The sequence below is a fragment of the Eupeodes corollae genome, chromosome 2 (genome assembly GCF_945859685.1).
Source record: "Eupeodes corollae chromosome 2, idEupCoro1.1, whole genome shotgun sequence".
NCBI lineage: Eukaryota > Metazoa > Arthropoda > Insecta > Diptera > Syrphidae > Eupeodes > Eupeodes corollae.
The window spans coordinates 117,967,478-118,106,004 of record NC_079148.1 but is presented as its reverse complement, the minus strand read 5'-3'; the positions used below and the strand labels follow the sequence as shown (position 1 = coordinate 118,106,004).

General features: G+C 32.5%; 4 protein-coding genes across 7 annotated transcripts in view; 1 reads left to right on the top strand and 3 right to left on the bottom strand.

Moving 5' to 3' along the window:
• Positions 1-12,210: 12,210 nt before the first annotated feature.
• On the bottom strand, positions 12,211-17,804 carry LOC129947995 (uncharacterized). The gene is made up of 2 exons (XM_056058793.1): positions 17,406-17,804; positions 12,211-12,576 (listed from the first exon to the last, which is right to left on the bottom strand). The coding sequence occupies exons 1-2, from the start codon at positions 17,583-17,585 to the stop codon at positions 12,316-12,318; spliced, it is 441 nt and encodes a 146-aa protein (XP_055914768.1). The 5' UTR covers positions 17,586-17,804; the 3' UTR covers positions 12,211-12,315.
• Positions 17,805-25,681: 7,877 nt separating this feature from the next.
• LOC129945744 (ammonium transporter Rh type B) lies at positions 25,682-100,177 on the bottom strand. 4 transcript variants are annotated; one of them, XM_056055636.1, is made up of 9 exons: positions 99,948-100,177; positions 48,104-48,272; positions 47,619-47,784; positions 46,906-47,170; positions 38,081-38,271; positions 26,365-26,568; positions 26,194-26,287; positions 26,036-26,135; positions 25,682-25,892 (listed from the first exon to the last, which is right to left on the bottom strand). In XM_056055636.1, exons 2-9 carry the CDS (start codon positions 48,250-48,252, stop codon positions 25,766-25,768), a joined length of 1,296 nt encoding a protein of 431 aa, XP_055911611.1. In that variant the 5' UTR covers positions 48,253-48,272; positions 99,948-100,177; the 3' UTR covers positions 25,682-25,765. The 4 variants fall into 4 exon arrangements, with proteins under 4 accessions (XP_055911611.1, XP_055911607.1, XP_055911609.1 ...); XM_056055632.1 differs by lacking the exon at positions 99,948-100,177 and adding an exon at positions 69,637-70,171; XM_056055634.1 differs by lacking the exons at positions 25,682-25,892; positions 99,948-100,177 and adding exons at positions 25,913-25,965; positions 69,637-70,171.
• A 7,106-nt stretch (positions 100,178-107,283) lies between these two features.
• LOC129946297 (uncharacterized) lies at positions 107,284-114,151 on the top strand. Its single transcript, XM_056056429.1, has 3 exons — positions 107,284-107,458; positions 113,482-113,565; positions 113,783-114,151. The coding sequence occupies exons 1-3, from the start codon at positions 107,413-107,415 to the stop codon at positions 113,938-113,940; spliced, it is 288 nt and encodes a 95-aa protein (XP_055912404.1). The 5' UTR covers positions 107,284-107,412; the 3' UTR covers positions 113,941-114,151.
• A 4,973-nt stretch (positions 114,152-119,124) lies between these two features.
• Positions 119,125-138,527, bottom strand: part of LOC129948577 (dynein axonemal heavy chain 3) — a 131,165-nt gene continuing 111,762 nt past the window's right edge. The window contains exons 54-67 of the mRNA XM_056059683.1: positions 134,031-134,203; positions 133,671-133,838; positions 133,093-133,515; positions 131,204-131,340; positions 129,005-129,179; positions 128,686-128,858; positions 127,955-128,437; positions 126,978-127,157; positions 126,652-126,811; positions 123,814-124,025; positions 123,101-123,298; positions 120,274-120,484; positions 119,997-120,035; positions 119,125-119,687 (exon numbers count right to left, since the gene is read on the bottom strand). Of these exons, the coding sequence (XP_055915658.1) occupies positions 119,319-119,687; positions 119,997-120,035; positions 120,274-120,484; positions 123,101-123,298; positions 123,814-124,025; positions 126,652-126,811; positions 126,978-127,157; positions 127,955-128,437; positions 128,686-128,858; positions 129,005-129,179; positions 131,204-131,340; positions 133,093-133,515; positions 133,671-133,838; positions 134,031-134,203 (3,101 nt within the window). The 3' untranslated portion in view covers positions 119,125-119,318. The remainder of the gene's footprint in view (positions 119,688-119,996; positions 120,036-120,273; positions 120,485-123,100; positions 123,299-123,813; positions 124,026-126,651; positions 126,812-126,977; positions 127,158-127,954; positions 128,438-128,685; positions 128,859-129,004; positions 129,180-131,203; positions 131,341-133,092; positions 133,516-133,670; positions 133,839-134,030; positions 134,204-138,527) is intronic.

Here is a 138,527-nt window from a genome sequence, read left to right as displayed (position 1 = left end):
ACCAGTTTTCGTACACAAAGTTTCCTTCAATTCACGCTCAAATCGCAGGAATCATTTAGTTGGCCAGCCGTTGGGAAGTGGAAATATAATTGTCGATGAGAAATCTCCACGGACATAATGTAAAGTGTCAATTTCTGATATAACTCTTATAAATAAGTAGGTTTTTGATTGCTGAACACTTAATGTTAGTTTGAAAACATAATCTGCTTTCAGTTGTTGGAAAGAAAATCATATTTCTTTTTTTCGGCACCATATCTCTTTAAATTTTTCAACATACGACTCCTATTTGAAACAATCATTTATGGAACTTCATAGTTTTCGCGCTTAACTGTTTAAGGGAAACATGTAGCTGATGTTTATAATCCAACAAATTGTTTCTAAATATGATGACCACACTTTTCCCAATAGGTTCAGTTTTTCCACCTCCAGCCTCACACGTATTCTCAATTATCGAAGTAAAATACATACGGACGCGGTTTTTGGTGGTGATATTTTCAAAGTTCACATCCACACCCGTGGTTTTCTTTCATTGTAATGTCTCTTTTCCCACGAATACCTTAAAAGCATTGTCGGCTTTTAGTGACCATTCTTTAGGCGTCAATTCGCTCCACGAGCAATTCTCGTCTGAAACGTTCTAGGAAAAGCTGCAACATCCCATCTGATGGCATAGACCACAGCATCAAATCCTTTGGCCCAACGTATATTCGATGGGCCAGCGCAGCGCTCACCTCACTTCCCTTTCTTTCTATCCTTTTGTTAGTCTTTGATTCCAGTGCTATAGATGGCAGAGGGCCGCTAGTTGCTTGTCTGTGTTGCAAATAGGATTTCCTTACGAACAAATGGTATGAGACGTGATGCCTTGCTTTTTCTGTTCGGCCATTCCATTCAATTGGCCCTGGCACGGGATATGCGTATCGCGGAAAACAAAGTGCTCCGCGTGCGGAAACCGAGCTTTGACCCTTGCGAGCACCACACCGTTTCTATGATACTATTGAAGTTGATGTACATAGGTAAAATTAAGTGTATGCCTATCGTAGCACCGCGCAGCGTCGACCTTCTGGGCGCTTCGTCGTATCTGCTTGTCAATAGAACGTAACACTCACGTACCGTATACGTATTTAGATGACGGCCGCAAATCTCTATCAAGTAATCTCCACCCTGTTCGCGTTCCCGCTTCACTGCCTGTTTAGTATCGGTGGTCCCTATATTGTGGTGAATGAGGCAGCTGTACTGGAGGCAGAAATAGTCGTCGATGTTTTATTTGCGGCGGTGGCATTGGAGGCTCCATTGTTGCAGGACGAAGTCACGCCACCAGCTGTGCCGTTGCTATTCGAAAAGGAACCACCACTGCCGCCGCCGCCGTCAGCCCGCCCCAACGCACTACCGTCCCAGAAGCTATTACCCGACCCGGAGGTTGCAACTCCATTATTTGCGGTCGAATTGTGGTGGTTTAGCTGCGCTGCCTGGTGCTCGGCTGCTGGCAGCAGCGGAGGCGATAGGCTTTGTTGTTTGGGATCTCATTAGGCTGCCATGCATGTAACGTTTTGTTGTGACATTTGGATTCGATGTGATGCGAAGATTATTGTTGCCATTAATCGCTAGGCTCATCGTAGGATTTCTATGTTGTTGTTAATGTTGCGTCTAAGACGGGACTGCAGCTGCTTCTGCCGAATCTGTGTCGTTCTCGTTCGCAAGGACAGGACGACGAAACCGATGATGATTTCTCTGAATCTGGATTCATTGCGCTGCTGCTGTTGTTAATAGTGGTTGCATTCGATTGTAACACAATTGTTACAGAAGAGTTTTGAATGACTGCGGTAATGTTGGTGGGTGAAGAATCTGCTCCAATATCGTCATCGTTGGATCCATTGTTTCCTCAACCATATATTCATGCCTGATGCAGACTTGTTGTCGTTGTCGTCCTCGTTTGTTTCTTTGTTCGCAGTTGGATGAATTTCTTTTGAATCCTCTTGCGAGTTCTCACGGTGCCGGCCGGCAGAATAATCCTTTGGGACGTGTTGACAGATGTCACGAGTCCTTCCATTGTCCGAATCAATTCGTAATAGAGGATGAGTCACAGTTCGACCCTAAACAGGAGGTAGATCCAAAAGGATTTCGATTTTGACCTTGAAAAGGTGGGAGTTTGACAGCTTCCTGTTGAATTTCCGCCACCATCGAAGTTGACATGAAGTTTTGAAATGAATGAAGTAGCATTATCAGCTGTCAGATCCCTATGAATAAAATGCTATTATAAAATCAATTTCAGTTCACCAGGCTTGGTTCTTCTTAATCTCCGAACATCAAAGACGGCCTCATTTCAAGTTTTACGTTCGCGACGTTTTTTTCGTCGTCTATAGCTCAAGAACCAGAATCGATATCGACTTCAAATAAAATTTGTTATACAGATAATAAGGCAGAAAGATGCAGAAAGGGCTCTCAAGAAAATTGCGTAGGTGGTTTTTTTTACCATAGCAGTTTGAAAAAAGGTGAATATTTTGGTTAACCCTAAATATCTTACAAACCAAAAATGCTAGAGACTTGAATTAAATTTTATATAATATATTGTAACGTGATACCAAACAGGTATATTTTTTGAAAAAAATCAATATAACGGTTTTTTTATAAATCAATAAAACTAAAAAAAAAATTGTCACCTCTAAAATTTTACGACTAAAATATGATTTCATCTCTTAAACAATTGTGTGCAACGAAAAATAATGTTTTTGACATCTGATAAAATTTTGAGAAAAATCTAATTGACAGTTTTTTTATAAAAAATAAAAACCTAAAAAAACATTACTTAAAGTTCGTAAAAATTGAATATCGATTCAAATATCTTTTCAAAAACTTGAAATTTGGGCTTCAATCTTATTTTATCTTATAAGAAATATTGTTTTCAACATTTTGAAAAATGTTAAGAAAAATCGAATTGACAGTTTTCTTACAAAAAATAAAAAACCTAAAAAAAATAAAAAATTATAAAAGTTGGTAAAAATTGATTTTCGACTCAAATATCTTTTCAAAACTTTGAGATATTGGCTTTAATTTACTTTTATCTTTCAAAAAATATTGTTGTCAACATTCAGTTCAAGTTTGAAAAAAATCAAACTGACTATTTTTTAAAAAAAATAAAAACCTAAAAAAAATGTATAAAAGTTGGTAAAAATTGATTTTCGACTAAAATATTGTTTTCAACATTTGGTAAAATTTTTAAAAAATTCGAATTGACAGTTTTTTACAAAATATTAAACTCTTAAAAAAACAAACTTGGTAAAAATTTACTTACGACTCAAATAGCTTTTCAAAAATTAAAAATAATGTCTTAAAATTTTTTTAATTTCACAGTAAATATTGTTTCCGATATTCAGTAATTTTTATATAAAAATCCAACAGTCCGTTTTTTCATAAAAAATAAAATCTACAAAAAATATTACGCAAATTTGGTAAAAATTGATACAAGTACATATAGACAAACTTTTAAGCAAGACAAATCGACAGACGGGGTGGGAAGTTAGGCTTTAGCTACATACGTCATTCGATGTACTTGGTCTATTGTTATTTTTTTTTCTGAATCCAAACTGATTTAAAATGTTGCATGATTAGCATAAGCGATATTGGCTTGCTCATTACTTCTCTTCAAAGCTTTCTTTGCTTAGATTTTACAGTGACTTGTGCTATTTTCCAATGATATACAACATATTGTAGTTAAGGATATGAGTTTTTGATATATTAGGCTTTCTAAAGACTATTGAAATCCTTCGCTTGCAAACAGACTTTTGTTAATCTGTAGTTTGTTTAAGGTTTCTGATCAATTTATCATCTTGAGATTTTATTGGTAGATTTGTGTCTGGGTTCTTTTAAGACACTTGTCTGCTTTCCATAAGGGGTATTCTGTCGTAAGACTTTTCATAAACCTACATAGTGATTCATTTTTGAACTCACTAATTAATATTTAATTCTTTGTTAGGATCGTTAAAAATTGTCTTATTTTGAGCTCTTCTTTTTTTTTTTAAACACCTCCTTTATGTCAGTTTTCTTATAACCGCATGAACCTAAATTTAAGAATAGTAAGTTAGCACCGTAAAAACCCAAAAGTAACAACTTGATATTGATCAGCCTGACATACATAGGCTAATAATTGTCTTTGTACGTATTTGGCATAAGAAGCTTCTCAAGATCCCAATACCAAAATAACAGCCCTCGGCTTCAGTTTGATCCCTCTAGATCTGCCCACTTTCTAGACGTGCCAATTCATTGATTCAAAAAAGGCTAAATCTTTTCCTACTCATATTAAAGTTTGAAATTAGGAAGACTTGGGGGGGTACCTCTGAACTGAACGTATCGAATAAAATCCAAAAGTTTTGTCCTATGTTATTGATGATGTGTTGTATTTTCTATGAACTCCTTGATTGGGAATATCCTTTTTGTTCCTTGCAATTAAGTTAAAGGTTGCATCCACCTACCACCTCAATGCATAGGTAGTACCAACGTATTACTTCACATTTATCGAAGGACCATATGTGCTCTTAAAATATAAACTGGGCATTGAGGGTATTCATAATCATAACTATAAATGTAAATGTAAACAAGTTGTCGGATTTCAAGCCTTCGGTATTTTTTTTGTTTTTTGTTCTCTTTTCTTTAGGACATATCCGAGTCATATAGTTTGGTATCCTATAGACTTTGCTTTGTCTGTTTTATGTGTATGGTTGGAAGCCATAGCCAATAAATGTAATAAGAGAACCATGATTCCCAGAACTGGACGGGGCTTCCATAAAGTATATATATGTATATAGATGTAGGTAAGTCGTAAATACCTACGGGTTTAGTAGTTTTGCTGTGTGAAAAGTGTGTATGTTGTGCATTTTCATCCGCATTTCAATGCTGTGGTCAAAGTTAGAAGTTATAGGAGCTAAAGCCTTCCCGCTTTATGGTCTATCACCCGCCCGTATCATACCGCTCTGGCAACAAGTGTCCCAGAGACTCATCGAAAAGGATGCATGCATGTGTAGTGTGTAGTGTACATATATTCCCATATCGTCCATTGTTCCGTATCAGGTGTGCGTTCACATTGCATCTCTCCAGCTTCAGCTGCAGTTCTAGCTCCAACTCTAGCTCCTGCATGCCATGCTCCTACATGCGGTTCGATGAAGGACTATTTCAAAATTTTATCTATTGGGTATTCGTTTTATTGGTGCGGGAGCTGGTGCTGGCGTACAGCACCTCTCTATGTTATGATACTAAGCTTTAGGGTACTAGAAGGATAGAAGGTACAATTGTATAGAAATAGAATACATGTTATACGAAGTGTTGAAATCAACCCCTTTCTTCCTTCCTTCCTTACATTTTGGCATTGCGATTGCCATAGCATTTTTCTATATTTAGCTATGCATGGTTTCTAAACTCTGTGCTCTGGGTGCAGTGTTCAGTGTGCAATGTGCACCCTTCTCTTAGATGTGTCGTGTATATTTCCAATGTTGGTTTTACGTACTTATAATCTGAGAGATTTAATTAAATTCCAGTCGTAGGCTTTTAATTAGGGAATGCATTGTGTATTGTTTTATACAAATAGCCTTGGGTTTGTGTTGGGAACGGGTGATGTTATTATTTTTGTCTACAAGTTGAAATTCTCTCGAATATAAGAGCAAAATACTATGGTTGTTTTCAGACAATGAACAGCATTCCAAAACAAAAGGTATGCAAAGAAAAATGTGTTCCTAACTGAACCTACACTAACAGCGGTTGCCAAAAAAACTATAACAGTCAGTTATATTGAGATTAAGAGTATCTCAAATTGGAATATTTTGTAAAAATAATATACAGCAAGTTGTAATACATTCCGAGAGATTGGCATTTTTGTGATGAGCTTCACTTATAATTTTTTCTAAAACGACGCAAATTTTTACGTGATTATTAGGGTATTGAAAAATTTGTTATTTGTTACTCCAGATATATAATTTTTTGAGCGATTTACAAAAATTATTTACTCTTAAACCCTCCCCCCACACACTTTTCTAACAGTCTTTTTAGGAATTGTAAAAAAAACTTAAAAATGAAGTTCTCTAGATTTGCACGGATTACTAGAAAAGTTTTAAAAGAAATACTTCTTTTTTGGAAAAAAAAAATCATATTTTGCCTAAAATTTTGCTTGAAGATCTGATTATTGAATTGGTGTGTTTGTTTTCTTGGAAGTGAGTGTTTACAAAAGAGCATCAAACTTAAACTAGTATATGAATAGAAAAATTATAAATTTGCAGATATGTACCTACAATAAAACCGAAATGCACACATTTGCTTTCAAATATCATGATAAAGGATTTTGTTCTAATGTTTTTTGAATTGTTCATACATAAACGTACGTACATATATAATATATATTTATATAGCGACATACAAATATATTTTTGTAGGTAAACACACACGCCTGTGTATGTGTCTTTTTAAAATAAAATTGTTTAAGGAATTTTAAATTTACTTGTGTTTAAACAGAACATAGAATGTAAGCAAAGTATGTTTAGTGTATGACTTTTTTCCTTAGAAAAAAATAATGGGTTTTTGACAGTCAAGGAAGGTTTGTATGTCTTAACTATATCAATTTCAAAGTAAATTATTTGTAAAGTAGAATAAAAGATTATAATGAAGAGATTTAAAATACATATTCTTCAAAGGTCACACCTTTTTTTTAACTATAAATTTAGATTTCAAGGATGGAGTTTTTTTCTGCTTTAAAAGGTTGAAGAGAAATTTTGACACATATTGGGCGGTATCTCAGACATATCTTGACGAATATTGTTTTTTTAAGTACTCAAAAGTTAAAGGTTTATCTGCATAAAAACGGTCTTTCTTCCTCACAAAAAAAGTTGGTGGTCAGTTGATATCGCCATGATGAGAAATTACGGGACCAGGAAATGTCTCTTGCAATAAAGTCATAGTCTCTCGAGTTGCGTGGCATGTGGCACTGTCTTGTTGAAACCACATATTCTCCAAATCGTAATATTCAACGCACCGAATCGACGGTGACCGTCGTTCCATCATCATTTTCGAAGAAGTAAGGTCCAATCACACCTTCGGACTAAAGAGAGCATCAAACATTGACTTTTTGTGGATGTAAAGGCTAATCTCCCATTACTTGAGGATTTTTAGAAACCATAATACGACAATTATGTTTATTAATCTTCAATCAAGGGTGAGAAATGTGCGTCATCCATGAAGAATATTTTGTTCGAAAAATCGCCTGTTGTTTAAACACCCATTCGATATATCTACGACTTTGTGAATGGTCAGCTGGCTTCAGTTGTTGTGTGAGCTGGACTTTTTATGAATGTTGGTTGGTTGGTTTCATGGTTGTTGATCCAAATGCAAAAAAATCACAATGCAAAAAGTCACAGGATCTCTTTAAATTGCTTCACAATTTTTACAATCGCTTGCCTAGTTGGACGACTATGTTAACGATAATCTCCTTTTAAAGCACGATACGTGGCTCTGGCAGAATTACCATTTTTGTAGTAGGTTTTAACAATTTGTTAGGATGTGCGATAGTTAAGTGATTTATTTTCGAAAATGTCAGACTTTCAACTGAAAAACAACTTAACGGATGTTGAATTCCAACCCTATACTTTGAAACCGAAAAATTGATAACCCGTTAAAAAAATTAAATTATATATTTTTGAAACCAAAAATTATTACATGGCTTCTTTTCCATCAAAACCGTTTGTTCAATTATTTTCGAAAATCGTTAGATCGATTTTTTTTAATTTTGCATTTATTAAAGTGTTCAGTTTTTTATTTTACTCGTACAATTGATTTTCAGACTAAAATTATGACCCATTATCGATATATCGAATTTAAAAAAAAAAACATTTTTCATCCTTAAATATTATTAAGACGGTATAAGAACATGTGCAGAAAAAAAGTATTGAAATCTGTTGAGAAAATTTAAAAACAAAAAGGGTTTCGATGAGGGTATACCGTTCGGGAGCAATACAAACATTTTTTTGAATTTAAACAAGTCAAGTTAAGAAACAAATAAGGACAAAATTGAACACAATTTCTTTACTAGCTGTTGTTTTTGAAGATGTTTTTGTAAATATATATTTTACTTGTTACGTCACAGGATGGCCACTTTCAACTAAGTTGTTTTTCGAAAAAAACATTATAAAATTAAGTGACAAAATTAAAGTCTTAAAAGAAAGATGTTTTATTTTTGTTTGGTTTAAAACCATTTCTGAACGGTTTGAAATAGGTATGGCTATTGGTATGAACTTTGCGATAAGTAATTTTTTTTGTCAGCGAAGTACTTTAAAGATTGAACTGCAAAAATAAATTTGCTTAGGACTAACAATATTTTAATGAAATGGCAATGCCCATCTTATTTTTTAAAACTCATAAATCAATTCTTTAAACATTTTGATATTTTGAAATGTCAAAACATTAAAAAGGTAAATCATTTATAGACAGGTTCGTGAAAAAAATCAACTACAAGTATGTGTTTTTCAAAATGAAATTAAAACAGCTTATACTCAAAAACCGCAATGAATCAGGATTAACAAGTCAATAAATTCTTCAAAGTCATGATCTAGACAAACACCATATTAAGATGGATAAATACACTTTTGAAGGATATAGAATTTAAGGACACTGTATTGTAAGCAACCATGTTTTGATCATACGACTACGGAATTTTCTTAAATATTATTATAAATGTACAGTATTTTGAAATAAAGAAATTAAAACAAATAGCATTATGAAGAAAAGTATCATACAGAATTTTGATCATTCTTAATCTATATATTATCTAAAAGAGAGTCGTGTTAGTTACACTATTTATGAAAGCGGCTGCACCGATAAGTCTGCAACTTGGTGGATAGGTAGCTTAGAGGCAGGAGACGGACATAGTATACTGTTTATCCCGTTTTCGACAGCGTTCCCGTATGTTTACTTGATTGAGTAAGTATTCAATAGATGGAACTATGTATGTCAAACTTCCAAACTTTTCATCAAAGCTATAATTTAATACCATAACCACCACATGTTGCTGAGGCTAAAGTATAGGTTACAATTATTTTGTAGTAAACGAAATTTAGTGAATTTTATTTTTTCAATTTTTGGTGTTAGCATAGTCAGCCACGTGATACTTTGACTGAAGTTCATTATAGGAAATATATAATACAACAAATAAGCAATGCAATAAACTGCCAGACTATTTTTCCACTGTTCTTTAGGAAAAAAATAAATTAATAGAGAGTATTTTTAAGGATATACAGAGATATTACTTGAATCATAACTGGCTCAGTCATCGGGGTATTAACTTCAAGATACAAAAGTTTGTACCAGACGTGCTGATGTCTGATGATCAATCGATATTGTTGTTAATATAAAAATGAAAGTGTATATTTTCCAATTGAGTTTTTAAATTCACTAGATATACCTGGAATGCCCCCACATAAACTTTGATTAAAGATTGGTTCACCTATTATTCTCCTCCATAATTTGAATCCACCTTAATTATGCAATATGGTTCACGTTTGTCCATCAAAAAGATCACCCGAAATATTCTTAAAGCAACCATTTTAATTGAATAGTTCAAAAGAAAAGTGGTCCTGTAGTCTAATGATACCGTCTACCTTACCTTTCGAAGGTTACAGTTTTTAATTCTTTTAACTTTTGCCTCAAATGTTAACAGAGTCTATTTGTGGTTTAGATTTGGAAAATTCATGTTTTTTTCATGAGGAGCGTTATGTTGCATGTTGACGTGTAGAAAAACCGTCAAAACTATTTGTGTTAGCGAAAGACAGGTTAACCAAAAACATTGTGCACCGATTAATGCACGTTGTCGCATATAAGGCGTGTGCAATGATAAAATGGCAATTAGTGGTTTGTTCCAAAAACTAGTATCGAAGCGTACCCTTATGCTAATTTAGTGACAAATAAAACTTGCTTTTTTAGTTACCTCAGTTTCAACCTAGATCTAGGTCTATAAAGACAATGAACATAGGTTGTAATCATCATACAAATAGACTTAAATGTTCCCTTATCTAATTTAATTTCTTCCTAGAAGGAAACGTATTCGAATATCCTTTTTCCAGTTATATAGAGTCCGCCATATATATATTTTTGTTAAATGCTATAAAAACATCGAGTGTAGCTTCGGTCGTGTGGCACGTAGCACCATGGTCGTGTTAAAACCAAACGTTGCCAATATCCTCCTCTTCAAATTTGTTAACAAAAATTCGTTCAACAGGCCCGATAACGATCGCCAATGACTATAACGGTCTATCAGCTTTTCGTAAGTAGGTACTAGTTGAAAAAAAAACGTTAGGTGGCGGACCCTATTCAATTAATTATAAATAAATGTGTTTTTCTTAGAATGTGCATCTTCTGTTATAAACAAAAATAAAGACGCTGCATTTCAAACTAAACTTAACTTAGTATGCAAATCTTTTAAAAACAATTGACATAAATTATTTAACTAAAATTTAGGACTTTTGGAAATCTGACAATAAATCACTTGACAGCTTACAAAATGGCCTTCAGTTCCATACGGTACAGAAAAGTGAAATTTATTATTTTATGTCGGAAATCAGCCTTTTTAACTTTATGTCATTAAAATGTTAACACTTAAATTTTGACGACATTTGTCAGAAGCTCAAAAATATAAAGTTTATTTAAATTTATTTATAAAAGTATCATTTTTAAATATAATTTATTCCAATTTAATTTATCATCATTAAAATTTCAAGCACAAAAAAAATATGACATGTATTTTCGAAATGTGAGCCGAGAAAAAGCAAATTATATACATGATACAAAAAATCCTACTGTCACTTAGATGAAATACATAATACAAATTGTGAAATGAATAAAAATTGTCAGATTGTGAAATGATCTTGTCAAATGGATAACATTTCAAAAATACAAATAAACACACCCTTATTCTCTATTTTTCGATTCCGTAACATATCAAGATTTCAAAACAAATAAATGATATAATTTAAGCAATTCAGCAACTGATGCTGGATACTGCCTTGATAATTTAAGTCTAGATATTTTTGTTTACTGTTTTAAGATATTTTTTCCGATTCATTGTCATGACAGCTAAACACTTCCAAGTCAGTTCATTCATCTTTAAAAAAAAAAAAAAATAAAATAAATTTCAACAAAACAACAACCAAACAACCACTGTCCCCTACACACAGTATCTACGCATTTATCTTTAATGTGTGTTTCCATATAATGTCGGTTTCAATTATAATTATTATCTTAGCTTAATATCAATGACCGCAATATACATTGAAAGTGATATCGAGATGTCATTTATACATATTCTATACACTCCACATACTCGTACACTGTACATAGAATGCAATAAGCAATTATTGCACATCACAAAACCGCAAAAATAAAAAGAAACAATTCTACACATGACCATGGCTGCAATATAGCATAGCATACCCTATATATCGATAGATACTTGTATGCATATGAAAAAGATACAAATAATAATTAATACAACTTGATGCACCTTACAGATTTGATGCACCTTACAGAAGTTCCTGGGAAATTAGAATAAGTAGCACTTTAAGAATTCTTCAACTTTAAGTCATTTATAGAGCTATAGAGGTTGGTGAGTATATTGGCATAAAAGGCAACAGTTAAGTAATTCAATAGGCCATTAAAATGAACATTTTAATGGAAACCACACAATAATATGAAAGTGAGATATTTTATATAGCTTGATTTATTTTACATATAAAGTCGACTTATTGGGAAATATTGATTTTAGATTAAATTAAAAAAATAAGAACTCATTCAGTAGAATTTAGTACGTATCACTTTTTATATTTTATTCTATTTCTATATAGTTATTAAATTATTGTACAAAATACACTTATGACTATAATAGTATATCCATTGAGTACAATGGCTAGGAATACATTTTATTTAAAATTATTCGTTGATTAGAATATTAATTTAATTGATACCAACAACAAAAGAAAACTAAGTGTTTCTTCCAGGCAAGTTTATAATTTATGTATGAGGTGGAAAAATAAATAAAATAAAAATAATAGTATTTTTTAAAGTTCTTTTTGTTTTCATTCTATAAATAAAATTAAAACTCTAACCATACACAACCATCTCGAAAAAATGTAGTTCCGGTACGAGACCATAATTTAATTCTGACCAATTAAATAAACTTGCCTTGAAGAACAGTTTTGTTTAGTTTATATTTTTATAATTCTACTTTGACAATATTTTTTTTATTAGTTAGGTAGGTAAGGTATATGGGCAAATTAAATTAAATTAAATTAAAATTGATTATGTTTTTAAATCTTCAGTGACTGATGATGGCGATGTTTGAAGAAGACTTAATCTCGATGATGAGAGGGAAGTTTGTGCAATGTCAGCCTCATCAATACTTGCATTCGTTAATAACGGATATGGCCATTCATGACATATTGTCGGTCCATTATAATCTCGTAATGTTGAAATTAATTTATCCAATCTATCGACTTCTAAGAGATCTGCATTAAATTCCTTAACTTCGTCGATTAATTGGTTAACATTTGATTCGAGGACCTGTATGGAAAAAAATATTAGGGATTGTTTTTATTTTTTTTTATTTTGATTCATTAAAATTTCCAAACTTGAATAAAAATTGTGTTAGAATAATTTTAAGAAACATATTTAAGTTATATTTATAATCAATATTTTGCGAATTTCAACTTAAAATTGTATATTGACCGCGATAAAATTATGAAAAATACCAACTTTGGTAGAGAGCTTCATTTATACGTCCTTAACAGGCCTAAAAAAGTAATCTTTTTTTTATTATTGTGGGGTTTGCAATTTTATGCAGAAAAAAATGTGAAGGCCAACGAAATAAATCTCAAGATACAACATTTGTGACTTATTGTCATACAAATCTATTGATACAGTTTGTGATGCTACCGAAGCTGTAAATTATAAAACTGAGTTTTTGAATTCATTGGATATATAAGGCATGCCACCGCAAAATTTACAATTGAAGGTTGGATCTCCGGTAATTTTGCTTCGTAATTTGAACCAACCACGGTTGTGTAACAGCGCAAAGGATTTGATTAAAAAATTGATAAAAAATGTTATCGTAGCCATAATTCTAATTGCTAATTCTGAGGTGAAAATATATTGTTACCGCGAATTTCTATTATACCCATAGATGTGCCAATTTAATTCAAACGCCTTTAATTTCCAATTAGATTGGCATATGCAATTTAATAAAATAAAAAAATTGTTTGTTGATTTTTATTTTCATTTTTTTCACCGTCTATACTCCCACTTATATACCACATCCTTACACACTTACAATAAGTAATTTATATCTAGCAAAATAATCTATAGATATTATTTATATGACAAACAACGTTTGTCGGGTCAGATAGTGTTGTTATATGTTTTTGTTGGGAAAACAAATGCATATACATATAAGCCACACATTTCGTTTTTCAGTGTTAAAAAATATAGGTAAATGCACAGAATTAAGACTTTTTATTGAAAATCTTGAAGAAAGATATAGGTTTTCAGCCAAAAATGTATTTATAAAATTTTGAAATTAAGTACAAAATTATATGAATTATAAACCGAAACAATTTATGTAAATATTTGTATAAAGCGATTATTTTATTAGTTGAATTTTTTTGACTGTAAAATGGAAACGCGAATTTAAAAAAAAATATTTGCTCAGGTACAAATTTTTTTAAGATACTCATTTGATTATTAAAAAGACAATCAAAAAAATTAAATTAGAACTTGTTACAAATGGTAAAAAAAATATTTGCTATATTATGTTCAATTCGTACTAAACGACTAATGGAAAATTTAATGATCATCTTTGAATCTTATCAAATCCCGAGTACAGTTAAAAAAAGAGGCTGGGATGCGAACCACACTGATAACTTCCCATCCCGTCTGTCGATTTGTCTTGCTTTTTACTTACTTTTTATGAAAAAACGGACTGTTGGATTTTTATATAAAAATTACTGAATATCGAAAACAATATTTTCTGTGAAATAAAATAAGTTTCAAGCCAATATTTTTAAGTTTTGAAAAGCTATTTGAGTCGAAAGTAAATTTTTAAGAAGTTTTAGTATTGTTTTTTTTTAGAGTTTTCTTTTTTTTTTTAAAACTGTCAATTCGATTTTTTAAAAATTTTACCAAATGTTGAAAACAATATTTCTTATGAGATAAAATTACTTTGAAGCCAATATTTAAAATTTTTGAAAAGATATTTGAGTCGAAAATCAATTTTTACCAACTTTTATAATTTTTTTTTGGTTTTTATTTTTTGTAAGAAAACTGTCAATTCGATTTTTTTCAAACTTTAACTGAATGTTGACAACAAGATTTTTTGAAAGATAAAAGTAAATTAAAGCCAATATCTCAAAGTTTTGAAAAGATATTTGAGTCGAAAATCAATTTTTACCAACTTTTATAAATTTTTTTGTAGGTTTTTATTTTTTGTAAAAAAACTATCAATTCGATTTTTTTCAACCTTTAATTGTATGTTGACAACAAAATTTTTTGAAAGATAAAAGTAAATTAAAGCCAATATCTCAAAATTTTGAAAAGACATTCGAGTCCAAAATCAATTTTTACCAACTTTTATACATTTTTTTTTAGGTTTTTATTTTTTGTAAAAAAACTGTCAATTCGATTTTTCTCAACATTTTTCAAAATGTTGAAAACAATATTTCTTACAAGATAAAATAAGCTTGAAGTCTAAATTTCAAGTTTTTGAAAAGATATTTGAATCGATATTCAATTTTTACGAACTCAAAGTTTTGAAAAGATATTTGAGTCGAAAATCAATTTTTACAAACTTTTATACATTTTTTTTAGGTTTTTATTTTTTGTAAAAAAACTGTCAATTAGATTTTTCGCAAAATTTTATCAGATGTCAAAAACATTATTCTTCGTTGCCCAAAATTGTTTTAGAGATGAAATCATATTTCAGTCGTAAAATTTTGGAGGTGACAAATTTTTTTTCAGTTTTATTGATTTTTTTCCAAAAATATACCTGTTTGGTATCATGTTACAATATATTATATAAAATTTAATTCAAGTCTCTAGTGTTTTTGGTTCGTAAGATATTTAGGGTTAACTAAAATTTTCACCTTTTTTTCAAACTGCTATGGTAAAAAAACCACCCACGCAATTTTCTTGAGAGCCCTTTCTGCATCTTTCTGTCTTATTATCTGTATAACAAAATTTATTTGAAGTTGATATCTCTTCTGGTTCTTGAGCTATGGACGACGAAAAAAACTTCGCGAACGTACGGACGCACAAACGTACGTACACACGCACGCACAGACATTTTTCTAAAAATCTTTTATTTCGACTCTAGGGACCTTAAAACGTCGAGAAATGTCAAAATTTTCAATTTGACAAATCGGACCCATTACAATAGCTTCCTATGGGAAGTTAAAAACAATCAAACAACTTAATAACAGTGTCGTTGTGATGGATTTGGAAAAACTTTGTAAAAGCTACAGTTAAATATAGTTCTTTCATTTTTTATACTTTTGGATAAAATCTTTCAAAAAAAGTAGAATTTTGAGTTGTTATTGCTCACTATTCTTAAAATTGTATTTTAAAATTTGGAAGAATGTTTCTGCTTCCAATGAAAAAAAAGATCCCTTTAACTCTTGCATCACATTTTATGATTAAAGTTATAGTTATATTCCCAAACTTTGCGTTAAGGACTATTGCAACTTTATGCAGTTTCTTTAATGCGTTTATGAATATGGTTGAAGGCAAAAGACTTATTTTTTTTTATTTAAATCTAATGTTCGTAAGCAATTATAAGACCATTTTCAAAAAAGTCGGCTAATTTTAATGTATTTTAAAAATTGCAAAATTACTGCTTTTTTTTTTTGATTTTTGGAGCAAATAAACGAAAAACATCAATAAAATATTACATTTTTTTACATTTAAATTCTCAATACCATATTTCCATTTAAATTTGAAAATTTTAACAAAAACTTAAGACTTATGTAGTTTCGATGAAAACATCATTATTTCTATATTGCCGGGACTATAAAAATATTTAAAACAATTACTTCTATAAGTTCTTTTTGAGTCTGGATTGCAGTTTTCCATTGTTGTACTTTTTATGACTTTTGATCCAAGACGTATCGCAGCATTTTACTCAGATCTCAACTATCATACCCGATACACTATGTATTCTAAAAGTCAAAAAATACAATAAATTATGTATTTAATACAAAAAGTCAACAAAAAACGATAAAAGAATAATTTTATTTTATTTTCCTTCACAAATTCCAAGAAAAACCGTTGACATATTTAAGCGGCTTATTCATGAATAAAAGCGTGGATTAAAGATGCACAAGAACTTCTTAAGACTTGCCTATATTATTATCATTTTCAATTCAATTAAAAATTCAAAGTTTTGTTTTCACACGAAACTAGATTCAAGTATATGTAAAACTACTATACAAACATCTTCTATATGCTACGTTAGATTTCAATCTGAAAGCCGGGCTATAAAAATCTATCCACTATCTATCGCATTCAACTTCACTTCCAAAGGTAATTTACATGTTATTCGTATTAAAATTAACCTTTTTTCCAAATTATTCAAATGAAGTAAATCCATTAGAACTTGGTATTTCTGTATAATAAGGTACCTAAATTTGACCCAGCAGGTTGTTTAGATTTAGATTAATAATTTTTTTTAAATTGAATTCCTCTATTTTAGTTCAACAATTCCAAAAGAATAACAGAATAGAAATGATGTCATATTTCTAATGTATCTACGAATAAATGAAGCTATTTTCGAACTTCATTACACTTAATACAAAAAAAAAAAACCAAACATACGCAGTGGAATTATAATATTTTGGAATCGATGTCTAAACAACCAAAATCATCCATTTCTACAATTTACACGTTTCGGCTTCACTAAATAATATACTTTCACTTCACAAGTTCTAAAATAACAATATTTCTGTTCTGAATATTTCTTGTTCGCATTTCGCTGCTTATCAATTACTAACAAATGTTCACTCTCTTTGAATAAAAACAATAACAAAGCGGAATACACAATAAAAAAAATCGCATTTATCAAAACATAAACAACTAACTACGGGGTAGGAGGTTGGTGTACGATTTCCACAATTTTATAGCAATAAAACAGTTCGTAGCAGAAGCTTTAAGTTCCAATTCCAATTTCATATGAAAAAAAAAATACAATCACAGTCACAATCACATCGAATTCATTGCTGACAATAACAAAAAGAAGCTTCACTGCATAATTTATTGGATTAGATAATAAATTTCCGAAAATTATGCTAACGAGATTAATTTGTATTTGGAAACAGAAAAAAAAGTAAAAAAAATACGTTATTTACCAAAATATCTATGTGCAAATTTATAACACATTTCAACACTTGACGTACGCGTTCGCGTAACTTCTCAACTGTCATTATATTCTGTCTAACGAGACTAATTGACATTATTTGTGGTGACGAATTTTTCACACTAGTAGGCGCGTCAGAACCAGCTGAGGGCAAACCACCGGAGAGACTCATTAAGTTTGAGATCTAGAGCTGCGATGGCGATGGTTTTCGAAAATACACGCTATGCCGCCGAAACCTACAGCTTACTGATGAACTGCACGACGACGAACGCTGGGGTATGGGATAGGAGCTCGCTAGCTCTGGCTTTCCAATGAACCAACGGAGCGGCACTAAATTAAGTTCAGATTAACATGCCCCAGCGTTTATTTAGTCAATGCAGCAGTCGTATATGTCAGTATAGGTTGTAGGTACGAGCACTCGTATATGGATATGCGTGGAAGGGCGGGCCGGGCCGGGCCGGGCTAGGCGTAGAGTAGATAGCAGCAGACTATCAGAATATATAGTGCTTTTAGGTTTGTTTACCGTTTTCTACACAAAATTCAAGGAGTGGGGGAGTGCAGTATATTGGAACTTGTATTGGAAGTTGTATGAATTAACGATGAGACAAGACTTTATATGCAAATATCTTCTAATAGAATGGGCTTTGGGGCAGTGTACCGCTGCACTACCTACATATACCTTAAGTATGCACAAATACTTGAACAATGCAAGAAACGGTACCCTGGAACGCCTCAACAGTTGGACAATCAATTAGAATGTGCGAGCTTTGGGAATATGCATGAAATCATTTTCGATTCGATTCGTTTCGATCCGGATACTTAAAGTACACAAAAGAACGAAACTGTGATTTAAATTTATACACACCGACCGCCCGACCCACTGTTCGGCGATGGACAACGACGACGTCATGTTGATGAGCTTCAAATGAAACAAGAAAATAAACAAAGAAAATAAAAAAAAGAGAAAAAGAACAGAAATATTTTAATGAACGATTTAATTACGTATACAACACAGTGAACCAAAGTTGAAAATAATATATAATAAAAGGGTGATTCTGAGTTTTTGAAATATTTTCAAAAAGAATTTCTTAATTTCACCATCAATAATATAATGTACATATGAACGGGTATTTGGGGAATGCAGCTTTAATGATACATATTTTATTGGTTAATGTATAAATACTATATATGTACCTATTTTATTTTCCAACTTATTATTGAAACCTTTTTTAATATGATGCTTATTGAAATTTTCGAAATGAACTGCAGTTGTACATTTTACAAAGAGAGTATGTAATTTAATGAAATTTTATAATTAATTAATTGTAAAATAGTAGAATATAGAAAAACTGAACAAGTAAAAAACAGGCCTGTTTTTCCCTCTGGACATCGAATATTTTTCTTTAATAAAAGAAAACAACTATAAATTTAAAAATTGCATTTCCTTTAAGAAAAAAATAATTTAATCTTCGAAAAACGGAAACAAAGCAAAAATAAAATTTTATAAGTGGTAAATAATCCTTTATTTTGAGCCCTGTATACCATTTCGTTAAACAAGAAGAAACCTTCATCTTTCTTGACTGTTCAAATTTTTGGGATTCTACTGTATTTTAAAGTAATAGGATGCATTTCTTCTTTAAATTTGCTTTAATTTTTGGTTCTTTTTGTTTGGGGAATGTTTATGTAAAATACAATTTTCTACGAGATAATTAGGAATTTGTGTTAACACTTAAAGAATCCATTGTAATAACATAAATATTTAATTTCTTAATTTCGGTTTAAAGTTTATTTTCTTAAGAAAGCCGCTTTCAAAATGTAAATAAGTAATTAATTTTTTCGAAAAATTATACGATAGCATTAAAGGATTTGTATGCATACTTATTAAGACCTTTTTCTTCATATTTGTTAAAATTTATTTATGAATTAGAATTTCTTATTCGTAGAAATTACATAGTCAACTAATTCTTGTTAAGTGCTAAATTAGGGTTTGTTCGAGAATTCCCTGTTTAATTCTCAAGAATCTGCTTTACTAATTTTGGTTGAAGATTAAATAACAATAATTTATAAATATTTATTTTAACGTAAAAAAGATAAGGTGTTACATTATTACTTGCGTTATATAAGAACTATTTGGCAAGTTTTGCATTCGTAAAAATTCCGAACTCGAAACTTCAATCAAACATGACATAACTATGGTAGAGAAATCGAAAAATGTGGGTACCCGATTCGGTCCGTCTGTTTATCTGTAGTCGCCCCTACAGCCTTAGACATGGGGCTGATTGATTTCAAACTAAGAAATTAAGCTTTTAAACAGATTCGTGTTTTTTTTTTATAAATAACGAACACTATAAAAGGGTTTTGTATACCTTTAATATGCCAAAAACACAGCTTGAGCATTAGGAAAAGAGGTAAGGGTTGGATAGAAGGTGTCGGTGTACACTGATTTTAAATTTCTGAACATTGTAATGCTAGGGAAAGATAGAGCGTGGCAAGGCGTTCCACATTCGCGTAGTACGGCTAAAAAAAGAATCTCTGTACTTCATAGTACTACGATGTTGGGCTCAAGGGTAAACTGATGGGCATTCCTAGAAGTGCGGGTATTGCAGTTAAATTGTTTAAGGGGAGGAATGCAACTGGCTATTTCACTAGAGCATAGTCCGTTAAAATAACAAGTTGACGATGTTAATGTCACCAATCATTTTAAAAGCTCTTCTTTGAATACTGTCCAAGAGGCTTAAATAAGTTACTGGAGCACCAGCCCAGAGATGAGAGTTATATTCAAGTTTCGGACGTATATAGGTTTTGTGGATTGTAGCCAGATCAGACGGAGAGACAAATTTTCTGCAACATCTGGAAAAACTAGACAACATCGCGTATGTGATCGCTCCACAAAAGGTGGACGATGACGAGGATGTCCAATTTTTCGTTTTGCTGATGCATGTGCCACTCATAGATAGTATTAAATTTCACACGATTTTTTATTCCCTATTGTAAAATACAATGCTGTATAGGTTGGAATTTAATGATGCGAAGAGGAAGGTTGTGAGTCTGGAAACGAATATGAAAAGCTAAGAGTGCTATCGTCAGCCAAACAATGTATTGGATTAGAAGTAGCAAACAGGAGATCATTTATAAAAAAAGAGGAACAGGGTCGGAGACAAAACGGAGTTCTGGGGCACACCAGCATTTTTTTTATGAGATTCAGGCTTGAATCCGTCCAAAACAACTTGTATTGAACGGTTCGAAAGAAAAAAAAAGAATCCAACGAACAAAAGATTCATCGATACCGAAAGTACGCATTTTCGATAAGAGAGCAAGGTGCCGGACTTTATCAAACGCCTTTGAAATATTAAGTACAATAATCTTACTTTCTTCAAAACGATGTAAAGATTTGTTACACTGTTCGGTGGGATGAACCATGAGATCACCAGTGGACCTATTGCTACGGAAGCCGTATTGCCGGTCATTAAGAAGCTTCCGTTCCTTAAGATATTTCTCAAGCTGATAATTAATCAGCGTTTCCATGACCTTAGAAAGAAAGGAGGTTAGTGCTATCGGTCGGTAATTTGTGGGAGAAGAAGATTCGCCTTTTTTTGGGATTGGTTGAACAAATGCAGTTTTCCAACTACTCGAAACGAGCCCAGAACAATAGGATAGATGGAAAAGCTTACGCAGTGGTTTCGCTAGTGTGGAAGAAAACCTCTTACGAATAATAGTGGAAATACCACCAGGGCCAGCGGATTTATGAATGTTGAGATCTGTAAGGATTATCTCCACAGTTCGAGTACGAAAAAAGATTGGTCCCATAGAATCATATAGAATTTGTAGGCGAACTGCCTTGCAAATAAGTTGGCCTTATGAACAGAGCTAACTTAAGGAGTGTCATTGACAACAAGCGTAGGCACCGAGGAAGAATTTGTCATGTTTTTCATGAATGACCAAAAATTTTTACTGCCTTTGCATATTTTTCACCATAATTTTTGGTCATATAAAAATCTGGTCCTTTGAATATACATAGGTGTTGCAGGCCTTCCTGGCTTGCTTAAACTTTTTCCGGTTACCCTCAGTTGTGTTGGCTTTCAAACACCGGAATCTATCCTCTTTCTTCTTGATAACCTCTTTGCAGCTCAAATCGAACCATGATTTAACCTTGGGTTTAATACTTTTAACCCTATTCAGGATAAAGGTTTCCATTCCCAAATGATTCATACTAGAAGTCTACGTCGTTACCGAGAAAGTATAGCGACCAGTTAAAGATCCTGAAGAAATTATTAAGACCGTTCCAGTTATCTTCCTCGTATTGCCAAACGGCAACGGCTTTGGAGCTCTTTCTTTAACTGGATTTGTTTGACACGAGAAATTATTAGATATGACACTGTGGTCCGATGTGCCTAGAGGTGTCAAAACACTGATTGTGCATTTATCAGGATCAGTAGACAGAAGTTTAAGGCTAAAAATAACAGTTGTATCAATACAAATTTGTTGGTCAAAACCCAACAATAAAAAAAATATTTTGTATTGCTCCAGAAGGGCACCCCCTATAGAACAGATATTTTGTTTTTATAAGTTTCTACAAGGACTAATAAACCGATTTCAATTATTCTTTTTGTGCACGAACTCTAATATTGTCTAAATAATACTTGGTGACCAAATATTTCGTTGATTTTATTTAAAAGAAAATGATAATTTTTTTCAAAATTCGGTTTCTCGAAAATGGGTTTTTATTTTTTTACGAAATCGAAAGAATATTAACAAGCTCTAAATAACTGCAAACTATACTATATTAAACTAAAACTGAAAAATGTTATATACATATACATAACAATCAATTACAAAAAAAACCGCTTTAACGATTTTCAAATCCAAATTTTGAAAAGATAAGTTTGTTTTTGAGAAATCAAATGGCATTTAAATTTTTGAAAACAAATTGTTTGTGCAGCTATATATTGCAATCTTAAAATACAGCAAATATTTTTTAACACACTCTTTCGATACATGAGCAAGTTCGTGCGACCAAGTCGTGCTTTTTTTTCTAATCCTGTACTAATTCAGTTCAGTTCATAATAATGTAATGTTTAAAATGTTATTGCCGTAGTCAAACAAAGATACACTTATCTTGATGTAATCATCCGTAAAACAAAATTTAAGATAGATTTTAAATTAAAAAAATTCTTCATATAATTTTTACCTCCAATAGAAAGTTAATACATAGATGAACACATTTTCTTCACACCTAAGTAGCAAACCAAAACATTTGCGTACAATTTTCTGGAGTAGGAAGTGAGAGTTTGTATTACCTGCTGTTCCTCTAGCACACCCGTAATCAGAACTAATTCAAATTTTAGGAAAAAAAGTGAGATACTAAAAATTTTAACTCTTTCTAATACAGGGTTTTTAGCCGTGTACAAGAACTCGGCCTTTTTTAGACTTCAACTTGACGAATTTAGCATCTTGAGTCATTTAGAAGAGGACCCCAATTTTGGCCGAAAAATTATCTTTAGTGACGAGGCGCATTTTTGGACGAACAAAATTGTGGTATATGAGAAGGCACCAACCCATGCGAGGTTCACCAGATGATAATGCATCCTCAAAAAGTTAACGTTTGGTGTGGATTTTAATTGGCCGTATTTTTTTGAAAACAACGTTGGTGAGGCGGTCACCATCAACAGCGAGCTCTACATAACGATGATAACTAATTTCTTCTGGCCCAAATTGAACCATATGGATCTACACAACAAGTGGTTTTTAGGAGGACGGCGGCGGAGCTTCGTGTCACACAGCAAACACGCAACGACATCTACACACAACATCTACCCGCCCTTACTGAAAAACCCTATAGATAAAGCTTTGTTCTTTTAAAAATTATAACTCAAATTGAATTTGTTAAGAACTATTAAGTGTATGTTTGAAAAACAACGATTTTGGTAACTTTCTAAAAACTTGTACAATGGAGAAATTCTTTTGTTTTTTTGAAGAATTTGTGTTTGTCCTACAAACAAAAGTCCAGTTTCGAAAAAATGTTCAAAATAGTGTTTTAAAATATTTTGTTTATAACATTTACTTACATTTGGAAAATATTAAATATTTTTTAATATTGGAATTATTGAGGTGAAGCATTTAAATTTATATCATCTCCGGAATTTCGTTTTTAGAAACACACGTGTCTAATTTGATTTCATTACTAAAATTTCTGCAATATTAAAGGTTATTGATAATTTGTACCCTATTTTTCAGTACAAAAGTATAAAAGACAGTTCTTCAAATGTTATACTCTTTATTTCATACACCATTTACTTTTAAAGCTTGATGGGTACTTTACCTTTATAACCTCTATCATGTTTTATTTTTCTTCAAATTCCCGCTTTTATAGTCTATTTTCAAACTTTAATTCCAATTTCCAACTAAACTCCATTGAACTTGCACTTTCCAAGTATTTATGTTAAAAATCATTTCAAAACATCAGAGGAGAAATTTACTCGTAAAATACAAAATTTAATTCGGTCATTGTAAAGAGTATTTATTGTACTGGTACTTATTTTTATTCATGTACATTATATATACAAATGTGTATATATTTATATTTGTATGTTCGTTTGTTCCGTAGTATTAAATATAGAGTGCTTATAAAATTTGAATTTGAGCTTTTTATTTAGAAAGTGTGTTTTCAAAGGAAATTTCAGCAATTTCTATGTTGTTGATGGGTATTTACATTTCATTGGAAAAGGATTGAACGCATACTAAAAATATTGCAACAATAGGTTAGAAATTACAATTTTGTTTTATTTTATTTTTATATTAAGTTAGGAAAATATTTTAGCATACTTTACTGTTTCAATAAAAATATTTGAACATATAAAGCTTAAGATAGTTTTAGCAGAAAATGTTCATTGATTTATATTTAGTATTTTTTATAAGCTGATGGATGGAGTTTTCATTTTTCGTTCATTTCATTTTTATGGGTAATATCCTAGATTTTCCACTCTGAATAAGTAAATCAGCTTTCTTCAAAATAAGACTTGCAATGTTTAGTTTTTAAAAGTATTGCTCAACACATGAAGTGTATATACATACATATGTTTTAAAAAATGTTTTTACTAGAATACCAAGTTTTTAATGCTTACTCACTAACTTAAGGTGGGACTGAAGTCCTGTGTGAACTTGGTCCTCACCCAACAAACGTCTTTATCTAGCTCTGTTCCTAGCTATATGTCTTCCGTTATGCATTCAAAGTTGGGTAAGACCACTTTGTACTTGTGAACTCCATTTGATGCATTGGGTGAATTCAAAGACTTTCTGGATCGGAGAAATGGTTTCCATGGAGTTGGACTTTCATCCTTCGGGTTAAGTCTATGAAGCTTAACATCCTGTACATCACGTTCGTTTCACTCTCGAACATATGGGACCGTATAACACGCGAAGAACTTTTTCTCTCAAAACGAATCAAAGTGTTTTCATCCGCTTTTGTCTTACGATACATCATTCGGTGTTGCAAGCCCTCTCTTGACAACAGAATTGTTGTGCCTCATTAACCGCTGAAACCATTTTTCCGCCTCTGTCTCATACTTTTACAAAAGCCCCATTGATATCACCCCTTGTTCTCCCGATTATGTCAATTTCATCAGCATGTGCGAGATATTGGACAGAATTTTGAAAGAATTTTGGAGCTGGCACTTTTCTTTCAAGCACCATGTTAGAAAAACCACATTACAACACATCGCCTTAATGCTTTTTTGACATCAAAAGGTTCGGTTAAGTTATGTCCAACCTTTATAGAGCAGCGCAAATCCTTCATGAATATCCTGCACAAATAGACGAATTTGATAGGGATATTTCTGTAAAGTTTGTCCCTGTAGATGCTTTAAAATACGGCCTTAAAAGTAATAAAAAGATGGTAGATTTCAATTTGATTTTCTTGAAATGTTTTCAAGTTCATAGCGTAATGTGAATCTTTGACGTTCCTGGTCTAAAGACAAACTGATAAGAACCTATTAGACTTTGCAACTTCCTTATTTTTCTTTCAAATTTTATGAGTTACCTCTTTTTACACAGTTTAAGAAAATTTCCAACAGCAACTTAAAATGTATATATAAATATTTCAGCTATCCCAAAGATAGAATCCCATTAAAATGTTAATATCTATAATAAGATTAATCAAATAAATAAATAAATAAATAATTTTTTAAAAGAATACAAACTTTGAATTCACATACAATCCATTTCTTTTAAATCAAAAGATTTAATAATAAATTCAGACTTTTATTTTTTTTTAAATACGGATTTATTTTAATATAAATTAATTTCAATCATATTAAGAACAACCAATAAATTTAAAATAAATTCTATCAAATTAATTTAAAACCCATTGAAATAGGCACTTTGTGCAACTTTTGACTGCCGCCACAATGTTGCCCTTAGTTTTGTTGAGAGTATTTTTAAGTTGTTTCTTTTTTTCTCCAAACCTTTAATATCCTCAATGATACTTTTTGTATACAGCATTGATGTGTAGCATGCATTAAATAATTTTTATTATTAGTTTGTCTTAATTAAAACATCTTAAGAATTGAAAAAAAAAAATGAAAAATATCTACAAATAATTTAAAAATTTTAATATTTATATTTTACTATTGTTCTTTGACATCTGTTGGTACTTCCCAGAAGACTTCATCAAGATGCTGATGTTCCTTATCGATTTTCTTAAAACTAATTGCCTTCAATAAAACACCTGAGATAAACAAAAAGTTTTATTTAAATCAAGCCAAAACAAAACATTAAACACTTACCTGTTAATAATCCTCCAACAATTGCTATAATTACTGTCACTCCAATACCCAACAACTGATAACCTCCTTGTTGAAGTGCAGTTCTTCCATAACCCTTTTTAAAAAAAGTTAAATCAAATTAAAAATTTTTTGTAAGTGATAAATATTATTTTGAATTATTTCAAAACTTGCCCCTAATGGTTCACTTGAATTTCCATTCATTTTACTTGCATCAGCCATTGCTGGAAATATCTCAGCCATAGAAGTTTTATATGCATCTTGTGTTACCATAGAAGCATAAATAGCTGAAGCTATGGCCGATAAAACCGCTGGCATTCCGTGCAAATTATGAACCCCACAAGTATCGTGTAGACGTAATTTATCTGTGATTGCCGGCTGTGTTAGTAAAAATGGAAGATACAAAAAAAAACGAAATTGAAAAAGAAAGAAATAATTAGAAATATACGGAATAACCCCTTTATTTCGTTGGTAATCTGTGTTTGAAAAAATATAAAGGATTTGTCTGTGTTAATTCTATAGATCATTAGATTTCAATTCAAAAGTCGTAAATGCTTTTTAACAGACAGACGAACAATACATTCAGGAGAAATTTTCAAAGACAAAATAACAGGAGTGAAATATGGTTTTTAAGGTTTATAGGCCCAGCTTGTGATTTTTTCTATATCGGTCTAAATAATATGTTAGAACTGCTAAGTTTCATGATTTTAGAATTAAAAAATGAAGCTTTCGGGATTTATTGCAGATCACATGGGTTAAATAAAGTTTATGTTGCTTAAAGAATAAGCTTAAATAATATTTTTTTTAGATGGCTTTAAGTACATAATTATGATGGTGAAAAAATGATGTTTTTAACATTTATATTAGGACCAAGTTTTAATTTTTAGAACAGCAGCAACATTTCGTAAGAAAATTAGAATCACTTAACAAAAATGAATGGCCTATGATTTTAAACGCTTTCGTAAAATAGTAAAGCTTAATTTAATAAGCTAAAGAGAACCATATTTAATAAAATGGAATTCCAAATAAGGAGCTGCCGGTGGCATTATGGGTAGTGCTTCGGACTGTACCCCGACGATTCAATTGCGCGCAGAACGGTTGAGGTTATTGAATTCTCTTGCAGCGTGATTTCGACAAGATTCAGCAATATTTCGACGACTGAAATCTGATAATAAATGTCCAGAAGTCGGAGACAGAGCCTTCGCTCTGACGAAACGGCTGTTTCGTAGCAGTCGGCTTGACCCCAGAGTGAAGGTAATTTGCTACATGGCCCTCATACGGCCGATGATCGTTTATGGTTGTCCTGTCTGGTTCAACGTTGCCCCTTCGCAGATGGAGAAGTTTGGGTGTTAGAAAGGCAGTGTTTACGACGCTGTACCTACTTATATTGAACAGCCGAATCTTCTTATGTGCATTTCTATTCCAACGAGGTCCTATACAATGGGGCTCGAATCAATAGAATTGAAAATTTGGTGATAAAAATCGTTCGAGCTCACATTGCAAGAGCTATGTCTTCGACCAACAATTTAATTTTTGGGGCGCTCTATCCGAACGACGAGTATTTTGAGATTGAACGTTTGAGCGGATTCATTTCACCAGAAGCATTCCTCTTCTTAGATGCGGTCTGATACAGGATAGATTGGCAGTTCCACTTATCTGAAACGTCAGACGTGGAACCGTGGATAGACGACTCCTGTACAATCAGGACGTCCGAACGGGACCGAACTAATATGGTGAAGCAGGAGAACTAGTTTTTTTGGCTTCAATCGGCACTTGATAGTGGGTAGTCGGGATAGGGTTTTAAGCCTTGACCAGCTTACATACTTGTTTTATAGTTTTAGGGTTTAGTTTACAGTAGAATAGGCACGGTGGCACAAAACAAATTTGATAACAAAAAAAAAAATGGAATAGAGGAAAAAAATAGATAGTTATATTTGCTGCTGCGGTCATTCTATTTCTAAGTAGTTTATAAGTAGAATAGGTATAGTTTAAGTTAGTTTTTAGTTTTATATTAAGGACCTATTTTAACCCTTAAACCCTTAAGACCGTCTACAGACGGTCATCACTAAAATCCAATTAGATTCAAATTTAAAAGTTTTCGCGCCCAATAAGAAAATCCGTCTTTCGTCTTAGAATTAATCTATCTTACTGTGCCGATTTGAATGCATTTAGTTGACAAGACAGGCTAGTACGTCTGTTTTAGAAAAAAAAATCGTGGAATGAGACGTGAAAATTATTTGTGATTCAAGTTCAAATTAAAATTAAAAAAAAACTATACTTACATAAAGCCCAATTGTGTTTGTTGGTAAGTAGTGCGAATATAAATAAATAAATAAATTGGGTGGCGCAACAGTCCGTTGTGAACCAGGGCCTAGTGACTTACAACTCTCAACCATTCCTGTGTGCGAGTACTGTTGTCAGGAATGGAAGGGACCTACAATTTTAGGCCGAATCCAAACGGCTAATTTGAGAAAGCACTTTTTCATGACAAGAATTACTCTTGAAGGATTTGTCAATTCCTCGCAAGATTCAGTACCCGCGCAAATTAATTTTTTTCTAAATTAAGGTGGCATAGGCAGGGATTGAACCCAAGACCCAGTCCAACGCACTAACCATCATGCCACGGGCGGGTGGTTTGATTTGTGGAAAATAAATTGTGTTGTTTTCTGAGTGTTTTATGAAGCCAAAGTTGGTTAGTGGAAAAAAAGTTCGAAGCTAGTTTCACCTCCGAGTTATTTTGTCATTTTCAGAAAAGGGTCTTGGCCTATTTTTTTTGTTCTTTTTTTAGAAAATGTTACGATGAAGCGGACAAAATCAAGACTGCAATAGGCAAAAAAATCAATTTGTCTGCTATCAAAGACGAAGATATTGAAATCTTCTTGGATTCAATTGATTATGATGATGATTTCGAAGATGTTAATGACTCCATTGAGGATCCAGATTATCGTTTTGATACACTGGAACCTGAAGACAATGTAATGATAAGCGGTTGCTAACAACAAATGGACTCATCTGCATTTATAAATGCTATGAATCTAAGCACATTTAGCTTGAACATGATTGATTCATCACAACAAACATCAATCTCACCACAAAATTAGAAACAGAAACTAAGAAGTTAGTAAACTTCTCGTTGACAAAACCCAGACAAAATTGTAACTATTTTGGACCAGAAGTCATTCCATCAGCTGGTGGTAATTTGGTGACTATCTGTAAAGATTCAACTGAATTCAAAAATATAATGAGCATGTAGTTCCATGTAAACGATGTTGCATTCCACCTAAACTAATAAAACTGGAAATACCATTGGAGATTTTCTCTTTTAATTTTTTTAAAGACGACCACGTCGAATTGGTTAGTCTGGAATGGAAACGAACCGAGCTGCAACATTAGAAAATTTGAATACACAATTCAAAGTTGATAAATACGGAATTTCAAGATAAATATGAGTCTTGATATTTATGTCAATTTTTCGGTACCATATTCGGACAAACCACATCCTTAAGTTAAGTTAAGTTATTCTTCGTGTGACAGCAATGGCTACTAGTACTGGTTTGAAATATATACTGGAGCAAAAAACGATGACATAATTTTGACCGATACCCCAAACATTGGAGCAACCGGAAATGTTGTTATAAGGTTGTCGCAAACTGCGCCAGATTTTGTCAACCACATTTTATATTTTGACAATTTTTACACATCCCTAAAACTAATGGTATATTTGAGAGCTCGTGGCATTTTTAGTCTTGGAACTGTTAAGTGAATCGGATTCGTAAATGCAAGCTTCCAACAGACAAAAGCGAGGAACTTAAAAAAGCTTCAAGAGGTTATTCAACAGAATTCGTTGGTGTTGACATCACAAATGTCTTGTGGAAGGACACGAAGAATGTCAGATTTGTTCAACATATGTTGGCATCCAGCCATTTGAGAGGTCTTATTTGGGCGGTAAGCCATCGAAAATTGCCCGATACAATCGAAAACAAAAATCATATGAAGATATTGAGTGCCCACAAATTATCCGTAAGTACAACGCCCATATGGGAGGGGTTGATCTAATGGATATATGGGTCTTATAGGTCGTAGTTTTTAAGTAAAAATGAAAAAAGAGATATTGAAATTAGTTTTTTTTATTTTCTAATATTATACAAAAATAAATAAAATGGATTTTAGGACCGAAAGGCATTACAAATAAGCTTTAATGTTTAACTTAGAGTATAAGTTTGGGACCAGTAAGTTAATTGTAAGTTATGGTTAATTAGGCAAGTTTAATGAATTTTTGTCTAGCTTTAAGATAGTCTTAAGATGGAATTAATACAAATGAAAAAAGTGCGTAGGACTGTCATGCAAGAGTTCTTGGGTCCAATCACTCCCTGCGCCACCTAAAAGTTTTATTTTTAAAGGTTACTGCATCATGGAAGTAACTGACAAATCTTTCAAGAGAAATTCTTGTCATGAAAATTGTGTTCGGATTCGGCATACCAACTGTAGATCTCCTCTACCCTTAACATGATTCGCACACATTAATTTTAGAGAGTTTTAAAGGCCTTGCTTCTCTACGGAATGTTGTGCCAACTTATTTATCAAGAAAATAGTTAACTAGAAAATTAAAAATGTTCGCCAATGTCCTACAAATTTGCAGATTCAGTTTTTGGTACTTAAAACAAAACTCAGGAGTGAAATCAGGTGTAGAAACTTTTTCAGGCGCAACTCGGTTTTGGTGTGGTAGTTTTCAAAATATGTATGTAATAGAGAATATAAACCATTCTAAAATTTTTCAGTCAGCGTGTAAATGAGGAAATTAAACTAAAAGGGTTCTTCTTTCGAAACAAGCTATAGGAAATAACCAAAAGTAGTCCTATCAAAAAGCCAATTTACTGCGAAATAATTTGTATATAGATAAAAACTGGTAAGAAATTTAGGAAACATTTCTAAACAAATGGCGAAAAGCTCCAAAAAATTTAATGTCTTAAACCGGAAATTCCGGATTTCAGTTTCAAGGATCTCTTTTTTATCTACGTTGTATGGGAACTACTTGTCTGCATGAATACATACATATACACATATGGCAAATAATATAAGATATTAATCAAAGATGACATTGCAATGGTAGAGTTGTTTAAACTTCAAAATCTAGGTTTTGAGCATATTCGATTAAGGGATTATTTTAATACAAAAAAACAGTAATCCTCACACATTTCTTTTAATAAATGTAAATTTAAAATTTATTAAAACTGCAAGATAGATTCTAATAAAATGTTCTCTATAAATTTTTGTCTTGTTTTCAATATCCAAAATAATTTGTCTAATTCTTGTTTAATTTTTAAAAAATAAAAAGTTTGCTGTAATTCAAATAATTGGCCCTTTTCGCTTATGTATGTATGTACTTATAATCATTAAGTAACTGATATCCTAAAGTATCTCTAAGAATAAATTGAAAACTTTTATAGAATTATCCTTATTAGTTAAAACGCTCTTATCTTTTTTTAAATAAAATAAAGGGAAAAAGTACGTATCCGCCTGAGTGCATCACTAACGAGCTATTTAAAGAACTAATAAGATTAAGTCACTGATCAAGAGATAAAAATCAAAAACTTTGAAAGCTAACCTTAAATAGCTTCGTATGCTTACTTGAGATTTTTTAGCACTTTTACGTTATTATTTCATAATTTTGTAATAATTTGCATCGATAGGCAAATTATTCCAAAGTCACTTTCAAAATATACAAAATAAAAGACACCAGTAAGCTGAACCTTCAGTATTGTTACTCCTCCTTTCCACTCTCCCCTTAACATCTTTATTCCACAAGCTTCAGTCCTTTGTATTGGGCTTAACCTATGTTTGATACTTGAAAACCCTTTTCAAAACGGTTTTCAGCGAGATGAGTAATTAAGCCTTAAAATAGACATCCATTTGGTAATTGGTCCGTGACTTGTGTGTTTTTGTCTACAAACTCTTCTGAATCAGCCATAGATAATTGAAAGAACATTAAAACAGAGTTTCACCCTCTCTAAGCTTTTTCCACTGCAGAACCATCAACAACCAAGAAAAAAACTACCTATATAGTACGACAGAGAAAAATCTAAAACACCCTCTTGATAGCCCTTAGCTTGGCAGTATTTTTTATTGCATGTCCTTTGAGGCGGTACAGAGAGTATACGTTATACGAGTATAAACTGAGAATACTATGTGTGTGTTCATTTGGGGAGCAATTTAGAATCTCAAATTAAATAAATGTTTCATGTAATTTCTATTCGAATCGGAGCGGGCGCGGCACGACGACGGGCTTGAAGCAGCGCAGCGCGACGCGGCGCTTCTGCTGTAGCTGTTCAGCCTGAGTAACCTGACTCCCTCAGAGTGAATATGTGCATATATATATCTACATACAGTTATGTAGATTGTTGTAGGTATATCCTTGTAGGTGATATCTGGAAGGCACTTTCAAAAACTATACCATCATCATGATGTAGGTATAAAGTAAAGTGTAGTATAGGACTATAGGTAGATATGCCTTGAAGCTCATGTGTAATTCAAAATTTATGACTGATGTAGATGGCAGCAGGGTAATATGGTAAAGTCATCGTATATGTAATGCAAGTATGTATATTCCTCTAAGGATGTTACTACTTCATCCTTATATTATGAACACAAGAACGGGGCGATAATTCTGAATAATATATAAATCTTGATATTTTAAAATGCAAATTTGTCTCACAGGATATGGTATTTGGTACGTTTTGTGTAATATGTATGTATTACGAGTTTATGCTTGAGCCTGCAACTTTGGTATGTGGACTCGACTTTATATACATATGTAGATCCTTTTGTAGTATGTTGTACATATGTACGTTTGTACAGCGACTACGAAACTCGTATACTTCGTACAGCTGCGGGACGTTTCGTCGTTCATCGTTCATCGTTCGTCGACGTCGTCGTCCTTTGCATCATGCTTATGGTGATAGACGACAAATTTGTACAGTGTGCTCCGATTACGAGCACTTTACAAGCTCGTTTCTTTTATGTGGTTGAGTGAATTTTGTGTGTTGAGCAAGAGAAATTAATACCAGATTTGCATATATGTATGTATTTTACATACATACATGCATACAAACTGGGATACTCGTATATTCCAAAGTATAATTTGTCAATATTGAGGCGTTACTGATGTTATGCATACTGATGCTGTAAGGGATTTAATCTGTTTGTGTTGTGAGGATGAGAATGAGGCGAGGGTGAATAAAGGAGAGTGAATCAATTTCAGGTAATTTATTTCAGAAATGGTTATTTTTTTTTTATTATTTTGCTTTTCATCAACTACAAGATGAAGTTGTTATATTTGAATAATAAATTCAAATATAAACTGTGCGAAAATAAAAATATTGCAAAGAATGGTTTTTGTGTGTACATTTTGAACCTTTTTTTTCGTACTCATGTTATGTTTTGTGTTCCTTTTTGAATTGGGAAATTTGATATTGTGTGTGCTGGAGTTTTTGTATTGAACAACAATATTCATTAGATTACATACCATATCAATATAGAAAGTTTGAATTGAAGTTAGAGCATGAAGGGTAAGATGCGGGGTGAGGGATGGTGCACCATTAAAAGCTCGTGATGAATTTTTTATTAGGCTATTGGTATGGTATACAACACTCTTTGGTAGAATTGTTTTTAGCTTTCAAATTAAAATGGTCAGTGTTCTTCAAGCTTGTTTTATAATTAAAAAGATTGGTTTTTAGATTGGAGGCATACAAATTCCCTTGCGTATAGGAGTGTATAGTAGTTAAATTCATTTTGTTTTTAAGATATCAATCTTTAAGCTTCTTATTAAGACTTATGTGAACCAAAAAGGTGACATGATGTTGATGAAAAAATAAGGAAACTTTTCTTCAATATCAAACAATATTGTAAATATTATAAATCTTGTTCATCAATATCAATTTTTTTCATCAGTGAACAGAACTGAAGTCCCCATCATCAATATGATGAATACAGTAGACGCTTAATTAATGTTCTTGATTGATTGATTTCTTTATTTCGTTATAATTTTTTTCAAGGATTGCCACCGCACATTTTACATACAGAGATATGATATATAATATCTTTCTATTGAAACATTATTTTTTTTTACAATATTTATTAATGTTCTTCTTTTGTTAAAACTGATATTTTATTTAAAAAAAGTTTTTCAACAGAAATACTTTTTTGAGTAAAGTAAGCAATCTAGAAATAGTGAAAAGGCTCGTAGTTTTTAGATCACAATGTTTAGTATCTTCTGTATTAAGTTGCATCAAATTCAAATCAAAAAGGATATAAAATATTGACATAAGGTTAAACAAGGTTTATCTGTCATCAATAAGTTTTTATACATTTTGTAATCAGTCAAATAAATAGTCAGTCAGAAAAATATTATCTATAAAATTTCTGTTAATATTTAAGCTGAAGTTGCACTTATACAATTGAGCCGAGTCTAGATTACTTAACTTGAAGTTATTAAGTTTTGGACCGATTTACTATTACGAAAAAATATAGAAAAATTTTATCAAATTAATTATTTGGTCGATCGAAAATTTTGATTTATTGATTTTGTGAAGCCGTATATGGACAGTGGGTCGGACGTTTTAATTTTCTCCAAATTAGTTGTATTAACTGAGACTTCACTACTCTGTCGTAATATGTGAGCGTCTAAAGCCCATCGTCAACAACCTGATAGGTCCCCTTCAGTGTGGTTTTAGACCAGGAAAGTCCACAGTCGATAAAATATTCACATTAGGGCATATCCTGAAAAAACCCAAGAACACCAAATCGACAGCCAACATCTTTTCAGTGACGAGCTGTATAGAGCCATGTTTAGTTTTGGCATCCTGCCAAACTCATTCGTTTGTGCAGGAAGACCATGTAGAATTCACGCTGCTATATAAAGGTTGGAAACAACTTAACAGAACCTTTGGATGTCAAAAAAGGTTTTAGACAAGGTGATGAGCTGTCATGCGATTTTTTTAACATCGTACTTGAAAGAATAGTGCAGAGCTCACACGTCAACACTAGAGGCACTATCTTTCAAAAGTCTGTCCAATTGCTAGCATATGCTGGATGACATTGACATAATCGGAAGAACTCAGCGTGATGTCAATGGGGCTTTTGTGAGTATTTTAATTTTGAGGTAGTCAAGGACTTCGTCTTCCTAGGCTACGCTGTAAACGCAGAAAACAACACCAGCGGTAAGATCAAACGCAGAATAACTCCTGCTAACCGCTGTTTCCTTGGGCTAAGAAAGCAATTGAGTGGTAACTATGCAAGACGGGATCATGATGAAATCTGCATTTGAGAGTTTTTTTTCTAGATTTTGGCATTTCGAGATTTTATTTTCTAGATTTTTGTTTTCGAGATTTTTTCCCTTCTAGATTTTTGTTTTCGAGATTTTCATATTCGAGATTTTTACTTTCTAGATAATTATTTTCTAGATATCGTGGTAGACCCATACAAGACCCTTATCATTCCCGCCCTGATATACGGTACAGAAGCATGGACTTTGCCAAAAGCGGAGAAAACACCTTGGGTCGGTTCGAGAGAAAAGTTCTTCGTGTGATCTACGGTCCCGTATGCATCGAAGGTGAGTTAAGGAGAAGATGGAACGACGAGCTGTACGGGCTGTACAGCGACGTAGATTTAGCAAGAAAGGTAAAAGTCCAACTACTAAGATGGCTGGGTCACGTAGAGCGCATGGAAACCAATGCTCCGGCCCGGAAAGTCTTTGAATCCACACCCACAGGACAGCGCAGTAGAGGAATACCGCGGATCAGGTGGCGTGCACAAGTGAAAAAAAAACTTGGAGCGTGAAACTGGGGACATCTAGCCAGGGGCCGAGCTACATGGAGAAGTTTGTTGGGTAAGGCTCTAGTTCACACAGGACTTTAGTTAGTAAGTAATAGAGGTTTAAGTCGAGGGTTCTCTTTTTGTGTCATGAACTCTTTCCTCCGTTTTTTGACTTCTGTTTCCTATTTTTCTACAATTTTTAACGTCTTAAGATTTCTAGATTTGTGAAATTCTGTTTAACTACAATTTTTAACAGAAACCTTTTTTCGAGGTTCATTCAATTAAAAATTGGTTTCCAAAATATAATAACGGTCAGTTATCCCTACATTTTTAACAAAATAGAGAAAAGAGGGTTTCTAAAATTCCTTGAAAAAGATTGAATATGTATATTGGTAAAGTTTATTTAAATTTTGATTTTATTAAATTGTAAATGCATTTTCCTTTCATATGTACCAATATTTCTATATGATGATAAGTCAAGAACAAAATATTTTTTTTATGGTTGCATATTGTTTTGTTTAAAAATTATTTTCCTGGAATTTCATATTTTACTGAAAACTTAAAACTATTTGAAATTGAAAATTAATTTTAAAAATAATCTTACCAATAGGTAGGTAGGTGTACTGCTTTATAAAAAAAAACATTATTTATCTACCACCTCTGCTTTTGGTCAATGTTCATAAATCAAAAGACCAAAAACATTCTTCAAATTTCATTATCAAAATAATAATAAAGATGCACACATTGGATTAAAACTATTTTGCCAACAAAATAATAATGCAATCTGCAAATGGAACTGTGAAAAGGATTTATGTATGTATGTGTCTGTTATCATACTGTAGTACGAGTTGAATATGAACTTCCGGAGGATATTGTTTGTCCAAAATATATACATATGAAGAGACTTATTTATAAAATGTGTGAGTATTTTATTTTAGACAAATACCTTATATCCTTTTTGAAAATTATATACGAATGATTTATGAAGGTCTATATAAGAGATAGGGTTTCAAAATTATTAATTTCCATTGAATTTATATGATCCTATAAATATGCAAGCATCTCGGGTGAGATATTTTCTACCTAGTTTAATTTCAATTGAAATTCTTTGAAAATAAATACGAACACATTTTGTTGGTCTTTTTTGTTTTGTTCTTATTTTGGTTGAGACAAGAGGAATGAAGAAAAAGGTTTATGAATCAAATAACTGCTTTGATAAACTTGGCTGTATCTTATTCTGTCTACTCAATATTGTAGTAGATATTTGATGACCTGTAAAACAACTTACAAGTTTTTTTTTAATGATTGTTTGTTACCAAAAAATAATAAGAAAGAAAGAAATATGTATTCTTTTATGTCCTTGACGTAATCGTACTGAAAGTCTGTACTGTGAATTCTGAATTAAGTTTTCCATTACATTTATAAAAAAGATTTAAAGTTAATTAATTGCCATTTAAATAAGTTCAAATAAAAATTAAAGACTAAGTTCTTTTCTGTTGAGATATTAGAGACCTTAAAACAATTCACTATTGTATAATTTAGAAAAAACATTTGTTACCAATTCTCAACAACATTTTTTTGCATAACATGAAATTTTAAGTCCTCAAAATATTGTTTTATTTATTCGAAAATGAATTATTCAAAATTGTTAGTAGTATGACCCGTCGGCTTTTTTGTTTTGTAAAACCAAAGGATGTGATATTAAAACTTTGACAATTTTAAATTTGACAAATTGTACCGATTACGATAAGTTGAAAAAATTCTTTTGGCTAGACCGTTACAATACATTTTGTATGCAGTCATAAATTAACAAATTAAAAAAAAATTACCCATACGCCCAAGTGTACCAACAAAATTCCTATTGTTTTGTTGGCGCAAAGTACTTTTCTGATTTCTTTTGTAATGATTCATATCTTTTTAATAAAATATGAAATACATTGTATATTTATGCATCAGATATTTCAGAAATCAAACCAATCAAATATCAAAAGGAAAAACAGCAATCCGAGTTTTATAAAGGTACAAACTGAAACTTATCGCAAATATAAATAAATACGAAAACAAACAATACAAAACTCACCGACAAGTATCGATATCCAAATACTGAAACAACACCAGAAAGAATTCCAATCAATAAAGCACCATGAGGCCCAATTAGTAAATTACAAACAGAACCAACAGCAACACCTCCGGCTAGTGTCGAATTTTGTACGTGCACCATGTCCAATTTGTTTTCATGGCTGACAAGTGCGGATAGGACAAATGTAGTAACTGCAAAAATTGGTATATCTTTATTTATATTTTTATATAAAATAAAAATTCAAGATTTATATAAAAATATTGTGTGGATCACACCCGCCGCCACCATCCTTCGTCATCTCACACGTCGATCCTTATCGTCGTCGTCGTTATATCAATGGCACTAAGGAGGTCGACTGAATATGAAGTGTGTCCTTATTGCGGATGCAAAACAATAATGCATTATTTCCATATGAAAAAGTGGCAAAGATATACTCAGACTCACACATACAAAATATACCTCAACTATACATATAACGGCGCGGAAAATAAACAATTTTCCATTTTACAATGTTTACAACATGGCACCTGAAACTGAAATGCAACAGCGAAGGGGGTGTATTGTGTATAGTGTGGGCGGTTATAGTGGGCCAGAAAGTGGGTGTAGCTAGGCAGAAGCGTATAGGGTCTTTCTACTTTTTGTATATATCTATATGTGCATTTTATTTGTTCTTGTTGATGTTGTTGTCATGTTCAATGGCATTCACAAAGGATAATGAGGTGCTTTAGTGCGACAACCTCATTCTCGTTTTGTGTGTTTGTTTGTGTCATCATGAGTGTGATGCGGTGCTGTGTGGTAAGCGAGTATTGCAGTAGTTGGTGTTGTTGTTGTTGTTATTCTTGTTGTTGTGAAGCATGCATATTATATTATTTTTTTTTGTCAAGCCTTTGGTTCAGATGACTGCATAGAACTGCTCGGTATAGTGTCAACGTTTAACGGTGTAATGCAAGGCAAATAACAAGAGCTAACAAAATGTTTTACAAACAATGTACAATTCTAGAACGTGCGAGAATATAAAAGCAACAAAACAATAATATACACATACATAGAAAACGATAGTACATATACAGTAACAAAAACAACAACGACAACAGCAACAATACTAATTGTTTAGTAATTGCGCCCATAATAAAAAGTGTCATTGCTATTGTTCAAACTTCGAGTTATGGTGCAGTTACAGTTTTTGAATAGAAAAAGTGAGTGAGAAAGAGTAAGTGAGATAAAAAGGATATGTTTTGTTTTTTAGTTTTGCATGAAACTGCGAACAAAATATTAGTTTAGGGAATTAAAATTACAACAGGATGGTTTCTATTTATTTGCATTTTAATAGCTTTTGTTTTAATGGTAAAATATAAACAATTCTATGCCCACACAGAAAAATGTTTGTTTTTGGATTATGCTTTCTATTGTTGACGAAATTAATTTAAAAAGTATCTAATAGGAAAATTATTTTTATAATGTGATGGTGATCACTGTTCAAGTAAATAAATGGACTTCATTTTCATGAATCAAACTAATTTAAAAAAATAATAAGTATACGCCTAAGTGTACCGAAAAAAATAAATGTAGACCATTTAAAGCTTTTGCAATAAGAGTTAATGCTTAAAATTGTTCGCAATGAAGGCAGATGACATCTTTTGACAATTTAAACTAACTATACCTAAACTAACTATACCTTCCTCCTAACAATGGAATGAATTCTTTTTTCAGTATAAAAATTAAATTTTTAATTGGAAAAGCTAAAGGTTTCTTGACTAATAATAATTTGATGGTTATAGCGAGGTATTTAAAAGGAGGAGAGTACACATGAAAATAAAAAAATAAGAATACTTTAGACAAAGTAAGGCATTAAACTTTATGACAATGTTCAATGAATCGAATTATCAAAAGTTTTTAAAGTTTTATTTTAAGCTTAACACTATACTCTTACAGCGAAGCTTCAAAAACTTAACGTAATTGCAGAATACAAACATTTAGAAACGATGAAAAAAAACTTATTGAACTGTCTTCAGAGAAAATAAAATGCACGACTGGGTCGCATGAACTTGCTCCTGTATACAAAGAGTATGTTATTATATAAGATTTAAAAATATACCTGTTTGCCTTCAAAGATATAAATGCCATTTGATTTGTCAAAAAAACCGCGTGATTCATCCCAAGACAAAACTCATCCCACAAATGAAAATACTTGTAAGCTTAGGTACTTAAAGAAAACAATTGTTTGTGTAATCAACTATTTTGTTCAAAGCTTTTTCCCTTGAATAGCTTTATTTTAGTTTAATATTAGAAGAACCAGGATGGAAAGTGAATTATCTGAAGATAAGAAAGGGGAAGAACATGTATGTTTAAATTTAGTTGTGTAGTTAGGCAGGTGTCTAAAACGAATAAAGAATAGTTCATTGGGGTACTCAGCCATGTGTATGATGATAATGAAGGAATGTTATTAGTGGGTAGAACGTACTTACTACAATCCCTCTTTTTTACAAGTTTTCAACAAAAAAGGAGTTATTACGTTCAGTTTATCTTTTTCGTGAAATTTTACAAGAAACAACCAAACGAACAGGTACAAGAAATTGGTATTCATGTGTTGTTTACAGTCAGGTTCTTATGAGTTTTGGATTTTAGTTATGAAGTGACAGTTAAGCAATAGTTGTAGAGGTTGTACGTAACACCTTTACAGGTAGAATGTGATTCTAATAGAAACTACATATACTCTTTCTGGCTTGTTTCTTAAACTTGCACTAAGTATTTATTCTTTTATATTCTTAAGGAATAATATTTTAAACTCATATATACAAAGGTACCAAGATAATACTTCTTGATAGACACTTAAAAATAGATTGTTGATTAAATATATCACATTCGTTAATCCGATGCAGTGGCGCTAGACGGCTTCCGTTGATATTTACAATAGTTATTGTTCAGGAATAGTTATTTTTGTTTTTGAATGAACCAATTGGACACTACCGTTTGCGTACCGTCACTTACGGAACTTCGCCTGCTCCATTCTTGGCAATGCGTGTTTTAAAACAGCTTGCCTTGGACTATAAGGATCAATTTCCAATTGCTTCTCACGCTGTATTGCATGATTTTTATGTGGATGATATTATGACAGGGTCGGGTTCCGTTACTGAAATTTTAGAGCTAAAGGACGAATTAACAAAACTGATGACATGTGGAGGCTTGGAATTAAGCAAATGGAGCTCTAACTGTTGGCCAGTCTTGCAGGGAATAGGTTCTCAATCAACAATCTCGCTTGATTTTGATGCCTCAAATTGGACAAAGGTGCTTGGCCTAATTTGGAATCCGCATCGTGACATTCTCACTTACAAAATCTCTTTAGAGAAAGATTCATCGATGAAGCCCACTAAGAGAATGCTGCTATCAGAGATTTCAAAAATCTTTGATCCTTTGGGTTTTCTGGCTCCTGCCACCATTTTGTTTAAAATGATGTTTCAGGAGTTATGGGCACATCCAACGAAAATCGGATGGGATGATCCGTTGCCTACTAAGCTAGCCAATAAATGGATTTCCTACCGAGAAGAATTATTCTTATTTGAAAAGGTTGAGATTTTGCGAAGGTGTACTTTGGATTCTAAACGTTTTGGGTTGATAGGCTTTTCGGATGCATCTGAGAAGGCATATTCCGCAGTTTTGTACGCTCGAAGTGTTTCTGAAAGCGGGAAAATTGAGGTTCAACTGATTGCTGCAAAAACTCGTGTCGCTCCTATTAAACAACTTACCGTACCCCGTCTTGAACTGTGTGGAGCATTGCTACTGGGTCGTTTGGTTCACCTGGTTCGAAATGCGTTAGATCAAAAGCCTGTTCAAACATTTGCGTTTTGTGACTCTCAAATTGTGTTAGCCTGGTTATCTTCTTCACCCCGTCGGTGGAACACTTTCGTTGCCAATAGAACTTCAGAAATTCTCGATGTTTTACCCCGATCAAATTGGAACTACATTCGCTCTGAAGAGAACCCGGCGGATTGTGCATCACGAGGAGTTGAGCCTAGAAAATTATTGGATTTGAGGATTTGGTGGAAGGGGCCTGAATGGATTTCGAGATGTTCTGAGTCTTGGCCGATCCCTGTAGAGAGCTCTGAACTGAAGGAAGTGCCTGAAGGTAGAGAAAAAACTGTGGTTGCCAATGTATTGTGTACTCAAGAAGACCTTATAGATATACTAGGCAGTCGCGTTTCTTCATGGGATCGTGCGATTCGAATTATCGCGGTTTTTGTCCGCCGTGCAAAAAATGTTAAGCTTCTCGCAGAAGAACGCATCCGTGGATATCTTCGTTCTTCAGAATTGCTTTATGCGAAGGAAAAATGTCTAAAATGGGCTCAGAGAGAATTTGAGGACGACATTAAAGCTTTGAAGTTAGGAAAATGCGTCTCAGATCATTCAAAATTGTCATCTTTAGCTCCTTTTGTGGACGATGTTGGGCTTCTTCGTGTTGGGGGCAGAATCTGGAAGGCTGTCGATGTCACGTTTAACCAAAAACACCCTATTATATTGCCAAAGGGTCACCCAGTTTCTAAACTGATTCTTCATGATGCTTATATAAGATATCTTCATGCGGGTGTATCGGAACTTTTTTCCCTAGTGCGTCAGGAGTTCTGGATTCTAGGAAGCAGAAATCTCATAAGGAAAATCGTTCACGACTGCTTGAATTGTTTTCGTCAACGACAAGCCACATCTCAGCAGCTGATGGGAAATTTACCTTTATCTAGACTTTCCCCATCCTTCGCATTTGATCGCACCGGTTGCGACTATGCGGGGCCAATTACTCTTCGTTTAGCAAAAGGAAGAAATCCTAAATTTGTAAAAGGGTACTTCGCGCTTTTCGTGTGCATGGCGACAAAGGCGCTGCACTTAGAAGTCGTAAGCGATTTGTCTACGGATGCATTTATAGCAGCGTTAAAGAGATTCATTGCTAGAAGGGGAAAGTGCAGTATCATCTACTCCGACAATGGCACTAACTTTCGCGGAGCTGCTAACAATCTATCTGAATGGTACAAGTTAATTCGGTCGGATAGTAATAATGCAAAAATTTCAAAGACATTGGCGGCTGACAGCATCAGATGGGAATTCATTCCACCTCACAGCCCGCACTTTGGTGGGCTTTGGGAAGCGGGGGTAAAGAGCGTAAAACAACATCTTCGTAGAGTTATAGGGAATAATATTTTAACCTTTGAAGAATTGACTACCTTGCTCTCTCAAATTGAAGCCTTATTGAATTCTAGACCACTATGTGCTATATCTGATTCTGACTTAAATCCTCTTACTCCTTCTCATTTCCTTATAGGCAGACCATACACCGCAATTCCGGAACCCAGCTACTTAAATGTCCCAGTGAACCGACTTGGAAGATGGGAACTGGTCCAAAATATGCTTCAAGGTTTTTGGCGGCGCTGGCACTGTGATTACCTTACATCATTACAACAGCGTCCGAAGTGGCAGAAGAAAACTAAAAATTTCGAAGTTGGTGAACCAAATATGCCACCATCCAAATGGGCCCTCGGTCGAATTGAAGTACTTCATCCCGGAGAGGACGACCTAGTTCGAGTTGTGTCGGTTCGAACCAAGAGCGGCGTTTTAAAACGCCCAATAACCAAACTTGCGTGTTTACCATGTTCCTGAAATCCTTCAGGGGTGGCCGGCGTGTTCAGGAATAGTTATTTTTGTTTTTGTTTGATATTATAATGTTATCATATTATTATTTTTCATTTAAAATCTTAATATCATAATTCCATCATTGTTAATTTCTTGTATAATGTTAAGTATTCAACTACCAAACATATCGTACAATACCCTATAGTTTTATGATCTTGTTTTTCCCAAAAGTTAATCCCCTGTACCGGAGCATAATTGTTGTATCTTTTTTTTTATCATGCAATGTACCTTTGTAATATGCAAATTAATATAATATGGTGGAGCATATTGTTAATTGTTAATCGACCACCAAGTTGAACACATCGTCCAGTTACATAATTTGTCTTGATCATTGCAATAGAGAATTAATAGTACTTGTAATAAAATTAATTATTATAACGTGTTGAAAGTACGTTTTTTAATTCATGTTTTCTTTTGCTATTGTTCTTGATCAGTTATAGTTATAAAAATACATTAATATATACCAAATGCATTAATTTGTATAAAAGATAGGAATGTAATTACAATTTTATCAAAATAATCTGCTCTTTCGGGCTCGTGCACAGTTAAAAAAATCATAAAAAAAACTATTTTAAGATTCAAAATTTTACCGAAAAATAAGTTTGCCTTTAAAGCCATTTTATAAATCAAAAAATTCTTGATTTAATTTTTTTTTTGAAAATCGTTAGAGCGGTTTTTTTTTAAATTAATTTTTTATATATAAAATTTTTCATTTTTGTTCTAAGAATATTTTTGGTATGCAGTTTGTTTAATGATTGAAAATATACGCTCAAATTTTGAATTTCGTAAAAAAAATGTTGAACCGTTTTTGAGATAAAGAATTTTGACAAAAAAACTTCAATATTTTTTTTTTTAAATCCAAAAAATAAAAAAATGCACTTTTGATAATCAAATAGTTTTTAAGTCAAAATAAGAGCTTATTCAAAACAAAATTATTGAAATAAGTTAATAAGTTGCTGAGAAAATTAAAAAACAAAATAACGGTTCTATGAGCGGTACCTTTCCTGGGCAATACAAAAATATGTTTTTCTTATTAAAAGAAGCCAAGTTACAAAATAAAATTTAAAAAAAATGTATCGGTTTGTTTTTGAGAAAATTTTAAATATGGTTTTATGACCAACAAAATTGTATGGGACCCACTGTTAGTTTTTATCTTAATAAAATGAAAAAAACACCTAACGCGAATCTGCTTAAAACCTTAACTTCCAAGTTTGAACTCAGTCGACCCAATGGTTTAGGCTGTAGCAGCGTGGACAGAAAGACAAAACCGACCGGACGGAATCGCGGGACCCACTTTTTTCGATTCTCTACCATCATAATATCATGTTTGATTAAAATCTCGATTTCGAAATTTTGCATTAATGCAAAAATTGCCATATATAGTTCCTATATGTCGCAAGTAAAAAAGGTGGACATTTTGGTTAACTCTAAACATCTCACGAACCAATACGCTAGAGACTTGAATTAAATTTTATATTATGTATTGTAACTTGATACCAAAAAAAATAACGGTTTTTTTACAAATCAAAAAAACTGAAACAAAATATTTGTCACCTCGAAAGTTTTACGATTAAAAAATGATACCACCTTATTGTTACCTTTATGCTATCAATCATTATAATTAAACATTATTTTGCTAAGACAATAATTGTAAACATGAAATGGAAATAAATCTTAAATCTTAAATCTTAAATCTTAAATCTTAAAACAATTCTGTGCAATGGAAGTCAAGGTAACAGTTTTTCTTGCAAAAAAATAAAAACTTAAAAAACATTACTAAAAGTTGGTAATGATTGATTTTCGACTTAAATTTCTTTTCAAAAATTAAAAATGTTAGCTTCCAACTAATTTTATCTTATAAGAAATATCAATAATCATTACTAAAAGTTCGTAGAAATAGATTTTCGACTCAATTATCTTTTCCAAAATTTGAAAAAAACTTTCAAGAAATGCTTCTTAAATTGGTAAAAATCGATAAAAGACTTAACTCTCGTTAACAAAAATAGATTTTGAAACGAAATGAAGTTTGGGTGGAAGGTGTATTAACATTTCTTTAACAACAAGTACCAATACTGACCATCAGTGGTTATGTAGTGGTTTAAAAAAAACACCTCTTTGGATCAAAAACAAGGTTACCTTTAAGGTTAACAAAAGTTGTGAATATCAATCTCTTTTAGAACCCAGTGACAAGATTGGCTCTATAGACATCTTACCTTGGTGAATTGAAAGACATACTATAGCTTAATCTTTACACGACCACCGAAGTTCCAAAATAACAACGTGCGAACAAATATTCCTTTAACTTAATTTTGCAATAAAATCTTCCTTGTTGAGATTCAACATAATTTTTCATCCAGTTAATTTTAAAGAAGAACAGACCAACCTTGTGTGAGCTACCGTCGCGTCTCGTTGTGCTATATTAATTCAAAAGACAAAATAGTTGCTATTTCCGCCAATTGAATCTACAGAGATTCTGCCATGATTTTCAAAATAATTTATATTCAAAAAATTGTTGAGAAATAAAAATTTAAAGCAATTAAAAGGTAAACTGATGATGCTATACTCTCTGCCTTACTCCTATCTCTGCCCTTGCCTAAGTTCATGCCCTGCATATATAGTTTACTAGTCCTTAATTATTATTCCCTACACAGCACCTGGGCTATTGCGATTTAATTTGTTACCCATTATTTACATTTACACTTAGAGAACAACAGCTAAACACAAGCATTCGTTTTGAAGAGCTCTAGGGAAAGTACGAGTATAATCAACCGCCACGTCACTACCGCCGCGTCGTTACCTCCGTCTACGCTAAGTTCTATTCTCTACCTCTTTAAATAAACACAGCACGATTAACAAACAAACAAAAGAAAACAAACATTGTATCTACTTACAGCTAGCGTTGAATTCAGGATCATAGCAAAACGCGAACAATATAACGCCAAATGTCAACCCAAAGAACGGACGTGAAAGAGAGAAAGATAGAATGAGAGAATGATAGTGTTTGGTGCTATTCCAAGGAAAAAGTAAAAACTTTTGATACAATGTAAACGGGACAAGTGACGGCCAGGCCGCGCCGGTGGCAGCGTCGTCGATGGCAATGGTGATGGCGATGGAATTGACGTAAAGCGTGAGGCATGTGGCACCTTTCTTACCTGTTGCACCTGCTAATGACAAATACGTGTTTAGAATAGCACGCTCTGGGGCACCAGCACCGACGGCCAGCACCGAATTAAAGCTTGGCCAATACACCCACAGGAAGAGTGTCCCAATCATGGCGAAAATATCCGACGTGTAATTGGCTCCCTCGTTTCGGCCAGCATCATTTTGGTCCCTGCTAGGTCGTAGCATCAGGCTGACGGCAAGCCCAAAGTATGCACCGAAGGCATGAACTGTAATGGATCCTCCGACATCGGCTATCTGTAATCGAGAACAAAATTACAAAATAAACGATTTACAGGGTTGAGGCTGATGCTGAGGCTGATGGCCATAGTCATCGGGGTATATAGAGAAGGGTTGGGACTTGGGAGTTAACATAAAAAACCTCCATCAAGGAGGACAGCTGAAGAAATGAAAACTTCCACTCAAAGGGACTAATTAATTTTATCCTGTTGTGATGTTTTTTTTCCTTTTTTTTTCCTTTTTTTATTTTTCTATCCTCCTCAGCCTTCTTTGTTGTTAAAGTTCTTCTTAGTGTGTTTGTATTTGTATATCCTTTTTTGTTGTTGGGGGTCTCGGGCTAAGAGTTGGATAGGTCTTTTCTAACTTTTAGTCCCAGAGTAAGTGGACCCTTTGCATTGGCTTCTTCTTTCTTCTTTGATCAAAGTCCTTAAATAGAATTACTGTGTATAAAGATAAGCTTCCTTACGCTTAGCATGTCCAACTGGATGAACTCGTTCACGGCAAAGAGTGCAACTTCAAACAGTGCCATAAAGAGCAACTGTATGGGGGTTGTTCGGCCCAAAAGGGCGCCCATACTAATCAACGGTACAGCAGCAGCGATGTCTGCATCAATTATACTCCCCAGGGATAAGCTGTAACAAGGCAAAAGAAGCGCATATACCAGATACTACTAGATACACTCAACTCATTTCAAAGACCAAGCAAACTACGACTAACAGTAGGTATACGTATTTTATAGCAGGATATAGGATATGTAGGATGTGGTGTATTTTAAAGTTTCCTCCTTGCAAAAGGAGGAGATGCACAAGCACAATGGAGGAATTAGTAATTAATTAGCATACCGAATGAAAGCAGTTATATCTTATATGAAAGTACATTCATGCAGGATAAAGGTCCCACATTGGGCGCCATGTTTTCTTTTTTTAGTTTGTTTATTATTTTTCGGTTTACCTTATGTGACCGGACTCCATGCGGAAGAAACCTTTAACCAGAATTGCCCATTGCACAATGAGTGCGGCTAGCAATAGTGTGTAACCAGTTGCGCTATAACCGTACTTCCGAAGGAACGTCATTAGGAAGGCAAATCCGATGAAAATCATCACATGGATATCCTGGAATTCTACAAAAATAGAAAAAAAAGTACAAAACAAAACCCAGATTAAGTGCGGGTGTGGATTAGAGATTGTATATTTAATTGAATGGTTGTTTGGAGATTTTCGTATAGTACTATAAAACTCGAGGGATTTTTAGGGGGTGGGGTTAGGGTTTTATAGACACACATAGAGAACCTCTTTCGAGATAAGCGAGCCAGTCGGTGGTATACGATTATATATGTATTTACGTATTACATGAATTCACACGATTTTAGCGGGGACAAGTTCATTAAATTGGGTTTTATCTCGAAATGTATAGTAGGTATATGTGTGTGGATACTAATTCGGAGTGTTTTTGGATTTATTAATTAATTTGGTTGCTCGTGTTAGGATTTGGGAAGTTCCTAGGAATGGATAAGCTGACAGAATACGGATCGTATAGGGATTACCTATATAATATAACAAAGCGAGAGAGAGATAGAATATCTTTGACAATTGGGGCGTAAAATAACACGAATTATAGCTTGAGGAGTGTTTTTGTTTCTGCGGAGAGAAATTATTCAACTTGGTTGTATTTTTGTTTTATTATTAAGTTAGGGATATATTTTGATGATTGTTTTAAGTAGCTTGTAATTCAGTGAGAGTGATTAATGTTGTATTTAATTATTCATCAAAAGAAAACACTTAAAGGGAAATAATAGCTTCTTATATAACAATCGCTGATGGGCTTCGGCTTCATGGTTAGGATTTAGTGCAGAAATGTTAATGTCAGCTAAGATATTAAGAAATACTTGCCCGAAAACGATGTTTATACCTTGTTCCTTAATTAAAGTTAAGAAACAATATTATTGGAATTTTAAAAAATATAAAGCATTCTATGATGGGTGAAACTTTAGGCGGAATTTTGTGTTTAAAGCTTTAAAACTTTATGATTTGACAAATACTAAAGCGTTGCTGAACTGTTAATTAGGTTTGTTCTTCTCTAAACCTCTAAGTTATATTTTTATTTATCTGATCTATTCTATTAAAGAAAATTCTCAAATTTAAGCAAGTGGTAGAAAAATATGCTATTTCAAAAGTAATTCGTTCATAATGGAAGAGCTTTCGGCATTAAAAAAAAATGTTATCACTGATTTCAAGAAACAAAAATCCATAAAGCTTTGTGTTTTGGTATGGTCTCTTACTTATCAACATCGCTGGTTGACATTTGAAATTATTCTAAAAATATGTATCGTAGAATGTACATGCATAATATAAATAATTTGATTTTAACGCTTAAAAGATGTTAATTTCTTAAGTAAATAGTAATATATCATGAGATTAATAATATATTCTCATATTGACAACTTATAATATTTCCCTCAATGTTAATTGATCTAAATTGCATTTCAATCGACTTACCACCAATTAAAACCACAAGACAATCATATTTTTCTTCAATAAATTCAACAATATTGAAAGACTTCTGCTCTTCTCGGAAATTCAATTTTCAGTGTTGCCACTTTATGAAATTTAAAATATTTTTATATTCTCAATTTATAAATTGGAAACTTTCGATTGTATTTATTTTCTGTTTTTGTACGAAATTGAGGTGCGAAAATGTTCAATTTGCCTCATTTCCTTTTTAAAGATAATAAAAGATTTGCAATGACTGATGAGGCCTGTCTTCATAACATGGTATGTCTTTGGTGCTCAGCAACAAAAAATATAGCTAAAAAGACTGTTGGGAAAAGAGGGACATACAACAGGTGTGTTGCTCCCGGAAATAAGGTAAATTGTGTCTCGACTATTTTACTACTGAATTTCTACTAACATCCTTTTAAGATTGTGTGGCCATACAAATAGAAAAAGGACACTATATAAAATGATAAAGCAAGTGGCAAAATATCTCCGAATCCTGGCAAAAAATAATTTTGCTGTTCCTAGCAAAATATTTGTTGTTGAAAGGAAACCAATTCTCAAATCATTCAACCAATGATAAATCCATCACGGCATTAGTTACTATTGTATTTCAAAATATAATATCTGTACTGTTCAGAATTTACAATTTTTTACAACATCAAATCTCAATTCTATTTTGACTTTAGTAAAACAATAAGATACAAAGTTAAAGCCAATACGGATTTATTCAGTTCAGTTGTGATGAGGATACAAGCCTCAGTCAATATATTCAACAAATAAAAACAAAGTTGTCGACCCCAAATTCTTGACAAGACAACCCACAATTTCCTTAGGTGTCCGAAAAAGAAATCACTTTTTCCAGACTTCCCTTTCAAATGGGTTTTCAGTTATGTTTTTTTTACAACCCGTGGCGTCCATTTTGTTTTGGTGATATCTGTCAAATCATTTTTTATTATTTAATTCTTTATGCTAAATCATAATGGCAAGTTACACGATTGAACAGCACGTTCAAATGATAAAACTTTATTATCAAACGAGTGTGAGTTAACACAAACGTTGCGTGCATTACACCCATTTTACGGTAGACGTGGTGGCCCTTCACAGTCGGCTCTCCAACGTTTGGTGGCCAAATTTGAGACGACCAGTTCAGTAAACAATCAGCCAACACCCATTCGTTCAAGGAAAGCAAGATCGGCCGAGAACATCGTCGCGGTCCGTGAAAGTGTACAGCAGAACTCGAGTCAGTCTAATCCTCCTCTTCTACCTGATCGTCGAACTTTTCGAGTTGTAGAAGCCGAGTAAGGTAAATGATTCTCAGAAATTATTTCTCCAGAAGAGTCCTGAAATCAAAGGTCGCTCGCTTCTCCCCTTCTCAATCCTTACCACCTCCTACGTCGGCTTTTTGCTATTATGCTTGCGAATGGCTCCTTATTCCCTGACTGTATAGTGTAACACTGTCGGTCAATACCTTTTTTCCTTCTGGGACGCTTACGGCTTAATTGCTGTTCATCTCTTCCCAATTGGGCTGGATCTGAGGTGTTATACGACCCGTGCCGATGATCAGCCAGGCTGAGTGCCAAATTTCTAAGAATAGCTCAGTCGTTAACGGAGTATCCGGATACCAGGCGACCTCCGGATTAGCTAGCCTTATCTGTGTAAGCGAATATCTGCAAAGATGGACCCCCTCTTTACTTCCGGTAACGGTACTCCAGCTACACCGGGCGGCAGTTCGGTGGCAACGTCGGCTGTCGTTGCACCTGTGACAAACATCGGAGAAGGGATTGTGCCAAGTCACTGCCCATCTTTTCATTGGCGAAAACGCATCCTCAGGTCGGTAGTGGAAAGTTCGTAAATACTGATCTTTCCACTAACAAAGAGAGGTAAACCTCTCCAAATTGCTCCTAGGAGCTCGTATAAACAACGGCGTTATGCGATTAGGATCCTTAAATCCCCTTGTTCAACATTGGAGGATGGAAGTAATCCCATCCTTATCAAGAGGCAGTAGTGAGCTAAATCCATTCTAGACAAAACTAGTCGCTACGACTTCACGTCAAAGCGACAAAGTTCTTTGGAGGAGTCCACTCCCGTCCCTAAAAAGCCCAAAGTGCAGAACACCAGCACTCCCAACATGGCTGGAGTGCCTCTCACTAAACCTTTGAGTGATGTACTTAAAGAGCCCCAACTCATATTGATGGCACGATTACCTCTGATCGTTGGCAGATGGTGAAACTGGGGCTCTCGGCTGGATCTATGCGGAAGAGTCATTGAAAATTGGACAACTCGGATCCTTGTCACCGTAAGAAGCCGAGGCGGACATTTGAATGATGTCATATTCCACACTTAACGGAATACCTCAAACACAGCTTGTTTTATTCCATTTCAACATTTAACCGCCCTTATTGAAAAGCCTTTTATATGTTCATTTTGATAAAAAACTTGATTATCGTAGAAGATGTTATTTAAAATCATTAAAGGGGCATCACTGTTTTCAATACGTCAAAATAGACACAGAATATTACATTCATTAACACCTCTCTTTACATATATGTTTTATATCAATAATTTATTTAGAAAATATAGATATACATTTATACATACAAAATATATCAACAACAAAAACTCATCTAAACTACAAGACATATCACAATCAAATCGAGTGTAATTAGTGTTAATTTGAATTTATGATGAATGTCCATACAAATTGCAACTGTCAACTATTTGCATCTTGTTAATCCCTGAGCTTATTAAGTGCGGTTGGTTTAACTATACTTCGAACATACGTTCAAGTTGACTGCATGACATTTGTATTTTCAATATTCACTTCACACCATAAACACATTTCTATTTTTTTGCTAATGGTTTGGAAAATTTATTTGAAAATTCTTTGTTCAATCAATGATTGAATTTGATGTTAGAAACATCACTGTTAGATGTTTTTTTTTCTGTTTTGAAATACATATTGCTGATTAAGCAGTGATACATTTCTCTTCGATTAGCTGATGTCTGAGGCTGTGTAAATTAATCTTATTCAAACAGCATTTATTTTAAGTGAATATTTAAGTAAAATGGGGAATATATTGAAGAAAATGGGAAGTTTGGGGTTTGGAAAATTACAAAACTTCACCACACACAAAAATATTCACACACACACACACACACACAAACTCATAGATAGATATACAATTTAATTACATTTGACTTGAAGCAGTTTATCATTCTATTTGAGACACAATAGACAGAGAGACACACTGAGTATGGGTGAGTAGGGTGTATGTATGTATATTTATGGTTTGATGTTAATTGGAACAATTAATTTTACAATTGTTTATCTAACCACGTTTGAAGATTAATTAGCCTAGGATTAAAAAAGTATCTGTGAATGATCTATGATATAAGATATATGTATCTATACGACAGTTTACCTTCTATGTAAGGTGACATAAAGCTAAAAGAAGGAGTCACACATGAGTTTGTGTAGCTTTTAGATACATAATAAGTTAAAAGTAAATTGAGTTAAAATTAGGTACTAAGGTAGGGAAAGGTAGGATGGAAGGTATAATAGATAATATGTTAGGGATTTCTTTTGGTAGGTAGGTATTTTGTCAAGATTATAAACTAAAGCCGGTTTATTATGTATGTATATTCTTTTGGTGTGTAATTAGGCAAATAAATTAGCTTAAATTATTGGAATATTAATTTTAATTTGAAAGATTAAACAACTACTGAGATAAAGAATCTAAAGAGGATACATTGCAAAGCATGTATGGGGTGTTTATTCAAGGAAGCTTAAATTTGTATGACAATGCTTGAGAAAAATTGAACAAAAAGTAACAATCGAAAAGTAGGACCAAAAATACTACTAAATTAATTTAAAGTCTAAATTAATTAGTTTTTGTATCTTTTCTATTGATTTGGAATTATGTGTTCAATTTTAATCCTTTCGGCTAGAGATATACATTTATATTATTTTTCGTCGGAGGTTTGCATGTTTGAATTCAATCTTACAAAAGTTTTAATTTTCGATTTTTAAAGTTCAATTACAAAATATGTTTAGGTTTTTTAGTTTCTGGTGGATGTGCCCTGACGAGAATGAGCTATGGTGATGACGAAGACGATGCAATTTAAACTTAAATATGGTTTTCTGGTTTCTTTTGTTGTTGTAATAAAAAAAATTAGATGACTTAGTAACCAGGGGTGGAATCGGATGAGGTGATTGAGGCTGAGATGCGACCCACACTTAAAAGTAGGTTTTCGTGTTGGATAAAAAAAGTTGTCAGTTGAATTATTCTTAAAAATATTAAAATTACCAACGACATTATTTAGAAAAAGAAAAAGTTTGGTTTAAAAAACTAGTTTTGATAAAAAGATTTTTAGTCGAAAAAAATGATACCAATTTTAGTAGCGTGTATTAATTTTTTGCAAATTGAATGAATAAAATTAATTTGAGAGATATCAAGAACCGAACATCAAATTCTACCAAATTTACGTACTATTTTTTGTAGATTTTATTTTTTTATGAAAAAATAGGCTGTTGGATTTCTATAAAAAAAATACTGAATATCGAAAACAATATTTCCTTTGAAATAAAAAGAATTTGAAGACAATATTTTTAATTTTTAAAAGCTTTTTGAGTCGTAAGTAAATTTTTACAAAGTTTTAGGATTGTTTTTTTTTAGGTGTTTATTTTTTGTAAGAAAAATTGTCTTTTAGATTTTCCTCAAAATTAGACTAAGTGTTGACAACAAAATTTTTTAATAGATAAAAGTAGTTTAAGGCCAATATCTCAAAGTTTGGAAAAGATATTTGTGTCGAAAATCAATTTTTACCAACTTTTTTTTTTGTTTAGGTTTTTATATTTTGTAAAAAAAAAACTGTCAGTTCAATTATTCTCAAATTTTTCCAATGTTGAAAACAATATTTCTTATAAGTTAAAATTAGTTGAAAGCCATAATCTCAAATTTTTGAAAAGATATTTGAGTCGAAATTTAATTTTTAACAACTTTGAGTAATGTTTTTTTTGAGTTGTTATTTTTGATAAAAAAATAATAATTCGATTTTTCACAAAATTTTACCAGATGTTAAAAACGTTGATTTTCGTTACACAAAATTGGAGAAAATCATTTTACATTCGTTCAATTTTCGAGGTGATGAAAAAAACGTCGCGAACGTACGGACGTACGAATGTACGTACAAACGGGCTCCCGGAACTTACGCCAGATTTTTTTTGGAAAAAACGCCAGAAAATGTTTTCTGCTTTAAATTGGAAAAGAAACCCAGAAACATTGGAAATTGTGCCAGACAGAAATGAAAAAAAAAACAGAAACCAAAATGGCAATTAGGCCAGAAAACCAATTGATATATTCTGGCCTAATTTCCTAATATCAGTTTGGAAAAAAAGCCAGAAAATGTTTTGCATTTTAAAAGTCGCTACTTGGTCAATATTGTAGACATTTTATCACAACATAAAAAACAGCCCCAGACATGCACCCGCGAGGGGCGTGTTGGCCATGGCGTTGCAAACGCGGCGCGGGCTGGCGCGGTTACGGCTTGGCTGCCACGCGAAAAATTACTAAAGTTTTCAATAATTATTTTTATTTGTAACAATTTATTTAACAACATAGAAAAGAACAAAATATTTTTACTAAATGTAAACTTGCACAGTGTCTGCTACGATTTCCTGGCAGCATGGACATTTGTAATTTTCATTTGAATCTGCAACTGCTTGAGCTTGCAACTTTAAGTTGCACTCCGAGCATATTTTTATATGTCTGCACGGCAGCAACACTACGTTTGGTGGAAGGGCCTGACATTTAATACATAATATTACATCAGCTTCTTTTACGTCTTCAGGATAGTAATTCTTACAGTAGATGATAAAGACAAAGAATGTGTAGTAAAACTGTTTATTTATTACAACAATTTATACAAAATACAGTTTTCTGGCGTTTTTTCCTAAACATGAAAAGGAAAAAAACCAGAAATTTTATTTCTGGCTTTTTTTCCAAATATTTTTTTCGCCTTTTTTACAGAAATGGAAAAAACGCCAGAAAATTTTTAGGAAAAAATGCCTAAAATTCCGAAATTTTGCCAGAAAAATTTGGTATTTTTTCCAAGGAAAAAAAGCCAGAATTTTGTATGCAGAATTTTCTGGCGTTTTTTCCAAAAAAAAATTCTGGCATAATTTCCGGGAGCCGTACAAACGCACACACAGACATCTTTCTAAAAATCTTTTATTTCGACTCTATTGACCTTGAAACGTCGAGAAATGTCAAATTTTCAATTTGACAAATCGGGCCCATTACAATAACTTCCTATGGGAAGTTAAAAACAAGAAAAGTAAGAACGTTATTTAAGCACAGCCAATTTGATACTTTTATGTAGATATTATAAATATATTCAGCCCTATCATGAATTCCAACATAATCCGAAATTTTTACGAATTCCGAAAAATTGTATTATGAAATCCATACAGTTACAGTTTTTCGGGATTCGTACTAGTTTTAACACACGAAACTTCGGAATTGATAGCGGAATTCATTTGTCACTCATTGCCAAAACTCTTGAAAAGTTGTTGAAATGTAATTTATGTGTGTCTAAAAATAGGGATACTATCCCTATTTCAAGATTTAACGTGGGCGTGTCGTCTTTGGCAACTTGAAAGTACTTTTAATAAAAAAACGGAGGAACTTTTCCACAGCTCCAAACGATCGGTACCCCCATACTTACGCTCCGTAAAACAGTATTGCAATTGCGGTAGCTCGAAATACTTTGTATTTAGGTATGTGCGAAACGCTGTTTCTTAGAATGCAACTTCTCGACACAGAACACATAGCAGGCTTTGCTTCCGATAATTTGGATTGTAAATGCTTTTCTTGATTCAAGTTAGATGCAATCAAAACTCTCAGATACTTGTTTTCCTTTACTATTTATGTTGGTTCTTCGTCAAACGTCCACTACTCCCTCCTGGAATATCTCCCACCACCGTTTCTGAATATCATCATTTTTGATTTAGAAAGATTTACTTCCAGATTCCATGTTTTTCAATAAAGTTGAAGCCTATTTATCATTAGCTGCATCCCGTCTATAGTTTCACCTAAAAAAAACTATATCTTCCGCGAACATCAATCCTGGAATATTCAAGCTTACAAACACCATAGTTTGCAAAATACTGTTGTTAAAATATGGGCGTTTTTTACAAAAAATAAAATAATAATTCCAAAATATTTGGGAAGGAAACTGTTCATTTTTGTGAACAAGATATCTTAAATTTTATTTAAAAATTAGATTTTAAATAAAAGTCGAAAAAAAAAATACTTTGAATTAATCAAATTGAAACGTCATCGTACATTGTAAGGCTTAATTTCTGTATGTAAACGTTTTTTTTTATTATTTAATTTAAATGTTGATAAACAGGATGCTCATTTAATATACTTAACAATTATTTCATTCAATTAACCAAAATAACATGAAATCCAATTAACAGGAGATAATACACCCGAATAGCTATTTAATGTATAACTAGGTATTTATATAGAACCTGAGTGTTTGACAACAGTTGTAGTCACTTTATCATCACCCAGGTAAATAAATTGAAATATAGGTATGTAGGTATGTATGTATTTTCGTAAAGGTAGATAAGGCACTTAATTGAATCCTTGACAACAATTTGTTTATTCATCATTTATTAACGTAAATTACCATTTAGTATGTCCTTAGAAAATAAAAACAATCATTTAAATTGTAATTGATTAAACTAATTACGTTTAATGGAATTTTGTTGAACACTAAAATAATAAAAATAATAACAACACATAGGTAAATTTATCTCAATTAAATTAAAATATTTATTTAACATTTACTTTAATTCATTACATTTGTCTACATTTTATAGTACCTGTGTACATTTATTCAATGTATTTTTAAGTTAAATGCTAATTAAGTTTGAGTTTAAAAATTGTTGTTTTATTGGAAAAATTTTGTACGTCTGTTCTTCTATTTGGTGGAAATTGAATTTTAAAATATGCATGAACTAAGAGTTTTTTGTTTATAATTTGTTTAAAACAAAGAATGCGAAAAAAGAGGCTGAAATGCTAACTTGAATAATATAAGATTGGTGTCCTTTAAAATTAATTTTGTTTGTAATTAAAACTATTATTTAAAGACTGGTGAAAATTATGAAATCAATTATTGAAGTTTAAGGTTATTTCTATGTAAATTTTCGGGATGTTCAAACTAAGTTAGGATGTTATTTTTTTGTAAACAAAAACTTTCTAAGGATGTTACTAGATATAGTAAAAAAAATTTGGGATACTAAAAAAACTTAAAGAAGGAATACTTAACATCACAACAAAAACTGTGATGATGATTGGAATCAAAAAAGAAAATTACATAATTACTTAATTTTTTATTACAATTGTTTTGATTTATTTTACTAATTTTATATTAATAGTTTGTTAATTATGGTTCAATTATTCCAAAAACAATTTCAAATTCGAATGACGGTTTATCGCCTTGCCTAAAACGTTTTTTGAGATCAAAAACACCGTTGAGATCTTCAAAGACAAAAAGTGGATTCTCCAACTTGCATTCTTCAATAGCAGGAAAAAAAGTCGGTTATCATATGACCACAATCCGAATTAACGGTGAAAGTTGTTCCATCGTCGTTTTCGAAGAAGTAAGGTCTAATCACAACTTCGGACTAATGAGCGCACCAAAAAGTGACTTGGAAATATAATGGTCTCCCTCCAATTACTTAAGGATTCTCAGAACCCCGAACATGACAATTTTGTTTATTAATATACCCACCGAGTGAGAGATTTCCTTTGTCGCTGATGAACATTTTGTATGAAAAATTGCTGTCAACCACCTGAGGTTCAAGGACCCATTCGACGTATCTACGACTTTGTAAATGGTTCAGTTGTTATGTGAGCTGGATTTTATATGGATGTAGGTGTAGAGACAAAAGCAAAATTCGCCATATTGTGCCGTAAGACAATCTTACCTAATTCCTTAGAACGACGAGGAATCGACACATTCGGGTCTTCGGCAACACTTTCACTTAGAGCAGCGATATTTTCAGTGGTACGAGAAAAACGATGATGACTAAAAGAGTTTTGTATATCTTTAATATGCCAAAGACACAGTGTGAGCATTAGGAAAAAAGGGAGTTAGATAGGAAGTGTCGGTGTAAATTTATTTTGAATTGAGCGTGGAAAGGCATTCCAAATTCGTGTAGTACGGCTAAAAAATTAATCTCAATCTAAATTTGGGCTCAAGGGTAAACTGATGGGCATTCCTAGAAGCGTGGGTAAAACGGTTAAATTGTTTGATTAGAGGAATGCAACTGGCAATTTCACTAGAGAATAGTCCATTAAAATATTGGTAAAAAAGGGTGAGACAAGAAACTTTTCGTCAATGTTTAAGTGACGTAAGCGAGTTGATGATTTTAATGTCAATAAGTTTAAGAGGCTTAAATAAGTTACTAAAGCACCAACTCAGAGATGAGAACACACGATTTTTTATTCAACATTGTACATTGCTGTGTAGGTCGGAATTTAATGAGAATCATATTTTGCCGTTGCAGTTCCACATCCGAAAAGGAGTGTTGTGAGTCTGGAAACGAATATGAAAAAGCTAAGAGTGGCAGACAGGAGATCATTTATAAAAATGATGAAGAGGGTCGGAGACAAAACGGAGCCCTGGGGCACACCAGCATTTATTTTATGAGTTTCAGACTTGCATCCGTCCAAAACAACTTGTATTGAACGGTTTGAAAGAAAATTTCTAATCCACGAAGAAGAGATTCGTCGATACCGAAAGAACGGATTTTCGATAAGAGATCAACATGTCAGACTTTATCAAATGCCTTTGAAAAATCAAATGCAATAATCCTACTTTCTCCAAAACGATGTAAAGATTTGTTCCACTGTTCGGTGAGATGAACCATGAGCTCACCAGTGGACCTATTACTACGGAAGCCGTATTGCCGGTCATTAAGAAGCTTCCGTTCCTTAAGATATTTCTTAAGCTAATAATTAATCAGCGTTTCCATGACCTTAGAAAGAAGGACGATACAAATTTTCGGGGGAAGAAGATTCACCTTTTTTTTGGGATTGGCTGAACAAATGCAGTTTTCCAACTACTCGAAACGAGCACAGAAGAAAAGGATTGATGGAAAAGCTTACGCAGTGGTTTTTCTAGCGTGGAAGAACACATCTACAGAATAAAAGCAGGAATACCATCTAGGCCAGCGGATTTATGAATGTTGAGATCTTTAAGGATTTTCTCCACAGTTCGAGTACGAAAAAAGATTGTTCCCATAGAATCATTTACACTTCCAAGAACTGGGGGAGCCATGACACTATCTGGTAAGGTGGAATTTTTGACGAACTGCCCTGCAAATAAGTTGGCTTTATCAACAGAGCTAACTAAAGGAGTGCCATTGACAACAAGCGTAGGAACCGAGAAAGAGGAAGAATTCCTCATGTTTTTCATAAATGACAAAAATTCTAAATGCCATTGGGACATAGCCTATTTTTCGTCATAATTTTTGGTCATGTAAAAATTTGATCCTTCGAATATAGGCGTTGCAGGCCTTTCTAGCTTAATTAAACTTTTTCCTAGATAACCTCTTTACAGATCGAATCGAACCATGACTTAACCTTGGGTTAAAAACTTTTTACCCTATTCGGGATAAACGTTTCCATTGCCATATGAATCATACTAGAAATCATATCTACACTAGAGTCTACATCGATACCGAGGAAGCATAGCGACCACTTAAGGATCCTGGAGAATTTATCGAGACCGTCCCAGTTGTTTTTTTTTGTACTTGATTATACGGTCAATTTGTGATAAAGACAAATTTAAGCAAATGCTTTTTATGAACACCTTGTATCCGTACAAAATATTTCATGAATGGATATACACTTAGTCTAAAAAGTCTCCTTACATCTCTGAATCAACAAAAAAGAGCTGTTGTACGGAGACTTTTTGGAATATGTGTACATACAACAAAAATACCGATCACACAATTAATAAAGCTTTTCCACTATTAAATGAAAATCGACAATTTTATTTTGTGATCATTGGTCCTACTTTTGTTCAGTATTTGAAGTACACATTATTTGCGTTTCTTTGATATGACACTCTTTTGCATACATAAAGTATACCTTCTGTTAAATAAATATTTATATTAAAAGTATTTTAAATTAAACTAGGTAATCAAATATTCAAATTAAACAGAACATAAATGTTCAAATATACTAGAGCCATACGAATGAATTTCTAAATTAATTAAGAATAAAAGTGAGAATTGAAATAAACGAACAAGAAGAAAAAAAGTAAATTTAAATTAAATGATATACCTATCTACAAAAATATCTACGAGTATAACATACAACTCAAATAACAAAAAAAATTAAAAAAATATATTCCTACCTTTTATTTGAACACCACATACCTACAGTTGCTTTCGAGCGCAGCGCCACCGTTCGTCGTGTGGATATATCAACGAAAATTTTGTGCAAAACTAATTACAATTTAATTAACAGAAATTATGTTGATTTTCTAATTCATTCAGTGCTCGTCAACTGATTTCATTTTCATGCTTCGCATTATTTTTTTGGAGTTCAACAGAAAAACAACGGAATGTCGTCGTCGATTTCATTCATGAGAACGAGACGAGAGGGAAGCCCATCCAGGCCCAGGGTAAGGATCAAAATAAAAACCCCAAAAACCTCCATGGAAATCACGCACCCGTTTTTCAGAATTCCCATGATATTTTGAATAAAGTACATCTAAATATACACATATGAGAATAATATGATGGGGGAGTATGAGTTTTTGTGTGTCTGTTTTGGAGGAGGGGTGGTTTTGTGTGTGTAGTTGTTTGTAGGAGTTGATTTTATTCTATAAATACTCGTATGTATATCCACTCATAGATACTTTGTTTGCATAAAAAGTTTTTTGTTGTTAAATAGTTCGTTAGCATGCAACAAACGTTGAGCGTGAGCTACTGATGCATCATCATTTCCTAAATATATATGCATACATATGTTTGTGTATATGTATGCATTTTCTATTATCAGGGGTGCATTTGTCGATTGTTGAAATCAAAGAAGATGTCATAATATCAGGTTCTGGGAAATCATATTTCAAAATTCAATGATTTTATTTTTGAATTTTGAGTTATTTGGATCCTTTGAATTCAGCAATTTACAGCCTGAGGGTGGCATGTACCGCAAAATTTCATGGAATATAATCACACTTGAAAATGGAATTTAGAGAACCATTAATCCGACCCTGCCCATGCTAATATTCATCATAGGTTAGGTTAGCTGCAGTTATTTTTTTGCTTTTGTTTTTATGTTTTTTTTTTGTGTGTTATGCTGTTTTTGTTTTATTCGCTTCATTCTAATTCTAATTGAATTCATGAATTCATTACGAATGAATGGGAAATGCGCGTATTTTGGCGAACATAAAACAGTGAAATTCCCATTTGGGAAAATTGTTATATTCATGTTGTTTTGGCAGGGGGAGGGGGGGGGGTATTTGAGAGAGGCTGTTGAAATATTCTCATGTTCGTATCTTAAATGTGTATGTTCATATGTACATAGGTAAGGTATGTACAGTAATGTTCAGGATATGTTTTTGGGAACCATAAAACAGGGTTTTCAATTATACATACAGATATACATATGTATGTATAAAGTAAGGGTATACCTACCCTTCACACAACATATTCATTTATTTTTCGTTTTGCTTTTCGTTACCCCTAAAATTTCAAATAGAATATTCAAGTTTTGCCTGTCGAATAAATGTTCCAAAGTGCAGTGCTTAGCGCGTTATTACAAATTGAAATGCACAACTTTTGATGAAAAAATTCGCGTGTGCGATGTGAAGTGGTGTTGTTTTTTGGGTGAGTTATAAAAAGGCAAGGGTATTTATTTTTTCATACCTACACTTTTTTTAGTAGACTCCTACAAATTTTAGGAGAGCAAAAAATTAGTTTTATGATTAAAATTATCTCATCAATTATGCGTGAGAATAAAAAAAATATATACAAATTGAAGTACTTCGAGTACAATGAAGGATTTTTCGTTTTTGATTGCATACAAAAGTTAAAACATCATAACCAATCATTTGAATTATTTTGAACATATTTTTTTTGTTTATAAAAATAATATTAATACGGAATAATTAATAATTTAGAACCTGTCTAAATATACACAGGAATATTAGTTGTTAAGAATATCTAAATATGTGATCATAAATTAATTAGTCCTTTTTTGTTTTATATCTGTTAACATATCAATTATTAATAAATATTTTTAAATCGATAGACCACAAACATTAAATTTATTAAAGCAAATGGAGCAAAATTTTAAACGAGGTATAAAGATTGTTTGCTTTGCTTTTTTTTTACTGAGGAGATGTGCTGTTTTCAATGAAATGCTATTTAATTTTTTTAACTATTTCGTAAAACGTATCAAATTTTGAAAAAGATAGGAGAACGCTTACGAGAACATTTAAGGTTGTAAAATGTGATGTAGTTAAGTCTTTATTAAACATAAAATGCACGATTGGCTCATACGAACTTGCTCCTGTATTCAAAGAATCTGTTTAAAGTACCTATATAAGATTAAAAGATATACCTGTTAAATAAGTTTGTCTTCAAAGACATAAATGCCATTTGACTTGTCAAAAAAACCGCGCGATTCATCCCAAGACACAACTCATCCTAGTACAATCCATCCCGGAAATGAAAAATACTTGTAAGCAAACTTAACGGAAACAATTGTTTGTGTATTCAACTAGTTCGTTCAAAGCTTTTTAATTTGGATAATTTTACTTAAGTTGAATATTAGAAGAACCAGGATGGAAAGTAAATTATCTGAAGATTAGAAAGAGAAAAAGCATGTATGTTTTAATTGTAAAGCGATCGCATATTGGTTGTGTAGTTAAACAGGTGTCTAAAACTCATCATAAACAAAGCTCAGCCATGTTTATGATGATAATGAGGGAATTTTATTTGTAGGTAGAAGGTACTTAATCCAATCACATTCCCTCTTTTGGGGAGAGAACGATAACTTAGGCGACATAGTTTAATGACGGATTTTTATAGAACAGTTAAAAACAATCATTTTTTTACTATGGGAGGGGGGTATATCTAACCTGTTTAGGCGGTAGGGGCAATTTAAAATAAATATTATTTAAAATGGAAAAAAATAGTTAAAAAATAACGGTAATACTTACTATTAAGTATGATACATTTTTTTAAAGCCAACATTCCGCTCTATTAGCCAGTTTTTAAATCAAATCAAAACTATGTGTAGTTTTTGAAAAAATAATTTTAAACTCAAAATTTGAGTAAAAAAAGTAAAAAAAGGTTTAAAGTGATAGAATGTAATTACAATTTTGTCAAAATAATGCGCTCTTTCTTGCTCATGCACAGTTAAAATAATCAAAAAAACAAAACTATTTTAAGATTCAAAATCTTACCTAAAAAATTAGATTGTCTTCAAAAATTTAAATGCCATTTTATAAATCAAGAAATTCGAGATTTTTAAAATTTTTTTTTTGAAAATCGTTAGAGCTGTTTTTTTTTTTAATAAGTTTTTATATATACAATTTTTAAATTTTGTTCTAAAAATATTTTTGGCGTGCAGTTGTTTAGTGATTGTACATATACGCTCAACATTTGAATTTCGTACAAAAATGTTATTTTTGAGATATAGAATTAAAACAAAAAATGTCAATATTTTTTTAAAAATCCAAAAAATAAATTATTACATTTTTGATAATCAAATATTATTAAGGCAATATAAGAGCTTATTCAAAAATAAATATTTAAATCAGTTCATAAGTTGCAGAGAAAATTTAAAAAAACAAAATAACGGTTTTATGAGCGTTACCTTTCCTGGGCAATACAAAAATAGGATTTTTTTATTAAAAGAAGCCAAATTACAAAATAAAATTTTAGAGAAAATTAAAAAAAAACTATCGGTTTGTTTTTGATAATATTCTAATTTTCTTTTTTTGACCACAAGAATTGTATGGGGGCCACTGTTTATATTGATCTTTAAAAAAACGAAATAAAACGCCTACAGCGAATCTGCTCAAAACCTTAACTTCCAAGTTTGAACTCAATCGACCCAATGGTTTAGGCTGTAGAAGTGTGGACAGACAGGCAAAACAGACCGGACGGAATCGCCTGACCCACTTTTTTCGACTTGTTACCATCGTTATATCATGTTTTATTATAATCTCGAGTTCGAAATTTTGCACGAATGCAAAACTTGCCATATAGTTCCTATATGCCGCAAGTACAAATCTATTAACAGCCCAGAAAAACAAGGCTAAACAAGCTTAACTATTTCAAACGTGAGACACACTTAAATTCCAAATTTAGAATTTTAGGATTATCATTTTTATCCCTCTACTGTATGCATTATGACCCACTTAAAAAAAAATTGTGTTGCTGGATTTACTTTTAATACAACTTGGTTAAGATAAAAAAAAACAAACAGTAAGTAAATTAAAAAAATGCCATATATGGCGTTGTATGCAGTCAGTAATTTTTCTACCAAAATAATCCTTGCCATATATGGCGTTGTATGCAGTAAAGATATTTCTTACAAATAAATGAGTTTATGTTTTTATTGATTATTTAATTCATATTTTTATTTATTTTATTTTAAGAGTATATTCAAATATGAAAAGATATACAACAATTTTTAAACAGCGCATTTGGAACAAAATATGAAACTTCGAAATTTTCTATCATTATCGCATTGCTGTCTGTGGCTTTTCCATTCTGGAAGATGACCCACTGAATCCTTACGGACTTCATTCAGAGGAGTGGGTCGCACCAAAGCTTTCTTAGCTTTTTTCTGTGTTGAGGTCGATGGACTGGAATCCATTTCGTTCTTTTCGGAGTACCAGTGATTTAAGCTGATCGACCCTTCTTTTTGTTTAACGTTTCGCCAGCTTTGCAGAAATGCTCGGCTATTGTCATCTTGAAGTCGAATAAGGGCATGTACACGGCACCTTTCTTACGCCATAAAATCCATGCATTTACTACCGAGGTCCAAGAAATGGAAGAACATTTTGTTTGGCTATTTTTTTGATCGGATTCCGATCCGGTAAAGCCCAAGCTGATGCTTGGAGATCCGCACCTCCCATGATAGGGATACTAGGTGTTACCACCAAAACCAGAACCAAATGAATGAATGAAACTGTATATTGTTAAACGGATGAAGCACGGCTTTCCTAGGTTCACCCGCTACTTTAAGTGTTTACTCTTCGACCTTATTAATTGTCATAGCGAAACTAACTTCAATAAACAATTTGAATAATATTAAATCTGAAGGAATTATAAGGATTGGCGAAGAGAAAATACATTTCACAATTTCGAACGACGATAATAGGTCCAAAAGCGGGAAGCACCTGAGGATATGGTACTTATGAAAAAAAAAATTAAGTGGCGTAAAAATCTGTTAAGAACTAATATCTAGAGACTTACAACTCTCAACTATTCTTGGGTGCGAGTATTGTTCTCAGGGATGGTTTTGACCTACAGTTTTAAGGCGAATCCGAAACGTCCAATTTGAGAAAGTACTTTTTATGAGAAAAATTACTCTTGGATTATTTGTCAATTCCTCGCCACGAGGCCGTACCCGTGGAAATATTTAAGATTGCACAGGCAGTGATCGAACCCAAGATCTCTGGCATAACAGTCCAATACAATAACCACCACTGCAACCACTACTTATTAGTGTTTAAAAAAAAAAGGAATACGTGTATCGAATATCTAATTATCAGTGTTCACGGGGGATCTGGTCCAATGAGCTGTGAATGAAATAATTTTCCGCGGTAAAAAGCAGCTGTCAAGAACGGACAAACAAGCAATAAAACTGACTTTCCCGTTTATAATATTAGTAGATTGGAGTTTTCGTATCTTGGCTTTCAGGATTCAAATTTACAAAGTAAAAAAAAATTTGGTTTATTGCACTTTCAATAGTTTGCACTCAGCATTAGGAGAGTATTAAACATGTCTTATTTTTTTCAGAACGGGGGCAGATGGCTTAGAAGTGATATGTGTTTTTGGTGATCTAATAGGTTTCACAGTGAACATTCAGAATTTCTCACTGGATTAAACAGTTGACGTCAATTCAGAAGAAGAAGCTCCCCTATCGATTAAAAGGTTGTGCAAATCGAATATTAAAAATAAATAAATTGGGTGGCGCAACAGTCCGTTGAGAACCAGGGCCTAGTGACTTACAACTCCCAATCATTCCTGTGTGCGAGTACTGTTGTCAGTAATGGAAGGGACCTACAATTTTAGGCCGGATCCGAACGGCTAATTTGAGAAAGCACTTTTTCATGACAAGAATTACTCTTGAAGGATTTGTCAATTCCTCGCAAGAGGCAGTACCCGCCTTTAATTTTTTTAAATAAGGTGGCACAGGCAGGGATTGAACCCAAGACCCCTTGCATGACAGTCCGAATATTGCTCATTAAAAAAATTATAGATATACAGGTTATGCTGCAAGCTTTTGTACGTGGTTGTATGCTCAATTCGTATCGCCATTTTTTCAAACCGTGACCCAATCTTTACCAGCAACATCTTAAAATCTCTATTTCAATCCTCTCTCAACCAGTTCGACATTAAAAAAGGTGACATTTTAGCTGCAGCAAGTGTATTGCAATTATGTCTGGAAGTCGATTTTTGGCAGTTTTTCCTACGAAGTTAAGATGTATTCTAAGTGATGTATGTAGGTGACTTTTCCGGTAATTTCTATATCTATTGGAAAGTTTAATTTAACAATTTGTCTACTTCATCAAGTTGTCAAAAACCCCAAACCTGACCAGTATAGTACATGATTTATCGCATATTAACTTTTGAGGCAAAGGATTTTTTTCCAATGACAAACTTCTAGTTGCAGTTGATAAAGTTTTTTGACTCCATTAGTTTACCTTGAAGATTTTTGGTAAAAAAAAGTTGTGGCGTTATGAGAACTATGAGGTATTTGTATTTACTAAAAAATTCAAGCGTTAAATATTCCAAGGACCACAAGTGATTGTAAGCCTCTCTAGAATGACTCCAGTGAATATTTTCACTATCGAGTTCTTAAACGATATACCACGAAAGTTGTTAAGATCCGCACTGTTTATACTCACTGTAATGCTGGGTGTTTCATTGTTGGTAAATATAAGTTGCTTTTTAAAATAATGTTGTCTTCTTTAATATTGCCAAATTGAAACTTGCTGAAAATTGGTCTTATTTCACTTGGCCTTATATCATGGCACCAAAGATAATTCAAAACGTTTAATGTTTGGGTATAAATTGTTATTAATTCATTTGGTACACCATGGCGTATGTGCAACATAATTGTATTAAGAATTGTGTTTTTTCAAGACTTAAAAATATACACTGCCCTATTTATTTTATGGTTAAATTTCAGACTCTGTACAAGTGCATTTTTGATGCTATGTTGAAGTCTTTTTCTGAGTGAGATAATTCAGTCCAAGTAGTAAAATGAATTGACCACTAACATTTTATTCAAGCCATAAAAAGACTCCTTCTTAGTTTTGATATAAATCACTTTTGTTACATAAAATTCTAGTGAGTGAAATATTAATTTAAAATTTTTTCATCATACATTCTACATCTATGTTTCCTCTTTCTTGATGACACAAAGTACTCGTAGGTAGAATATAAAAACTTCCATACCATCATGACCAGATAAAATGTCAAACCATTCTCTTATTTTTTGCCAAGTTTAAAATAAAGGTACAAATAAAAACCCTACACACCTACTATATATATAATCACTAAAGTTTATGACATATCCTTTCAAATGCATTGCTCATAATGTACATACATACATATATCTACTCTTCTAATAGTAGATATGTATAAGCTAAGTATATAAGAAGATGAGGAAAAATTGAAAAATAAAAATAATATAATCCTTTAACATGGCAAGGATTTAAAACCGCCACATGTGCCATATGAGTTATGATCTCTTAGCGTTCTAAGTGAAATGAAATGAAATGAAAGTGCAAAAAGGGAGAAATACATATTCTACTCGTATAAGTAATACTGGCAACAAAATTTCTAAGAAGAAATCCTTAATCCTCTTCTTAGATGCGGTATATGCGGTGCTCGTAAGGATTTTAAGCTACTCTGTTTATATCACACCAAACCACACTACCAAGAACACCGCTCAGTGTCGCATATCGCATCGTAAAAGTGCGCACATAAAAGCTAAACTCCCGATGGTTATAAAACTCATGACATTTCTTGTGTTTTTGTTTCTTTCTGTTTTTCTTATCCTTCATTTTGCGTTATTAGTATGGATATTATAGCGCCAACGCGAGCAATACATGAGAAATAAAATACCCAGAACTCAACTACACAGAAAACCCATTGGCATGTTTCATAAACGCGAAGCTGTGATTTGCAAAGAGTGCCATAGTGAAAGATATTTTTAACTAGAGTGGTTAAAATATTATCAAAAAAAAAATGGTAAAGCTTAACAATTTTTACTGTAAGAAGTAAAATTAAGTAATCGATACCTTAAATCTTCGTCTGTCCAAAACTGAATCACTGAGGCATAAGATCCTAATTGAGTTCCACAGCCCAGAAAACCCTTAAGCACACACAGAAAAAAGGAAAAGTGGTACCTCCTTTTTGTTTGAACATCAAACATCCTTAAATGCACTCAGTGAACACAAAAACCACCGTGATTTCTTTTGGAGTAGCTGTTAGCTGATGCAACACCATCACTAGGTATGTATGTATATAGCTATAAACTGAAGGTGTAACCAAGAATATATCTTATCTTTCCCAACACGAGACCTCGGCACACCATCAAAAGAGGTAAAAGAGCATCTCTATTCTATGTATATGTACAATGTACTGTACATGTATAAAAGACGCATCGCATTTTAAAGCACAAAATTAAATATAAAAGCACTCACGAGGGTACTTGGAAACGTGTCCTTCAGCTAATCCATCGTCTTCACTTGTTCCATCAGCAGAAGCTCCAGCTATAGACGCAGAAGCATCTTTTTCCATTGGAAGAGCTCCATCATGGTAGCGCACATAAATCCAAAATAAAAGCAGTAACGCTATTTGAACAACAAACAGGCTGACAAACCCCGATACCTTAGAGCCGCCACCGTCTGTATGCATTTTTTGGTTGATTTTAATGGGTTGATGTTTTTGTAAAGAGGTTTGTACGTTTAAGGGATTTTCTTTCTCGAAGAAATAAGATTTTAACGACAAATATTATTTTCTTTTTCTATTCTATTTATCAAGAACTAAATTGAAACGTTTTCGAGGATATCATCCGCACTCGACCGATTACAAAGACCGATTGAGATTTAGTAATGCAAGTTTGAAGGGGTTTCAGTATAAGTTTCAAGTTCACCCCTATCGTGTGGATATAAACGATTCTGAAGACCGTTCAGAGGCACTATGTTCTATTGTATTGTGTAGTCGAGAAATGATTGCTAGATAATTGAAAAATGGTTGATATCATTAGGTGGCCAGTATACGCGCTGCGCCATGGGCTATATGGGGTATAATTGAGAATTGAGAATTCTGGGGAAGGGGTTGGTTTGGTTTGGACATTTGCATATCAGTGTGATTTGCAAAAAACATACATACATTACAGAATACACAAGACACATGCCGTATTGATATAAAGTTGTTAATTAAGAAAAACAAACAAAAGTGAATTGGAATGTTTTTTTTTATGTTTTTGACCTTCGGTTTGTGAGGTAATTTATTTATTATGATTATTTTTAGTTTCAAATAGAAAAACAAGACGAGCTATCAACAAATTGATTGATTTTTGAAAATATTTTTGTCAACAATATCATCTCATAATTGATTTAATATGTAAATTAATAACTAATAGAATTGGAAGATATGCGTTTTATGTTTCCAATTGAAATACGTTTGTTATGAAGATTGAAGGTGTAAGGTTTTCCAAAGAGGACTTTTTTAAATACAACGGAAACTGTGAAAGTTTGATCGAAAATGTTAACTTTAGATTTAAAAACATTTAGGTAGGTATATGGAGTGTAGTACCCGTGGCATGATGGTTAGTGCTTTGGACTGTCATGCGAGAATTCTTGGCTTCGATCCCTGCCTATGCCATCTAAAGTTTTTTTCACGGGTACTGCCTCTTGCGAGTAACTGACATTTTCTCCAAGAGTAGTTCTTGTCATGAAAAGTGCTTTCTCAAATTAGCCGTTTGGATTCTGCTTAAAACTGTAGATCCCTTCCATCCCTGATAACAGTACTCGCACACAGGAATGGTTGAGAGTTGTCAGTCACTATAGTCCCTAGTTCTCAAACGGACTGTTGCGCCACCTAATTTAATTTAATCTTAAGGTATATGGAGTTAAAGGACCGCTAACTCTTTCACAAATCCAGCTATTTGACAATAAAAAGAAGACTTTAAGATTTGCTTTGGAGTTTGAAATGAGATGAATTGTGTTATAATCTCAAACATTAGTAATTTAAATGATGTCAAAACTTTCATTGGAATTTAATTTTATCTAGAACGAAGGTTCCAGGAAACTTGACTGTTATTTTATTAAAATTTTGTTTGAAGGGAATTTATTTTACGTTACTTATGTACTTTGACAGACGCGTTGTGGCCAAAGAAAAAAACTAAAAAAATAGGCTGGGTTGAGACCCACACTGATAACTTCTCTAACTTAAAAGGTTTGTAGGTTTTCGTGTTTTGTTATTTGAATTATTTGAACAAATTTAAAAACTACCAACAATATTTTGCATATGATGGAATAGTTTGATTTCGAAAACAATTTTTGTTAACGTGAGTTGAAAACCATTTTTGTTTTCAATTTTAGTACTATTTTTGTAGATTTTAGCTTTGTATCAAAAAACTGACTGAAGGATATTTATAAAAAAATTACTGAGCATCGAAAACAATATTTCTTATAAGATAAAATTAGTTTAAAGACAATACCTTTTATTTTTGAAAAGGCATTTGAGTCGAAAATCAATTTTTATTGAAAGAATCAAAATAAAATGCACGACTGGGTCGCACGAACTTGCTCCTGTATGCTAAGCGTGGGTAAAATAATTAAAACAAAAAATATTTTGAGATTCAAAATTGTACCTGAAAAAAAAGTTTGTCTTCAAAAATTTAAATAACATTTTATATATCAAAAAACCCTTGATTTTTCAAATTTTTGTCCTGAAAATCGTTTGAGCGGATTTTTTTTAAATTAATTTTTTATATTTTTGTAAAAGACAATTTATAAAAGAATTTTCCGTCAATTAACTTTCAATAGTTTTGCCATGTGGATGGACTTTTTTAAAAGCATACCGTGTTATTTTTGTAATGATGTAAATGGTACTTCTCGTCATTTTCTGATGTTAACAAACTAAATTATTTTTTTTTTTTGCATTTCCTTCCAAAAATTTCACCCTAGGTTGTGTATGGTAAATACAGTAAACTCTCTCACCACGGAATACTGTACCAAGAAATTAGTTCTGGTATCAAGGATGCCTGATTACGTTAAAAATGGGCGTTCTTAATTGTAAGTAAGAAAATTTTAAATTTTTCATTAAGTATTTCACTTAAACAAACTACAATGTTTCCGCGAAATAAGACATAAGCAATCCATTGGTTAAGTTTTCTAGACCAATAAATATTTAAATAAGAGGAGTAAAAGTTTGCTATTTCATTATTATAAAAAAAAATCTTACAAAAATAGCATAATTAAAAGAATTGTTTCTGAGAACAGAAGTTGGAAGAAAATCGGACGTAAGATGGTAAGTAGTGGAAATATAAGTTGCACTCATACCTAAGAATGTTAATTAACGGTATTAAAATAAAAATAAGTCATATTTGAACATTATTGGTTTTGTATGTATTTCAATTTAAAACTTAATGAGAAATTAGTAGAGAATAGTTGGTTTTTGGTAACGAATTGTTGGGATGGAACACAAGGCTCCTTGAACTGATGTACATAAGTGGTCTAAATTTTCAATCTGTTTTTAATTTAAACCTTAGTCAACATCGTTCCACAGATTTTCAATTGTATTTAGATCCAGACTCTTGGCTAGTCAATTTAAAACGTGAATTTGTTTCTTTCGAAGGCAAGCCTGAACTGATTCGGCTGTATGTTTTGGGTCATTATCGTGGACAAATCTACGGTAAAGGGCAATTTTTCAAAAGCATATTTCCATTTTCAAAATCAAATGGGGTGGCGCAACAGTCCGTTGTGAACCAGGGCCTAGTGACTTACAACTCTCAACCATTCCTGTGTGCGAGTACTGTTGTCAGGAATGGAAGGGACCTACAATTTAAGGCCGAATCCGAACGGCTAGTTTGAGAAAGCACTTTTTCATGACAAGAATTACTCTTGAAGGATTTGTCAATTCCTCGCAAGAGGCAGTACCCGCGAAAATTATTTTTTTTAAATTAAGGTGGCACAGGCAGGGATTGAACCCAAGACCCCTGGCATTGCAGTCCAACGCACTTACAATCATGCCATGGGTACTATATATGTATTTCCATATTATGTTGTAAAATGTCCATGTACTATTTAGTACTGATCCAATACTAATCCATTATGCCACATACTTTCACTATAGAACCAACACCGACCGTACCACAAAAATGCTGCCCACAACATAATGTTGCCGCCACCGTTTTTAATCGTCTTCACGGTATATATTTTGGATTAAAGTGTTGGCCTTGTGAACGATGACGAACGTAGATTTTACCATCAGACCCGAACCTGTTGAACCTCTATTCGTCACTCCACAGGACATTCTACCAAAATTTATTTATTTTTATTTATTTATTTATTTAACTCTAACAAGTACATTTGACTTCAGGTCTAGATGATGTTTCCGGCTCTCACACTGACCCAATTTTGACAAATAAGGCGTCAAAAGAGACATAATTTTTTATAGACCGTGTTTTTAATTAATTGTATTTGTAATCAAAATCTTTACTTGTAATTGAGATATGATGAACGTGCGAATGCGTAAAAAGACGCATAGTTCGAGAAATACATAGGTTCCTATCTTTTTTCCTTTCGCTTAAAGTGTGATTTAATTTGGCGAACTTGCTTGTATATAAAAAAACTGAACTCTCATTTCGTTCGTTCGTTACTTAAGGACATTTAATTTATTCTTATATGTGTATATACTATATGTATAGTATAACCACTTGCCTTGTTGTTGAAAATCATTGATTTATTATAAAAATTGCAGCAATTTTCTTGTCTTTTGCTTGGCAAGGAAAACGGTTGGAGAAATGTCCTGCGAGTCAAGTCAAGTGCCTTAAATCAATTTTCAACATCAATAATTAAATTGGGCCACCTCTAATCACTCAAAAGGTATTGTATCTGCTCCAACGTTATATTGACATACATATTCTATACAAAATACATATAAAAGTCACCTTTCTTTCGATATGGTACTTTTAAATCAATTTATTTGCGTTCGTCTGCATGCAAAAGGCTATACACCATCAACCACCTATTCCACTATAGAGCCACTAGCCCTACTTCTTCCCTTTGTACTTCTTATTCAGAAACCGTCCTTCCTTCCGTCTGTGTATATATAGAGAGGTATAGCCATAGGTATACACGGCTAATCTAATCCTTTTAAAACCGAACAAGAAGACGCATAGTTTGAAGTCTCTTTGCTTAAACGAAGCTTATCCGAACAATAAAGACGGAAAAGAATGCTATCCGCTTGTAGTGTCAACAGCTATGGGCAAAATATAGATAGACTTATGTATCTTCGTATAGGTTAGCTTCGTACGTAGGTATATAATTTATATATGTATGTGTATGGGAATTGTAGAGGTATAGCCAGAGTGGGAGACAGAAAGACTACTGGCATTGTCCTCTTGACTGTAATCCGATTTTAAGCTGACAGCAACGATGGGCTTTTAGGGACGATGACACTTTTGTGACAAATTTGTGCATATCCTTGGAATAACGACGAACAGGATGAAGATGATCATGATGATGATGATGATGACGATGTTGATGCTGCTGGGCTGACGCTTGTTTCCTTTTGCATATACAAACTTTAATACAGGTATATTGTATATAGTGATGTATGTATATGTAGAATCGGTTAAGAATATATAAATGAAGACTATACCGCATCACTTGTCCTTTGGCCAATAGGGTGTGTTGCTATACTCTGCAGGACACTGATGCACTTGACTTTAAGAAGAATAGAATATATAAAAGAGGAACCATCACAAGGTATAAAGGGATAAAGATGTGATAGATTTCACTGTACACATACACGAATGCATGCCACGTGTGCTTTGAGGATAAAAGAAATACAAAAATAAACAATTTAAATCGCAAGATATATGCTCGTGGAAAAAGAAGAAGATAAACATTCAAGAAGTCTATTAGATAGTTTATTTTTCTAAGGGCATTTTTAAGGACTGTCTTTTAGTCTGTTTTTGAACAAAAGTATTGAAAATGTAAGAAAAAGTTTTTAATTTGCGGGTTTTTTGTAATAAGTTATGGTCTTTTTTCGAAATCAATACAAAAGAAATGAAGAACTTAGAGATTTAATAATTTAGCGAACACGAAAAAGTCTACCAGTAAAGTAATTTATTTTAGAAAATGTAAAGGCGAAGTTTTTACTGCTGTCTACTAAAACTAGTTATCAAGGAATTGTTTTTTTATATACTCGAACTAAAATGGTTACTTTCTATGGGTGATTTCAATGTACAACATTTTTCTTAACCTCTACTTTAGTCTCAGACAACACATGAAGGGCTGTGTGCTGAGATCTTTGCTGAGTTGAACCGCTATACTTATCTGGTCAACAAGTCCACTCGAATATTAATGTCCAATATTCGAGTGGGCCGATATAGATGGTGGACCAGAAAACACTCTTGACTTGTTCTTGTCTATTATTCATTTGCCATAACCCTTCAATTCAAGAAAGAGCTTCTAAGAGAACCGTTTTGCAATACGAGACAACCACTGAGTAGGCTTCAACAATTATTTAAGTATCTTTAACTGGTTCCTCGATAGTGACTTTGATTTCAGTCCAGATATTATCACAAGTTTGATTCTTTTGAGAAAGCGTGAACTTTCATACCAAATGGGGTTAAAAGCATCACACCCAAAGAAGAGCACCTGGTTTTATTTGAGCTGTAAAGAAGTTATAAACTGTAAATAAGTAAATTTCCGTCATTGAAAGCCAATCCAACTCGGGAAAACCAGAAAAAGTTCAAGCAATCCAATTTATGAGTGACCAAAAATGAAGGCAGAAAATTCTGCTGTTCCAAAGGCTAATACCCGTACTTCAAAGTGTAAAAGATTATATCAGACCAATCGCACCTGTGCAGTCAAAGCCCTAAAATAATTCAATGCACATAAATAAGGTGATGAGGATGGTTTTCTCATTATTGTTCTAAAGAATATGTATATCTTTCATTCGCAGCCCCGTGTAGAGGGAGGAGAAAGAGGAGAAACCCCACGGGCCCAGAATTTTCTAGGGGCCCGTACATACCTATTCCTACTTATTTTTAAAGGCCCGAAAGTTTGATTCTAATCAGTCATGCTATCGCGATCGGGCCCCTGTTTGCATATTATCTACCAATCTATCAGTCACAAGATTTCCGATCTGGGCCCCTGATTATTATCACCATGTGCAGATCACAGCCTTATCTTGTTTGGAGCCGATTCAACGGAATGTTGAACTGCGGCAGTCACATTTTTTAGTGTTGTTCAAAAGTATTTCAACTTGTTTAGAAACGTTGGGAAATTCTTTAGAAAAATGTGACGGATCCCTTAACAAACTTTATGATACAAGATGGTCAGAGAGAAACTATTTGCAAATCATCTAAAAAACCTAAGAACATCATTAGAAGCCTTAAATGATATTAATTTAACAGATGAAGCTCGAAGAGAAGTAAATGGAGTCCTGATGTCTTGGATCATCTTTAAGCCAGAAACTCGTTGAAATTCGCAATCTTGTCAAATTGATCTCTGATTAGCACATTATTCGAAACGGATGGGATCAAATTTTATCTGAATGCTAAGCAGTTGTTGGATTGGGAGATGTTCAAGAATCGTTCCCATCGAATCGAAAAAGGCAATTAAAGAGACATTTTGGAGAAATAGAGGAGCCGGACAGCAAATTGAAACAAATAAGAAATTAATTTCAAGAGAAACATCTTTTACATCATAGTTAATGCAATTATATATGAAATTTCTCGTCAGTTAGATACGATGAAAAATAGTACATTTTCATTGTAATAGCAGTTTTCAACAATGGACGAAATTTGAAAATTCCGCTACAAGTTTCATCCAACAGTATAACTTGCATGTGTCTCAAGAGTTGAAAGAAGAAATAATTCAACTGATACACGTTTAAGTAGCCAGTTTTAAAGCAGAGCTTCTGCGATTGAGTTTCCTCAATGCTATTTATTCCCGGATGCATGTTGAATTATTTTCTATCCATCCTCCATTTCAACTAAACTTGACGTTACCTGTGAGATTGGTTTTGATTTGATGATTAACACTTTTTTTCGGTTCATTTTGCAAACAAAAAATTATTATTTCCGTTAATTTCAACCAATTGATGTTCAAATGGTAGACATGTGCATTCAAGAGGACACAAGCGTCTACAGGTTTTTCTTAAAACCAACCTCTGTCTATCAACTCCTACTCTCACCTCCACGTGGTGAACATCGGGTGCCTAGTACTTCAACTGGAGATTGGGTTCCAACCCCAGTTCCAGTTCCAGTTCCAGTAAGGTTGAACTACTTAGTGAACACCTTATAGGACTTCTTCGACTTATTCGGAGCCCAGGCCTGTAAGGAGCGGTTTTATCCGGCTCCCCATCCTTGGAGTTATACTAAGGATCTGGCCCTCCAGGTTGGGGGTTGTCCGTCAAGGTGACTTCCTGGCCACGTAAAAGCTTTCATAGTTGCGAAGCACCAACAAGCCTCGGATACGGACGGATTTACTGTTGACAACCAACGCAAGCGAATAAAGGACAACGAACTTCGGATATGCACTTGGAATGTTAGGTCCCTTAACAGACCACGTACGGCCGAAGAATTAGCGGAGTAGGGCCTCCGCTAATTCTTCGAACGATATAAAGTAGATATCACCGCCATCCAGGAAATACGATGGGATGGGCCGGGCAAAAAGAGGATGAAAAACTGCGATATTTATTATGGTGACTGCTACCACGAAAACCAACAGCGCTTATTCAGATGCGGATTCGTCATTGGAGCCAGACTTAGGCAAGAAGTCTTGAGCTATAGGTGCATCAATGAGCGCCTCATGACCATACGCATCAAGGCTGAATTCGGCAACATTAGCCTGATATGAGCGCATGCCCCCACAGAAGAGAAAGACGACAACACCAAAGATATGTTCTTCGAGCTCTTAGACAAAACATATGAGCAGTGCCCTAGCTACGATATTAAAATAGTCCTGGGCGATTTTAATGCCAAGCTAGGAAGGGAAGACATCTTTGGTGGAATAATCGGGAAGAACAGCCTGCACGACATCACTTCCGACAATGGATTCAGGCTCATAGATTTTGCTGCGGGGCGAAACGTCATGGTAGCCAGTACGCGTTTTCCACACCTCAACATCCACAAAAGAACTTGGACTTCTCCAGATCAATCTACCGTCAACCAGATTGACCATATTGCGATCGACGCCAGACACGCTTCCAGCATTATGGATGTACGAACTTTCCTAGGAGCTAATATCGACTCGGACCACTACCTCGTTGTTCTCTGTTCTCTGCCGCCAACACAATGTATCGAAAACCAGTGGTCAAGATGCAATCAAAGAAGCCGCCTCTGATGTGCTGGGTTTCAAACAGCCACCAACAAGGAACCCCTGGTTTGATGAGGAATGTCGGCAGGCAAATGCAGCCAAACAACAGGCACGCAAAGCGGCGCTGCATAAAAGGACGAGAGCTGTTCGTGAGCTCTATGAGCAGAAGAGGCGAGAGGAACGCCGACTTCTCAGAAGGAAAAAGAGAGGGCATGAGAAGCGTGCGGTCAAAGATGTTGAGAGGTATAAAAGCAGGAATGAGGTTCGAAAGTTTTATGAACAGGTGAAACGAAATTCACAGGTACATAAACCTAGAACCGAAGGCTGCAAAGACGAAAGTGGAAACATCATAGTGGAACCGCAGTCAATGCTGAGGATATGCAGAGTGTATAACGGCGATGAAGAACTGAATTCCGCTGTCAGGCAGGATGATCCATTCAACGTAGACGACGAAAGCCAACAATCCCGTCCTCCCGACTTAGACGAAGTAAAGATTGCCATATCTAAGACGATGTCTAATAAAGCCGCTGGAGCAGATGGCTTTAATGCCGAGCTCTTCAAAGCAGCTGGAGATAAGTTGGTTAGGAGCATGCACCAACTTATCTGTAAGATATGGTCGGAAGAAAACATGCCCGATGAATGGAACCTCAGTATTGTTAGCCCGATCCTGAATAAAGGAGACCCTCTAAACTGCACCAACTATAGAGGAATAAGTCTACTTAACATCGGCTATAAAATCTTCTCTGCCGTAATATGAGAACGTCTAAAGCCCATCGTCAACAACCTGATAGGTCCTTATCAGTGTGGTTTTAGACCAGGAAAGTCCACAGTTGATCAAATATTCACATTACGGCAGATCCTGGAAAAAACCCAAGAATACCAAATCGACACCCACCATCTTTTCATCGATTTCAAAGCCGCATATGACAGCATCTACAGGGACGAGCTGTATAGAGCCATGTCTAGTTTTGGCATCCCTGCCAAACTCGTCCGTTTGTGCAGGATGACCATGGAGAATTCACGCTGCTCCATAAAGGTTGGAAACAACTTAACAGAACCTTTTGATGTCAAAAAAGGTTTTCGACAAGGTGATGCGCTGTCATGCGATTTTTTTAACATCGTGCTTTAAAGAATAGTGCAGAGCTGACACGTCAACACTAGAGGCACTATCTTTCAAAAGTCTGTCCAATTACTGGCATATGCTAATGACATTGACATAATCGGAAGAACTCAGCGTGATGTCAATAGGGCTTTTGTGAGTATTGAGGCAGAGGCGGCAAAAATGGTTTTAACGGTTAATGAGGCAAAACAAAGTTAATGCTGTCGTCTAGAAAGGACATACAACACCGACGTTTTGGTCAAAACGTCACAATCGACAGACGTAACTTTGAGGTATTCAAGGACTTCGTCTACCTAGGCTCCGCCGCCGTAAACGCAGAAAACAACACCAGCGCGGAGATCAAACACAGAATAACTCTAACCGCTGTTTCTTTGGACTAAAAAAGCAACTGAGTGGTAAAGTCCTCTCTCGAGGGACCAAAGAGTTGCTATATAAGACCCTTATCATCCCCTTCCTGCTATACGGTGCAGAAGCATGGACCATGACAAAAGCGGATGAAAGCACCTTGGGTCGCTGTACGGGCTGTACAGCGACGTAGATTTAGCAAGAAGGATAAAAGTCCAACGACTAAGATCGCTGGGTCACGAAGAGCGCATGGAAACCAATGCTGCGGCCCGGAAAGTCTTCGAATCCGCACCCACAGGACAGCACAGTAGAGGAAGACCGCGGATCAAGTGGCGCGCAGAAGTGGAAGGTGACCTCACCCAACTTGGAGCGTGAAACTGGAGACATCTAGCTAGGGACCGAGGGCTCTGTCTTGTGTACTACACTCTTTTTTAATTTTATTTATGATCTCTTGTCTGCAACTTTGAATACAATTCATTATTTTTCTGACGGTATACTCTAAGCTTTTTTCTTAGATTTCATTTATTTTTTAACTCAAGCTTAAAATATTTACCAAAGAACATAATTTAATTAAAAAATAAACAAAAGAAAATACTCACATTTCTATATATAAATCTCCATACATTTTTAAAATAGTTCCAAATAGACATTCAATTTTTTCTGCTTCCTTATTTTTTTCTCATGGCTTTGAATTTTCCAGTAGTTGCTTAACTCTTCTGTTTACTGTACTACACTACACACTTCATATCCTTCCTACACTCCAAATGAACCATCCGCAATAATTAACACATTTTGTCTTCCTACATCCCTACTTTGAAAACATCGTATAGGTAGCTCTTTCTTGAAAAAACAACCTGGGTATGCCTTAAGTACAAATATAAAATCTCAAAACAAAAATGAAGAGTAATATATACGTACTCTATGTTTGACTGCCAATGGCTTAAGTGGTTTGCACCGCACCTCTTCAAATTAAAAGTTAATCACAAAGAAAATAAGTATCTTTAAGCGAAAAACAAGCACCTTAAGGTGTAGATACTTTATCTACCTACGTAGTTATATACCAACTTAAGATAAGATTTATAAAGCGATGCACAGATAGGATAGATAGATACAGCATCAGTTAAGAGTTTGTTGACTATATCTTTCTATGCCTTGAGAGTTTTTTTTTTTCTATTTGTAAAAAAAATATGCTACACGCCAAAAGATGATACCCACTCGTACGCGAGTTCTATCGTGTTGCAAATACAACGAATTGAATTTTATAATCCAATTAACATCTCATTGTTTGCCGTACGGTAATCTTTGAAGTTGAAACATGCTATTAAGGTATCTGTCTAAAGTTGTGATCCCTGCTGGTGTTGATGGTGATGCTGATGATGTTGATGCTGATGCTCCTGCTGCTGTTACCGCTGCCACTTCCATGTAGCTTACATATATATCGTCATTTCAACTTCCACCATTACCATCACCAACACCACCACTGCCACAACATATAACCTCAACTAAAGGCAAGCACTTTGTAATGTATATCTGTGTGCCAGTACCAACCAACCATTTTTAAGGACTTTTGGTATACCCTCTACCCATCAAAAGTTCCCAATACAATTAAAGGGTGTTTTTTTGGAAGACAGATATGTGTCAATAAGATTTTTAAAGCTTTGATTTATAAAATTTAAAAAGCTTAGTGTTTCAGCGATTTCGTCAAAAATGTGTGTACACCTACAGCCATTACTTATTTCTTTCAAAATTTGGGACAAATTCTGTTTAGCCCTTTTTGAATTTTGACGATAGTTTAAAATGTTGCCTTAATATTTCATTGAACTTTGATCAGTAAACAATGCATTTCAAAATTGCTAATTGCCTTTAAAACCCATTGCTTATTCCACCGCATTCCACTTATACTCTACTAGGACTCAAAATCTCAACAATAATGTGGGCACATAGTAAATCTAATTGAATTCCGCTCTGTTTTACTTTTATTAAACAAAAACACCCTTTAGCACACTAATTTTATCATTTCAACCATATAATTGAGGATGTTTTTAGTTCACGTTTTCAACGCAACACTCTAGAGCAAAAGAAACCAGTTACATACATACATAATATACCTATTTCCATTGCCAGAAACAGAATCTAAGTTTTTCAACAAATATACACTTTTACATAAGATTTTTGGGATTTTATGGTTGAACTTGGTGCGGTAGTAACATTGTACGAGTATAATATAAGCAAATGGTAAAACGATTAAGACCCCAAAATTAGATGAAGATAATATGGAGATGGAAAAGGAGTAGTTAGTTTTCCCTACTATCCTGACTCTCTATACATACAATGACGTACTAAAAATCTACCTAAACCTTACCTAGATACTTCTACTATACTACTTTTGAACATAAGGACTTTTCCATAAAATAATAATAAAAACAATAATACTCGACTCGTAGTAAAATAGTTTTAAGGTTTTGTTTTCCAAGGACGAAAAATAGGAACATGCGGTAAGGAAGATGCAAAGAACTTTTGATCTATGGAATTTTGTGTGTTATTCTATTAATTGAGAGCTTTAACCACCATCAGATGTAGAAGTCAAGGTGGGTAGAATGGTACATAGTAAAAATCTCATTTCTTCATTAATTGGTTAAAAAACTTTATCAATTTGTTGTTCTAAAGAGAAACGAAGGAAGGATTAAATTATACATGTATTAAAATTAGGGAAACATTTTAGTTGTCCTTGAAATAAATTATCGTCCTTTGAACTATGGAAATCAATTGAGTGGTATGTTAGGTTTTGAATGACTTTAAAAAGGTTGTTTCTTCAAAAATAAGCTATGTAAATAGAAACAATACTTATTGCTGTATTATTATTTCTTAAGCACGACATAAATAGAAATTTCCCATTTTACTGACTTCCTTAAGAAATTATTAAAATCGCTTCGTTTTGTAAAATTGAAATTTTTTCTCGAAGATCCAAAACCCTAGAGTCTAAATCAAAAGTTTTTAGAGAGATGCTTGTGTGGGCGTGAGTACGATCGTTAATTAATCAGTATGTCTGCTCGTTAGGGATACGGTTTTTACGTTCGCCATATCTCAAGAAACATCCGAGATATTATTCTTATATACATTTTGTTTTACAGATTCAAAAAGTAATTTCAAAACCATTGAGTTAGTGCTTATTTACTTGCAATTTATAGGAACCATGTGACAACTATTGCATTCCTGAAAAACGAACAAACCATTGGGTCTATTGACTTAAAATTTAGAATTTAACATTTTAAGGTGATACGTTTAAGGTAATACGCAGAAGCTGACTTTTTCTTTTCACTTTGTTTAAGACTAAAACTGACAGTAGTTATATGCAAATCAATAGATTTTTAAAATAAAAAAAAAATAAAGTTAATACAACCGTTTGAAAGTTTTTGAAACTTTTTTTTTGAAAAACAAAGGTTTTTTTAAAAAAAACAAAGGTTTTTTTTAAAAAACCAAATGCATTTGCGTTTTTGGAAAACAAAGTATTTTTGTAAGTAGCTTAATTTTTAAATACTGGATACAGGAAACATTTTTAAACAGACTCATTGTCGTGCATATTATTTTTTTAAAATTCGTGTGAAAAATCATGAAATTTAAATAGGATATTTTTATTCTTATCTTTATTTCCTGGAACGGCTAAGCAGACTTCAATAATATTTTAATAATATTTTGACAGATTAAGGATCGGGAATGGAACGTAAAAAGAGATGTTTTTCTCCGAAATTAATACTAAATTCAGTCTTCTTTAAAAGCGTGTTTATAGTTCTTTTCCTTTGGACTTACGTAGCAGTGAGATTTAACTAGTAAGCACTCTAAGTCTTCTAAAATTGAATTGGTAAGGAAACTTTTCAGAAACTAAAATAAGGCTTAGTAAGAAGAATGCTCTACTATCCTTTGTCAAAGTCTGAACGACTGCTAATGATTTCTATGTGCAACTTTGAAACTGTGAACAAATTTTACATGAAATTAATAGAGCATTGGAAACCGGTATAATCAAATTTTTGAACGTGCTTTTCCTTTTGAACTTGGCAGTAAGATTTAACCAGAACGCACCCTAATTCTTCGAAAGTCTGAACGACTGCTAATTATTTCTATGTGCAACTTTGAAACTGTGAACAAATTTTACAAAACCGGCGGTGGTACGGCGCGGCGCGGTGTTGATTTTAAGGTTACAACGATTTTAGATAAAAGTCTGAAGTTTAATTTTCTTGTGTCCGTGAAACTCTTAACGAGTTTTTAAAAACCGTATTAAGAACTATTACGAAGTTTTAGATATAGGTTTCAACGGCGGCGGCGCTGCGCGGTGCGGTGGCTCGACGCGGTCATTATTTTAAGGTAACGACGATTTTAGATAAAAGCCTGAACGACTTCTGGTTTTTTGCAAATTTTTGAATTTTCTTGTGACCGTGAAACTCTTAACGAGTTTTTGAAAACCGTATCACCAAACATTTCGTATTCTGTAAGTAATTTTGAACGAGATATCACTTGACGTGTAGTAATTTACTTCTTAAGTTCGGTAAAGTTTTGAATTATTTAATTTTCTTGTGACCGTGAAACTCTTAACGATTTTTAAAAACCGTGTTACCAAATATTACGAAGTTTTAGATATAGGTTTGAACGGCTGCGGCGGTGGCTCGACGCGGTCATTATTTTAAGGTAACGACGATTTTAGATAAAAGCCTGAACGACTTCTTGGTTTTTTGCAATTTTATTGAATTTTCTTGTGACCGTGAAATTCTTAACGAGTTTTTAAAAACCGTGTTTCCAAATATTACGAAGTTTTTAATAAATGTTCGAACGGTGGCGGCGCGACCCAGCGCGTAGCGGTGGCACGGTGCGGTGTTGCTTTTAAGGTTACAACGATTTTAGATAAAAGTCTGAACGACTTCTGTTTTTTTTTTTCAAATTTATTAAATTTTCTTGTGACCGTGAAACTCTTAACGAGTTTTTAAAAACCGTATTACCAATTACTATGAAGTTTTTAACGAAGGTTTGAACAGTGAAACTCTTGTGACCGTAAAACTCTTAACGAGTTTTTGGAAACCGTATCACCAATTATTTCGAATTTTGTATGTTATTTTAAACGAGATATCACTTGAAGTTTAGTAATTTACTTCTTAAGTTCGGTACAGTTTTGAATTATTTAATTTTCTTGTGACCGTGAAACTCTTATCGAGTTTTTAAAACCGTATTACCAAATATTACGAAGTTTTAAATATAGGATTGAACGGCTGCGGCGGTGGCTAGACGCGGTGATGATTTTAAGGTAACGACGATTTTCGATGAAAGCCTGAACGACTTCTGTTTTTTTTTTTTTAATGTATTTAATTTTCTTGTGACCGTAAAACTCTTAACGACTTTTTAAAACCGTATTTCCAAATATTTCGATGTTTTAAATATAGGTTTGAACGGCTGCGGCGGTGGCTAGACGCGGTGATGATTTTAAGGTAACGACGATTTTAGATAAAAGCCTGAACGACTTCAGTTTTTTTTTTCAAATGTATTTAATTTTCTTGTGTCCGTGAAACTCTTAACGAGAAAAGCCTGAACGACTTCTGGTGTGTTGCAAATTTATTGAATTTTCTTGTGACCGCGAAACTCTTAACGAGTTTTTAAAAACCGTATTACCAATTACTATGAAGTTTTTAACGAAGGTTTGAACAGTGAAACTCTTGTGACCGTGAAACTCTTAACGAGTTTTTGGAAACCGTATAATTATTTCGAATTTTGTAGGTTATTTTAAACGAGATATCACTTTAAGTGTAGTAATTTACTTCTTAAGTTCGGTACAGTTTTAAATTATTTAATTTTCTTGTAACAGTGAAACTCTTATCGAGTTTTTAAAACCGTATTACCAAATATTACGAAGTTTTAAATATAGGTTTGAACGGCTACGGCGGTGGCTAGACGCGGTGATGATTTTAAGGTAACGACGATTTTCGATGAAAGCCTGAACGACTTCTGAATTTTTTCAAATGTATTTAATTTTCTTGTGACCGTAAAACTCTTAACGAGTTTTTAACATTCGTGTTTTCAATCATTTCGAATTTCTTAGGTAATTTTGAACGAGATATTACTTGAAGTTTAAAAATTTACTTCTTAAGTTCTGTAAAGTTTCGAATAAAGGTTTGAACGGCGGTGGCCCGACACGAGGGGATGATTTTAACTCTTCTTTGAAATATTAAACAAAAATGTTCACAGTTTCAATGTAATTGTTCGTTTTTTCAACAATCTTTACGGCAAAACTCGAAACTTTTACTTTGAAGAAAGATTATTTGAAACATGGAACAAAATTTTAAGTAAACCGTTTAGAAATAATAAATTCGCGCTGCTCCATAAAGTTTGGAAACAACTTAACAGAACTTTTCGATGTCAAAAAATGCTTGTGAAGAGGCGATGCGCTATCATGCGATTTCCTTAACATCGTACTAGAAAGAATAGTGCAGAGCTCCTAAAAGTATGTGCAATTACTAGAATATGCTGATGACATTGACATAATCGGAACAACTCATCGTGTTGCCAATGGGGCTTATTTTGAATATTGAGGCAGAGAACAAGCAAAGCAAATGCTGTTATCAAGAAATGACCTATAACACCGTCGTCTTCGTCAAAACGGCACCATCGACAGATGTTAATCTGAGTTAGTTAAGGACTTTGTCTACCTAGGCTCCGCTATAAACACAGAAAAAAACAAGATCCTCATCATCCCCGTCGTTCTGCACAGTGCTGAAGCTTGGACTATGATAAAAGCGGATAAGAGCACCTGGGGTCGTTTCAAGACAAAAGTTATACGCGTTAGGGTGAGTTGAGGAGTACGGGCTGTACAGCAACGTAGACTTAGCTAGAAGAGAAAAAGTCCAAGGGCTGAGAAAGCTGGGTCACGTAGAGCCCGGAAAGTCTTCGCATTGACCCCGTGAATCGAGTGGCGTACACAAATGGAAAGTAACCTCACCCAACTTGGAGTGCACAACTGAAGACATCTTGCTAGGGACCGAGCTATGAGTAGATGGAGAAACTTGTTAAGTGAGGCTCTAGGTCACACAGGATTGTAGCTCCACTTTAAGTAAGTAAGTAGTTAAACAATGATTATGAATGACTTTGATTAAGTATAGTTTTTCCTGTGACATTTTTGAATATTATAAATATTAAGAAGCAAATATAAAAGAACATACACACCTTCTAAAAACTTTTTTAATATCGCAATAAAAACTTTGAAGTACTCGTATGACCTTCTCTTTTCCTTTGAACTTTGCAGCAAGATTTAACCAGAACGCACCCTAATTCCTAGCTATTTGAATTGGTTCGGAAACTTTTCTTCTATTTTTCGTCAAAGTCTGAACGACTGCTAATGATTTCTATGTGCAACTTTAAAACTGTGAACAAATTTTGCATGAAATTAATAAAGCATTGAAAACCGTTATAATCAAATATTTAAACGCGCTTTAAACATACGCTTTGCAAACCCGTATTATTGCCGTACCAACTATTTTCTATAAAACTACTGATTTGCCCGAAATTTAAAAAAACAGCAAGAAAAATATTTCATCCAATCTGCCATCGAATCAGAAAGTTAGTTAAAATTAAATGAAGACTTTCGTCTGAATTCATATTTGGAGGTGCACACGCTGATCACGACTTAAGGGCCGGCAAGGACGGTATCAACGTAAGTATTTTCAGCCAAATTTCGTCAAGTCTGTAAGCACTTGGGTATAGGCTTTATGTCATCAGAAAAGTGGCTTGCTTACTTTTACTCTTTCCAAGAAAGCGCTGCGACGAAATGCCCAAACCATCTTTACGGTTTCAAACTTGAGTCTACATATTTCTTCAACTAACCCCCAACTCTAAATTAAGCTGTTTTGGCTGAAATGTATGCTTTTATATGAATAATTTATATTTAAGACGTTTGCATAAAAGTCTGAACGACTTTTTTACAACTTCTTGACAATCTTCGTATAGTCAAGAAAATTTGATTGGCTATTCTATGATTTCGCGTAAAAGAAACTCTGAACGAGTTGTACATATTTTCGTATTAAGGTTACAACGATTTTAGATAAAAGTCTGAACGACTTCTTGGTTTTTTGCAAATTTATTGGATTTTCTTGTGACCGTGAAACTCTTAACGAGTTTTTAAAAACCGTGTTTCCAAATATTACGAAGTTTTTAATAAATGTTTGAACGGCGGCGGCGGTGGCGGCGCGGTGCGGTGGTACGGCGCGGTGTTGATTTTAAGGTTACAACGATTTTAGATAAAAGTCTGAAGTTTAATTTTCTTGTGTCCGTGAAACTCTTAACGAGTTTTTAAAAACCGTTAAACAACTATTACGAAGTGTTATATATAGGTTTCAACGGTGGCGGCGCGGCGCGCTGCGGTGGCTCGACGCGGTCATTATTTAAAGGTAACGACGATTTTAGATAAATGCCTGAACGACTTCTGGTTTTTTGCAAATTTATTGAATTTTCTTGTGACCGTGAAGCTCTTAACGATTTTTAAAAACCATATTACCAAATATTACGAAGTTTTAGATATAGGTTTGAACGGCTTCGGCGGTGGCTCGACGCGGTCATTATTTAAAGGTAACGACGATTAGATAAAAGTCTGAACGACTTCTGTTATTTTTTTTCAAATGTATTTAATTTTCTTGTGTCCGTGAAACTCTTAACGAGAAAAGCCTGAACGACTTCTGGTTTGTTGCAAATTTATTGAATTTTCTTGTGACCGCGAAACTCTTAACGAGTTTTTAAAAACCGTATTACCAATTACTATGAAGTTTTTAACGAAGGTTTGAACAGTGAAACTCTTGTGACCGTGAAACTCTTAACGAGTTTTTGGAAACCGTATAATTATTTCGAATTTTGTAGGTTATTGTAAACGAGATATCACTTTAAGTGTAGTAATTTACTTCTTAAGTTCGGTACAGTTTTGAATTATTTAATTTTCTTGTAACGGTCATTATTTAAAGGTAACGACGATTTTAGATAAAAGTCTGAACGACTTCTGTTTTTTTTTTCAAATGTATTTAATTTTCTTGTGTCCGTGAAACTCTTAACGAGAAAAGCCTGAACGACTTCTGGTTTGTTGCAAATTTATTGAATTTTCTTGTGACCGCGAAACTCTTAACGAGTTTTTAAAAACCGTATTACCAATTACTATGAAGTTTTTAACGAAGGTTTAAACAGTGAAACTCTTGTGACCGTGAAACTCTTAACGAGTTTTTGGAAACCGTATAATTATTTCGAATTTTGTAGGTTATTTTAAACGAGATATCACTTTAAGTGTAGTAATTTACTTCTTAAGTTCGGTACAGTTTTGAATTATTTAATTTTCTTGTAACCGTGAAACTCTTATCGAGTTTTTAAAACCGTATTACCAAATATTACGAAGTTTTAAATATAGGTTTGAACGGCTACGGCGGTGGCTAGACGCGGTGATGATTTTAAGGTAACAACGATTTTCGAAAAAAGGCCTGAACGACTTCTGTTTTTTTTTCAAATGTATTTAATTTTCTTGTGACCGTGAAACTCTTAACGAGTTTTTAAAAACCGTATTTCCAAATATTACGAAGTTTTTAATAAATGTTTGAACGGCGGCGGCGGCGCGGTGTGGTGGTACGGCGCGGTGTTGATTTTAAGGTTACAACGATTTTAGATAAAAGTCTGAACGACTTCTTGGTTTTTTGCAAATTTATTGGATTTTCTTGTGACCGTGAAACTCTTAACGAGTTTTTAAAAACCGTATTTCCAAATATTACGAAGTTTTTAATAAATGTTTGAACGGCGGCGGCGGCGCGGTGTGGTGGTACGACGCGGTGTTGATTTTAAGGTTACAACGATTTTAGATAAAAGTCTGAACGACTTCTTGGTTTTTTGCAAATTTATTGAATTTTCTTGTGACCGTGAAGCTCTTAACGATTTTTAAAAACCATATTACCAAATATTACGAAGTTTTAAATATAGGTTTGAACGGCTACGGCGGTGGCTAGACGCGGTGATGATTTTAAGGTAACAACGATTTTCGAAAAAAGGCCTGAACGACTTCTGTTTTTTTTTTTTCAAATGTATTTAATTTTCTTGTGACCGTAAAACTCTTAACGAGTTTTTAAAACCGTATTACCAAATATTACGAAGTTTTAAATATAGGTTTGAACGGCTGCGGCGGTGGCTAGACGCGGTGATGATTTTAAAGTAACGACGATTTTCGATGAAAGCCTGAACGACTTCTGAATTTTTTCAAATGTATTTAATTTTCTTGTGACCGTAAAACTCTTAACGAGTTTTTAACATTCGTGTTTTCAATCATTTCGAATTTCTTAGGTAATTTTGAACGAGATATTACTTGAAGTTTAAAAATTTACTTCTTAAGTTCTGTAAAGTTTCGAATAAAGGTTTGAACGGCGGTGGCCCGACACGAGGTGATGATTTTAAAAGACTTTAAAGATTCAACTCTTCTTTGAAATATTAAATAAAAATGTTCACAGTTTCAATGTAATTGTTCGTTTTTTCAACAATCTTTACAGCAAAACTCGAAATTTCTTTAAAGAAAGATTACTTGAAACATGGAACAAAATTTTAAGTAAACCGTTTAGAAATAATAAATTCGCGCTGCTCCATAAAGTTTGGAAACAACTTAACAGAACTTTTCGATGTCAAAAAAGGCTTGTGAAGAGGCGATGCGCTATCATGCGATTTCCCTAACATCGTACTAGAAAGAATAGTGCAGAGCTCCTAAAAGTATGTGCAATTACTAGAATATGCTGATGACATTGACATAATCGGAACAACTCATCGTGTTGCCAATGGGGCTTATTTTGAATATTGAGGCAGAGAACAAGCAAAGCAAATGCTGTTATCAAGAAATGACCTATAACACCGTCGTCTTCGTCAAAACGGCACCATCGATAGATGTTACTCTGGGTTAGTTAAGGACTTTGTCTACCTAGGCTCCGCTATAAACACAGAAAAAAACAAGATCCTCATCATCCCCGTCGTTCTACACAGTGCTAAAGCTTGGAATATGATGAAAGCGGTAAGAGCACCTGGGGTCGTTTCAAGAAAAAAGTTATACGCGTTATATACGGTCCCGTATGCATAGAGGGTGAGTTGAGGAGTACGGGCTGTACAGCAACGTAGACTTAGCTAGAAGAGAAAAAGTCCAAGGGCTGAGATAGCTGGGTCACGTAGAGCCCGGAAAGTCTGCGCATTGACCCCGTGAATCCAGTGGCGTACACAAATGGAAAGTAACCTCACCCAACTTGGAGTGCACAACTGAAGACATCTTGCTAGGGACCGAGCTATGAGTAGATGGAGAAACTTGTTGAGTGAGGCTCTAGGTCACACAGGATTGTAGCTCCACTTTAAGTAAGTAAGTAGTTAACAAATGATTATGAATGACTATGATTAAGTATAGTTTTTCCTGTGACATTTTTGAATATTATAAATATTAAGAAGCAAATATAAAAGAACATACACACCTTCTAAAAACTTTTTAAATATCGCAATAAAAACTTTGAAGTACTCGCGTATGACCTTCTCTTTTCCTTTGAACTTTGCAGCAAGATTTAACCAGAACGCACCCTAATTCCTCGCTATTTGAATTGGTTCGGAAACTTTTCTTCTATTTTTCGTCAAAGTCTGAACGACTGCTAATGATTTCTATGTGCAAATTTAAAACTGTGAACAAATTTTGCATGAAATTAATAAAGCATTGAAAACCGGTATAATCAAATTTTTAAACGCGCTTTAAACATACGCTTTGAAAACCCGTATTATTGCCGTAATAACTATTTTCTATAAAACTACTGATTTGCCCGAAATTTTAAAAAACAGCAAGAAAAATATTTCTTCCAATCTGCCATCGAAGCAGAAAGTTAGTTAAAATTAAATGAAGACTTTCGTCTGAATTCATATTTGGAGGTGCACACGCTGATCACGACTTAAGGGCCGGCAAGGACGGTATCAACGTAAGTATTTTCAGCCAAATTTCGTCAAGTCTGTAAGCACTTGGGTATAGGCTTTATGTCATTAGAAAAGTGGCTTGCTTACTTTTACTCTTTCCAAGAAAGCGCTGCGACGAAATGCCCAAACCATCTTTACGGCTTCAAACTTGAGTCTTCATATTGCTTCAACTAACCCTCAACTCTAAATTAAGCTGTTTTGGCTGAAATATATGCTTTTATATGAATAATTTAAAGACGTTTGCATAAGTCTGAACGACTTCTGGTTTTTTGCAAATTTATTGAATTTTCTTGTGACCGTGAAACTCTTAACGAGTTTTTAAAAACCGTATTACCAAATATTACGAAGTTTTAAATATAGGTTTGAACGGCTGCGGAGGTGGCTAGACGCGGTGATGATTTTAAGTCAACGACGATTTTAGATAAAAACCGGAACGACTTCTGGTTTTTTGCAAATTTATCGAATTTTCTTGTGACCGTGAAACTCTTAACGAGTTTTTAAAAACCGTATTTCCAAATATTACGAAGTTTTTAATAAATGTTTGAACGGCGGCGGCGCGGCGGCGGGGTGTTGATTTTAAGGTTACAACGATTTTAGATAAAAGCCTGAACGACTTCTGGTTTTTTGCAAATTTATTGAATTTTCTTGTGACCGTGAAGCTCTTAACGAGTTTTTGAAAACCGTATCACCAAACATTTCGAATTTTGTAAGTAATTTTGAACGAGATATCACTTGAAGTGTAATAATTTACTTCTTAAGTTCGGTAAAGTTTTTAATTATTTAATTTTCTTGTGACCGTGAAACTCTTAACGAGTTTTTAAAAACCGTATTACCAATTACTATGAAGTTTTTAACGAAGGTTTGAACGAAGGTTTGAACGATTTTAGATAAAAGTCTGAACGACTTCTTGGTTTTTTGCAAATATTTTGGATTTTCTTGTGACCGTGAAACTCTTAACGAGTTTTTAAAAACCGTATTACCAAATATTACGAAGTTTTAAATATAGGTTTGAACGGCTGCGGAGGTGGCTAGACGCGGTGATGATTTTAAGTCAACGACGATTTTAGATAAAAACCGGAACGACTTCTGGTTTTTTGCAAATTTATCGAATTTTCTTGTGACCGTGAAACTCTTAACGAGTTTTTAAAAACCGTATTACCAATTACTATGAAGTTTTTAACGAAGGTTTGAACAGTAGCGTTGGCGACATGACGTGGTGATGATTTTTAGGTTACGACAATTTTAGAAAAAAGTCTGATCGACTTCTGTTTTCTTTTAAATGTATTGAATTTTCTTGTGACCGTGAAACTCTTAACGAGTTTTTGGAAACCGTATCACCAAACATTTCGATTTTTGTAGGTTATTTTGAACGAGATATAACTTGAAGTGTAGTAATTTACTTCTTAAGTTCGGTACAGTTTTGAATTATTTAATTTTCTTGTGACCGTGAAACTCTTAACGAGTTTTTAAAACCGTATTACCAAATATTACGAAGTTTTAAATATAGGTTTGAACGGTTGCGGCGGTGGCTAGACGCGGTGATGATTTTAAGGTAACGACGATTTTCGATGAAAGCCTGAACGATTCTGTTTTTTTTTTTTTCAAATGTATTGAATTTTCTTGTGACCGTGAAACTCTTAACGTGTTTTTAACATACGTATTTCCAAACATTTCGAATTTTGTAGGTAATTTTGAACCAGATATAGCTTGAAGTTTAAAAATGTGCTTCTTAAGTTCTGTAAAGTTTTGAATAATGGTTTGAACGGCGGTGCGGCGGTGGCCCGACACGCGGTGATGATTTTAAAAGACTTTAAGATTCAACTCTTCTTTGAAATATTAAATAAAAATGTTCACAGTTTCAATGTAATTTTTCGTTTTTTCAACAATCTTTACAGCAAAACTCGAAATTGTTACTTTGAAGAAAGATTACTTGAAACATGGAACAAAATTTTAAGTAAAACGTTTAGAAATAATAAATGCACGCTGCTATATAAAGTTTGTAAACAACTTAACAGAACTTTTCGATGTCAAAAAAGGCCTGTGAAGAGGCGATGCGCTATCATGCGATTTCCTTAACATCGTACTAGAAAGATTAGTGCAGAGCTCCTAAAAGTATGTGCAATTACTAGAATATGCTGATGACATTGACATAATCGGAACAACTCATCGTGTTGCCAATGGGGCTTATTTTGAATATTGAGGCAAAGAACAAGCAAAGCAAATGCTGTTATCAAGAAATGACCTACAACACCGTCGTCGTCTTCGTCAAAACGTCACCATCGACAGATGTTACTGTGAGTTAGTTAAGGACTTTATCTACATAGGCTCCGCTATAAACACAGAAAAAAAGAAGATCCTCATCATCCCCGTCGTTCTACACAGTGCTGAAGCTTGGACTATGACAAAAGCGGATAAGAGCACCTGGGGTCGTTTCAAGACAAAAGTTATACGCGTGATATACGGTCCCGTATGCATAGAGAGTGAGTTGAGGAGTACGGGCTGTACAGCAAAGTAAACTTAATAGAAGAGAAAAAGTCCAAGGGCTGAAATGGCTGGGTCACGTAGAGCCCGGAAAGTCTTCGCATTGATCCCGTGGATCGAGTGGCGTACACAAGTTAAAAGTAACCTCACCCAACTTGGAGTGCACAACTGAAGACATCTGGCTAGGGACCGAGCTATGAGTAGATGGAGAAACTTGTTGGATGAGGCTCTAGGTCACAGAGGATTGTAGCTCCACTAAGAATAGTTTTTCTTGTGACATTTTTGAATATTATAAATATTAAGAAGCAAATACGTTCTAAAAACTTTTTAAATATCGCAATAAAAACTTTTGAAGTATGACCTTCTCTTTTCCTTTGAACTTGGCATCAAGATTTAACCAGAACGCACCCTAATTCTTCAAAAATTGAATTGTTCATGAAACTTTTCTTCTATTTTTCGTCAAAGTCTGAACGACTGCTAATGATTTCTATGTGCAACTTTGAAACTGTGAACAAATTTTACATGAAATTAACAAAAGTATTGAAAACCGGTATAATCAAATTTTTAAACGCGCTTTAAACATACGCTTTGAAAACCCGTATTATTGCCGTAATAACTATTTTCTATAAAACTACTGATTTGCCCGAAATTTTAAAAAACAGCAAGAAAAATATTTCATCCAATCTGCCATCGAATCAGAAAGTTAGTTAAAATTAAATGAAGACTTTCGTCTGAATTCATATTTGGAGGTGCACACGCTGATCACGACTTAAGGGCCGGCAAGGACGGTATCAACGTAAGTATTTTCAGCCAAATTTCATCAAGTCTGTAAGCACTTGTATAGGCTTTATGTCATCAGAAAAGTGGCTTGCTTACTTTTACTCTTTCCAAGAAAGCGCTGCGACGAAATGCCCAAACCATCTTTACGGTTTCAAACTTGAGTCTTCATATTTCTTCAACTAACCCTCAACTCTAAATTAAGCTGTTTTGGCTGAAATATATGCTTTTATATGAATAATTTATATTTAAGACGTTTGCATAAAAGTCTGAACGACTTTTTTACAACTTCTTGACAATCTTCGTATAGTCAAGAAAATTTGATTGGCTAATCTATGATTTTGCGTAAAAGAAACTCTGAACGAGTTGTACATATTTTCGTATTAAGGTTACAACGATTTTACCGTGAAACTCTTAACGAGTTTTTAAAAACCGTATTTCCAAATATCACGAAGTTTTAAATAAATGTTTGAACGGCGGCGGCGGCGCGGCGCGGTGTTGATTTTAAGGTTACAACGATTTTAGATAAAAGTCTGAACGACTTCTTTTTTTTTTTTTTCAAATGTATTTAATTTTCTTGTGTCCGTGAAACTCTTAACGAGTTCTTAAAAACCGTAGTACCAACTATTACGAAGTTTTAGATATAGGTTTGAACGGCTGCGGTGCGCGGCGGCTCGACGCGGTGATGATTTTAAGATAACGACGATTTTAGGTAAAAGCATGAACGACTTCTGGTTTTTTGCAATTTTATTGAATTTTCCTGTGACCGTGAAACTCTTAACGAGTTTTTGAAAACCGTATCACCAAACATTTCGAATTTTGTGAGTAGTTTTGAACAAGATATTACTTGAAGTGTAATAATTTACTTCTTAAGTTCGGTAAAGCTTTGAATTATTTAATTTTCTTGTAATCGTGAAACTTTTAACGAGTTTTTAAAACCGTATTACCAAATATTACGAAGTTTTAAATATAGGTTTGAACGGCTGTGGCGGTGGCTAGACGCGGTGATGATTTTAAGGTAACGACGATTTTAGATAAAAGCCTGAACGACTTCCGGTTTTTTGCTAATTTATTCAATATTCTTGTGACCGTGAAACTCTTAACGAGTTTTTAAAACCGTATTAATTACTATGAAGTTTTTAACAATGGTTTGAACGGCGGCGTCGGTGACACGATCGCGAAGTGGTGATGAGTTTTATGTTACCACGATTTTAGAAAAAAGTCTGAACGACTTCTGTTTTCTTTCAAATGTAATGAATTTTCTTGTGACCGTGAAACTCTTAACGAGTTTTTGGAAACCCTATCACCAAACATTTCGAATTTTGTAGGTTATTTTGAACGAGATATCACTTGAAGTGTAATAATTTACTTCTTAAGTTCGGTACAGTTTCGAATTATTTAATTTTCTCGTGACCTTGAAACTCTTAACAAGTTTTTAAAACCGTATTACCAAATATTACGAAGTTTTTAATAAATGTTTGAACGGCGCCGGCGGCGCGCGCGGTGCGGTGGTACGGCGGCGCGGTGTTGATTTTAAGGTTACAACGATTTTAGATTAAAGTCTGAAGTTTAATTTTCTTGTGTCCGTGAAAATCTTAACGAGTTTTTAAAACCGTATTACTAAATATTACGAAGTTTTAAATATAGGTTAGAACGGCTGCGGCGTGGTATTGGCTCGCCGCGGTGATGATTTTAAGGTAACAACGATTTTAGATGAAAGCCCTCTATTTTTTTTTTCAAATGTATTTAATTTCGTTTGTGACCGTGAAACTCTTAACGAGTTTTATACATTCGTGTTTCCAAACATTTCGAATTTTGTAGGTAATTTTGAACGAGACATAGCTTGAAGTTTAAAAATGTACTTCTTAAGTTCTGTAAAGTTTTGAATAAAGGTTTGAACGGCGCGGCGGTGCGGCGGTGGCCCGACACGCGGTGATGATTTTAAACGAGTTTTAAGATTCAACTCTTCTTTGAAATATTAAATAAAAATGTTCACAGTTTCAATGTAATTGTTCGTTTTTTCAACAATTTTACTTACAGCAAAACTCGAAATTGTTATTTTGAAAAAAGATTACTTGAAACATGGCAGAGATTTTTTAGTAAAAAGCTTATAAATAATAAATTCGAGCCTTGAGACGAGTAGATGCGCTGTCATATAATTGTGCTATAGCGCAGAGCTCCTTAAATTGTGTCCAATTACTAGAATATACTGATGACTTATTGTTATGCCGATGGGGCTTTTGCGAGTATTGAGGCAGATGCTTCAAATATGGGTTTAACGGTTAATGAGAACAAACAAAGCACATGCTGTCATTATGAAATGACCTACAAAACCGACGTCTTCGTCACCATCGGCAGATGTAACTTTGAGGTAGTTAAGAACTTTGTCCACCTAGGCTCCGCTATGAACACAGAAAACAACAAGATCATCAAAAGTGGATAAGAGCACCTGGGGTCGTTTCAAGGATAAAGTAATCCTCGTGATATACGGTCCTGTATGCATAGAGGGTGAGTGGATGAGTACGGGCTGTACAGTAACGTAGACTTAGCTAGAAGAGAAAAATTCCAACGGTTGAGATGGCTTGATCACGTAGAGCCCGAAAAGTCTTCGAATTGACCCCGTGGATCGAGTGGCGTACACAAGTGGAAAGTAACCTCACCCAGCTTGGAGTGCAGCTAGGAATTTGTTGAGTGAGGCTCTAGGTCACACAGGATTGTAATTTAAAAATTTAAAGACAAATTTCTAAAATATCAAAAAGCTGAAAATGAGAATATTAAAATCAATACTTTGATGAAATCTGAAACATAAAGCAGTTTGTTTACGCGGAAGTGTAGTTTTCCGTAAGACATTTATGAATATTATAAATATTTAGGAACAAATATAAAAGAGCAAAATATCGCAATAAAACCAAAGTAGAGGCTGACAAAATTTGAAGTACGAAGTCGTTTTAGCAATATTTTCAAAATATTATAAAATTTGAGATAGATTGGGAAGAGTGCGATTCTTTATCGTCGAAACAAATAAGCTAAAAATGTCATAGAAATGTTAGAACGTTGAAAAAGTATGTTGTACTAATTTAAAAATTTAAAGATAAAATTCTAAAATATCAAAAAGCTGAAATTATTAATATAATATTAAAATCAATACTTTGATGAAATCTGAAAACTAAATCAGTTTGTGCGATTCTTTATAGTCGAAACTAATAAGCTCAAAGGGTCATATGAGAACTGATCTCTTGAAATCAAGTTAGAAAATGTAAAAGTATATTGTACTAACTTGCTCATGTATCCTTAGAGTCTGTTTTAAAATATTTCCTTTATTTCAAGTTTTAAAAATGTACCTGGAAAAAAGGTTTGTTTTTAAAAAATTTGAATGCCATCTGATTTTTGATTTTTCAAAAAAACCTTAGCTTTTCAAAATTCTAAATTGAAAATCGTTTAAGTGAATTTTTTAAAATTTATTTGTAAATGTTAAATTATTAAATTGTTTTTATAAATATTTCTTGTATGCAGTTATTAAGAGTTTATGTATATGCGTTTTACTTTTCAAATTAGTAAAAAAAAAAGAATTGGTCTCGAAATATCGAATTTCGAAAACAGTGTTTAATATTTTTTTTTAAATCAGATATAAAACAATGACATTTTTTACTATCAAATATTTTTAAGACAGAATAAGTCTTTTTGCAGAAACAAAAACGATTTAAACCGGTTGATTAGTTCTTGAAAAAACAAAAGAACGGTTCTAGAGTTTTACTTTTCTGGAGCAATACAATTTTTTTTTATTGAAAGAAGCCAAATTAGAAAAACAATTCTAGAGAAAACCAAAAAAGAAAAATATCGGTCCGTTTTTAATAAAATTTGAATTTCCGATAAGTGACCAAGTTTGTTGTCAAGTTCAAATTCAATCGACCCAATTGTTTGGGCCATGTGGGTGGACGGACAGACAGACTGACGGACGGAATCGGATGATCTACTTTCCATATAGTTCCTATAAGTCGAAAGTAAAAACAAAACAACAAACCAGTGAGCTTGATACAATTACAATACAATTTTTGCGCCGTGCGCGATAGTGGACAACATAAGGTAAAAAAAAGTGTTTTCTTAAAATTAGGTTTTAACCTTCCGATGCCAAGTGGGGTTACCCATCACCCCACTACGTTTTATAAAACCTTAAAATAATACCTTTCTCAGTTTCTTTTAATGTAAATACTCGATTTTTAATAAATTATAATAATTGATTTTCAGTTTCATTACTGTTTTTTATAAAAGTTGATGGGACGATGAACAACATCAGATGTAATTCACTAAGGCAAAAAAGCCTTGCCTTCGGAAGGTTAATAAAAGTAGGCTCAGCAGTGTACGGATGCGACTTCCATTAATTTTTTTATCGTAAGCAAATTGTGAAAAGTTTTATCAAAATCGCTAAACCTTTTTCTAAATAAAACCTAATCGTGAGCATAAATGTGACTGAATAAATGTTTTACTCCGTAAAAATTGAACACTGAAATTTGAGAAATATACAAAACAAGCCGATTCTGAGAAACAAGAAAATAAAACAATTCCGAATGAAACTATTTTTTTCTGTGGTATTTTTTTAGGAAAAACTGTCGATTACATTGAGTTGTTCAACTTTTTGAAAATGCCATTAAAATAGTTGAATGATGCCTCAAAATCCCCAAATCAATGTTAAATTGTATTTATAAAATTAATAAAATTTATTTTATGTAGGTATTAAAAAGAAATCACTTACCATATTAATAAAATGTGCTTACAGATTTCGTCAGCTAACCTTCTTTTCTTGAGTTATTTAAATATTTTTGTTGTTTTCATCAAAATAAAATTTCAATTTTTCAGCTTTTTTTATACTTCACGTCAATTTTCTATAAAAAATTCACTTCACTTTTGTTCATGTGTATTTAGTATGTTTTTTTGCACCTCACTTCTAACATTTTCTTGCACCTCACTTTATTTAATACTAATTTTTACTCACATTAAACACGCGTGTTTCGCGGAGCAATTATATTATAAGAACTGCACAAACAAAGGCGAGAGACAAGACTAAACTTAAACTACGTCTACGATTGCGCTGCTTTCTTTTTTCTCGGCTTAATCCTGTTGCTCTCACTCAGAGATTAAATCTAAAGGATAAAGCTCAGAGCTTAGCGCATGCGCATTGCGCATATGACTTAACATAACATAGCATATAACACTCTAATTATTATTGAGAGAGCGGTTCGCAATGGGAGAAAATGAAATGGTTGGTTGGTAGAGGTGTGATGAAAGACTTTTATTTAATATTAACTCGGGTAAATAGAAGGAGCGAAACAAATATATTAAGGGTAAAGGTGAGGGTGGTGAGAATATCAAATATGAATTCGGTAGAAGAAACGCAACAAATATAGTAGTGGGTATTGGTGGGCGATGAGAGAAATATATATATGTGATTATCCATGTTTTTTTTTCTCTCAGGATGGGAGACAAAAGGAGTGAATTTAATATTTCCAATGATTTTGGAGCAATTGTTAAAATTAATTATCTGTTCTAGAAATGTTTTTTTTTTTAAATAAATATGATTTATTTGTGATTTCTTCTAACAAGAAAAAATTGATACTTTAGAGAATGACCTTCATAAAATCAAGTAAGAGTAATTTTGCCAGGCCTGAAATAACTTAAACTTTATGATTTGGAATGGTTCAATGTTTTGATTATTAAGTAATTATTTTTTGTATTTAATTCATCGTTGAATTCGAAATAAAAAGAAATAAAAAAGAGTTTTCATTATCAGTCAATATTAAAAAAAAACGAACAAGTCAAGGCCACAATTACAATTACAGTTGTTTTTGTTGTTATTCGCTAATAACAAGCTTGACACAATCCACAGGAAATTAGCTGAACATTTTTGAAGAGGTTTTGAATATTATATATTTAGCATAATGAGGCACATCAACCAAACTAAAAAAGAAATATTTGGCTTTATTATTAAAAGTTTGTTTATATCATAGAATTTTTTCTTTTGTAAGGTTTTCCAAATTTTTATTTTGTCTGTACGACTTACAAAATACTGTTAAAAAACGCAAGGTGCCCATAAAGATATTTTTGTTCAGTCAGAAATATAAATAATAAATAAAATTGGGACCCCTCCTAAAATAGCGTTCAACAAATCATGATAAATAAATGACTAAGAGTTTTTTAAAAGACAAGCAGAAAAATTTATAAAATGTATTGTGTAAAAAATGTCTATTTTGGTATGATTGAAAAAACTAAAAAACAATTTTCTGACGAAATGAAAATGATGGCATTTCTCAACGTTTCCTTTGAAATAAAATATTTTTAGAGAGATGTATGTTTTTGTTCGTGTGCACGTATGTACGTTCGTTCGTTCGTACGTCCGTAAGTTCGCGACATTTTTTTCGTCACTTCGAAAATTGAACAAATGTAAAATGATTTTATCTTCAATTTTGTGTAACGAAAAATAACGTTTTTAATATCTGGTAAAATAATATCTTTATCAAAAATAACAACCTAAAAAAACATTACTCAAAGTTTGTAAAAATTTAATTTCGACTCAAACATCTTTTCAAAAATTTGAGATTATGGCTTTTTACTAATTTTAAGTTATAAGAAATATTGTTTTCAACATTTTGAAAAATGTTGAGAAAAATCAAATTGAAATTTTTTTTTACCAATAATAAAAACCTAAACAAACAAAGTAATAAAAGTTACTAAAAATTGCTTTTCGGTTCAAATATAATTTAATACCTTTGAGATATTGACTTAAAAAAACTACTTTTGTCTTTTTTCAAAATATTGTTGTCAACATTCAGTACAATTTTTAGAAAAATCAAATTGACAGTTTTCTTACAAAAAATTTAAACCTTAAAAAAAACAATGCTAAAATTTATTAAAAATTTACTTTCGACTCAAATATCTTTTCAAAAATTAAAAATATTGCTTTTGACATTCAGTAAATTCTTTATAAAATTCAATAGTCCATTTTTTCATACAATAAATAAAATCTACAAAAAATAGCACGCAAATTTGGTAAAAATCCGTGTTCGGTTCTCGATATCTCCTCAACAATAGAAGATATTGACTTCAAATTAATTTCATTCATCCAATTTGCAATTATTGGAAATAATAGTTCTTAAGAAATGCTACTAAAATTGGTTAAAATTGGTTTTCGACTAAACATCTCGTAGATTTAAAAATCAAACAATTTATTTTATTAAAAATATTGTTGGTAGGTAATTTAAAATTTTTTAAGAATAATTAATAAAAATAATAACAACTTTTTTAACAAAACGTGAAAACCTACAAATATATAAGCTAGACAAATCGACAGAGGGGATGGGAAGTTATCAGTGTGGGTCGCATCCTAGCCTCTTCTTATTTTGTGTATAAAAAATACAATTTCATGCTGGTAACACTAAACGTAGAGTGATATATTTTATATTGCATATGTTTAGGATTAAGTGAAAGAACAGATAATTACTGCATATTTTTAGTAAAGGAGTAAGTAGACATTATTCTCCATTCTTTTTGATTTGTAGTAGCAGTAAGCTTTTGTTTTTTTTTCAGCATACCCGAAAGATTACTTCGATATTATTTAATTAAAATGTAAATACACTTTTATGGAATATTGACTCCAAATCTGTTTGAAATGGGCAATTTTAGATTGAAAACGAAATGGGGCAATGTATATTCTAATATTTTCAATATTTAACATTTTGAATAGCCATGAAAATTTAACTTATGTATGAAATTTTGTTGTGAGGGACGAAATAAACTTAATTGTTCAAATTCTAAGTTCGTGATTTTGATTGGAATAAAGACAGCGCTTTAGCTAAAGTTGCGTGCCTTGGGTCATCATAATTTAAATATTATTAATAGGATATGACCATTACGGCTGGCTTGGACCAAAATTTTGTCGCCATATATTTGCAATATTTCAGCAAATGTTACCTTCTAATGGTTCAATCGGTCCAGGTTTTTTATGACGTGGAAAATTGACTTCACATATCCCCATATGTTTCAAATTCCAACTAGTAAACACTAGTAAACTTTTCCTTTAGAGTGCAACGGGGAAAAGTCACGGGACGCATCGATCAAGAGATTGAGATGCAAGAGGCTCAACAAATAGAGTATTGGCGAAAAATCCTGAGAATTATCGTTAGTACCATTAAATTCATTGCTAAATGCGGTTAAGCCTTTCGAGGTGACAGTGAAATGGTTGGCTCACCAAGAAATGGAAATTTCCTGGGCATTTTTGAATTGCTAGCCGAGTATTAACCAATCCTGGCAACCCATTTGAAAAAGTGGACTCTACTCTCGACGAAGCTCACATCGATCAACTAACTATATGTGAGGATCGACGCCAAAAGAAAGGTTTCTCACCTTATTACCAAACTGCGGTCATACTGGCGAAGCCACAACAAACGCTTTGCTCAAGCTTGTAGGTGACCAACAAATAGACATCATGGGTTTCCGCCACCAATCATATGACAATGCTGCAAACATGAGTGGTGAATACAAGGGGATGCAAGCTCTTATTTTGGAGACAAATTATTTATCGGCGTTGGTACCTTGTTGTGGTCATTCTCTGAGTTTAGTGCGAAAGGCTGCTGCAAACTCTTGACCATCAGTTCTTTGATTTTGTGCAGAATTTGTACATGTTCTTCATAACCAATACAGATCGGAATCCGAATTCTGATTGAGAAATTATCGGAGAAGAAAAGCAGCCAGTTTTTAGTATGGAAAAAACTTAGCGAAACTCGATGGTCTTGTCAAGCTGAAGCTACGAAAGCCTAAGTATACGGCTATTCGGAAATGGAAGAAGCTCTAACTAGCGTATCTTCCAGTAAAGAGCAAAAAGACATCGTGAGGAATGTCTCCAACTGAAAGATTGCATGCATCATACGTTCGAAATTTGGATTCTTGAATCACATCGAGAAGATGGGTGTTGAAAATTTGCAAGCTGCAGCAGACACATTGGTGAAAGTGTATCCGGATGATTTAGAGCCTAGTCTTGGTAATGAGTTGGTTCAATTTGTGTCTTCGATTGACTCATACAAAAAGAAATCGACTATGGAACAGATCAATCGCTGGAACTATTTTACTACCAAATTCTCGAAAATAAAAATTTCAGTGCTACATTCGAAATTGCATTGAGAATGTATTTGCTTTTTAACTTCCCATATGAAGTTATTGTAATAGGTCCGATTTGTCAAATTGCAAATTTTGACATTTCTCGACGTTTCAAGGTCCCTAGAGTCAAAATAAAAGATTTTTAGAAAGATGTCTGTGCGTGCGTGTGTACGTACGTTCGTACGTTTCTACGTCCGTATGTCCGTACGTCCGTACGTTCGTGACGTTTTTTTCGTCCTCCATAGCTCAAGAACCAGAAGAGATATCGATTTAAAATAAATTTTGTTATACAGATAATAAGGCAGAAAGATGCAAAAAGGGCTCTCAAGAAAATTGCGTGGGTGGTTTTTTTACCATAGCAGTTTGAAAAAAAGGTGAAAATTTTGGTTAACCCTAAATATCTTACGAACCAAAAACGCTAGAGACTTGAATTAAATTTAATATAATATATTGTAACTTGATACTAAACACGTATATTTTTTGAAAAAAAAATAAATATAACGGTTTTTTGTATAAATAAATAAAACTGAAAACAAAAATTTGTCACCTCCAAAATTTTACGACTGAAATATGATTTCATCTCTAAAACAATTTTGTGCAACGAAGAATAATGTTTTGGACATCTGGTAAAATTTTGAAAAAAACCTAAAAAAAATGTGTAAAAGTTGGTAAAAATTTATTTTCGACTCAAATATCTTTTCAGAACTTTGAGATATTGGCTTTAATTTACTTTTATCTTTCAAAAAGTTTTGTTTTCAACAATTAGTTAAAGTTTGAAAAAATCGAATTGACAGCTTTTTTACAAAAAATTAAAAACCGCAAAAAAAACTAACAAAAGTTGGTAAAAAATGATTTTCGACTCAAATATCTCTTCGAAAATTTTAAATTTTGGCTACAAACTAATTTTATCTTATAAAAAAATATTGTTTTCAACATAAGGACAATTTTTGAGAAAATCATATTGACAGTTCTTTAACAAAAAATAAAAACCTAAAAAATGTATAAAAGTTGGTAAAAATCGATTTTCGACTCAAATATTTTTTCAAAAATTTTAAATATTGGCTTCAAACTAATTTTATCTTATAAGAAATATTGTTCTCAACATCCGATAAAATTTTGAAAAAAATCGAATTGACAGTTTTTTTACAAAAAATAAAACTCTAAAAAAAAACAATACTAAAACTTGGTAAAAACTTACTTTAGTAATTTTTATATATATTTATTTTTATTTTTATTTTTTATATAAAAAAATTTTATATAAAAATCCAACAGTCCGTTTGCTCATAAAAAAAATAAAATCTACAAAAAATAGTACGCAAATTTGGTAAAAATTGAACTTTTAAGCAAGACAAATCGACAGACGGGATGGGAGCACTGGAGAGCGCTCATTTTCAAAAATGAAAATTATAAAAAAAAAGCGAACAACGATGGGACAAAACCGTCTATCGAAGCTTTCTCTTCTGAGCATTAAAAGGGTTTTACTCCGAGAACTGGATTTCAACGAAATCATCAACGGTTTTTCGACGAAAAAGGCTCGAAAGGTTCCGTTTATTAACCCTAAAACTTAATTTGAGATAATTCTTTTGTCTGTTTATAGTTATACGTGTTTGTTCAATTCTTAAGGAATCACTTGGTTACACAATAAATTAATTATTAAAGAACCCGAGGGATAAAAATGGTTTACTTTATTTTGAAATTAATTTGTGGCGAGGGGGCCTCCGCTGCTTTATTGCCCCGATGCCTCTGGACCTCTAAATCTGGCCCTGAACTATGCGGTTAACAAATGTTTTCTTAAATAAATACATTCTGGATAGAGCTGTACGACATGTTGCGTCTTCTTGTTGAAACTACTGCTCCTGCATCATAAACGTGTTTTTCAATTGATGAAACAAAAATTCAATAGTATGGCTCTAAAGCGGTCAACAATGGTTAGAACCAATTATTCCACCAACCCATAAAGCATACCAAACAATCAGTTTTTGTGAATATAATGGTATTTCGACATGCTGCTTAAGATTATAATTACTCCAAATATGGCAGTATTTAAAAAAAAAATTACGATGATTTTGAAATATATTTGACACCTTAAAGTTTCATACCTTTAAAAACATCCGTTACTATCCTCTTAGTATTACTATTTCTCTTGGAACATGTGTGAAATGTGTTGTATTAAAAAAGAATTTAAAGAGCGTTTGCAAATATCTTATGTGAAAGGGTGATTTTTTAAGCTAAAAACCCTCTTTAAAAAATGGTATATTTAAATTTGTTAAAATGTTTTCTTATTTATAAAAAGCAAGAACAATCAAAAACTCTTAGACTTTTAAGGTTGAGAAATTTTCTAGAAAAATTTATTAACATGTTTTTTTTTAAATCTGCTCATCTTAAAACATTATATTTTATTATTCTTTAATTAGATAACTAGTAGGCCTACTAAGAAAAAAATATTGAACAAAAATACACAATTAAAAAACTTCCTTATTGAAGATTGAGATGTTTGCATCTCTATTTTTACTGTCAACGTTTTTTGCCCTTGAATTAACTTATGTCGATACCATACCTATTAACATAATTGATTTATTTTTATCTATTATTACTTAAGCAATAAATAAACCTACTTTTATTTTTAACGATATAAATTCAGTTTGTGTGAGAAACAAAATAATGTCAATTACTAAGAAACAAAAACAAATTGGTTTGCTTTTTAAAATGACAATCAAAAAAATAAACATAGAACAAAAGAATACAAAAAATGATAAAAATACTGGTGAATGTTACAAATAAACAAACACGAAACTTGTGACTAATCTTAACCCCAAAAGCAATACTCCTGTTATCAGTTCTATGCTCCACCTCAATATTTTTATTATCTTATCTTATAATATTACGATAATTTCTTATCGCCTTTTATATGGTTGTGAATAGAATTCACCTGCTTGAATTTATGCTTGGCAGTTACAACCTTGCGACAGGTGTATTCGACACATATTTTATTTTGTGAAACGAAAGTAATTTTTTAAATTTATAAATATTTTAAAATACATTAAAAACGATATAAAAACAACGAAATCAAAATGAAATTGATGAAAAATAGCACTTATTACCTGACAGTTATATTGAGTATGTAAAAATTTAAATATAAGATTCTTTGTGTAAATTGTGTGTTACTTGTAATTTTTTTCTCCTCCAAGTTTATTTGTCTATGCGTACAATATTTCGAAATCAATAAATATTTTTATATGACGCATTGAAATACTAAGGAAATTAGAACAAAATTGGGATTTTTTAAATCAAGAATTTATTTTGTGATACAAAAATAAAATTCAATCAAATGACAAAAGAGAATTTCTTCGAATTCGTGATATCATTTGTTATCATTTTTGTAAATAGTAAATGTTTCATGTGAATGACTAATATTAGAAAAATCTGATTGAAAATTATTCCATGTAAATAGAAAAAAAGAAATACATTTTTTTGAGTAAAAATCAGAAATCAACAATCAATTTTCTATTTGGTTTTTCATTCACATAAATCTTTAAAAAATTGTACATATTCAGCGTTGCCATAAAAAAAAAAAAATCCTGCCCTAAAAACTGTGCCAGTCTTATTCTACATCAATAACGCACGTTCTTCGTTAAAAAACTATATAATGCTTTGCGAAGAAATTGTTCTTCCAAATTTCTAAAAAACTGCATCGCGTCAAAATAACACTATGAAAACTGCGCCAGTTTTTTGTCAATCTGAATTTTTTAAAAATTCTTTTCTATAATTGGTGAGCAAGGATTTAAATGTCTGTATGAAATGCTGTCTATCCGCGTCGGGATCTCTGTTCTGTATTTTGAAAGCAATTTTTTATATTGTTCACATTTTACTTGCGACTTATAAAAACTATTGCATTTGTAGAAAAATTAAACTCGAGATTTTAATCAAAAATGACATTACGGTGTTACAAAAATCGAAAAAAAAAGTTTGTCCCCCGATTCCATCTGTATTTATGTCCTCACCCCTATAGCTCATACCATTCGGACGAACAATTTAAAATATGGAAATTAAGGTTTTGAGCTGATTCGCTTTGGGCGTTTTTTTTTATATTCTCCATACACAATTTTTGGTCAAAAATAGAGAATTCAAATCTTTTAAAAACCAAAACGATAGATTTTTTAAATTTGTACTAACATTTTTATTCTTTATTTGGAAAAAGTTTCTGTTTTAAGTTTTCTCAAAAACCAATGAACCGATTTTAAAAATTCTTTTTTCTGCAAAAGTTCTTAATCTGTCTTAATAATATTTGATAACCAAAAATGTTATTGTTCTTATTTTTGATTTTAATAGAAATACTAATTATTTTTTGGAAATTCGATATATGTATGTTTAGTATTTGGCCTTTATACTCTTTCGTGTTGGGTTAAAAAATTTGTTACTTAAAGAAGTTAAAGAAATAGTTTAGTTTACAAATCTAATGTTGAAAACAATATTTCTTTTAAGTTAAAATTAGTTGGAAGCCACAATCTTAAATTTTTGAAAGATATTTGAGTCGGAATTCAATTTTTAGGATTTTTGTTTTTTATAAAAAATAAAAAACTGTCAATTTGATTTTTCTCAAAATTTTACCAGATTTAAAAACTTTATTTTTTGTTCCAAAAAATTGTTGGAGATTAAATCATTTTGTAGTTGTAGAATTTTCCAGGTGACAAATTTCTTTTTTCAGTTTTTTTTTGGTTTATAAAAAAAACCGTTAATTGGATTTTTTCAAAATCATATTTGTTTGTTATCACGGTACAAAACATAATATCAAATTTAATTTAAGTCTCTAGCGTGAGATATTTAGGACTAACCAACATTTTTACTGAAATGGTAAAAAAACACCCACTCAATTTTCTTAAGAGTCTTTTCTGCATCTTTCTGCCTTATTATCTGTATAAAAAAGTTTTTGAAGTTGATATCTCTTCTGGTTCTTGAGCTATGGACGTCGAAAAAAAGTCGCGAACGTAGGTACACACGCACGCGCAGACATCTTTCTAAAAATCTTTTATTTCAACTCTAGGGACCTTGAAACGTCGAGAAATATCAAAATTTTCAATTTGACAAATCGGACACTTAACATATGATATAATTGCGATCGGTCCGATTTTAAGAGTTAAAATTTTTTACATTACTAGAATCTAAAATGTTTTTAGAAAGATGTAGGGATGTCGTTATATGCACGTGTACGTAAATTTGGGATACCATTTTTTATAGGCCATATCTCAAGAACTGTGTATATCAAATAATTATTGTTTATATAAATAATACCAGATAGCAGAGATGACTTTCGAAAAATTGAGTGATTGAAAAATTTGGCTATCGAACCAATAACGCTAGCAACTTTATTTAAATTTTATTTTATGTATTATGACGTATTACCATATGGTTTTATTATAAATAAAAAAAAACTGACACAAATATTTTTACCTCAAATGTCATTTCTTCCAAAATTATTGTATGCATCATAAAATATTTCGGAGATTTTTTTCTGTACAAAATTGGTAAGAACTTATGTTTTGCTAGAATATCTCGATATTTATCCTATCTATGCAAAATATTTTCTTGGAAAAATCTAAACGGTATTTTCTTATAAAAAATAAAAACTTAAAAAAAAATAATTACTTGAATGGATACAAAAGTTGGTTAAGGCAAAAAATGCCGGAAACAAAAATAGATTTTAAAATCGAACTTATTTTATCATATGGAAATTATTGTTGCTAACTTTTGATGTGAAACATCTATATGCTCACTTGTTATCCGAATTGTTGGCGTGGCGACGCTTGCCTTGGCGACGGGTAGCCACGCTATACTAAGGCACGAATAAACATAAACTACCATTACTACCAAGAGCTGAATCAATGCGATTAATAACATTTCGTCAAAAAGAATTTCAATTGCAAATCAACAACAATCCAAGAGAATCTACTGTCAAAAATGGATAATGTTTCATCCAATACTTTTGTAACGTACTTTAGTTATCATCGACCAATCGTCAAAGTAATACCGGCTTAGGAAACATCGAATATATGTAACTTTTATATATTATTGAAGTCACAGATGAAAATATTTAAATTGTGGCCACTTGATATTAATATAGAATTTTTATATCACATGTAAATAAATGTTTATTAAATAAAGTCACCATTTTCTGTAAGAAATTCGTAATACTTCATTTTTCCATTAGGCTATATTTAATTCCTGTAATAATAATATCTTTTATGCATATTACTTGTACACACGATGTTTCACATCTGCCAGGCGTCCCATGACGGCTCACATTTGTTTGTAATAATGTTTTACAACAATCCAATAACAGCCTTTTTTGTAAAATACGAGAACCTACAAAAACAACAAAAAACTGATAGGACATGGGTTACGACTCAAGTATCATGTCGGCAAAAAAAATATTTGCATTGATTATTTGTAAATTTTTTAGATAAGGTTTGGCCACGCCTTTTAGTTTTCTTTTTGGACAAAAATCGAACTTTAAGTTTAATTTAAATACATATAAGAAAGTTTAAACACAAATTTTGTTTCCTTTTTCTTATAGGAATCATATTTTATATAAGAATAAGATAAGAAAACTAAGGCTGTGAAAATCAGTGAAATATTTTTTAAAATATTGTTTTTTTCTTTCGTAAACAAGTCTTCTTTTTAGAAATTCTAAGAGACTTTTTGTGTCTTTTTTTCCAACTAGGGTTTTTTTCTAAACTTTTTTCCTACAATTTTGATTGAAAATTGATGCGATTTACCTAAAAACGCAATATTTATAGTTTTTAACTTACCACACTAAGTTATTGTAGTCGGCTAGATTTGTCAAAAGAATAACGTTTTTGACAGCTGGTAAAATTTTGAAAAAAAATCTAACTGACAGTTTTTTTACAAAGAGTTTAAAATATTATCTTAAACAAAATTTTGTTTTCGAAATTCTATAAAATTTTTGTAAAAATCTAGTTGTCAGTTTTTTCATACAAATTTAAATCTACAAAAATAATTCGCAAAATTGTTGAAAATTTATATTCAGTTCTCGATATCTTATGAATAAATTAAAAATGCTAAATTTTGTTATTAACGTAAGATATTGTTCTTAGAAATATCTAATCTGTATTTGTTTATAAAAGAAATACAAATTTTCAAGAAATTCTAATAAAATTGGTAAAAATAGATTTTCAATTAATTGTCTCGTCAGCAGAAAGAGATTTTGAAATCAAACTACTCGTATTTTATCATTTGCCAAATATTGTTGATAAGTTTTAGAATAAACTACAAAATACTGATAGAAATTGCTTTCGATTCAAGTGTTAGGAGAACAAAGAAAGATGTTGACTTAAATTTATTAACACACACAAAATCTAATTCTGAATATTTTGCTAAAATTTAAGGTAAGACAAATCGCAAAATGGGAGGGAAAGTTATCAGTGTAGGTCGCATCCCATCCTCTTATCTGAATTTGGGATGCACCCAAAATAGAAGTTTTAGCGTTTATGTTTGACTTTTGGTTTAATGCTTAATTACGAGTAAATGCAGATTCAGTACTGTCATAATACTCCTTTTGGTATGATTTTGTATCTGAAGGCTTAGCCAAATATTGTTTTCTTACTAACAAATCATTTTGTCTGGATTTGTTGACAGATATAAAATAATTTTTAACCATCATAACAAGCTCTTACTTTTCATAAAAATATTAAAAATATTAAATGCCATAAATATGGAAAAAAAATGATAGAAAATAGTTTATTAATTAAAAAAGTCAATTTTCAACGGAAAATTACAAAATTAATTTACTATTTAAAGGTCATTTTTTAAAAACTCAAATAAAATAAAAAAATAATTATACGCCCAAGTCGTCCACTATTAAATAAAAGAGAATACAATTCGTGTGGTTATAAACAGTATGCATGTTCAATTGATTTCTAGAAATCAGTATTTTCAAAAGATTCTCTTTTTAAAAATTGGTCTTTCATTTTAAGGTCATGTACATTTTTTCAATAGAATCATTATTATGATTGTTAATACGGTGAAAGTTGTTCGTTTACTGTGAAAATTTGTATTTCTCTTAATTTGTTTTATTGATTATATTGTTTTAAAAATTTTGAATTTAATAGAAATTTAATTAATTTAAGTAATTGGAAATGTGAAATTTGTAGGAAACTGTCCTGTTTTTTTTTATTTTTATTTTAATTCTGATTTCATTGTGAACAGGTGTTTCTGTAATGGAACATTTTTAAGGTTATTTAAATTGAAATGGAAAATTTTAAATATGATAAAATACAAAAATATATGAACTTAACTTTAATATTAATGTTTTGGTGTTCACAAGAGTTATTCTTTGTTTAAGAACAAAGAACTCAAAAATAATTCTAAAAACCATAAAAAGCTTATATCGATTTATTGAAAAAATTATATAAATTATTCAAGTCCTCTAAGGGCCTATTAAGCATATATATATGTACATAAATCACTTCAAATTCCGGACCAATCAAATCCATCAATGTTTCACCTCAAGTGATTTTCCAACAACAAAAACATACTTACAAACATAGTCTTCATGTTAATTATGCAATCATTTTCCAACCAAAGCTCATTTTACCGGGCTTCATGTATATTTATATATTTTTTTGTTGTTGTTGTATGAAACTCTTCGCTCTCATACCTGTGTCCTGTACAGATATATGTTTGAAGATACGCTATGTGAAATGTGAAGCACTTATAGAGTATTAATTTATTCAAATTACGCCCTGCGGAAGCACGCTACACCAATCCACTTAGAAAAACGTTTCCACTTGCATCTAATTGTAGCCCTCTGATAAACATTCCCTTACTAAACAAACGAAGCGGTTGTATGTAGGTATGTGCTTTTCAGCTCTACGCTCATACAGTCAGCTCTCAGACACCAGAAAGCAAAATATAACCTCTAAACAAGCAAACAACATCATCATCTTCGTCCTGTATACACACTCGAAACTTTTAAAATAAAACCCTTGTTCAAAAAAGAATTTAAAAAAAGAGAATATTTAAAAAAAGAAGAAGAAAAACAGAACCTAACATCAGGAAGAGAAAAACTTTACAAAACACATTACAAACTAATTAAGTTATAATAAATTAATATTCCCTTGCAGTTGTGCTGGCTTGTTGCTCGCAGGAAACGGATGCCGTCCGTCGTGTCCTTAGAGGCCGTAGAACTCTAACCCGACAATATTACAGTAAGTATATCTGTAAATAATCTATATGTATACACTCAGCCCAGTTTGGTCCTTTTTGAGGTGGAAATTGCTTGAAATAAGTGCAAAATCCTTTTGTATACACTGTTTTTTTTTTTTATTTTGTTTTATATCAAAAGGACTTTATGTTTAAATGTTTTTGTTTATCCTTCTAATCAAAGAAAGTTTTTTCTTCTTTCTTTTTATTTTACTTTTTTAGCTGGACTTCCAATACCCGGATGGGCGTTGATATTAATTTTGGCTATTGTTGAACTCGCATTGGGCGCCATTTTGTACTTTGCCATGCGAAAAGTTATTCTTTCGTCTTCTGTCGAACATACGAATACATACGCCCCGGCAATGACGGATGAAGTCTAAAAATGTGATGCGATGCGATGCGAGCGAATGTATGAATGGAAAAAGATGTGTTTTCATTCTTTATTTTGTTTTTATTTTAATATTATTATAGACAGCCGAGCCGGGACGAGGAAAAGCAACAAAATAAAAAAAAGAATTAAATTTAAATTAGAAAAATAAACTTTTATAAAAGTTGTAGCTTGTTTCTCCTAGAGACTTCTAATTAAAATAAGCATGTATTTTTTGTTTGTCTGTTTTGTTATAGAGTTTTCATTTCCGTTATGTGTGCCATTTGATCTATAAGAAGAAAGTTTGTTTTCTTTTTTTTTTACGATTCATTGTTGCCCCGTTATACGTGCATAGTATGAATAGGTGTGGGTTAAAAAAGGAAAGCATAACAAGCACACTCGAAGCCGGAAAACAAAAGATTGTCTTTTCCGGTGTTGTATTTGTACTCCCTCCACCCGGTCCGGTTATATAGTCATAGTCTCAAAATATTGTATTTTGTTTGTCGGTATAGTTTTTATTTTTGTTAGCTTTTAATTTTAAAACAAAGTATAAAGTGACACTTTTTGTTGTTTTGTTGTTGCAGAATACTGGCTGATGGGCCCAGTGGTGGTTAGCTTTTAGTTTTGAAAAATACAAAAGTTTTATTATTTTATTTGTGTTAGTTTTCAAATAAAAGTTTTTTTTTATTAGTTCGTATTGTTTTTTGATATACAAAATGTAATAAATGCAAGTGAGGCAATATTTATAGATGGACTTTTAAATTAAACAAAATGGTGATTTTCTAAGTCAAAGAATCGAAATTATTCTATAGGATTTCATTCCGTACAAAAACATATAATATCCTACTATTAAAATTAAGTTAAACTAATTCTGAGTTTAATTTACTGAAATTTTGTAAGGGTTTGTCCTTTTTATGACTCATTGACTTCATATCTCAGGAAGCCTTAAAATCAAAGAATTAAATAAGACAATTTGACGTGTCAATGGCAAAAACAGGCATACAGAGTCTACTCGATAAAACTAAAATCGATATAAGATTTTCCTCATGAAAGACTTGAAGCGTATGTTAATAGTTCTCTTGTCGGGTGGTGTTTAAAATGTTTTTGTGGCTCGGATTTTGGCTCAAAAATCATCAATCTATATACAAGCGATTATTTAAGTTGTTAAAAGTAACGTTGTTGAAAGTAAAAATCATGTAACACTATTGTGTTATTCAGCCTTCGTTTAAGTCAATTTTTTAGCCTATATGTTTATAGGATTTGTACCAATTTGAGGCAAGAATTCGTCAGGTTATAACCCGAATGAAAACTTTCATATTCCTCATGAATTTATGAAATTTTAAATTAATAAATTCATTTCCTAGACAAAGGTTTATTTTTATTTCATGAACAATGGAATTACTGATATTGAAAAGGCTCTGCAAAATAATAAAAGAAATTCGACCTAACCCGGATCGTGAGTTTGGATCTTGAAATAAATTTAATATACATTGAATGACGGATATGGTTAAAAAAGCACTTGAAAAAAATAAGAATGCTCTTGTTATATTCTTAAAAGTAACTTAAGTCTTTGATAAGGTTTAATTGGAGTAAAAACTACAAAGAGACCTTTCCTTTCTACGAAAAACTGAAATCATATGTTTTAAAACTACGGTACGACCAGTTTTTTAAAATACAGAAAATTGAAGTAAGTGTACCGAAAAGAAGTGTCCTAGGACCAAACATGTACCTTTTATATACAGATATTGGAGTAGACATCAACTCCATTATGGCCAACTTTTTTGTTGATACTGAAATATAGGTACCAGAAAAATCTTTCACAAAGTAAAAACAAGAACTGCAAAATGAAGTCAAAAAAGTTAGCTTTTGGATTTCTAAATATTGAAAAAATAGTTGAGACCTCAAAAACAGGCTGTTAAAAACTTGTTGCCATTATATTTATTATAATATTAAACTATTCAGACAAATTTAACTGTAAAATTTATACAGAAAAAATCTTCAATAAATACTATTACAAATTTTTAACAATAGGTTTTTTTTCATATAATGGAGAATATTTCTATCGACAAGACATAGAATATTATATATGTATTTCAACACTGTGCGAGTCTTAGGATGAAAGGGAAGGATTTAAGAAAAGATATCGGTGAACATGAAAATTGGAGGGAAAAAAAGAGTGGCCAAAGCATTCCAAATTCTCGATACACGATTTAAGAAAGGATCTCAATTGACAGTACACTCGAAATTGAGCTCAAAGTTAAACTGATGTGCATTCCTAGAAGTACGAGTATTACGGCTGAATTGTTTTAGGGGTAGAATGCAACTGGCTAATTCGACAGAACATTGTTTGTAAAAATATCGATAAGAAAGCGAAAGGGATACAAAATTGCGGCGGTGTTCTAGTGATGTAACCGTTTCGGTTATAATGCTACCACCTATCATTTTTAAAGCCCTTTTTTTGAATTCTATCCAGAAGATTTGAACTTGTTTTGTGGGCACCTTCCCATACATGCAAATTATATTCAAACTTTGTAAATAACAAATCAGAAAGGGTGACCAAATTTCTTGCACCGTCAGAGAAACCTAAGCACCTTGCACTGTTTTTGGAAACATCGAACATTCCATAAGAGGTGATTTGTAATACACATACCGATTACTAAAAGTTGATTAGGTTCCTGGATACAAGTGCCACTCATAGATATTGGCATCGGGGGTGTGTTACGCTTCAACGACAGGAGACAGCATTAAGTTTTCAAAGCATTAAATTCTACACGGTTGGACAATGCTGTCAAGATCAGAATTAAATGATTATCATTATTCACATCGGAAGGACAAAAATGAGAATCTAGAACTGAATATGAACAGCTGAGGGCACTGTCGTTAGCGAAACAGTTTAAAGGTGGCAGTTTAGTAGTGTCAGATAAGAGATCATTTATGAATATAAGGAAAAGAGTCGTAGACAAAACGTACCCCTGGGGGACAACACCATTTATTTTATGAATTTCAGACTTGAAAAGTAATTTCTAATACAACGAAGAAAAGATTCATCAATACCAAAAGAAAGCATTTTCGATAAGACAGCTTGGTGCCAAACTTTATCAAATTCTTTTGAACTATCAAGTGCAATAATGTTACTTTCTCCAAAACGATGTACAAAATTGTCTTCTGTTCGGAGAGATAGACCATAGGATCACCAGTGGACTTAATCCTATGAAAACCATACTTTAGGTCATTAAGAAGCATCCGTTTTTGGAGATATTTCTTAAGCTGATTATTTATCAGCGTTTCTATAACTTTGGAAAGCAGGGAATTGAGTGCTATTGATAGTTGGATTGTATCGATTCTCCTGTTTTATTCATCAATACCAAAAGAACGCATTTTCTAAAAGACAGCTTGGTGACAAACTTTATCAAATGCTTTGGAAATATCAAGTGCAATAATATCACTTGCTCCAAAACGATGTAAAAATGTTGTCTACTGTTAGGGGAGATAGCCCATAAGATCAAAAGTGGACCTATTGCTACCAACACCATACTGTAGGTCATTAGGAAGCTTCCGTTCTTGGAGATATTTCTTAAGCTGATAATTAATCAGCGTTTCTATAACCTTGGAAAGAAGGGAAGTGAGTGCTATTGCACGATAGTTGCATTGTATTGATTCTCCTTTTTTAGGGACAGGCTGTACAAATGCAATTTTTCATCCGATCGGAAAGAGACCTGTAGAGTAGGAAAGACGGTAAAACTTACGCAGTGGTTTTGCCAGCGTTGAAGAACATCTCTTCAGAACAATACTATCCGGCCCAGCGGATTTTTGTATCTCAAGGTGATGGTAAAGGGTAATATCCTTACCTATAGGAAATAGATTGAATAATTGATCACATATTTTCGAATTTCTTAAAACCAAGTACGGCTCATAACGAACAAAAAAAATACCAAGTAAAAGTTTTCGTGGGTATCAATGAAATGATGAAATAATAATTTTGCACACACTTTTAATTCGTATATACCTTCCGGTTATTCTATGAATTTAATGAGAAGGAAGTTCAGAATGGTTTGGTTTGCAATAAGAGTCAATATAAAGATAACTATTGGTGAACTCGAAAAAAAGGCGAAATAACATCAGCTCGACAATCAAAATTTAATACAATTCTGAGAGAATGTGGTTGAAATACTAATTTCAATTCCTCCAACTTAAAACAATTCAGAGAATAGTTCTATTGCAAATTCAACACTGTATCAGTCCATTAATCAAAGTTTTAATGGACAAATTCTATTCCAAATTTTCCTAGGAAAAAATTCGAAAAAAGAAAAAAAATACGTTTTTTCTAATTATTTCACACCTTTTGTGGAAAATTATTTTTAAAACTATTTTTAATTTTGAAAACTTCACACATTTTTCAATACGATATGAAAACACAAAACAAAAATAGGTACTAGAATTTTAAGAACTTCAATTACTAAGTCGTAAAATACGTTTTATTTCGTATACAATTAAAAAACAATTATTTCAATTTAATTTAGCTAAAAAAGTGTATTAATTTTGTTGTGGTTGAATGTGTTTTACCTAATTAAACACGCTGATATTATATTTTTCACTTTATGACTTACAAAATTTTAATTTTAATCCATTTGATTTTAATATTTAAATTGAGTTTTTCGGTGAATGCTTTATTTAATTATTGTTAAAACACATTAATTTCATTATAAATATTTAATTATGAAATTATACTTTCTGCGTGGGCATAAACCTAATATTTGAATCATATACAGAGAATTTAAATGAAGTTATTATTTATGAAAATCCTATGATAGTGAACTTATGGTTTATCAAAATTGAAAAACTAATTCAAAAAGTATCAATTTTAATTTTTCCTTTGTAATTCTGTAAAACTTAATTCATTTTTTATTTTCTGTGGTAAAAGTAAAACAAAATGTATTTCTTAAAACCTCATAAACCTCTTAGAAAAATATTTCATAATTCCTGTCAGAGCAATTAACATGAGAAAAATATTAAAATTTCCAGAAAACTAATTTGTTTTCAAATCATTACAAAAATTCAAATGATGAAGTTGATGTCTGTCAAACAAAACAAAAAATAATAACAAACTAATTTGATTGCACATCAAAAGCAATAAGCAAAATATATTTCATTTCCAATTAAAATACTTACACAAAATATTAAAAAAACAATCTTGTATAGCAAAATAAATGTATATTGTATATATTTATGAACAAACATAGAAGACATAGAAAAAAATGTTGTATTTTTCCAATCGAACTGATATGCTTCTTCAATCTCCACTTTGACTTCGCAACAATAATACCTAGTGTCCTGTTTCTGTCCATTTCGAAAGGACATTCTCTCGGATGATATCGGTGATTTCACAGTCAATTAGTCGTCCAGTTGACAGAGACAAGCAGTGCCTCGATTTATCCAGTGCGTAGAACTAAGTTTGCTCTCCAGTTGAATGTACATAACAAAGTTAGTGGAATGTCCTGTTGTGGACAGTACACCCCGGCGTTCGCTTGTTTTATAGATGGGGCAATCGTAGTAGGTCTTCAAGCTGGATAACTTGGTTTCCCCACCATCATCATCATCATCACTGCCAGTGTCTTTGCCACCAACAATATCAACTCCAGTTTCAGACTTGAGGACTGGCATCATCAAGATAATTGGCAGAGTATCAAACAGTATTTTCGAAAACGATTCATCCAAGCATTTAAGTTCTCGATTCCAGCGGGCGCCCTCCAGGAATAGGCCCTGTGAATTGAAGTGAAATAATGGAAAATAAATACTCTCGACGGAAGTCAACATGCCAATGCCAAGCTAAGGCATATTATACAAAAGCAACAGCAATACCAATAGCAGGATCAGGAGCAGGAGCACAAATAGAAACAGAAACAGGAAGTATTATGTAAATGGGGATATTGGAAAAAATAAAAACAAAAACAAAAATAACAAGGATTGGTGTATAGAAATTGGAAGAATAGAATTTAGGACAAAAAGAGAAGAAAATGGCTGATGGCGGAAGGAAGAGGATATTTTTGTTTCATTATGCGCTTGTCTTACGTCAAAGGAAATTGTGTCCTCATTATTGGCCTTCTGCTCCTATTTGATGTATTGAAATGTTTGTTTTTGTTTGGTTTGGTTTCAGTTTGGTTTTTTATTTTCCGAATGTTTTAATGATACGTTTACATTCATTCATTTGATGGCATGTATAGTATGTATGTGGGTATGGTATGGTATATAGTAAAAATAGATAAAATGTCAAAAGCATTAATTTTGATTTGGCCAAAAATATAACAAACGAAAAGAAAAACAATAATTAAAAGGAACAAATTGATACCTTTACGTATGCTCCCACTTCCGGAGATTCGTCTAGATCTGTTTCAAAGTCAGTCACATGGAATTCAACACCGATTAAATCAATTTGATAACGATGTTTGCGGGAATAATTCTGCAGGACTCCGGTGATAAATGATTGGGTGAAATAGAAACCCGATAGCCAATAGACAGTGGGTTCGCCTTGGTCAATCCATCTTTGGAAAAATTCCAATCTGTTTTATGTATAAAATATGGAATGCGGTTGATGTTAAATGATTTTTCATACAAAGTTTAAAATACGGTCTGTCAGGAATGTGATAAGAAAAAATACATTTTCAAGTTCAATAATTATTGATTCTAATTATTACCGTCTGACTGAATAATGACATGAAGTCAAGTATTTATTTATTCAACCTTAAATGAAGGCAAGGTTTTGAACTTTGCTATGTTTTTGATATCAAATTCCTGACAGAATTAACGTTCAAGATGTAAGGCTCAAATTAATTTTAAAATTACTACACATTAAGGAATACTTCTAATCATAAGTAGGAAATTAAATTTACTTTTGTTTATAAACGGAAATTATTGTTACATCTTCAAGTTTAAAATTTTAAATTTCTTAAACCTAGACTAAAGCGTTTGATTATAAAACTTGTTCTCAGTTATTCAGAATCCAACTAAAATCATTTTTCAAGGCTTAACATGAATTATTTCTTCAAACATATCTAGAATATTTTTGTTTAATACAGGTTCTAATGACCACTTCAAAAAAATGGCGTTGAGATATCGGTATACATTCAATTTCAATAAAAACTTCAAAAAGTTGAAAATCGCAGAAGAAGAAAAAGCTTTAAACTAAAGGGTGTCCCAAAATTAACGCAAGATTTGAATTTGCCGCCATTTGTGCAGTGAAGTGTTGGAAACCGTGAAAAAAAGCAATTTGACAGCTAACAGTATAGGGTTATTAAAAATGGAGCGTTACACGATAGAACAACGTGTCTTCATTATTAAAGAATATTTCAAAAATAGTGAAAGCTTGGCGGCTGCAGTTCGAAAATTTCATACAAAATATGGTCGGAATAGTGTTTTAACTTCGTCAACTGTGAAGAAATTAATTGAAAAATTCATGGAGACTGGATCCGTTGGAGACGCCAGACACACTGGTCGTCCAAAAACAAGCCGTTCAAATGCGAATGTCGAAGCAGCAAAATCATCCTAAGCGATGAAGCACATTTTCATCTTGGTGGCTTTGTCAATCGCCAAAATTGGCGCATTTGGGGTTCGGAGAACCCACATGTGATTGTCGAAACACAAATGCATCCAAAACGCGTGTTTGTATGGTGTGGATTTTGGGCTGGAGGCATAATTGGGCCATATTTTTTTGAAAATGATGCTGGCCAAGCAATGACTGTTACTGGTGCTCGATATCGCGACATGATTACACAGTTCTTTCTGCCAAAATTGGATGATATTGATGTGTCCAATATGTGGTTTCAACAAGACGGTGCCACATGTCATACAGCCCGTGAAACAATTCAATTACTGCATGAGACATTTCCAGGTCGTGTACTCTCTCGTTTCGGTGTTCAAAATAGGCCTCCTAGATCGTGTGATTTAACACCATTAGACTTCTTTTTATGGGGTTATTTGAAATCACAAGTCTATGTCAACAAGCCCACAACCACCCGTGCATTAAAGGAGGAGATTCAACGCTGCATCAACGAAATTCAGCCACATTTATGCAGAATGGTCATGGAAAATTTCAACAAAAGAGTGCGCATGTGCATGCAAAGCTGTGGAGGCCATTTGTCCGATGTGTTATTCCATACATAACCCTATTCTGGGATCATGACGAAATCTAGAATGCCAAAAATCTCGAATCCCGAAGATCTCGAAAATAAAAAAAAAATATCTAGAACGCAAAAATCTCGAATCCACAACAATCCAGAATTAACAAAGATCTCGAAAGACTCTATCTAGAAAAAAGTCTCGAAAAAAATATAAATTCGAATATTTTTAACAATTAAAAGTCAATAAAACACAGATACATCAGTTTACCCAATATTTTATTTTCTGAGCAAGAAAACAAATTTTTGCAAACAAAGTGCATGTTTAGCAATGTGCAATTGTATGATTGATAACTTTACTTGTCATCTTTAAGTTTGTTAAGGAGAAGTAAGTTATCCAGAATGTTTGTTTGAATTTTTGAAGGAATGTTTAAAATTCGCCCGAATTTTAAACATTGCCTCAAAAATTCAAACATACATTCTGGATTTTTGCATTCGAGATTTTTTTTTCTAGATTTTGGCATTTCGAGATTTTATTTTCTAGATTTTTGTTTTCGAGATTTTTTCCATTCTAGATTTTTGTTTTCGAGATTTTCATATTCGAGATTTTTACTTTCTAGATAATTAATTTCTAGATATCGTGGTAGACGCCCCTATTCTATGTACTTTACGAGTCAATAAAAATATAACTATAAAAAGACTAAAAACGGCGTTTTCTATTTAATTAAAATCTTGCGTTAATTTTGGGACACCCTTTATTATGTATTTATTACTTTATCCTGCCATGTATTTGTAGCATGCCTTAACAGTTTTAAATACATATCTGTTTGGAAGAGAAACGGAAAATATCGAGCATTACTTTTAGAACACTGAAAAAGTAAAATATTAAAAAAAATATAAAAAAAGTAATGGACCTAAAACTTAACATTGTGGAACATCAATTACATTCCATTATTATAAGCTACACCTCCATTATAAGGAAGGAGAGGGTTGTGGAAAATTATTTCAAATACATTTTACTAAACTGACTTTAAGCTTCAAACAGACTTCTTATAAATGTACCTTGCCAAAAAATCACTAATATAGCTCCCAAGTGGCTTCAGCGATGGATAGCTCTTCGACAACCAGGCTCCAGGTAATTTTCCAACTATCATCGATGAATGAACTCTTTCCAATTCTGGAATCATCGCAATTTGTCCTTGAACAGCTTTTTGTATATTAACAAGACTTTTCCGGAGATAATCCAAGAGTCGATTAAATCTATTTGACAGTTCGTGAAAAAAAAGATAGAAAAATATAAAGACAAGCAAAAAACAAAATATAATCCATTAATATAAACAAAAAATAAAAAAGTGTCAACACACGTAATAACACATCCTTCAAACCACAAACAGGTTTTATGTTTTGTTAGATATTGAGAAATAAGAACAAACAGGATAAGCTGAGACACGACTCTGTCGTCATTCGTCTAGGATTATCCTGGTCGCATTATTTGTCATTTTTTCTCTATCTTGCAAAAATAAAATTGTTTAGTAGGTAGGTTAGGTAGGTACGTTGCTATAATACGACGGCAATAGATAGTAACTACGAGTAACGTCATCAGAGTACTGAAACTACTGACACGTTTTCTGGAAAAAATCATTGTTTGTTTCGCTTTTATTGAAAAGCAAGACAAACAACAACAACAACAAAACTCCACCGAGAAGAAGAAGCTTCATACATATACATATAAAAAAATCAAAACGGAAAAAAAGAACAAAACCATTTTTATTTACCTTATGAGCTCCTGGCGTAGAACCGTATTCATGGAATTCGTATAAACAACAGGATATTTGTGGGAAACCCCTTCAATATCGTAGGGTTGTGGTAAACGGCTTAGGATCTCCTTACATACATGGTATGCAGGATCCTCGGTTGTATCTGTGGCCGACGATGCTCTTGTCGATGCCAACAGTTCAGTTTGTGTCAAGAGGACTCCCTGAAGAAGCTGTTTTGTTCCAATTTGTTTTTACCAAAACAACGGAAAAAAATGATGTTGGTAAAACGATAGGTATACGAGTCCGTATATATGCATGAATGTGGGGTACATATAGGTGGCGGTAGTTGGAAGATTGAAATTTAGGATACACGTGTTTGTTATTGAATTCAGATGGAAACAGGAGCGATGCCGAAAAAATATAAAATAGCCAAAAAGAAAAAAAAAAAAACTAAATGTATAAGACAGACAAGAGGAAAAAAAATAAATAAATTGGAAATTGTATTTTCCTTATCCGTATCCGTTTGACGTGGAAATGACAATGGAAAAGGGATTTTCAGGTGGATTTCAGAAAAGAGATATTTATTGCTTGTGAATTTCACGGAACACTACAAAAATATGATTTTGGAAAAAAGCAAGTATTAGACATAAATGTGGGATATTTGAAAAAAAAATGGGTAAATATTGAATTAACTATGAACAAGTTGTATCATTTTCAAGCCATAACTAATTGAATTTTAATTTATTGTTTTTTTTGATTTGCTTTGAATATCCCATACAAAAAGTTATGAAAGTCTTAATATTGAACTTTGAAATGGTTTAAGTATCATACATTATTTGGGATATTCGCAAAATGTGGGTAAATTAATATTTTGTATTGATCAAACAAAACCAACATTAACAACGTTAAAATAAAATCGAATGATTTTTATATTTTATAACGGTTTATCTATTTTGTGGTTCAAAAGTAGGTATAGGGCTGGAATTCGACATCTGTCAAACTAAGTTCTTAACCAGTCTTTTTTTAGTTGAAAGTATGACATTAACGAAAACGGATCGCATACAAATTGTTAAAACCTACTTTAAAAATGGTAATTCTGCCAGAGCCACATAACGTGCTTTAAGTGGAGATTAAGGTTTGCATAATCGTCCAAGTACGCAAGCAATTGGCAAAATGTGAAGAAATTTGAAAAGACTGGATTGGTTAAAGATATTGTGCATCATCGTTCCACTGAAAATATCGCTGCTGTAAGCAAAAGAATTGCTGCAGACCCGAATGTATCGATTCCTCGTCGTTCTCATTAATTTGGAATGTCTTTATTTCGATATATACCTACAACCATGTTAAGTCCACCTCACACAATAACTGGAGCCAGCTGACCATTCACAACGTCGTAGATACGTCGAATAGATCCTTGAACTTCAATAACAGGCGGTGGACGGCAATTTTTCGAACAAAATTTTCTTCAGCGACGAAGCACATTTTTCATTTGGTGGGCTATGTTAATAAACAAAATTGTCGTATTTGGGGTTGAGAATCCTCAAGTAAATGAAGAGAGACCATTGCGCCCAAAAAAAATCACTGTTTGATGAGCTCTTTGGTCCGGAGGTGTGATTGGATCTTACTTCTTCGAAAACGACTAAGGAACGACTGTTACCGTCAATTTGGAGCGTTATGGTCTTATGATAGCCGACTTTTTTTGTACTGCTATGGAAGAATACGACTTGGAAAAAATGTGGTTTCAAAAAGACGATGCCAATGAGACATAATTTCTCGTCGTGGCTATATCAACGATGAGACATAATTTCTCGTCGTGGCTATATCAACTGGCCACCAAGATCATGCGAAGGACCGTGTTTATGTAGATAAACATTTGACTTTTGAGTACTTAAATACCAACAGTCGTCAAGTTATGTTTCAAAAAGTGATCGAAAATTACCTCAAAGAATCGATGCTTGAAACAGTTCGAGTGGTGGTTATTTAAATTGAGTAGTTTTTTACATATAATTTCAACGTTCAAACTTTACAAAAAAAGAAATTTCATATAAAACAGTATTTTATGTCTGTTTTATTAACGTTTACTTTTGAAACCGCAAAATGTATTTGCGAAGCCAAAAATATCTACTACTTTGGATAAAACTCTAAACTTTTTGAAAGACATCATTTTTGGCTGTTACCAATTTATCTGGGTGTTTAATAATTTTTCCAATATTAAACTAATTAAATTGCAAATATCCCACAAATAGGGTTTTCAAATGATTTGATTATATATTATAATTTTTGCAATTGTTCATTTACATTTTGTTAAATAGTAAACATTTTCTTTGTACACAATTTGAAAACACATAGTCAATCTGGCAGACGGCATTGCCACCGCCAAAACACTTTTATTACCAAATTTAAATGTTATTCAATTGTAACGGAAACTATTGTATTTAACAATTTTAAGTAATAAAAAACATCTATCATCTATCATCATCTATCATCTATCTGATTTGATTATCTTAAAAAGTTGTTAAGAGAATAAATACTTTGTGGCTGAATTGTAGAATATTTTAAACTCCACGAACACGTAGTATTTTTGAATATCCCACACAACAGCTTTTCAGACTTTTTTGTGTTTTTCTTTAACGATTTTTGTACAAGTTTCTTTTTAGAAGCTAATCAAATAATTCAGAAACTTTTTCAACACAATCAACATACCACGCCCAATAGTTTTTTAAAAACTAATTTATTTTATTTTTAAATTGGGCAATCAACATTTCTTAAGAAATCCACCTTGAAGATTCTCCCGAAAAAAAAAATACAAAAAGACTATAACAATCTGTTCAAAGAGCACTGTGAAAATTTGCTTACACTATTCGTTTCCTTATTATTCCGATTTATATCAGCGTTTTCGTGTAAACCGAAAACTTCCGGTTGTGGGCTAAGTGGAAAGCTTGAAATATAGTCGACACTGACGATGCGAGTAGGATTTTCCGGTATGCAGTAGTCACCGGATTGTGATAGGGGATAACTGTTTAAAAAATAAAAAATAGAAAACAAAAATAAAACACAAAATACATAAAGAAACTATTAGTATGTTGTGGTTTTTTTATGTATAATGTATAAATGTGTATGTATAAAATATATATGAATTTAAGGATATCTTTATCCTTTGAAGTACAAATTGGCGGATTTACTTGTCGATTTCGATGGCATCAGGATTGTAGATTTTATTCAATAGGGAAAGGATTAGACGACGATCTTTGTCATCAGTGACACGACCACCATAGTTGCATTCTCCGGTTAAATAAATGTGTCCTTGGAATGGGATATGGTCGGATTGTTTTAAAAACATTTTTAGCTGCAGTAAGGATATTCTGTATAAATATATAAAAAAATAAAGAAGATTTTTTATTATCTTGTTTGTTTGCTATTATTTTAGGTTATAGTTTAAACATATTGTGGAAATGGGATAAATAATGTGACAGAATGAAAGCAGATTGATTTATAATATGGTTTGGAGGTCCTTGTCTTTTTTATCTATGAGTGTGTATGAATTGGTTTTTGTATGGTTGGCAAAATTTAAATGCTGTAAGCAGATTTACTTTTTTATCTTCGATGAATACATCAGCATAATATGATGACTTTGCAATGCCAGGACACATAAAACATACAATTGAGGATATGAGAAAGAAAATATTACAAAAAGCCACTTAAATGAAATATTTTATGTATATGTTGGTTTTGACGAAATTTACATTAAATCAAGGTTTGTCTACAAAAAATGTACTCGATATAAGCACTACAAACTTAATTCCTGTGCACAATGAGTTCTCGTTCAAGAAACACCGCTCAAATTCTTTAAATTCTAGAAACAGTATTCCTGAAAATCGATACCTCTGCGCTGTAAGCCAAGCTACATGCAGTTTTTGTGAAGCTTACGCTATGCCTTTTCTTTGAGACAAATGTGAGATGTACTCAGCTCACGAAGAAAGGCATATCCTTGTTGGACTTAGTCACAAATTTTTTGAGGAAATACAAAAATAAATAAATCCAATTTTAATTTACAATATTAATATCAAAACAATTAAATATGAGTTTGAATACAGAATAAAATACAAATTAAAAACAATTGAAAAAAAAAACAAAGCAATTGATATTTAATAATACTCACTTTAAATCTGATTCATTAAATTCATACGGAATATTCCATCCCAATGGACCGAATTCCCTTCGCTCCTGAACAATTGCATGGAAAAATACCAAAGCAAATACACCCCTCAGCCAGCATGTTCGTGCATCCGGTTTGCCAATAAACGCTTTCGAAAGGAATTTATCCCTAACCAGGGGATCCGAATTAAATGATCTCATCATATTCATTTTCAATCCCTTGGGTGGTTCATTTGTCATCTTAACTGAATTTTGCAAAACGGACACTGGAAACACTTCACTTGGATATGAGGTGCACCATAAACGATAATCTGGATGTGCTGATTCAGCAAGGACACCATCGTTGCATATCCTTTCAAGTTCACCCATCCAACTAACGGCAACGTGACAATTTTGTAAAACAACCCAATGTCCATAACGGTTGGCTTCTATTATCATTTTCTCTGCCCTAGGTCCCTGGCCTTGACCTAGTGAAATAGTTTTTGTCCTGTGATGTGATGTGCGACACCGATATGATGATGTTGAGGATGATGATGGTCAAGTGGAAAATTGACCGACACAAAAAAAGAAGGGAAAAAGCAAAACGGTTATGAAATTTAATATATTGGATAAGTTTTGAGAATGAGGGTGGTTCTGGGATGTTTTGTTCAGTTCAGTTCAGTTCTGTTCTGTTCTATTTTGATGATGGTGATTTCTGGGTCGTGTTGGGACATTTATGACACACAATTAACTTACTTGTCATACATGTTCCGTTGCTTTGCATACATAAACAAGCTGGCCATTGGATCCGATCCGGGGGACAATAAAAATACTAGTGGTGTGGTTGGTGAACTGTCAGCAAATGATGAATGCAGGTCAAAGGGTGGTGGCTCGACAAATGAGTGATCCATATTTCGTGTTATGAAATCCTGTTCGAGATGATAACAACAAAAAAAAACGATAAACTTTTATTCCACAAGGGGTGTCTTGACTTTGTAAAGCTATACACATTATGTAAGCTATTTTGCTGATGTGAACTTTTTTAGTTGGTACAAATTCAATTAATTATACTCACACGAATGGCTGGCACGACTTTATCAGGCCTTATGCACTTTAATAGAATTAAACTTATTAAATCTGTAGCTTTTTCATAAGGTTTAGGGAATGTCGCTGACTCGGGGGATGATAGATCGTAGAAATTTTTCCATTCATCAATGTTGTTGGTAAATTCTTTGTGAAGTTGATTCAGCCTTTTGGTAAAGAAAAAAAAATGTTTTTTAACCAAATTAACATCACTTTTACCTTTAGCATGATACTTGAACCGTTGGTCTTGTTAAGTGTGTTACAAACTGTTCTTTTATAATACCAAACTAATTTAACCTTTGATTGGCAGAAATTTTGAGGCAGAATAATACATTTTAACGTTGCTAATAATCTAAGTAACGTACGAGTAAATGTAAATCTGAAAAGTTAAACTTTGGTTGTTGTCGAAATTTTGTATAAGTTATTAGACTTTATTTTTAATATTGTTGAATTCTGTGTTTTAAAAAATTGTATCAATAAAATACAGGTACTTAAAAATTCTGGAAAGTCAAAATTCTATTGAAAATGTGCTTCTTAACATCATCCAATCGATTTGTCTTTTTTTTTAAGGAATAATTTTAAGGAATAAGGTATTAAAGGCATTTTTCACTAAACGGACTTTTGCAAATCAACAAAGGACAGTAACAATTATCAATATATTCCTTGAATTAATATTGAACCGTCATCATTTTATCTTTTTGGTATAAAGTGTTCTAAGTACATGGTTTTGATATACGGAATTAAAATCTTCAGCATTATGACCAAATAGTACAAAAAAGTATAATACAGAATTTTGACCAGAAAGCTGAAAAACAGTATATCGATCCGAAAAATGTCCCCCTAGATATTTTTTGAATTTGAAACACAAAAATAATGTTGATTCAAAAAAATTGTGTCTTTGTATTCCAATTTTAAGTTAAAAAACAGATATTTTAGTTGATCTAAGCCTCCTGTCATTGGAGATAATTAAAAAAAATTAACGGTGAATTTGAAAAGTCAAGAATTTTTTATAACTTCCATTTGGATGATTCTTTAAAACTCCGATTTTGTAGCTTAACTATTTATTTTGTTCAATATTCTGATAAAATCAAACAAGCCCATATGGATGTAATGGTCGAATCTTTAAACATTTTTTTTTAAATTTTAAACATTGAATTCAGCCCGCAGAAGCTGCTTTACTATTTAAGCGAATAAGTTAACTTCTAACTTGCCTATATTCCTAGCAAATATTTGTATGATTCTCCCACAAAATGTTCCCCAAAGTAAGGGACGTAAACGCTTATATCATATTCCTATCATATGATTTTCTTTTTAGCTTTTTTTATAAGTTTTCCTCACAGCCCATTTACCGAACTCTTTTTACATATAATCTTTGAACTACTGTACACTTTCATTAAAATTAATTGCTAAACCTCTTTTTTAAACCAAATTATGAATTAAAATGTTAAAGTTTTCACATCATAATAACTAAAAACGTTCTTTGGAAAATAAAGTACCCTTTTTCATTCCAGCACTATAGTTTATAGTTCTTAACTCGTCTTTAAAATAAAGAGCAACGTTATTTGTAAGTATAATAAACAAGATTATTACTATATATCTTGATATACATTTACTTTATACAGTAAGTAGGTAGTTACATACTATAAAACTTCCATTAATAAAAACTCATCTTTTAAGCTTTTTGCAAAGGATTAAAATAATTTTCCTCTATATAAATAACAAAAATAAAATCAAAACAAAAAGTTATTTATGGTTCATTCTCTGTTGCAGGCAATATTATTACTCTAGACTTATTAAACCAGCCCTCTTTCTATTCGAATATTGTATGTATAGGTATGCAATCCCGCAGCTTCCTTATAAAACAAGAAAAGAAACAAAAAAAAAAAACGATTACACATAATCCTTACGTTGGAAAATAATGAAATTTCCACTTGTGTTCTCTCATTGAATCTGTGACGTATTTCGAACACTTGCACTGCGCCTTTTATACAAAAAAAATTAAAGCTTAAAACCTACACAATCTATAGCTTATTCGCGTAGAAAAATCCCATCAACTTTTCTTAGGTTTTCATTTTCTCTTATGTTTTGTGTTGTCCCCATCCTCAACACAAAGAATTTTTTTTTTATTTCCATTCCTCCTACACCTGCCTGCAAACGATGTAGACAATTGAAGCATGACTAATACGCTTACCCGTTCAAGTCACTGGCTCGAAAAATCTGCGTCCAAGCCTTATCGGGAAGCCATCCGGGTGCGGGATTGGGTGGTATAGTCTTCAGGCCAACGCCTCCAGTCAGGAAAAACACCAAGTGCGATTTATCTATTTTATCCTGGAAAATATTTTCATTCGCATGCCAAAGCACAGATTAAAATTATGATTGAAAGCTTATTACAAAGGTTCACTTGTATTATAAAGGAGTATTGAGGGAAGGAGGGAGGTAGGTAGAGGTACGCGGTATACATCAGGACTGCAGTCGCTGTATGGTGTATGTATAGGTATAGAGCTGCTGTGTCGCCTTGCTTTTAGGCTCTCATTATAATTCACTTGCCTTATTGCACAACAATAGCAAATGGCTAAGAATTATGATGTGAAAGGATCAGCTGGCAAAAGAACCAGCAGTCTGTTCTCTTAGTCGCTGAACCTCCTCAACTATACTCACAATGGGGCAGAATTTATCTTTAGCTGGCCTAGATTATACGGAAATAAAGCCTAAAGCAATTATTCACTTATTTGAAAGTAGGCTGTTTTTGAAAAATTCTTCCTGTTTTATGCTTTATATTACGACAAACAATGTAGGAAAAAACATAAGTACACAACTGACCAGGGCTCAGCTAAAATTTATCAATTTATGCGACGCAACGTTTTTATCGACCGAAGAGTGATTAGGTTAATAATTTGACCCTAATTACTTGTGCAACATTTGCAATTTGGTGTTTCACATGCTTTTCTATGTTTTTTTCTATGTTTTTTGTTTTGTCTTGCTAACTCAGCGATGCAATGCTTTCAATTTCGTTTTTTGTTTTTTTTTTATGTTTTTACTCCTTTTTTTAAAATTGCATAAAAAGTTTAAGAACACAGCCATGAATAGTTAAAAATTATAACTATGAATTTAAATAGCTTATACCCTATTTTCTATGTTTTATTAAATTAATTCGATATTTTCTGAGTTAAGCGAATTTGTAGGAAATTTCGATGTTTGTATTAATCTGTTAAATATTTATTTAAGCAAGCAAACAAAACAAATTGGTATGATACAAGTAAAAAATCTATTAAGTAATTTAGCAAGAATTGTATAAACAAAAAACATAGAAAACATAGTAAGAGAAAACAAAACTTATCACAATTTTGTAAAGCTAATTTACTGATTAATTTTTAACAATTAATTTTATAAACAAATTAGCAACTACTTTACCAAGAATTAATCAGTAAAAAACATGGAAAATATAGCAAGAGAAAATAAAACTAATCACAATCTTTGTAAGGCCATTTATTGATGAAAAAAGAACATAGAAAATAAACACTATATTATAAAAGCTGTCAAGTAGTTAAAACCAATAATAAAAGTGTATACGGCTTTTTAAGATCAACTTCACTTAGTGAATATTTAAGCTATCTAAGAAACAAATAACATAGAAAACATAGAATGCCAAATTTAGCTCGTTAACTGTCTTATTGGAAACTTTTTTTTGGGAATACTTAATTCTGTTAAATGAAAAAGCAGGTGTTGATGTCTGCTATAAAATATATAGAAAAAGTTAGACGACATATTCGGCCGGTTTAGTTTGCATGGGAAACTTGTAAAAATGTATTCCCGTGTTGCATATTTTAGTTAAACTTGAAATATAGCTCTTCTTATGGATAAGACAATTTTTCAGACTTAAATTTCTAAATATGTTGCCCTTTTTTTAAGATTAAGTCAGCTTTATCAATAATTCTGCTCCACTGTTAAGTAAAAACAAAGTTCATACGCATAATATTTCTTTGTTAAACAATCAGGACAAAGATCTCTCTTTCTACCTACATGTGTATATACACCATACTGACTGCCAGATGCAACACTTTTGCACTCGAGCTTACTTACCTGCGAAACAAGAATCCCCAGGCACATAACCATCGAAATTACAAGTTTATCCTTTTCGAAGAGCGACCGGCACACATTCACATAGATGGACTTTGTAAAGAAATCATTCAAATGGCGCAACCGCTCGTCGAGAACTTTGGATTTGGGTGCCTTGAGGATGGCATTCACAAAGAGGTTGAGAAACCAACCTAAGGAATATTGGTACATTGGGTCGATGTTGGCCAATTCACTGATGCAAAAGAAGAGAATGGCAGAGTGCTTGGCCACGGGGATGTATTGTTGGCGGGCTGCGTCGATTTCCGTTTCGGTTGCGACTGCGATAATCTGCTTCTCTTGGATTTCCTCAGAAAGGATTTTGCTCGACGATAGGATATTGATGGCATTCTCGTCTTCCAACACATTGCCTTCGGACGTTGAAAGGACCTGCGAACAAACAATATGATGAACGAACGAGATGTACCTATTATTATAGTTCGGAAAAAGTTTTTGGCGATTTTTTTTGTTTTGTTTCGTTTTATTCTTCTTTTTTTTTTGTGTATGTATATGTATTTTCGATTGTCTCGATTTTATATATTCACCTCGAGGATTTTCGACTCGATGTTGTATAGAGCGTCACGATTCTTCGCAGATTCAATTATAAGTTGCTCCTTCTTCTCTTGCAAATCAGGACGTTCGTGTGCAACGACATTTGCCAGCAGCTGTTCGCGAAGTCCTTGTTCGGTAATCATAAAGTTGAGGATGGTTACCTGGGATGTTTGTTTTAATTTTCGCAGGAACGTGAAAATGATGGAAATGAAAATGAAATAAAAAATATCCAAACAATAAGAAAATGCATGCAAAACCAATGGTAAAAAAAGAAAAAAAATGTTCAATTGGTTTTTCGATGATTGCTTAGAAAATTTCAAACGAAAAATATATATGTAAAGTTTTGGAGTTACCATGACCATTGTTTCAGGTGGATAAAGGGGATTCCGTAAGCAGGTGGTTATGTACAAACGGAAATTGTGATTATATTCAATCATTTGATCACCGCATTTGATGACATAGCCTCCTTTATGTCGAATAACGTTTCTTTCAAGAATAGGTGTGAGATTGGAGTCGAGTTTTTCTCCTAGAAATTGACAAGACAAACAATTTAAAAAAAAGGCAAACTGTTATATGACTTATTTATAGACCCTTCTGAAACAAGATTATAAAATTAATTTTAATCCAAGATACTTCTATTTTAATTTATGAAATAAATGTCGGCGTTAAGATAGGGTGAAACAAAAAAGTACAGCCGTACCAGAATTTTCTTCAGAGCCAGAGTGCGAATTTAGAAGATTCGCGTGTCGCGACCCTGTTAGAAAAGTTTTTTTTTACTGTTCAAATTTAGTAACTAAAATGAGGTTAAAAAGTCTTCTACATTTTGGTCAGTAAGAGTTGATTTATTGTCTTGTCGTATTAAAAAGTAACGTGATTACATTTCTTGTAGAAACATTTATGTTTGTTATCATCAAATCGGGTTCAAATTTCAATAAACTAATTAACACATTATTTAAATATTACGACAGTATTCATTACTTAAAAAAAAGCTCCTAAGTAACAAATTTAAATAAGTTAACTGTTAAACCCTTTTTCACATACAAAACTTACAATGGGTGCTTTTATAAACAAATATTCTTTCCAAAAATTTCAAACTAACGAAAATATGTCTTTGATTGGAATTGTTTATTATTTTTTTTCACTGTCAACAAAATTTTGCAGATTGCAATATATTTAAGAATTTGTTTAAGCTTTCTCCAATTTTTATGATGAAATTTTAAGCTTTTCCCTTGCAAAAAATAAATAAATCAAATAAACAAATTTTCAACGTTGGCGTCATTTTTATCTCGAAAGCTAAAAATAAAAAAACATCTTACTAAAAAAATATTTCCTGCAAACGTCCGCACGTCCGTATGCCCGTATACGTCCTTACATTCGCGACGTATTTTCGTTGTCCATAGCTCAGGAACCAGTAGAGATATCGACTTCTATAAATTTTGTTTTACAGATAATAAGGAAGAAAGATGCAGAAAGGGCTCTGAAGAAAATTGCGTGGGTTCTTTTTTTACCATAGAAGTTTAAAAAAAGGTGAACATTTTATTTAACCCTAAATATCTCATGAACCAAAAACGCTACAGACTTGAATTAAATTTTATATAATAATGTGTAACGTGATACCAAACAAATATATTTTTTGAAAAAATTCCAATTCACTGTTTCTTTTTATAAGTCAAAAAACTGAAACAAAATGTGTCTCCCCAAAAATTTTACAAATACAAAATAATTTTATCTCCAAAACGATTTTGTGCTACGAAAAAAAATGTTTTTAACATCTGGTAATATTTTGAAAAAAATCGAATTAAACGTTTTTTTTTGTATACAAAATAAAAACCTAAAAAAACATTACTTAAAGTTGGTAAAAATTGAATTTCGACTCAAAAATCTTTTTAAAAATTTGATATTATGTCTTTCAACGTATTTGATTTTATAGCAATTATTAATTTCAACATTCGGTAACATTTGTGATAAATAAAATTGACAGTTTTTTTTACAAAAAATATTAATAAAAGTTTGCAAAAATTGATAAAAATTGATTTCCCACTCAAATATCTTTTAAAAACTTTAAGATAATAGGTTCTTACTAATTTTTTCTTATAAGAAATATTGTTTTTAACATTAGTCAAATTTTGAGAAAAATCGAATTGACAGTTTTCTTACAAAAAATAAAAACCTGAAGAAAATGTATAAAAGTTTTTAAAAATTGATTTTCGACTCAAATATCTCTTCAAATATTTTAAATATTGGCATCAAACTAATTTCATATTATAAGAAATATTGTTTTTAACATTTGGTAAAATTTTTAAAAAATTCGAATTGACAGTTTTTTTACAAAAAATAAAACTCTAAAAAAACAATACCTACTAAAACTTGGTAAAAATTTACTTTCGGCTCAAATAGCTTTTCAATAATTAAAAATATTGGCTTCAAACTTATTTTATTTCAGGAAAATATTGTTTTCAATATTCAGTAATTTTTATATACAAATCCAACAGTCCGTTTTTTCATAAAAAATAAAATCTACAAAAAATAGTGCGCAAATTTGGTAAAAATACATATAGACAAACTTTTAAGCAAGACAAATCGACAGACGGGATGGGAAGTTATCAGTGTGGGTCGCATCCCAGCCTCTTTTTTAGTTTTATTTTTGGTAAAATAAAGACACTTTGATTTTTGTAAAAACGTTACTAGTAACAAGGACTTATTTTGGATGTATTAAAAATATTTTTGTTTGGTATAATTTCACAATGTACAAGCAGATTATAAAATTTAATTGAAGTTACAAGCGTCAGTACACCAAGAGATATTTAGGATGAGTCAAATTTTCCATTTTATTTTAATTACTATATCCAGTAAAAAAACACCCACTTACATTATTTGAAAGTCCTTTTTGCGTATTTTGGAGTTTTTATCTGTAGAGAATATATCAAAACGGTTTTGATATCTCTGAAAGTTTTGAGACATGTCCGTCAAAAAGGTTTCCGAACATCTCTCATAGAACCTTTTATTTAGGTTGTTAGATACTTGACACATAGAGAAATGTGAACATTTTTTTATTCGACAATGACTTCCTATGGGAAGTTAATAAGTCCAAGTCTCTAACATGAAACAAATACGATTCTAACTTAAAAGCTATTTCGTTGAGTACTTCTTCCTATATTAAAACATTCTTTTCAAGTCAAGAATCAACTGAATTTTATTCGTAAAACTTTTGGGTGGAGTAGTTTTCGAGAAGATAAATAAGTTTGTTTTATATATTTATGTTTATTCTCAAAAGACTTTTGAATTCAAATTTTACACATACCTACAAATAAACATTTACAAAAAAAAACTATTATTTTATTTAAAAAAAAAATATATATATTCCATATTTAATTTAATTTATAAAATTATGTCGCAGTTGTTTCTGACCAAAAGATTTAAAAAGTTCTTTATAAATTAATTCTAAAAACGTGTCTTTAATTATGCTAAAAATATGTAACTCTTAAATAAAAAATATCGAGCGAATTATAGAATACGTATATTACCATATTTGGAAACAAAAAGACTAGATGTAGCTACTCGTATATGTAAGTTTAGATTGACACTTTACTTAAGCTTTCAAAAGATTCATATCTATTATGTATGTTATAGATAGAACAGAAAAAAAAATAGAATAATATTAGAAGATCCATTAAATTAGATATCAAATTAAATCCAAATCTATGTATGTAAATTCGGTTGTGTATTTTTTCTGTAGATACCGTTCGTTAAAATATCTTTCCGTCAGATTTTATTTTCTTGTTCATTTATAATTTTAATTATACCAAAAGACATGATAATATAATAATTGTTAATTCAAATTTATTCATGGCTCAAAAAGTGTTGTCGTCGTGTTGCGTCTCATCATCGTCGTGTCAGTCGTTCGTCGGTCGGTCGTTCACAGGTCTTCATTTCGAGAGTTCGAGCATTCAAATCAAGTTTTTCTAATGAATGACTGAATCTGAATGAGAATATTGCTCGCGTGACGTTTTGTATGATTTTCTAATGAGCTTCAACTTCAACTTTTCAACTTGATATTTGATTTCATGATTATGAAGATGATGATGATGGTCCAGATGTTTTCCTCCTTCCTCAATGTGATCATTAAACTAAAAACAATTCAATGCGGGCAGATAGATATACCAGCGTACATTTATACTGACAGCCAACGATACCTATATTTTTCATCATAAGTCTTGAAGTTGAAGATGATGATGGCGTAGGCCCATTTTAGATTGTTGTCAGAATAAAATAACAATTAGTTGTTGGGTTGTAATTAATGTTTTGGTGATTGTTAAGGTCAGCACTGTATTTATTTTTCGTGTTTGCAATGAGTATCTTTTATTTTTCTATTTGTTTAAAATGTTAAGAACATCAATATATTTACTATACTACTTGAAAGTAGGAACTAGTTTTTATAAGGTCTACATTTTTTGTTAATAAGGAAGTAGTTATAAAGATCATCCCACAGATGTGAGGTGAGTGAAGAAGAATGTTTATTTTTATAATAAAAATAAAATTAATTAGATCATAAAACAAAATAAACGAGCAATTTTATGAATGGTGGTGCGGATGGCAAGAGGATTTTTATATGCGCTTAGTGCATACATTTAATGAATTTTATGAATTTTTAGTTTGAATGCAAAACAAAATTTGTATGTTAATTTTTTCGAAAACATTTTTCAATATTCATGGGGGTTTAATGTGCTCCCATTTGTTGCCAAAGAAATTTATATTCAAAAGCTATAAACTCAGAAACTAAAGCTTAAAAATGAATTTTTAACGACACCAGACGTAATTTTCGTCTATAACGTTATGACCTTTAATTCTGT

Bases quoted from the DNA above. Each gene is read 5' to 3' on its own strand.
- LOC129947995 (XM_056058793.1), bottom strand. From the start codon at position 17,585: ATGAGTCTCTCCGGTGGTTTGCCCTCAGCTGGTTCTGACGCGCCTACT. The intron at 12,577-17,405 runs GTAAATAACGTA...TTTTCCATACAG, and splicing joins ATTTGCACATAGATATTTTG to GTCCTCGAATCAAATGTTAA.
- LOC129946297 (XM_056056429.1), top strand. From the start codon at position 107,413: ATGAAATTGATGAAAAATAGCACTTATTACCTGACAGTTATATTGA. The intron at 107,459-113,481 runs GTATGTAAAAAT...ATTCCCTTGCAG, and splicing joins TTACCTGACAGTTATATTGA to TTGTGCTGGCTTGTTGCTCG. The intron at 113,566-113,782 runs GTAAGTATATCT...TTACTTTTTTAG, and splicing joins TCTAACCCGACAATATTACA to CTGGACTTCCAATACCCGGA.
- LOC129945744 (XM_056055632.1), bottom strand. From the start codon at position 69,850: ATGCATACAGACGGTGGCGGCTCTAAGGTATCGGGGTTTGTCAGCCTG. The intron at 26,569-38,080 runs GTGAGTTTTGTA...TTACTAACACAG, and splicing joins TTGGATATCGATACTTGTCG to CCGGCAATCACAGATAAATT. The intron at 26,136-26,193 runs GTAAGTGTTTAA...TGTTTATCTCAG, and splicing joins TGTTGGAGGATTATTAACAG to GTGTTTTATTGAAGGCAATT.